Source organism: Esox lucius, chromosome 4 (assembly GCF_011004845.1).
Source record: "Esox lucius isolate fEsoLuc1 chromosome 4, fEsoLuc1.pri, whole genome shotgun sequence".
NCBI lineage: Eukaryota > Metazoa > Chordata > Actinopteri > Esociformes > Esocidae > Esox > Esox lucius.
In genome coordinates, this window is record NC_047572.1 from 15,409,184 (window position 1) to 15,553,362 (window position 144,179).

The window sequence follows — 144,179 nt, forward strand, 5'->3', positions numbered from 1 at the left end:
GCCTTGCACCTAGAACTGGGCTTAAGGTCAGTGTTGACTTTTGGCCATTACAGAGTGCAAGAATATAGAGTATAACGGCAAAATGGGCAGCTCACGGGAGATAATTGATGTTCACTGCTATTGTGCATCATGGTGGATTTAAATTGCCATTGAATGTTCTGTGATGGGTTTAGCATTGAGGTGTGTGTTAGACAAATAATGAATAAAGTCAACTGCTGGGGGTAAGTACACTGAAGGAGTGGAGGTCTTTGGATTTTGCGGTTCTATTGGAATGAGTGGCTCATTCTTCCTTCTGTCTCTCCATCTAACCCCATCCATTCTCTCTCCCCACACAACCTTTACCTTCTTTTCTCCCTCCCTCCCTCCCTCCCTCCCACTACTACCTCTCCCTCCCACCACACTTCTTTCTTTAATCTCAGAAAATTCATGTTTTATTTAAGGAAGTAAATGAAGAACATATTGGTATTCAGAAGTCGCCCTCTGGACCATACAGCGGTGGAATGGAACTTGATTGGTTGTGTCCGGGGCAGAGTGGTAGTGCAGACAGCAGGGAGGGTGGGAAATGGCCATGTGGCTCGGCTGGGGTTCCATTGTGTGATGTTCTTTTAAAGATGTGGCATTTTTTTTGACGATTGCACTAATCCAGGACCTCTCAGCCCCTCGGCCTGCTTATCTCTTCTCCACCACACTCTGTCGCTCATTAACAGGAAATCACAGGCCACCAACTCTAACGAACGTTAAAGCTGCTCTTTCATAGAGAGGGGAGACGAGGGGGAGAAAGGGGGGGGGGGGGAGAAAACAAGATTACGCTTGGTCATCTGGCAGTCCCTCTCTAGTGAACGCGACATTATGAACATCAATGTCTTCTCTAGTGCTGAGCGATTAACCAACACTTCTTTTTTATTCTTTAATTAGTTGAATTCCATGTACTTTTTTGTGAGCTAAACACACCGTTTCATAAATTAGGTCAAGACTCAAAAGAACTGTGAGATGGGCTTTGGGGAGTTTCATTACTCAGAAACTCAACCTGGTTTAGCACATTAAACCCTGTAATTAACTACAATGACCATAATCCAGTATACTTGGCTACAACGACAAACAGGGACACCCAGCCAGTCACCATCAAATGAGATGAATTAAGGTAGCCGCATTGGAAATGTATGTATTCACAATCTTGATAAGCATGCCATATCTGCTGTGAAGAAATGATTCTCGTCTGTGTGCTACCATCATGTCTACCCCTTTCAGTAACAATGCATCTATCATATTTTCTTAAAAACATCCCTTAATTGGTGCACCATTTAAGTTGTAGCTAAGCGAAGGGATCATCTTAACTGCTTTTGACGCTACTGCAGTTCTCGCATGCAATGGCATTTTCTTCATCCACCATCACCCCAGCTTCATTTTAGCCTCATTTGGCTTGTTATAGAAAGTTACATAAACAAGTTATGGAAAAAGAAACCCAACAAAACATATTGTTCATGTTCTGGAACAATGTATTTCCTCTCTGTTAAATGCGACGGTGAATCGCTGACAAGAGACATGCTCTCCTCGCCCTACAGACCACACTTTTTGCGGCATGAGTTGAAAAGTGAAAAAGAACGTAAGTTGTAATATGTGATCATACGCATGATTTGGCAGATTAGTTTGGCAGATTGCCCACCATTTAAATTAATAAACATCCACTGGAATGCATTGAAACAGCTTGCGCGCGCGATGTGAGCGACGTTGCTGAATCACGCACTCAGCGAATCCAGCTCCTGCACAATACGTGTCTCCCTTCGCCCAATTGTCTGTTTTCGGGAAGCAGCTAATTGGCAGCGAACATTCACACAGATACGGTGTTCTTGGGTGTCGTTTGCCATATATTTTTGTCTCTTCAGTCAGGGTTACTGCTAGAGAAGTACTCTATACAGAATATACTACAGTTATCTGACACTTCCTCCTCTGCCTCCATCTAATGACTTCCTTTACATTGTCAACCCCGTCCAACTCAACTGCCTTTAACTCTTCCTCTATCTGCTGCTCCTCTTCTACCTTCACTACCTTCTCCTCTACCTCCACTCCTCTCCCTCCTTTAATCATTTACCTCCTCCTCCTGTCCCTGTACAGTGTGAAAGCCGTCCGTGTATTCAACCATAAGGCTGTGAATGTTTTGTTTGTGTCGGCGTCTGTATCTGGACAGTAGTCCACTATGCTACATCATTTATCTCTCTATTAATCTTCAACCCTGGATTCCAAATGGCACCCTATTCCTTATAGTGCACTATTACGTTACAACCCCTACTTCTATAAAGACTCTACTGATTAATACCCTTTGGCTCAGTCCATCTGTATGTCCGTCCATCTGCCTGTCTGTCGGTCGATTAGGATGTTTCCAAAGGGGTACCGTACATTTATGGATAAGATGCAATAAAAAAGATGAGTGAGGAGTTGGAGTCAGAGAGAACAGCTGTCAAAGGGTGTGATTCAGAGGTCTCTGAGAACTTTATCTTTGTTCCTAAAATTTCAATAGAAGCTGTCAATGTAGTCCTTTTATCAGTGTGTGTGTGAGCGTTTATGTTTGGAAAGCAGGTTCAGTGTGCCCATGGATGACAGAAAGCCATCCCTATGTTCCCCAAATCCACCACATGAGGAAAATATCCTGGAGTGTTTGTGTGAGTGTGTGTGTGTGTGTATTGTGTTTTGAAAGGTTCCGAAGTATATGCGTACGGCCCATTTCTAGGTTTGGACACAGGGTGTGTTTTGTGCTGTAGGGTGTGTGTCTGCAGCTTGTTTCAGGAACAGTGTACTAGATTTGAGTAATACATTTTCATATCCCCTGTTTCATGTCCTGCAGTGGGACATCCTCCGGTGAGCAATGCTTCAGTGAGCAGACATACAGTAACAACAAACACTAATAACACACACTAATGACACACACTAACAACAAACACTAATAACACACTAATGACACACACTAACAACAAACACTAACCACACAAACTAACCACAAACACTAATAACACACTAATGACTCACACTAACAACAAACAGTAATGACACACACTAACAACAAACACTAATAACACACACTAATGACACACACTAACAACAAACACTAACCACACAAACTAACAACAAACAGTAATGACACACACTAACAACAAACACTAATGACACACACAAACAACACACACTAATAACACACACTAATGGCACACACTAACAACAAACACTAATGACACACACTAATAACAAACACTAATAGCACACACTAATGACACAAACTAACAAAAAATACAAATAACGCACACTAATGACACACACTAACAATAAACACTAATAATACACACTAATGACACACAACAAACACTAATAACACACACTAATGACACCCATGCAACATCTCACCTGAGGATCTGTTCTATGCAGCAATAACTCTCTTGTGTTTGAGAGGTTTTGATTTGTGATCAAACAATTACAAGGTTAAAGTTAGAAAATGAACTCCTATTTGATGCAGTTTGTGTAGATATACTGTACATATTGAGTTTGTTAGTGTACAGTATGTATTGATTTAACAAGTTAAAAAGAATAACTCTTTACATACAACAGGGTAAGCAAACCTATTTATTTTGTCCTCATAGTTAGTGACGGTTTTGCACGAACAGGCTAGTCCTGGATTAAAAACAAAAAAATCAAGCTCAGTGGAGATGGCTGTAAATTGCTGCCCAAGGTGTTTCGCATAAAAGGGTGTGTAACCCATTCACGACTGTCTCAGATAGCCCACACAGGTGATATAGTGAAAAGGAACATCTTAGTAATTCTATTCTCATAGGATTAACTTGCTAGGGAGCAAAACTACAATAGGCTACAAATAAAAGATATTATAAAGAAAGGATATGAGGTAAACAGCTATTAGTAAGTGCAATTATTTTTCAATAAAAGATTGAGGAAAGACATAGGGAACATATACTGAGTGAGGGTTTATGGCTCTGTGGGGCATTTTATTAACATCAGAGGAATAGAAGGACTCCTGGACAGACTCTACTTCCTCCATCTCTGGGCTGTGTTCCACCTCTGTAGTTCACTACTGTCTATCTTCTTCTACCCATCCCTTAATTTTTGGCATTGGCCCCAAGTTTTTCTTCGGGAGTTCTTAAAGCACTGCATTAGAAACAGACATGCTTCTGCAGTGGACATCACTGGATGGGCTCAGGAACACTTCCAAAAACCATTGTCTGTGAACACAATACGTCGCTGCATCCACACATGCCAGTTAAAACTATACCAAGCAAAGAAGAAACCATATATAAACAAGATCCAGAAATGCTGCTGCCTTAGATGGACTAAGACAAAGTGGAATACTGTCCTGTGGTCTGGATCAAATCAAAATGTGAAATTATTTTTGGGAATCATGGACTAAAGAGGAGTGGGACCTGCCAGCTTGTTATCAGCACACAGTTCAAAGCCAGCATCCGTGATTGTATGGGGGTGCATTAGTGCACATGGTATTGGTGACTTGCACATCTGTGAAGCACCATTAATGCTGAACAACAAATACAGATTTTGGAGCAACATATGCCATCCAGACCTCTTTTTAAGGTAAGGTCTTGTCTATTTCAGCAAGACAATGCCAAACCACATTCTGCCTGTACTGCAACAACATGGCTCTGTAGTAGAAGAGTCTGGGTGTTAAACTGGCCTGTCGGTTGGCCAGACCTGTCACCCATTGAAAACATTTGGTGCATTATGAAACTATTGACCAAGGAGACCCCAAACTGTTCTGCAATCCTATATCAATCTACAGTGATTGGTCTCCTCATTTTCCACACACTTACAAAGTATTATTAAAAGAAGAGGTGATGCAACACAGTGTTAAACATGCCCCTGTCCCAACATCATTGCATTCTGCATTTTCCACCCATCATCTTCCGCTTATCCGGGGCCAGGTCGCAGGGGCAGCAGTCTAAGCAGGGATGCCCAGACTTCCCTCTCCCCAGACACTTCCTCCAGCTCTTCCGGAGGGACACTGAGGCGTTCCCAGGCCAGCTGGGAGACATAGTCCCTCCAGCGTGTCCTAGGTCTTCCCCGGGGTCTCCTCCCGGTGGGACGGGACCGGAACACCTTCCCGGGAAGGCGTTCCAGAGGCATCCGAAACAGATGCCCAAGCCACCTCAGCTGACCCCTCTCGATGTGGAGGAGCAGCGGCTCTACTCTGAGCTCCTCCCGGGTGACCGAGCTTCTCACCCTATCTCTAAGGGATCGCCCAGCCACCCTGCGGAGAAAACCCAAAGCTCATGACCATAGGTGAGAGTAGGGACGTAGATTGACCGGTAAATCGAGAGCTTCGCCTTGCGGCTCAGCTCTTTCTTCACCATGACAGACCGATACATCGACCGCATTACTGCAGAAGCTGCACCGATCCGTCTGTCAATCTCCCGTTCCATCCTTCCCTCACTCGTGAACAAGACCCCTAGATACTTAAACTCTTCCACTTGAGGCAGGCACACCTGAAGTGGGCAAGCCACCCTTTTCCGACTGAGGACCATAGCCTCGGATTTGGAGGTACTGATTTTCATCCCCACCGCTTCACACTCGGCTACAAACCGTCCCAGTACATGCTGAAGGTCCTGGTTTGAAGGGGCCAACACGACAACATCATCCGCAAAGAGCAGAGACGAAATCGTGTGGTCCCCAAACCTGACACCCTCCGGCCCCAGGCTGCGCCTAGAAATTCTGTCCATAAAAATTACGAACAGAACCGGCGACAAAGGGCAGCCCTGCCGAAGTCCATCATGCACTGGGAACAAGTCTGACTTACTGCCAGCAATGCGGACCAAGCTCCTGCTTCGGTCGTACAGGGACCTGACAGCCCTTAGCAAAAGACCCAGGACCCCATATTCCCGAAGCACTCTCCACAGGATGCCGCAAGGGACACAGTCGAATGCCTTCTCCAAATCCTCAAAACACATGTGGATTGGTTGGGCAAACTCCCATGAACCCTCCAACACCCCGTAGAGGGTATAGAGCTGGTCCAGTGTTCCACGGCCTGGACGAAAACCACACTGTTCCTCCTGAATCCGAGGTTCTACTATCGGCCGTATTCTCCTCTCCAGAACCCTGGCATAGACTTTCCCGGGGAGGCTGAGAAGTGTGATCCCCCTATAGTTGGAACACACCCTCCGGTCCCCCTTCTTAAAAATTCTGCATTTTGTTTAGCATTTTATGCAGCATCCCAACTTTTCTGGAAATAGGGTTGTATTTCAAAACACTGTCTCAATGAGTTTCATTTTATCTCTTTTGGATTTGAAGTGGTTAATGCAATACATTTTCAAACTAGGTGCAACTGTTAACTAAGATATTCCTTGTAAAGATTTTTTTATATCATTAGAAGGGTTTTTTAATAACAGTTTTACCACTAACAACTTTTTGTCCCATGGCAACCTGCAAATATAAATGACGCTCACCTGAGCAATCTAGACTACCTCATTAATTATTATGTCACAATGATGTCACAAAGTGCATCAAGAGAACCACCCACTTTGAAATAAACATGCTTGATTCTAAACAGGACATATATGCTGATACTTTATTTATACTGTTTACAGACATAAAATCTTAAGATGCTTTCATACTTGCAAGGAATGTCCGAGGCCTTTTTACAACTGACATTTTTCTGTTTGAAAAATTATGTTAAAACACTGGCAATCAAAATCAATTATTGTAAGGAAGGTTGCAAGTGGATTATTTTTTTTAATATGTTGAGGTGAGGCCCTTTTGGACTGTTTTAAGGTTTCTTAGCACTTAATGGGTTTTCCCATGACCTGGAATATTTTAATGGGGGCTTGAACATACCAGAACACAGATAACAGACAGGTATAATTCCAGTGAAGGGTTAAATGGCGGTTTAAACATACCAGAATGCAGATGACAGACGTGTAGCATTCCAGTTGAGGGGTTCAATAATGGAAGTTTGAACTGACCAGAACACAGATGACATACAGGTAGGATTCCAGATGATGGGTTTAATGGAGGTTTGAACAGACCAGAACACAGATGACAGACAGATAGGAATTCCAATTGAAGGGTTTCATAATGGAGGTGTGAACAGACCAGAACACAGATGACAGACAAGTAGGATTCCAGTTGAGGGGTTCAATAATGGAAGTTTGAACTGACCAGAACACAGATGACATACAGATAGGATTCCATTTGAAGGGTTTAATGGAGGTTTGAACAGGGCACATATAACAGACAGGTATGATTTCATTTGAAGGGTTTAATGGAGGTTTGAACAGGGCACATATAACAGACAGGTATGATTTCATTTGAAGGGTTTAATGGAGGTTTGAACAGGGCACATATAACAGACAGGTTGGATTCCATTTGAAGGGTTTAATGGAGGTTTGAACAGGGCACATATAACAGACAGGTAGGATTCCATTTGAAGGGTTTTAATGGAGGTTTGAACAGGGCACATATAACAGACAGGTAGGATTCCATTTGAAGGGTTTAATGGAGGTTTGAACAGGGCACATATAACAGACAGGTAAGATTCCATTTGAAGGGTTTAATGGAGGTTTGAACAGGGCCCATATAACAGACAGGTAGGATTCCATTTGAAGGGTTTTAATGGAGGTTTGAACAGGGCACATATAACAGACAGGTAGGATTCCATTTGAAGGGTTCAATGGAGGTTTGAACAGGGCACATATAACAGACAGGTAGGATTCCAGATGATGGGTTTAATGGAGGTTGGAACAGACCAGATTACAGATGACAGAAAGATAGAATTTCTGTTGAAGAGTTTAATAATGGAGGTTTGAACAGACCAGAACATATATTACAGACGTGTAGCATTCCAGTTGAGTGGTTCAATAATGGAAGTTTGAACTGACCAGAACACAGATGACATACAGGTAGGATTCCAGATGATGGGTTTAATGGAGGTTTGAACAGGGCACATATAACAGACAGGTAGGATTCCATTTGAAGGGTTTAATGGGGGTTTGAACAAGGCACATATAACAGACAGGTAGGATTCCATTTGAAGGGTTTAATGGAGGTTTGAACAGGGCACAGATGCACAGTGATGTAACATGGGCTTCAGGTATACCTTGATAATAGTTTTTTAACTTGTGCAAATGTATGTATTTGTGTTTTTGTATGTCTGTATGCGTGTTTATGTGTGGTTCAGACGATAAAAGGAGATATCTAAAATGTTAAACTCCTGGTCAGTGGAAGTACGGAAGCTCAGCTCTCCCGGGTCTCATTTTGACCATTAAGTGCCAGAGCTCTGCTCCTGCTGGCTCACCCAATTCATATAATCAATAATATGTTAAGAACAACATGACCATAACAGCACCACAAGATTAAAGCATGCCCTTACATAGCCCCACAGATTAGGATAGTCATGCTCACACACCTACAGTGGGGAGAACAAGTATTTGATACGCTGCCGATTTTGCAGGTTTTCCTACTTACAAAGCATGTAGAGGTCTGTAATTTTTATCATAGGTACTCTTCAACTGTGAGAGACGGAATCTAAAACAAAAATCTAGAAAATTACATATTTTTATAATTAATTTGCATTTTATTGCATGACATAAGTATTTGATCACCTACCAACCAGTAAGAATTCCGGCTCTCACAGACCTGTTAGTTTTTCTTTAAGAAGCCCTCCTGTTCTCCACTCATTACCTGTATTAACTGCCCCTGTTTGAACTCGTTACCTGTATAAAAGACACCTGTCCACACACTCCATCAAACAGACTCCAACCTCTCCACAATGGCCAAGACCAGAGAGCTGTGTCTTTATCAGGGATACAATTGTAGACCTGCACAAGGCTGGGATGAGCTACAGGTCAATAGGCAAGCAGCTTGGTGAGAAGGCAACAACTGTTGGCGCAATTATTAGAAAATGGAAGAAGTTCAAGATGACGGTCAATCTCCCTTGGTCTGCATGATCTCACCTCGTGGGGCATCAATGATCATGAGGAAGGTGAGGGATCAGCATTGAAGATGGGTCGTGGCTGGGTCTTCCAGCATGACAACGACCCGAAACACACAGCCAGGGCAACTAAGGAGTGGCTCCGTAAGAAGCATCTCAAGGTCCTGGAGTGGCCTAGCCAGTCTCCAGACCTGAACCCAATAGAAAATCTTTGGAGGGAGCTGAAAGTCTGTATTGCCCAGCAACAGCCCTGAAACCTGAAGGATCTGGAGAAGGTCTATATGGAGGAGTGGGCCAAAATCCCTGCTGTGTGTACAAACCTGGTCAAGAACTACAGGAAACATATGATCTCTGTAATTGCAAACAAAGGTATCTGTACCAAATATTAAGTTCTGCTTTTCTGATGTATCAAAAACTTGTCATGCAATAAAATGCAAATTAATTACTTAAAAATCATTCAATGTCATTTTCTAGATTGTTCTTTTAGATTCCGTCACTCACAGTTGAAGTGTACCTATGATAAAATATAAAGACTTCTACATGCTTTGTAAGTGGGAAAACCTGCAAAAGCGGCAGTGTATCAAATACTTCTTCACTTCACTTCTTACCAATCACCAATAATATACCCACATTTTCTAACTGTAGTTACAGGGCAATGAAAGGCTCACGAAAGGGCCTGCAAAATTGCTGTAGCCCAGGGTTTACCTGCCAGATAGCTGTAGCCCAGGGCCAGATAGTCGGAGTCGGAGCCAGATAGATGGCCAATACTCAAAAAACAAATAAAGCGATGCTATAATTCCATGATTATCTTGATTATTTGGGTTTGATAGAATATTTTTATATTCTATAAAAATAAAATAGGTGCTTTCTATTTTAGAAAACTATCACTCAGTGTAATTAGTTCCATGCTATTCTCTAAAGCATGTGTGAAGTCTGGTTCTCTAAAGATGATATACAATGCAAATTGATATGTTTGTTGCTGACAGAAGCATATGGTTTATGGCATACTGGGCAAATATCAACATATTTGGATGGAGTTTTAATCAGCTTTTATCTTGTGGGGACTTCGGGTCCTCACATCTATAGTGAAATGAGGATTGCACTGACACAGTCTCAGCTTCACTTTAAATTATGAGGATGTGTGTCTAACGATGATCTAATTAGTCAGTGCCTGCTGCGGTGATTACCTAAGCAACAGTAACCAAGGCCAACAGCTCTGTCGCCACGCCAACAGCGAGCCAAAACAATTATCAAGGAAAAAGCCCTCAGTGCTCTGTAATGACAAGCTCCCACTACAGCCATAACCCTAACATGTCCATCCCACCCCTTGAACTCAAACCCAACCCCTTAGCCATAACTCCAATGATAATCTGTACCAGCTGATTACATGGCTCATATACATGAGGTCTGTTTTCCTCTGGAAGCGAGGCTCTGACCATTCTAGGGTATATCTTAAAGGGTTAACAGAAATAACTAGGCCAAAGGCTCAACTGTCAACATCAGCTGGAGAACAGGTAGGATATATTTCTATTTAGCCCTTCTCTTATCTATCAAAACACACCTCTCCCATTGACTCCAGTCCAAGATACAGTGTGTGTGTGTGTGTGTGTGTGTGTGTACACTTTCTCCTGTTCCAGCTGACTGCATGTGGCAGATTTACAGAACCGTGGATACTATGAGAGATTGATATCTGCGGATTTATCTGACAGAATGGATGTATTGAAACAACACCTAAATGACACACGGAAGGCATATTCTCTTTCACCTGTCTCTTTTTCTGTTTCTCCCTCTCTGCGTCTGACCTGCATTGGCCGTTTCGCTGGCTCTTTCCTCTTTCTCTCCATCTCTGCCTTCATCTCTCTTTGTCTCTCTTCTTCGTAAGATCTGGGGTTGTACTATGTCGGCACTCTTCGTAATGATGTCTTTCGGTGTGATCGTCCTTTTGCTTTCATCCCTCTATTCTTTTTAGCGTACAGAAATGTTGCTATGCCAACAGTGTCTTTGTTTCTCCAGGTTTGCCCTGTTCCTGTCTTGTTAGTTCTTATCTCAATCAAATTTGAAGCTGTCCTTCTGTAGCTCCCCTCTGTACTCTATTCAATTGGTGGGTCACTTAACTCTATGAGTGTGTGTGTGTGTTTGTGTGCATGTGTGTTTTTCTTGTTCACTAAGCCTTGACAGAATAATTATCAATAAAACAATTCGCATTTCCTGTTGCAGCCGAATTGTTTTCTTACAGGCTCAAAATATGGCATCTGTACTGGTCCCTTGAAGGAGCATGTAAAGGGCAAAAAGATGGGAAAATAGATTATCTATCTGAAAAATGAATGTCCTGTCAAAGCAAAAACACAGATATGGGGAACCCTAATTGATTCTGGTACATGCCATATACATTTTATGTGATGAATGTCTGTCCCGTGTTTTAATGTTTAGCTTTTCCACCTCCCACATCACCTCCAAAGATGTTTTGTTTTTCCACATAAATAATCATTATTTCACTAAGTTCTATCAAGTCGCATTAGTTGGGGGGGGGGGGCACTATAACCAGATGACGCTGCACTCATGCAACCTCGACCCTGCTCTCCATGAGTGAGAGAGTCCCATGCACAGAGAGACAGTCCAAGAATGTTTCTAAATTGATCATTTTTACATCTTTTTGCCTTTTTCATATTCGTTCCAGGAAGTGGTACAGATGCCGAATCGTAGTTTTTTTTGTCAGCAAAAGAAATCGTGCAGCAACAGGAAACGTGAATTGTTAGGATTGTAGTTCATAGGTCGTTTTTGGAAGGGTTGATCATTTTTTTGGTCGTTGCAAATGAAGTCTGAAATGTTATTAGAAATTGAAATTGACAAACTTGGAGGCCTTTTTGTACCTCGATTTAACTACAAGTTCACATTTACTGATGTTCGGAAAATTTTTTGAACAGCACGACAATCAAAAGAAGATACAGCATATGTATAACATAGAGCTGGGAAGCTACACCAACCACAAAGTGGATGAATGTTTTCAAGAGTTTTCAACCTGTTAAAAATGTGAACTCCCCACCGGGAACAAGTACTTAATCCTAACAGTCCTAAAAAAAAATGTGAGTTCCTTAACCTATGCAAATATCCTAAGGGAGTTAGTCACAGTTTTATTTCTAAAGTAGATGTCAACTGGGTTTTTTCTAAAAGGGTTTCATAACGTTTTTAACATTGTTATAGGTTGAGAGGAAAGGAGAGGCAATGAAAGTGAGGGAGTCCTGGGCCCAATGTTTTTCTCTTCAGCCTGGCCCTTCTCCAGCTAGCTGAGTAGGGGCCCTATTGGTGCCAACAGGTTGTGTAAGGTGTGAGTAGTTATATAATCGGTGAGCTGTTATCTTTATTCTGAGGCTATTTTATATTTAATTGGGTTTATTGTATAATACTGTCAGCCTGTACAGATCCAGACAGATTTGTTCATGTTTTGTTGTGTCTGTTTATGATTCAGATCTCAATGTGTATTGTTATTGTCTAAACCGATCTCAAGTCTCCGGCTCCATTCGTGCCCCTGTACCAGTATTAGCTTGGTACTACAAACTGTCTCTTGAAATATGTCAAACTTCAAAGACACAGTTTGTTCATTTTCTAATTGATTGTCCTGCTTTCCTCTTCCAGCCTCACCTTTCACTGCTCTGTACCTATGGCAACTGACTGGCACTCTGCCTGTGTGTGTGCGTGTGCATGCTTGAGTGACAGGCAGAGTTGGAAGTTATTGTCATTCCGGTCTCTCATTTCTGATTGGCGGCGACGCAATAACAGTTGGCTTTTTGCTATTAATGATTGGTGGCATTTTGACACTTCAATGAGTCTTGCTACAATCACATGATACATTATCATCATTGACAACACTTATCTTTTCATCAACGTCAGACACAGACTACCAGCACACATGCATGCAAACACACACACACACACACACACACTCACACATAAACACACACAATTTCTCTAACTTTCTCGCTCTCTCTGTCACTGATTTCTTGAGGTTTAACTTGTTAACTACAAAATGCCTGTCATCCTCACTCAGTCATAGAGTAGCACAGAGCCCGTACTCGTCCGTAGATCCAGGGAGCTTAGACAGTTCTAAAGGTCTTTGATGTACATGCTGAGCTGTATTACACACACACACACACACACTTAAAACTGACATATTCTTTTAATCTGTGTAGTTCTAATGCTGTGGGATGTAGTCTCAAAATGTTACGCAGGAAAGCCATGTTGCTTTTATCATTTATTTTCTATTTTTCTTCACCCTCTTAAGAAGGGATGAAACTCATAATTCTGTTCCCAATAAACTGTAGTGGCCTCTTCTGAAATCTAGTGCATAACTTCTGCTGTTTCTATAGTAACATAACTGGAGCCGTGGAATGGTGGATGGTGATCACAGATGCTTAGCTTCGGGGCCTTTGGCTCTAGAAGTGTTTAGAATGTCAGGTTTTAGTATGCACAGAAAGCTCTTAAGGCAATACTATAGTGACATTCTCTCTTCTATGGTTCTTGTGGTCTTTGTTGAAATGGATGAAAGGGTTATGGTCTAATTTTTGTTCTGTGTCACACACTCATAAATGCATATGCACTCGATCTGTGAACACACAAACGCACACAGACACACAGTTACCACCTATTATATTATTCTTGCCTTTCGTTGTCTGTAATGTACACTGTTCTTATAGACTTTATGTAAAACACACTGCATGTTGACTCTCTTGAATTCAACAACTGTTCTTTTCAACAGGCTCATTCCCTTTAATCCTGGTGTCTCATATCGTTAATTCCAGCTATCTAGCAATAGCTCCACACTGACCCCTGGTGGAGGTATTGGTCATTTACATCTGTATATTGTGTCTTGAAGTTGTATAGCAGTGTTTACATCAATGTGGATCTTCTAAGTGATGCAAAATAGTTGATCAAATTGGTCAGGATGCCAATTAGTTTTAACATATCAGAATTAGATATTGTGTGTAAATACTAGATAGATCTTGTTTAATAACTGTACTCCACAGACTTATATTTCATCAACATGATCAGTTCAATAAATCACAAGAAAAGATGATAAAACGCTAGATGTGAATACAGATATACTACATTTTTACAATACAAATACATGATTGAAATCTATCAAAACCTACGCAGTACACTTTGAAACCATTCCTCGTAAGTGTTTTAGACATGGCAAAAGGCACTCAAGATGCAGTGTAGAATGTAAAAGGGGTCAGCCTTTTTTCACCACCTTTTTCAACTACAAAGCTTACACTCACACATTTGATACACTGACGATATTGCAGGTTTTCCTACTTACAAAGCATGTAGAGGTCTGTAATTTTTATCATAGTTACTCTTCAACTATGAGAGATGGAATCTAAAACAAAAATCCTGAAAATTACATGTTTTAAAATTAATTTGCATTTTATTGCATGACATAAGTATTTGATCACCTACCAACCAGTAAGAATTCCGGCTCTCATAGACCTGTTAGTTTTTCTTTAAGAAGCCCTCCTGTTCTCCTCTCATTACCTGTATTAACTTCACCTGTTTGAACTCGTTACCTGTATAAAAGACACCTGTCCACACACTCAATCAAACAGACTCCAACCTCTCCACAATGGCCAAGACCAGAGAGCTGTGTAAGGACATCAGGGATAAAATTGTAGACCTGCACAAGGCTGGGATGGGCTACAGGACAATAGGCAAACAGCTTGGTGAGAAGGCAACAACTGTTGGCGCAATTATTAGAAAATGGAAGAAGTTCAAGATGACGGTCAATCTCCCTTGGTCTGGGGCTCCATGCAAGATCTCACCTCGTGGGGCATCAATGATCATGAGGAAGGTGAAGGATCAGCCCAGAACTACACGGCAGGACCTGGTCAATGACCTGAAGAGAGCTGGGACCACAGTCTCAAAGAAAACCATTAGTAACACACTACGCCGTCACAGATTAAAATCCTGCACCGCGCACGCAAGGTCCCTCTGCTCAAGCCTGCGCATGTCCAGGCCCATCTAAAGTTTGCCAATGAACATCTGGATGATCCAGAGGAGGAAAGGGAGAAGGTCATGTGGTCTGATGAGACTGAAGATGGGTCGTGGCTGGGTCTTCCAGCATGACAACGACCCGAAACACACAGCCAGGGCAACAGTGTTGCATCTCTACTCTTAACAATACTCTAAGCATTTGGGAACTGAGGAGACCAATTGCTGTAGTTTTGAAAGTGAAATGTTTTCCCATTCTTGCTTGATATAGGATTTCAGCTGCTCAACAGTTCAGGGTCTCCTTTGTTGTATTTTTCATTTCATAATGCGCCAAATGGTTTCAATGGGTGACAGACTCTTTTACTACAGAGCCATGCTGTTGTAATATGTGCAGAATGTGGTTTGGCATAGTCTTGCTGAAATAAGCAAGGCCTTCTCAGAAAAATACGTTGTCTGGATAGCAGCAAATGTTGCTCCAAAACCAATTTATATTGTTCAGCATTAATGGTGCCTTCACAGATGTGCAAGTCACCCATGCCATGTGCACTAATGCACCCCCATACTATCACAGATGCTGGTGTTCAAACTGTGTGCTGATAAGAAGCCGGATGGTGCCTCTCTTTAGTCTGGAGGACTCAACGTCCATGATTCCCAAAAATAATTTAACATTTTGATTTATCAGACTACAGCACAATTTTCCACTTCAGAGCCCGGGCCCAGAGAAGGCAGTGGCAGTTCTGGATATTTTTTATATAAGCTTTCACTTGCATTTGTGGATGCAGCGACGTACTGTGTTCACTGACAATGGTTTTTGGGAAGTGTTCCTGAGCCCATGCAGTGATTTCACTACATAATCGTGTCTGTTTTTAATGAGGTGCCACCAGAGGGCCCAAAGATCATGGGCATCCAATATTGGTTTTCAGCCTTGACCCTTGCATTTCTCTGGATTTGTTGAATCTTTTAATGATACTATTGGTTTAGGACCCAAATATATTTCTGATGTTTGAAGAATATGAACTGAGCAGGGCTCTTACATCCATTAACATAGGTCAGCTAGTAGAGCCCAGAGTCCAAACTAAACATGGAGAAGCTGCATTTAGCAGTTATGCTGTACACAACTGGAATTAACTATCAAAAGATCTTTGACGTGCCCCAAACATATTAATTTTTAAATCCAGGTTAAAAACATTTCTCTTCTCACGTGCCTATGACTGAGCACTTAAACTTAACCACACTGTTTAGCCTTATAGCTTCCTATGTTTTTATCCAGTTTTTATTCTTTTTATATTTTCTTATTCTATTTTTATTATTATGTTGTTGTTTTGATGTTTTCATTTGAGTATTTGTTTTTATGTTTATATTTTTGCTTTTTCTTTCTCTAAAGCACATTGAATTGCTTCGATGTTTGAATCGTGATATATAAATAGTCTTGCTTGCTTGCTATTTGAAATATTGTCTTTGTACTATGCTTTATTGAATACACGGTTTAAATGATTTGCCCAACATTGCATTCTGTTTTTATTTACATTTTACACTGCGTCCCAACATTTTAAAGAGGACTTTTGTACTGACTATTTAATAATATATTTACTACTCACAATAGGGCAGTTATCAGGACCAAGACAATGCATTCAATTGATTTGTGGCTTGCTTCACACACTGTGTCTGTAGGAATTGATGTACTGCTTGTATGGGTACTTTAGGGTTAGAAACTACAGAAACAATAGAGATCTGTAGCTAGCAATCAATTTGAAAAACACTAGCTAATCTTTTTAGATATGGCCATTGTTACAATGGCAACCTTTCTAGAACATTGGAGCATAAACGTGCTTGATAGGTATCTGCTTGGATGAAATTATTGTGAAGTTATTCTGGCTAGTTAGTGTGAACATGTACAGTTGTTCATAGAACTAATGAAAAGATACAGTGGAAATTTGAGAAAGCATGAATTTGTTGGCAAAAGAAATGGTAATAAGAAGTTATTTCTACTGGTAAATGTGTGTTGATGTTTGTGTTTTTGTCAACTGTAGCGGGATGACTGAAGGTATAGACTACATGGCATTGTACAAAAGACTGCTTACAGTAGAGTAGCTTATATGTACCATCGCCGCAAGGCATTTGCTTATCAAAATAAACTGTATAATTAGAAAATATTATTTGTACTGGTAAATTTCCATTTATGTTGTTGATGTGGTATAAGTGGGAAAAGCGCAAATATGCTGCTTACCAGTGTAATCTGTTAGAGTTCTAGATTGGGTTGAGGAGATCTTGTGTTTTTATGACACAAGTACATCGTTGCTAACATTGTTGGTGGACATGAGAAGGATCTCAAGAGTTAACCAATGCACTTTCTATTTCAACAGGTTAAGGTGATGTGAATTGGAAGTTTCTGCATAACTGTACCAAACATAAAAACATTTATTAAACAGATTAAAAAAAAAGAAAAAAACAATTGAATTTGACTTTATTTATAATAAGATTTACACCATTCAGTGATATTGCAAGAAAATCAACTGATGACATATTTTACAACAATTAGTAATTAACTAGAGAGATCGCAGTAGCTCCATTGATAGAGCAGGGTGCCTGAAACACCAGGGTTGTGGGTTTGATTCCTAGGACCAATCAAATTGAACATTTATGAATGTGGCCGTTATTCACCCAGAACAAAAGTCACCCAGAACAAAATAAATGGCACATATTACGTTAATTCTTGGCAGAGCAGGTGTTCATCCATCTCATTTAATCAAAAACAAAGTGGTGCTGTAGACCCAAATTTTTTAAAATGGCAGCTCTCTTCCTCATGCACTCATCAGAAATCAAACAACGCTAGTAGAGTCCTTATGTGTCAATATGCCAATTAATGGCATTAATAGTCTACGAGCTACTTAGCATGATGCAGCGTAGCATAATATTAATGCCGTACTGGAAACCAAATCACCTAAATGTGTGTGTGTGTGTACAAAGTAGGCATTGAGAACCAAACAATATGGAATAATCTGTCCAATATGTGTATGTTAGACAGAGACTAAGTAACATTGATACCACTGGACAATAGAAAAATCAGAACATGCAAGTGTAGTATACTGTGCAAAAATAGTTCAAATAAGAAGTCCTAGGTGGGGGGATCAATAAAAACACATCCATCAACGACCACTAAACTGTTAACAGCAAACTCTGTGATTCCTGAACAGAGCCTTTGCAGATGTCCATCTACTTTCATGGAATTCACATATAGCTATGAGGATAAACAACATACAGTAGACAGCTTCCTGAACTAAGTCCCTTTTTGTAGAATCAGCCAAGGTAATCCAAGATGGCCGAAGTGTAATGAAAGCTTTTATAGGTTTCTTTTATTCCCCCATTGACAAACAATTCACTCAAGATCTACACACGGTCACATGTCTGTCAGCCATAATCTAGAATAACCCTGTTGCAATTAGTGCATTGCAGGCCTGTCCTGGACCACACAGTTGTTGCAAGTATTCAGAAAGGTAATATGCAGGTCAGAAACTGTAGTTACAGTTCTGTGAATATAGCTACGGTTCTGTGTGTAGGTATGTAGCTGTTATAAGCGTTTCCCTAGATTGGTTGTCCTTAGGCGCTCCGCCTAAATCATCTACTAAATCAGGAGCACATCCATGTGACACCAACTTATGTCAGACTAACAGTAGGTAGAACTACGGTGATGTTACAGGAAAGTGGTCATGCAGCTGGCCAGTCAATTTTGTCAGGTCACCAGGTTAAAGCTCACCACTGATGCTTGAGAAAACGCGTTGCTGGCTATTCACTTTTTTTGGGTAAACAGGTTAAAGGTTGGGGACATAGGTCAGACCAAGGACTGAGGCCTGTCTGTCATTTGTAAGGGTATAATTGTGCATAATATCGGGCCTTCAAATGTGCTCCTCCAGAAGCCATCATCTGTCCGTGATGGCCTGTTACTAACCATATGTGGTCATTCTAATGGTTTAAGTTGTAGCTGTCAGTAGGTAGCTGTCTTTTACTGTGTAGCGTATATAAAGCATGGGGGTTTATTTCCACAGTTTAAGCTGCAGATTGTTTGTCATTTTAAATCCAACTAAACACAAAATAGCAATTTCTAAGGCACTATTGCCAATGTACCTTTTCCATTGTTTAAGCCTGTGTTCATCAGTAAACATTTGCAGTTTAATTCATTTCAATGGAATTCTATTCCATGGAATGTGGCACTGAACAAACAAAAAACAAAATGACAAAAAAAAAAAAAAAAAACCATAGAAATTTCAATAACAACATAGACAATCCACAACATTTCTCTCAGAAACAAAATACTGCCCCTAGCGGATGGCCAGGCACTGCAATCACCATTACTCCCGGTGAGAGAGCCACACATGCAGGGGGCGCTAAAGGGGACAAGAATGGGTTAGGCAACTCCAGATCCAGCCTACAGGTGTGAAAGCTAGAAACTCAACGAAGCACACCTCAAATATTTGACAAAGACAAAAATAGATTTTTCATTTGAACCAAGGCGTGTTTCCTTTAATTCACACCAGTATTGTATCGAATACACACGCAAACACGCTACAGCCCAAAAATGCACACATAGGTTTTTTTTGCTAGATAGATGACTGCCATCTAAAAACACTGCTTCTGTGTCCCTCTCTCCCTCTCCCCCTCTCTCTCTCCCTCTCTTTCTCCCTCTCTCTCTCCCTCTCTCTCTCTCTCCATGTCTCTGTTTTTATGTCTCTCTGTCTCTCCCCCTCCCTCTCTCTCTCTCCCCCCCTCTCTCTCCCTCTCTCCCCCCCCCCCTCTCTCGCTCTCCCTCCCTCCATGTCTTTGTTTTTATGTCTCTCTGTCTCTCCCCCTCCCTCTCTCTCCCACTCTCTCTCCCCCCAATCTCTCTTTCCCTCTCTCTCCCTCCCTCCATATCTTTGTTTTTATGTCTCTCTCTCTCTGTCCTACCCTTTCTCCGACTGGCAATTCTTATCAGGGATTCCTATTAGGTAGTTCTGTTGGGGCCTAATCAAAAGCAAATTATTCTGCAGGGTTCTATACATCTTCCAACTGTGTTCGTCACTAATACTTCAGAAATAGAATCAGAAAGAGGCAGCTTTTCCTTTACGTTACATAATAGATCATTATTGCAATAATACAGTAATTTTACAACCAATTTAATATTGTTAACGATGATTTAGATATACTTATGGCAATACTAATTATACTGCAGTGACAGTAATCCAAAACAATAATGTGTGATTCGAATGTACTCTAGCAATTTGTGATTAGATAATTGATATTCAGTATATTGTGGTTGTCACAATCAGGAACTTACCAACATTTTAAAATCAACAGTACTATTCGAAACCATCCATAACCATAGCCCAAGTCTTCTAAAAGCATACTGTGCGTTATCCAATAAGTACATTTTTCAGCTCTGTGAAGACTGAGTGTTCTCAGGGTTTTCTCCACCACACTGTGATGCTCTCTCCTTTTAGATCTTTCATCAAGTACTGTAAACCCATAGGAATCACACAAATCAGATCGCCTGACACTGGCATTGCTGCTTACATCATTCATGCAACTGGTTGGCATGGTAAATAGCAGATCAATTTTGCCTGGCTGATTGGGAGAATCAGGAGTGAGAACACTGGCATCTAGTGGCTATTTGAGACATTGCCACCAGGTCTTTATCCCTTAGCTAGTAGAAATAGGAACAAGGCGAGTTGATATCTTTGTCTATTTCACAAGACAGATGTCTGACGTGACATGACCTGACTGCATCTTTGGTTGTGCGTTGTTAGAGGTACAGCCAACCATAGTGCAGTACAGCCTGAAGTCTCAAACTTAATCTAGATCTTCAGAGCACATCATCAACAAAACAAGATAATAAAAAACAACCCCAACTCTGGCAGAATCACAGTTACTGTAAAGAAACACTAAAACAACTCTTTCCCAAGTGGCTATAAATTGGTATTCGCCTAGGACGTAGCCGTTAAAAAATAACATTATTTATAGAGCTGTCTCTCTCTGCTCGTGACCACGAAAGAGGTTGGAGGAGGGACGTACAATCTCCATAGTAACGGGGCCTAAACCCAGAGAGAAACATCTCCAAAATGGACAACAACATCATCATCATCATCATCCAGAAGATACAGGATATGGGGTGGTGACCCGCAGCTACTGGATGTGCCTGTCAAGTACTCACTCTGTGTGTGTGTGCGTGTGTGTGTGTTTTCTGTTATTCCAGTGTCTAGGGGCTCTCTTGTCCTGTGGGTAGGGCACAGTCTGAATAGACATCACTCCCCCAGTAGTAGCCCTGACCCTGTGTCCCCTGCCCTCTAGCTCTGTGAGAAGTACTCCAGGACAAGGCGGAGATGTCCAAGTCGGTCTTTGAGGGAGGCCAAGGACAGGACAGTGGTCTGGTAGGCAGGGTCCAGCTGGAGAACGGACAACAACCACCAACACCAGGCAGGACCGTTGTTAGAAGCCTGAGGGAGACACGCGGAGCGTAGTCATTAACTGACCGCAGAATACTGGACAGACTGTGAAAACTTGACCGTCTCCTGGTGAGCACTGGGCCCCGGCCAGGTACATGATTAGGTTCTGAGAAAAGAGATTGAGATGATGAGAACCAAAGGCTAGGCTCACAGCCCACAACTTTTTAAGGCCACATATTCTTGTAATATAAAGAGTTAAATATTGCAATTGTATGACAGTAATATAATTTGAGAAATGTTTCAGCTTTTTGTAGTTATAATAATTTAGCAACCAACAGGTGAAATTGGTCAAAGAAATCTGTTGAGGCTTACGAGCGCTTGACAGGCGGCAGGCTGGTTAGGTAAATTTTTATGTCTTGGGCTAGCCAGCGAGAATGTGTCTACACAATAATTAGTGAGTTAGTATCAGTATGTTAAAGAAGTTGTAAAATCACTTACACAACACTATAAAATGAGTCGATTGTGTATCTAATAAAAACGTTTGTTTATCAGGTAGACATGACGAGGCGTAAGGTTAGTCTGAAAACGGTTGCAAGATTCATCTGAAATGTCCAGCCCAGTGAACACACAGAACAGCCAAAACAGAAAACACCTTTCTTACTGGGAACATAGCAGACAGTGACACAACCTGCTTTTCTTCATTGAAGTTGGAGATAGAATGTATATTAATCCAACAGAATACTGAAACGTAAAATAAAACAAAAATAATATTTTTTAATCATAGCAACAAAAAAAAAGGTATTTTAACCACTAACAGAACCTAGATTTTCCCCAAATGAATAGGGGTTTCATGATTTGTGTTTCTCACTATGGAACACCTCCAATGTGGAGCGCCACCATTACAGGACTTCTGTAGGGAAGAACAGTCAGGCCAGGGAAGGTTGACGTGTCTACCTGTATGTCGCTGTCCTTGTCAGGCATGGGTCCGTACTGTCTGGTGATCTGCTCTCGGATGCGTGTGTTGAGGCGTGTGTACCAGTCCTGGGCCTGCTCATACACGCTGTCATGGAGACACTGCAACACCTCCAACTCTAACCCCTCCACCTGGTGACATAATCAGACCTACTGAGTGTTACCTGGTTTCCCTCTCTCACACACACTCTCTCACACACACACACACACACACACACACACACACACACAAATACAGAGAAAAAAAACAACAGAAAGAGGGAGTCCACGCAACATGTGCACACACACCATCACGCATACTACCACAACAAAGAATATGGTGGTTTAAATCATCTTAAGGGAATGGCTCTCCGTGCAATCTCCTGTAGACAGAGCTATGAAAACATAACTGCTATACCCGGAATCTGTTGGGAACAAATGGGATGGCTGGGTCAATGACAAGCCATATTTCCTGACTGGGTTTTGTTACTGGTTATTTGGAGAAATTACAGTAAAAAGCTTTCCCATTTTTTCTGAGAAATATTTGTAACTGGAAGTGATGTTTGTGTTTACCTTGTGGTCTTCTAGGTATTCTATATCAGCAGTGTGGTATCCATCCCTCTGGCCTCTCTTCAGGACCCTAAAGCGACTGCCCCCGACAGTGTCCACATAAGAGCGGCCATCAGGCAGCAGCTCCAGGCTATGGATCTCCAACATACAGCCATAGTCTGCAAACCTGCAGTACACACACACACAGACACACACACACACATAGGTGGCGGGACAATGCTGGAAAGGTTCATGTGATAAAGAATCCCTTCACCCCAGCTCAGTTTGTCTGGGGGCCCAGTTTGTCTGGGAGCCCAGCGTGTCTGGGAGCCGTAATGTGAAAAGGATAACAGAATGACATCCACACAGATTCAACCACGCAGTCAGGCAGCTGGGATTGTTTCCACCCACCCTTTTCCATGTTCATAGCTGCACATTCCAAATTTCTTGGTGCCGGTCTCCATGCACCTTCTCATCATAAGGCGGTATCGAGGCTCGAAGATGTGTAGAGGACAGGGGACACCCGGGTAGGCCACAGTACACACAAAGATAGGGATGTCTTTAGTCAAACTGATAGACAGGGAGAGAGAAAATAATGTTATGTAGCTAGAGTACAACGGTCTCATTGACAGAAATAGAAAATTCTATTTCCCTTTTCTGATTTGCTTCTCAGCAGCTGTCGCTTGGTGCGTTGCCATGTCAATGATCAGTAGCTGTCACAACGTCCAGCTCACTGGCCACTCTCCCAACCATTTGGATGAGGAGCCTTATTCATGTTGCCACGGTTACCATAAAGTTAGCGAACTCACACCAAGCTCATTCTTGCATGATGGTCAACATTTTCACAATTTAGTCTCTAATTTCAGCATGAAGCATAAAAAAATTACAATTAAAAAGGTCCAATTCCAGTAGTCAGTGTAAACTAGACTGAATGCCACATTCCTAAAGGAGAAATGTAGAAGAGCCTGTTTGGGTTACAGTTCTGTGAGGTCCTGTGATCTGCCCCTGATGACCTCTGGGTTAAAATGCAGTAATGGTGCAACACTGACTCACTTGGATAGTTCGGCCATCTCGGCCTCATAGACCAGCTTCCTCTCGGCCAGCTGCAGAGGGAAGAGGCGGGATACAATCTCCTGCAGCAGAACTGTGGGGTTGTACTTCCTGTTCTTAAAGTACTACACAGGAAACAAATAGTCCTTCAGCATTATTGGGGGAAAAAGTAAGAAACAAGTGCATCCCAATTAAAGTGATTCCCCTCGCTGTCATAAATACCATAGCCAAGTAAAACCAGGAGAATAAGAGGGAGATATTCTGTTGTTTTAGTTCCCTTGGAACTATGCAGTTATGTTCGCCGTCTTGCGATGTACCGGAAGGAGGCTGCTTACTTCCTGTAGTGGCTGTTTGCAGAGGGGACAGCGGAGGTTGTGGTCCAAGCTTCTCTCCAGGCAGGTCCTGCAGAACGTGTGACCACAGGGTGTGGTGACGGGCTCATAGAAAAGCCTTTAGAGGTACGGTACAAGAACAAACTTTAGAGGTTCCATACATTGCCGAGTGCAGAAGACTCACTATGAAACACAGCAGGGAAATGGGATCACATTATAGACCAAACTGTAATGTGATCGAAAATACACTGTGATTCACCTGATGCAGAGGGGACATTCAAAGTCAGACACGGTGAGGACACTCAGGGAATCTCCTCTGTCCAGACTACAGCTCCCTGTAGGTGAAACCAATACAAACCATTACTATCTCTCCATACAGTGAGCGGGTGTGTGTGTGTGTTTGTGTTCAGCTCACCCCTGCTTTGGCGGTCCTCCTTCCTCATCATCATCATCTCTTCGTCATCCTCAGCCGTAGGTAGGAAGGACACGGCCTGACAGAGACTGAGACAGCATTCAGTGCTGGTCCCGTGCTTCACCTTGGACCCAGCCTCAGAGTCTCTCCTGTCCACCTCTTCCTCCTTTGGGCCTCGGGGACATCCTTGGGGGTGTGTCTGGCTGTGTGTGGGTGCTGCCGGGGAGAGGCTGGTGATGGGAGGGCAGGGCTCTTTAATGTATTCCGAGACCACCTGGAGAATCCGGGGCACCTCCTCTGGCACTGACATCCCCTCCGCCTCCAGTATCTGGCAGGGGAGACAAATACCCGGCAGTTAAGAGACATCCACTGCAACGCAGCTCATGCTGAAACGTCAGGCTTAGCTTCAAAAACACATCGGCGTTAGCATCAATAAACAACCAATAAATCAATCGATTAATGAATCAATCGGTGCACACCACCAACATGCTGGATGTGTAATAGTGTCTTCTGTAACACTTGGCATACTTAGCCTGTAACTGACCTTTCTAATGTTCTGTCGTAGTCATTCGACTGATTGATACTGTTCCACGTCATCATGCATTTTGTACAGAGGAACCCTTTCTTTATCATACCTGGCCATAATACCACAGCTAAGAGCTGTTCTTCAACTTGGTGCATTGTGGAGCACACAGCACTTAGCCATGTTATACTGACCATATACCACAAACCCTCAGATGCGTTATTGCTTTTACTACCAATCCAATGGTTCACATGTCATAAGCAGACTCACATTCAGAGAGACGTACAGTAGCCAGTGCATGTACTCGTACTGGACCCCAATGGGAAACAAACCTGTAAAACTGGTTTTGGTAGCGCCAGGCTATTACCCGGTGAGATTCACAGGACCGTAGTGAGCCACTCTTGCACCCATTACCTCACACAGGAAGCAGCACAGGAACTAATCAATTCAGTTGTCATCTCCCGTCTGGACAACTGCAACTCTTTGTTAGGCTGCCTGCCTGTTCCATCAAAACCCAGTAACTGGTCTAGAACGTTGAAGACGGCATGTTGTTCAACCATCACAGGTTCTCCCAAGTCCTCCCGTTCCTCTGCCCTCTTCATTGGCTTCCAGCTCACATCCACTTAAAAAACACTGCTTGACTACTGCAGAGTCCCTTCCAATTATCTGAACATTTCTGAATACCTAACTTTTAAAAGAGTATCTCCAAAACCTATGGATAAGCTTTCAGATTTGAGTGGCATGTTTGCACCTCATGTTTTGCAGTAGGTAGCCAGCGCTTTGCTTTAATTTCATCAAATGATTTAATCACTGTCACAACATATGGTAATATAAGTCCATCCATCCATCCATCTTCTTCCGCTTATCCGGGGCCGGGTCGCGGGGGCAGCAGTCTAAGCAGGGATGCCCAGACTTCCCTCTCCCCAGACACTTCCTCTAGCTCTTCCGGGGGGACACCGAGGCGTTCCCAGGCCAGCCGGGAGACATAGTCCCTCCAGCGTGTCCTAGGTCTTCCCCGTGGTCTCTTCCCGGTGGGACGGGACCGGAACACCTTCCCAGGAAGGCGTTCCGGAGGCATCCGAAAAAGATGCCCAAGCCACCTCAGCTGACCCCTCTCGATGTGGAGGAGCAGCGGCTCTACTCTGAGCTCCTCCCGGGTGACCGAGCTTCTCACCCTATCTCTAAGGGATCGCCCGGCCACCCTGCGGAGAAAGCTCATTTCGGCCGCCTGTATCCGGGATCTTGTCCTTTCGGTCATGACCCAAAGCTCATGACCATAGGTGAGAGTAGGAACGTAGATTGACTGGTAAATCGAGAGCTTCGCCTTGCGGCTCAGCTCTTTCTTCACCACGACAGACCGATACATCGACTGCATTACTGCAGAAGCTGCACCGATCCGTCTGTCAATCTCCCGTTCCATCCTTCCCTCACTCGTGAACAAGACCCCTAGATACTTAAACTCCTCCACTTGAGGCAGGCACTCTCCACCAACCTGAAGTGGGCAAGCCACCCTTTTCCGACTGGTAATATAAGTCATGCAGGAAAACTTCCTGGTACAGTGTGATTTGCAAAAGCTATTCAGCATATTTACGTATAAAAACTATTTTCCGAGCTGGTTACACATCTGTCAAGCGCAGCACATACTACATGGAACAATGTTTGAACCTGTAGTAAACCCAAAGCAAGCAGTATCAGAATTAAACCAATATAATACAAAACAACGGGGTACAGTAGGGCTAAGTGCCAATACGGATTAGGGTGTGTGTGTGTGTGTGTGTGTGTGTGTGTGTGTGTGTGTGTCAGATTTAAATAATTGTGTTCTACATACTGTACTATATTTAGAAAAAAACACTAAAAGTAATTCCAGTTCTAAAAACATTCATAGAAGCACCGACCCTCATCCATTGCTTGCACCTCAACCGGCCCGATACGATCATTCACAAAGCAGACAGTGACACACTTAGCTAGCGAGGCTGACCTGAGCCGGCGAGGCACGGTCAGGCAGAAAGGCAGTGAATGAAAAACAGTCGGTCTGTAATTGGAGCAGTTAGTCGTGACCAGTCAGTAAATGATTGAGTCGGTGTTGAGTATAGCTACTAACCTTTTTAATCTGGCTCTTTGCAGGAGAGAAGTCAGATTGTAGCTTGAGACAGCGATGGAACTGGATCAGTGCTTCAGTTTGAAAGCCCATCTCCAGTAACACATTCCCTTTACGAAAGAAACCCTACAACAAACCGACATCGGAGGGAAAGAATGGATGAGAGAGAGAGAAAAAAAGTCTATTCTAAATTCACCTACATCTGTGGGTGGGGGAACTGAATATTAGTGAATAACCTGAATATCTGAATATAGATCAGTGTTCTTCACTTCACAGTGTGCAGGTTTTCACCAATGAGCGTTCCAGTCTAATGAGTTAGAGCTGGACCGAAACATAAACCTGCAAACACACCAGACTTCCAACACTAGAACTGAAGAACACTGAATACCGCTTACTTCTGCAATATTGGAATGCTACAGACTATGAAAGATTATAAGAAAGCCTAGCTAACATGACATAACAGAAGTGTTTTGCGGTTATATATAGATTTATATCACCAGCCCACCAATGTCCAATGATTCAGTTACTTTATGACATAAGTAGCCGTTTGCATAACGTGGCCCGAATGACATAACTAACATTTTTATGGAGACACTCCCAAAGCACAACCGGCCACTGTTTATAAGATAGTGTACCATTTTGGAGGCTGAGGAAAATCAGTGATCTACTACAACAACAACTGATCTGAAAGCACTGGAGATTTTCGACAAGCAGCCATAGATGACGGGTAAGTAAGGTGAAATAAACCTGGAGTGTGTTTTGACATCGAGATGTAGATTCTGGCATCAGCAGAGAGAATTCTTAGAAACAGCCAAAGCAGGTCTCGGTTGAGTTACATTAGCTATGCTGTACAGAAAATGTCGTCTTGGCTCTTACCTCAGTACATATCTGCAACTGTTCCCTCTCCCATATTTTCCAGAGGCCCTCCCCTCTGTCCAGCACCTCGATTGCAGCTTGTATAAGCGCATACATTATCATACATAAGCTTTGGGAATCAATCCAGCAGCCCTGGTATGTAAGTGCCATGCTCTACCAAATGAGATTCACTTCACAAGATATTATATAGCGGACCCTCACCTCTGTCCAGTTAGGGCGGAGGTAGCAGAGCTCTTCCAGGTCCTTCAGGGCCTCGGAGAACCTTGTTAGACCCACACTTGCTTCCGCTCTCCACAACTTCAGACTCACATCAGCAGGAGCTACGAGAGGGAGGGAGGGAGGGAATTACTAATGATATCAAAGAGGGGCACCAATGTTGGGCCTAGCTAATGTTATACAATTACTACCTTTGCATCTTCAGTGCTGAGGGATAATTAGACAACCCTGGAGATCTAACAAAAACCTAAAGTGAGAAAATGTGCTGCTACATGGTCCACAATAATCTGATCTCATGCCGTCATCAAATTCTGTACTTCTTCATACAAAACCTCCATTGTCCACAGATCAGCCCACCTGTTCCAGTATTTGATCACGTTGTTTCATTGTTTATTCTTTCCTTCTGGTGCCTCACAAAGGTCAAGAATATCCATTTTACGGCTGTGCTTTTAGAAGAGGGCAACATTATTTTATTGTAGTAGTTCAAATTGAATTTCATAGTATTCCTTAAGGATGTGTTCAACGCCCACTACTGGAGCTTTCTGTTATTTAGGAAAAACGGAGCGAAAACAGGAAGTTGGGGCATGTTATATCAATCTACACGCAACGAGATCTTCGAAAACAACGGCACTGTGCTGCGTTTGAGCGCAGCGATTTCTTAACACGCTTAAGCTTGGTTCAAACATATGGCTAGTGAGAATATTGTTACTGACATAATTGATTACTTGTACATTAATTGATTACTTGTATGCGGGTACATTACTTTGATATTATGTCGTCAGCTGTTTTACAGTTAGCTCTGTACTGTAGCTAGCTAGTTTAGCTCAGGGAATACCTGTGCTGTGTTGCTAATGCGACATTTACCACATTCTATGTCATGTGGCTTGTAACATTCTGTTTCCTTGATAATACGCTTTTGCGGTGTAATATTCTGTGTTATTACAGAGGTGTTTGTACAACCAATTTGCCCAGATGTTTGCTATATTATTACTAATTAGTAGTATTACAGGATTTGTGCTTAAACACTGTGCAAATCAAATGCTATTGTACACAACAATGTATGAAGTTAAAGAGCATTGTTTTCCATGTTTTGCAGTTTCACTACATAAAGGTTGTTTGTAAACAGACTCAAGTAAAGTCAAGCCTTGAGAGTTGTATCGGTAGTTCTGCATGGCAACATACTGCAAGGGCAGAATATCCCTACCTTTTTATATCTGGTGACGATGCCCCCCAAAATAAAAATGTTACTCAAAATCACAATGTTTACAAATGCCTGAACATGCTCCCCAGGTTTCCAACAGTAGTCTTCAGATCCAATCATAACCTGAAATCAACTCAAGACAATAGCCAATGAATAGTACCCTAAAAGATGATCCAATATTCTGTTAATTCATGGGAGTCTACATGGTTTCGACTGATTTGTGACCCATAAGTGGAACATTCCTTTAGTAGCAAGGTATTCCCTATACCTTAACCACAATGGTCTCTACAGAGCTATGAGATATGGCAGAATACCGCTACCACTGTGCCATTCGGGAGCAGCTTTCTGCTGTCAAGTTCATCTTTACCAATTAAATTGCCTTAATAAACACGCATGGTGATGACATTTTTGCTTGTTTTACCCCCACTGGTTTCATCATTACCAATTAAATTGCAATAATAATTAAGCATGGTGATAAAGGATACGCTTGTTTAACCCCCAAAGTTTTAGAGAAGTAGCAATAAATTACTTTACATGAAAGCCTCTATAGATTTTATGGTTTTCCTAAAATGAAAAGGTGATACAGTGGGAATCTAGCGGAAATAATTAATTCATTTTACATTAAGTTACATTTATCCAGTTTGTTTAAATATTCTACTGTAAAATAGTTTGTGTTTGTTCTTTATTTCCGGTCCTATGCACAATTGTTAGTGGTTTACTGAGTACGTCATACAGCATATTGCTCTCAGACATTTGTGGCCAGTCTCCTACATTTACAAATTCCCAACAGTTTTTGATCTGCTTCATTTGGTTCCATAGATATCATGCCACCCGCACCTCACATGACAGTTTTTATCATTTCTGTACATACACATACACCTAACTGACACCCACACACTACAGCCACTGACCACTGCATCTAAGCGTGAAGTGTTACAAGAATGTGAATGAGTGGTTGAGCAATGTTGCATTAAAACCAAAAGTGCTATGTCTACTGCTGTTATGCAAAGTGTTTGCTGTAGCTAAAATCCTGACAACAGTCAGAGGAATGGCTTGAAGCCATGTGGCCAGAGTCACTCTGACTACAGCTCAGTACATGATAACACTACAGAATAATCACACACTGACTCTCTGTGGATTCACACTGAATATACTGACAGACCATGAGTGTAGTGGCTAGGCATTCATCATGAATACCCCCTCACACACACACAGTCCAGTATTACTTACCTTGGTGGTGATGTGAAAACAAAAATGTCATGTTCCCTAACCTAAATAAAATTAGGATTCTGATTTATACTATTTTATGGGAAACTTAAAATGAATCAACACCAACCATACCACTGGTCACTTATTGCAGGTATTTGTATGATAAGCGCATACATACAGTAGCCTATATTACAGAAATGTTAAAAGCGTCCAACAATGAGCATGCACTTGTTGTCACCCACTCACATTGTATTACAACAGAGAGAGTGAAATAAATCATATAGTTGGTAGTTGGGTAGGAGATGATGGCAGACATGTAGGTGGTTCCCTCCAATGCTATAATAACAACATGCAGGATGTAGGTGAACTCTTAAACACAAGCGTTTCCCTATTATACTGTTACAAAGCAACCACAGATGTAATGGTCTTAAAAACATTACAGAAAAAGAGTGTCCCTGCAGAGATACATTTGGTTGCCAGTCATCAGTGACTAAAGCAAGTCTAGACTAAAAACAACAACACGTTCAGTGTCTTGTCATTGTATGACAACTTAGAGCTTCCATCTCTGTGGGAACCTACAGTCACATGAGACAGGATTTGGGTTTGTCTTAGTGTTGATAAATCCCAACTACTGGGGATAGAACTTTTCTGGAGTGAGACCTACAGTGGATATAAAAAGTCTACACACCCCTGTTAAAATGCCAGGTTTCTGTTATGTAAATAATGAGACAAAGATAAATCATGTCAGAACTTTTTCCACTTTTAATGTGACCTATAAGGTGAACAATTCAACTGAAAAACAAACTGAAATCTTTGAGGGGGAAAAATGAAAAATAAAAACCTTACAATAAACTGGTTGCACACCCTTAAACTAATACTTGGTTGAAGCACCTTTTGATTTGTCTCATTCTTTTACATCACAAGAACCTGGCATTTTAACAGGGGTGTGTAGACTTTTTATAGCCACTGTATTTAATGGAAAATAGTACAAAGACAACATATCAAATGTTGAAACGAAGAAAATTGTTTTTGGAAAAATACATGCCCCTTTTGAATTTGATGGCAGAAACACACTCAAAAAAGTTGGGACGGGGCACGTTTACCACAGTGTTGCTACTTTTAACAATACTCTAAGCATTTGGGAACTGAGGAGACCAATTGCTGTAGTTTTGAAAGTTAAATGTTTTCCCATTCCTGCTTGATATAGGGTTTTAGCTGCTCAACAGTTCTGGTTCTCCTTTGTTGTCTTTTTCCCCCCTCAAAGATTTCAGTTTGTTTTTCAATGTAATTGTTCATGTTATAGGTCGCATTAAAGGTGGAAAAAGTTCTGACATGATTTATCTTTGTCTCATTCTTTTACATCACAAAAACCTGGCATGTTAACAGGGGTGTGTAGACTTTTCATATCCACTGTACGTGATGACATCGTCACAGGGAATGACTTCTTTAGACCTGTTCTCTGTTGTTTCTTGAGTCACCTGATACAATTGTGAGAATAACTCATTAGCTAGGCCCATCAGCATATACTTCATATTTACTTAAGATGTTTTTGCATAGTTGGATCACCTCTTGGATCAGCAGAGTGATTGGAGTCATTGTTTTCATTATAGGTACTGCTTAGCTAGCCGTCTACAGTAATCTTTGTACAAGAGTACACTAGTCCTGTTAATAAACGTTCTGTTGTCCATGTTATTTCAGCAAAAATGTAATGGTTGAGATAAAAGTTGCATTCTCACTGTTTAAATCACATAATGGTTAAAGACACGGTCTGCCACATATGTTGTCTTTGTACTATTTTCTATTGAATATAGGGTTTAAATTATTAGCCCATCTTTGCATTCTGTTTTTATTTCAATTTTCTACTATGTGAAAAATCACTACTTTTTTGGAAATGGGGTTGTAGAATGTTAACGTTAGTTAACATGAGTACATCCACTCCTACACATCAGTGTGTAGGAGTGGATGTACTCATCACTTACTCATATCCTCACACACTTCCAGGTAATTATCCAGTCTATGTCAAATGTTGAATACTGGAACCCAATAGTGTTCTGGCTTCAGTATGTCCAGAACTGGCTATCAAGATTTCATAATAGCTTTGCTTTACAGTGAATTGTCTTCTAGTAAGACAGACAGTGGTGTGGCGCTCACTTCTGAGGCTAAGGAAGAACTACAGCTACAGAGAGAAAGGTAAGGACAGTGGTTTCCAAAATCGGGGTTGGTCCAGTGTGAGTTCCCTTTAGAAAAGCATTAGACTACTAATATTATCATACAAAACAAGAACTTGTTCTATGTAATTCTTCATGACAACTGATGCCAAGTGTAACTGAGAATCTTTTCTCATATTTGCATTAAAATTGCAGTACTCTTCTTGTTTTTTTCTGTTCTATAGCATGTAAGATCTTTTAAATTGTACATGAATACAGTAAAGAAGTATCTTGGATAATATCTGATTTTGTAACATATATCGTTTGGCTACTTTTTTGTTGCCAAAATGACAGGGCTAAAAGATCACATAAAATTATTTGTTGTCAATGTAGTGCATTTATATCCAAACATCAGTATCAAATCATAAAATTGCACATTACTGTTCTTTTCCTCCTTGTATGTACCCAAATGTTTTGACATAAGAAAACATTAACTTGCCAAAAAGTGATTTTATCAGTACACAGTAACGTTTACACTAATTACATGCTACACCTGTACCTTGCAAATGAGCCAGTATGAGGGCTGATGATAAAAGCAGGCCAATGCAGCACTCAGCACTCAGCACCACAGCAGTGAATAGGGGCCAGGTGAAAGAAAAGGATGATTTAGGTGACCAAGACCCAGACCAACTAAAGGCTAAAACTGGGTCAAGACTAAGCAGTGTCTTTAAATCCTAGAAACACCCTTGCCTATAGTTTCCAGGTATACCTAATTGTAGGCCTGCTACAATATATAATTGAGGACCTGCTCAGAGAATTGGGGAACATTTCAGTGCCTCCCTTTAGGTTGCAGGTAAGAACACTGACTGCAGGACTTCCCACAATGTAGCTCTTATGTCAGGCTGCTGGTAACAGGCACTACATGCCCACAAGCACAATAGTATAACAGTTTTACAAACTAAAAAAAATAAATAATCCTAAAACTTAATATAACATATAGCTTTTACGAACGTTTCAATTGTGGGAAGGCTTGCGTAATTTGTGTTGTGTGGTGGTTGGATTCCATGTTACACAATTTGGGTATATGCCGTCATAGTAGCCTGCTAGAGATTATGTAAGTACACATTTCCCCAAACTCCACAAAAGTTATCATATTGTACTGAGGGATCCCCTTACCTAGCTGTATCGCTTCGTCAACGATGCGTAAAGCTTCAGTGTACTCGCTGGTTTTGAGTTTCTCTAAGATATTGCACTTCATCCTCGTCTCTTCTGGGCAGCACTTCTCGACGACACTGAACAGCAGGACGTTGTTCTTAATGTTTTTGGTGTCTTTCTGTTTAAACCTCTCTTTGCAGGCTGGGCACCTGGATGGCAAAGAGTTTCCCAGGCACCTTCGGCAGAACGAGTGACCACAAGACATGGTGGCCGGTTCACACATGAGGAATAAGCAAATAGGGCACTCAAGTAGATCCATGGTGGCACCGAGAATGGTTATGTCACCACAACCGGTGGGTTCTCTCGGGTGGGTAAATAGTAAAATTGAGAGGCGGTGCACGCTGGACTCTATTTCTTCCAGGTTAAAAGGACACAGATGATTTACAGTCTTTAATACACGTCATAGCTCCACTTGGATAAATTGGGCAATGACTGAGAAAAGAGCTTCGGTAGTGTTCCTATCTATCCTCCTCGTCTATCTAGTCATCATCTAAACGACGGGAATATATCATACATATAAACAAAGACATTCTTCGAACTCAAATTCAACAAAACATCCCTTATAGTTCAATGCCTGCTGACATACCCCAAATCAAATATACGCTATCCTTTAGAGCATTGACTTTGGTTTGGAACAACAACGTGTAACCATCTTCTCTTCCCTTGCAACATGAAAGTCCAAGTCCAGTGTATCCCGCTTGGTTGTCTTCAACTCCGAACTCATTTAACGTTAAAACCCGTGCAGATCGGCATTTTTACAACGATTCATCGACTGTTTTGGACCCATTGCAAAGCCCAAAGAGAAGTCAGGTTGTCGCCCTGTTACACACTGCATGGATAGACCGCGACAAAAGCCCAAGCGCTAGTGTAAAAACACATTACCTTACATAAATAAAGATCACGTGACGGAATGCTATGGCTCCTATTGGTCGATAGACCGGCGTCCCACCCTGTTGTGAAACAGATTGACGCGGAGTTTTATAACATGCTTTTTCAGGTACGTAGAAGACCGACAGTGTCTTTTTGTTTGTTCAAAATCACAACAAGCGGACAAACAACTTAACAAGTTACTAACCCCACACCAAATGCCTAGGGCTAGGCTATATTTTAGACCATACCCGTCTTAATAGAATCCACCGCCGACAAAAACGCGAAGTGACAGAAATTGTAAAATCATTTGTATATGCTTCAGGTAGCCAAAATTGTCACAAAAAGCAAAAGGTTAGTTTATATTCTCGTAGTGGGTGTAAAATGTAACTGTTTAGAAACTTCCCGTTTAAAAACTGAATAGTTCAATACTTAGGCTAAACACGTTTACCTAATACAAATGCGTTATGCAAAATGGTATTACATGATGATTACAGCATACATTGCAAACATATGTTGTTGTTTTTGTAACACCTGAGTAGGCTAAATTGCTACTGTCATCCATATAAAACCATGTAAACATTGTTTTCTGCAATCTCCCCCTCCCTAAATATTCGAAATAAAGCATTAAACTCTGACCTTTGACCCATTTGTTTATGTCAAATAAATCTGTGCCCTAATAAGGTTTTAATTTAACAACTTTTCTGTGTTTTGGTCTGTGCCTGTATACAGTAGGTGTCTCTGGACAAGATTAGGGTTTAGTCTCAATTCCATAGTGGACTCATTTTGACGTTTTGGGATACAGAGGGAATGGTGGGATCCATATACAGGTTAGTAGGCCAATAAGACTGTACAGAAAGACACAAAAACATGGGCATACTAGCCTTCTGCCCAGATCAACCATGCCCAACCTAAAGAGCTGCACTAGCTTACTTGTGGTGCTGACATTTTCTCTGGCCCAGTTCAAACCTATTTGCTTTAGTTTGTTTCCTCAGGGCCTCGGACTGAATCAGGTGTTGAGTAACGCCAGAACTTGAGCAGCACACCTAGCCTCTACAAACCCACATACAGCATGACGTCTCAGAGGCCAACTATTATTCTACATACTTTTTTTCACTATAGCAAGCAGTTTAAAATGTAGGTCACCACTGAGAGTTTATCTGGCCCAGAAGAGATGTTTTCATGGTTCTGCACAGACAGGGCTGACTGGTAATCCTACTATTATGTATTATGCTTTCTGTTTAAATAAATGCTGTCTGTGACAACACACTTCCCTGACATGTTGAGTCAGAGATCAGAAAAATAGTATCTATGGACTACAAAGCCCATATAAGAACAAAAGGGTAGCTAGTTACATTTATTAATGTGTAAGTCTATTCTGTAGCCTATTCTATGATTCAGGCAGAGCAGCTCATCAATTCAAGGCCTGTGTGCCATACTGAAATAATTTGGATCTAGCGCAATGTTTCCCAATCCTGGTACTGGGTACCCCAAAGGTGCATGTTTTTACACACTTGATTGATGCAATCAACCTATCATCAAGTCTTTAAATTGAACCAGGTGTGTGTGTGTGTGCACACCTTGGGGTCCCCGGGACTAGTATTCAAAAACACTGACCTAGCTAATGGTATCTGTCTAATAGGAGAAAAGTGCATATATAAAAACCTTACACACCTCAGACCTGCAGTTCTTGCTCAGGCCATCTTTTATAAGGTTAAAATTCCACTAAACAGCCAATGGCCAATCCCATGTTACTGTGTATGTCAGTCTGTGTATGTAAGTAAATACTTGTGTGTAGTTGAACACAGTACTTAGTCAAGCTCTGTGTGACTCAAAATTACATAACCCAGATCTGCAAGTTACTACCCACTATATGACCCAGATCTGCATGTAACTACCCACAACATAAACCAGATCTGTAACAATGCAATCCAGATTTCTATGTATCTACTCACAACATAACCCAGATCTACAAAAAATTACTGGACTGCATTGTACAGTGCTCTCCATAAGAATTGGCACAGTAAAGTCAAAATTACTATTTTTATTGAACACTCAAAGCATATGAAAATACCAGTAATAGATTAATATGAGGCCACATATGACACCTTTTATTTCTGTCAGTTTCAACACTTGTGTTTTACCAACTAAGAATAAAAGCACTGTCAGAGATCCATTCCCCCATTTTATGACATAAAATGCACATACAGATCTGGGTTATAAAGTAGGTAGTTACATACACATCTGAATTACAGTTCTGTAATTACATTACTCAGTGCAGTGGTTGAGGTGATGTTTTCTTCACTGTACATAAGACTACTGCAAACTGGGACATTGATGGAAAGAAAATTGGTATGGGTCTGTTGGTAGAGTATGGTACATGCAACACCAGTGATGTGGATTTGACTCCCAAAGGGGAACTGAGTCACTATGGATTACAGCATTTGTCTAATGTCAACTGTCAATGTACAACACTGTTTCCAAAAAAGTTGGGGAGCTGCCTAAAATGCAAATAAAAAAAGAATGCAATGATGTGCAAATCAATTATCCCTACATTTATTAGAAAATAGGACAAAGACAACATATCAAATGTTGAAACAGAGAAATGTTATAGTTTTTGGAAAAATACATGCCTATTTGGAATTTGGGACAGGGGCATGTTTACTTCTGTGTTGCATCAAGACTTTTAACATACTCTCTAAGTGTTTGGGAACTGAGGAGACCAATTGCTGCAGTTTTGAAAGTGAAATGTATTTCCATTCTTGCTTGATATAGGACTTCAGCTGCTCAACAGTTTGAGGTCCCCTTTGTCTTATTTTTAATTTCATAATGCGCCAAATGTTTTCAACAGGTGACAGGTTTGGACTGCATGCAGGCCAGTTTAGTACACAGACTCTTTTACCACGGAGCCATATCATTGTAACATGTGCAGAATGTGGTTTGGCATTGTCTTGAAATAAGCAAGGCATTCCCTGAAAAAGATGTGGCTCCAAAACCTGTATATATTGTTCAGCATTAATGGTTCTTTTACAGATGCGCAAGTCACCTATGCCATGTGCACTAATTCACCCCTATAAAATAATTTCAAATTTTGATTACGTTTTCCACTTTGCTCAATCCATCTTAAATGAGCTTGGGCCCAGAGAAGGCAGTGGCGGTTCTGGATCTTGTTTATATCTGGTTTCTTCATTGCATGATAGAGTTTTATTTTGCGGATGCAGCAACATACTGTTTTCACAGTTTTCGGAGTTCCTGAGCCCATGCAGTGATTTCCACTACAGAATTGTATCTGGTTTTAATGCAGTGCCGTCTGAGGGCCTGAAGATCATAGCCATCCAATACTGGTTTTCGACCTCATCTCTTGCGTACAGAGATTTCAGGTCCCACTATAGAAACGCCCATAGAAGTGTCTATGTTACAATATTTGATATGTTGTCTTTGTACTATTTTCTATTGAATATAGGGTTTTAATGATTTGCACATCATTGAATTCTGTTTTTATTTCCATTTTACACAGCATCCAAACTTTTTTGGAAATTTGTTGTATAATAGGTTGTATAATAAAATCATCAATATTTTACAGTTATGATGCAAGACTTAGGAATTTCCTTATTACTTTATTTAATTAGGAATGTTAAAGTGGCATATAAACCTCAGTGACATTCCAAAATCTTAATTCTTAAAGAAAATGTGCATCTTAATAATCAAAAACACAAACAGCTTATGTAAAACTCTGAATTAAGAAAACTAATATCAAAACAATTAAACCGAGACACTTGCAACCAAAAACATGTAAACATAAAAAAAAACAAAGAACTATATTCGGCAAGTAAATTGTTTGAGTTTGGAACACTGCAGATGTATAATATATTACAAGGCGGCTCGATTTGCTTGTCTAAAGTTCTAAAGAACGTCCTTAACAATGGCCTCCTGCTGAAGAGACACTCTAAACTCAGGCAATCTCATCTATAATACTACACATGGCTGCATCCTTGTCCCATACTTTGTCCCTTTTAGCAACACCGCCCATGCTTTTGTCCTGTTGTGGCCCAAGAGCCATACAGCTGGCTCCAACCTCCTCAACATCCATGGGTTCAATCTTTAGCCTGGCAGTCAACCCCAAAGGCCCTGCAGCTCCAACCCTTGCCCCATTTGAGCCCTCTGTTTGGGGCAAGTCATCAGGCAAAGACGCCAGGCAACCTTGGATCATTTCCACAACCCTCTCCAGATGTTTCTGGAACCTCTCAGCGGTCTCCAAGCGCTGTCGCTTCTGCACTTCCATCATCACCCTCAGGGTCTCTCTGGCCTGGTGAGGACGGTACTCATTGATTAGATGGTGCATGTGGACAAACAGCAGCTTTAGGTCCTCTAGCTTTTCCTCTCTCTTTATACTGCCAGGGCTTTTGATCAGGATGTCTAGAAGATCCAGGAAATTGACCAGGATGGACATGTTGAGTTTCTTGAGCTCTCGTTTGTGGTCGAATTGCATGGGGTGGAGCCGTTCAATGCCCTGGCTCTCCAGTGGGCGGATGATCAAGTCATCACACTGGAACTGGTTGCCAAACATCATGTAGGTGTCTCGGATGGGTGGAGGGGGTTTAGGGGCGAGCCCTTTGCGGATGTTCTCATCCGTGTACTCCTTGATGTACTGCATGGGAGGGGGAGGCAGGGCACTCACCTGCTGCGGTTCACCCATGGTGAAGTCCTGGATGGAGGAAAATGAAATGCCATAAGATCATCATCATCCTACTTCACCATTTGTAGTTACATTGTAACAAAAGCTGATGGAAGCCATTATTTTCAAACTGTGCATAATAAGGGGTAACAATACATCGATATGCAACAATTCACCAATTCGCAAGGCAACAATTAATGTTATTGAATTGATGTGTTGTGGATTTCTTGTTTTAAGTGAAGAGCAACATGAAAATATCTATATTTTAATACCAACAGTTACCATGTCACCTAGCAGGTTCAGTTAAATAGAGTTTCCTAAATTCTGTTGAAAAAATAAATTTTTCGGAGTAAGTTGAAAGGTGTGCATAGGAGAGGGATGTGTCAACCTGGGCTCTGATACACTTCTCTCTGTGTGTGTGTCAAATAGTGTGTCAAGTTCTCAAAACATTTTTTTTTTTTTTGCATTTTCCATTTACGGCTACATTGACATGAAAAAAACATTATGATGTTATTCCTGCTAAATCACAGGTAGGCCGTTGAATATAACTGAAGTAAAATTCCTTGTATAATGAAATCGGGACATTTTTGAGTTTTTCTAATATTTGTAGCGACCCGGGACACCCAGCTTGAAACCGGGACGTCTGATCACTCTAGAGTATGTTTTAATTCTGTGTTTATCTTGACAATCAACCAACGAACTACATGTATTGTTGTACCTAGCGTCCAATTATCGGTTACATATATTTTAATGCTCTATGTTTCTCTAAACGGAAAAACAGTAGTTGTCGAACGTAGCACTGAGCTGAATGACAGCGTTTGCATCTTGCCAGAGATGTTGTAGTTTTCTTCTAACAGTCTTTCGGATGAAGGGTAGCAATGCTGCGTTACGTTAGGTAGTAGCCATCTACAGAATGTATCAGAAAAGATCAAATTGTAACAAGCAATAGTTGATTGTTAGCTAAGTTAATTCAGTAAAGTATCTTGCTAGCTATGCTAATACTTATTCCGGTATTTAGCTATGCTAAGCTAACCGGAAAACAAACATGACTCATGAGACCCTGGCAGACTAAATATTTGCACAAAAAGGAATTAAACACGAAACTGAAACATACCTTTATTTGGAGTCCTCAAATTATTTTAAACACTTAATACTGAATCCGCCTCAACAATTATAGCTACCTAGCTATCTTTAGCTTTTCAGAAGACATTTGTTAGCGATGGCTTGCTAGCGAAGTCTCGTTCTCGTCATGCCCGTGTAAACCCATTGGTTAGGTTGTTGTGTAACGTGATTGGTTAACAGTGTGGCTTGGTTAGCTTCTCATCAGTAATATGTTATTTAATTGGTTTTCACTAACTGACAAGCTACTTCTTTTGATTTGAGATGGTTGACATTGTCGTCCTCAATTTTTTCGAAGAAGACTATTATGCACAATTAACATTTTGTAACAGAGTAGCGTAGGAGAGTTTTAAGTGTTATGGACAGGACCCAGATGTTATAAACCGTCCAATAAAATGCTTTCAAAGCAACAATGCAAGAAGAGATACAAATGCTAATATGCTATAAATAAATATTTCCTATTTCCAAAAATAAAATATACTAATATTAACGAAGTATAACAATGTAAACATAAAGATATTCACAACTAATAAATATTTTTGGAAATAGGGGGAAGGCAAAGGGAAGGTTGGTATCTGCTTAAATTGTGCAATAAAAAAAAGGCTAGCAGTAGCCATTTGTGTGTGTTTGTGTCTACACTCACCTAAAGGATTATTAGGAACACCTGTTCAATTTCTCATCAATGCAATTATCTAATCAACCAATCACATGGCAGTTGCTTCAATGCATTTAGGGGTGTGGTCCTGATCAAGACAATCTCCTGAACTCCAAACTGAATGTCAGAATGGGAAAGAAAGGTGGTATAAGCAATTTTGAGCATGACATGGTTGTTGGTGCCAGACGGTCCGGTCTGAGTGTTTCACAATCTGCTCAGTTACAGGGATTTTCACGCGCAACCATTTCTAGGGTTTACAAAGAATGGTGTGAAAAGGGAAAAACATCCAGTATGCGGCAGTCCTGTGGGCAAAAATGCCTTGTTGATGCTAGAGGTCAGAGGAGAATGGGCCGTCTGATTCAAGCTGATAGAAGAGCAACTTTGACTGAAATAACCACTCGTTACAACCGAGGTATGCAGCAAAGCATTTGTGAAGCCACAACACACACAACCTTGAGGCGGATGGGCTACAACAGCAGAAGACCCCACCGGGTACCACTCATCTTCCACTACAAATAGGAAAAAGAAACTACAATTTGCACGAGCTCACCAAAATTGGACAGTTGAAGACTGGAAGAATGTTGCCTGGTCTGATGAGTCTCGATATCTGTTGAGACATTCAGATGGTAGAGTCAGAATTTGGCGTAAACAGAATGAGAACATGGATCCATCATGCCTTGTTACCACTGTGCAGGCTGGTGGTGGTGGTGTAATGGTGTGGGGGATGTTTTCTTGGCACAATTTAGGCCCCTTAGTGCCAATTGGGCATCGTTTAAATGCCACGGCATACCTGAGCATTGTTTCTGACCATGTCCAGCCCTGGATGTGCATCCCACGAATATCCATCAACTGCAAGATGCTATCCTATCAATATGGGCCAACATTTCTAAAGAATGCTTTCAGCACCTTGTTGAATCAATGCCATGTAGAATTAAGGCAGTTCTGAAGGCAAAAGGGGGTCAAACAGTATAACAGTATTAGTGTGGTGTTCCTAATAATCCTTTAGGTGAGTGTGTGTGTGTGTGTGTGTGTGTGTGTGTGTGTGTGTGTGTGTGTGTGTGTGTAATAATACTATGTAGATGCATTAGAATTGTTAGTGTGTTCAACAGCATTCAGGACTCACTGGCAGCTTGTGAGCCAAGATCTGATCATAAGGCACCTGCAATGTGAACTGGGAGACAAGCCTGTCCCTGTTCTAGCTGTTTGTTTTACAGTTGTATGTAAAATCCTGTTTTATACAATGTAGTTTTGTTGCTAAAAATTTTTCCAGACTGATTTTTGCTCTTGGAAGGGCCTTGTGTTTTTTTGGGGTGGCAGAGGGGAGGACAATACAATGGCAATGCCATTTTTCACGGCAAGTTAAAATAAGTTTTCCAGGTGATCTTAATTTAATTGATCCCGAACTTCCCACTGTGTTGTTTTATGGGGCTTCTCTATATTGGAGAGATATTGGAAGTATTTAAGCTGCATTCAGTACCAAGTTATGAACGTTCAGGTATAAATATGCTATGTAGTACAAACAAGGCTCTGAAAAAAGTAGAAGAGGAATCACATGAGCTCTTTTCTTGGAATTGTTTTCTGCAATATTGTATAACATTATACTACTGAACCACCCTCCCTCACTCCCCCCAAAACTAGTATTACTTTTTGTATCACCACACATTTAAGAATATTTTTTTCAGTCCAGAACTGTTTGTACACATTCTTTTGTTGAAGTTATTGTTGAACTACTGCAATATGACCAGCCTAAAAATGTATATGCTACCACAATTGCAATGTGTTTTGGGTCTGTGGAATAAAAATGTATTCACTAACTAGACACATTTGGGCCCATCTTCTGTTAATTATATGAAAAAATTTTAGCAATATGAAATCTTATTAAATCATTTTAAAATAAATTATTTTTGATCATTAGAAAGCTTTGTTTTAAGGCAAAAAAATTATAATCCCTGAGTATTTTAATGCAGATATGTAAATTACCACAAAAATATACATTTGTCAAAAGTCTTGTACAAACAAGCATGAACATGAATCCAGTTGTGCACAATAACAAAACAAGACTTGATACTTCTGGCTACACATCTGATTCTGTATCCTGTTTCCGTCCCAACCTTGTCCCAATCCATATAACACAATTTAATAGGAAATTGTGATATGTATCTGATCTATGAAAATAATACACTAACTTCGGATAACATACGATAAGGCTGTACAATAAGGTAAAAAGTAGCCCTTGTCTTTTTTTGCTAGACAGCTGGTCACATTGTATCTGAACTATTACAGTGAATATTATTTTACTTGGTTGCATACAGTTAAATATCGTATGAGGCCTAACTATGCATCTCATTTGGCCAATATGGCTCATTTATGACACATGGCTGCTCCATGTTTCTTATTTCTACTTTCGGTTTCTGTGCAAACAGGTTGAGGTTTTTAAATGTTTGCCTTTTAGGTATATCTGTTTGGGTGGCAATTATGTGGGTTCATTTTGGAACGGGTCCAGAAATTTTGACCCACATTTATGTCAGTGAAGGCCTCTATACCGCATATCTTAAACCGTTGTCATAGTTGTGTGTGTTACGTAGCAGAAGAAGGCTTACCTTCTATCTTATACTTTTGTTGTAACATTCTGAGTATTGTTTTGATGAGACACTTGAGAAGGTCAAGTGGAAATATATATTTCATGTTGAGGAGTTAAAATACATTTTGACCAGCAACTCCACCAATAAATAACAAACTTTCCCTTATAGAGTGTTTAGTGTGCAGGCCAGGTAGTTTGAGCTCAAGCTAAAGCTTTATAACTTATAAATGAAAGCGTATGAATTTGTTGGACTTTTAATAGGAATACATTTTGGTTGACAAAAAGATCCTCACAAGTATAGTAAAACATACATGTGTACTTGTGTTTGTGCACATGTTTGTGTATGTTTGCAAAATGTGTGTGGACTGTGTAATTGCAGTGATGTGTGTAATAGCCTGAGTGTAAACGTTAGTCTATGTCACCCATGCGCAAGGAAGTGGTTTACCTACTGTATCTGCACAGGAAACACATGATACTAACACCCATAACTCTTTTCCATGTTTCCTTTGTAGGTACTAATCTAACCTTACAGCACACCTCTCTGTCTCTCTCGCTCCGTGTCTTTCAATGTTGGTCAGGTGTCTGTGTTCGCTATGCTCTCCAGGGTTATCTTAAAGGGAACTCTTATTAAGAAATCTCAACAGAAGCGAAGGACGTCACCCTGTAATTACAAAGAAAGATTCTTTGTCTTGAACACCCAGGACCTGACCTATTCTGAACAACGACCTGGGGTATGTCTTTGATATTTCACTGGTGTTTGCTTTTTCGCTGGCATTGTGCGATTTGTTTGCTTGTTTGTTGGTATTTTTATCAATGGCCAGTGCAAAGTACATTTTATTTTGGGATTCCTATATTGTCCATTCTTTAGCCATCCAGATTTTTTGTTTATTTTAAAAATCACACAAAAGCTAGCTTTTATTATGCGTTACTGTATATGTACAGAGGACTTGTTTTGTTTTAATGTGAAAAGAAAAGTTTATGAAGTTGCTGATTGCTGTGTCCATCCTCAGAAAAAGCCCGTCCAGAAAGGCTGCATTGAGCTCTCCAGGATCAAATGTGTAGAGATTGTGTGTAGTGAACTCCCCATCCCCTGCAGTAATAAGTACCCATTCCAGGTAGGACGACCTCACCTCCACCTCCATCCATCTATTGCACCATTCTTACGGAGGACTTCTCTGTTCATCGCCAACACTTAAAAAAGAACTGTAATTAAAAGCCATGACAGTTCTTGCGTAAATATCTCAACAGGTTGTCCATGACAACTATTACCTATATATCTTCGCCCCGGACAATGATTGCCGACTGAGATGGGTCCGAGCACTGAAGGAGGGTGAGCAGTTGTGGAGGAAAACCCATGAGGACCCATAAAACAAATACAATACAGTCTCTCTGAGCTGTGTTTGTATTATAATATTTAGCATATGATACCAAAATCTGTAGATTTTATAGTATGTTGTAAGACCCTGTTTCACATTTGAGCCTCCTTGTCTTATTCAGTTCATGTGCTGTGTCTAATACCTCTCCGTTTCCGCTAAAGAGACCAAGTGTAATGATTTAGTCCCGAAGTATCACCCCAATTTCTGGATTGAGGGCAAATGGAAGTGTTGTTACCAGACAGAGAAGATGGCTACAGGTTGTCAGGAGTACAACCCTATTGGATACGGTGCGGGAACCACTTCACCATACTATTCATCATCATCATCATCTGATGTATTATTATCTTATTGTTATTATGTCCAACATATAAAACATTTTAAAAGCCTTAAAGTGGACCTCTATGTTCGTTGTAGCTACCAAAAAGTGTCTCCCGCCAACCCCTGACCCAGAGGTAAAAAAAAGAAATAATGTAATAAGCGCTCCTGATACTTCAGTATGCAGTATGTAGTTTTGAGTTAAATCAGTGCTAATCTCTCAGTGTTTCCCTTGCATGTAGCGACGTCTCTCTGACGCGGGCCAAAGGGTGGTGATAGCACTGCAGGACTATAGTCCCCATGGAGACACTGACCTGCCCCTCCACAAAGACCAGGAGTACATCCTCACAGACAGCTCTCACCATGACTGGTGGACCGTGCAGGACTGCAGAGGGTGAGCGGAGACGACATGGCAATTCTAAGACATGACCGAATGGCTGGGTGAACCTCTTCTCCAAAAACAGAATCTTTTCAGGAACCGATATTTTCCCATTATGCGACACAAAACGTCCTCTGCTATTTTGAGGGGAAAAAAAGAGGTGTACTCTGAAATGTTCAGAGTACGGTATGACAGTTGCGGCTTTCAAAAAATGATTGTGCAATTGCGTAAATGCTTACACTCTTTTCATCATTGATGCTACAGTATGATAATGCCACGAAAACACTCTGACATCACATTATCTTCTTTACTTCAATAGGAATACAGGTTTTGTACCTTGCATGTATATAGCAGAAAAATCCTGCAACGACTTCAGCAGATTTGAGTGAGTCTTGTTTACATCAAATGCATTTTTCCTAATAATTTTATATATAATGCAATGACAGTTATATCTTGTGTGTGTTCAACATTTCATTAGTCTTGGTTTTTCTTTGCTTCTAATTTCCCCACTCTTACAGTTGGTACAATAAAGACATAACGCGAAGGAGAGCTGAGGAACTACTGATGACAGAGGTGACACATCTTAAGCTTTCCAAACAGTCATGTGGGGAAAAGAGAATTTGTAGGCCTGATACAGTCAAAACCAGAAACAAGGTTATGAGAATTAGATTTTTTCATATTTGTTATGTTCATGTTTAAACTGCTCAAGAAATCTTGTTGCTGAGCTTAATTATCTTGCAGCACGGATGCAGAATGTGCATTTTGCAGGATGTGTGAACACAGAGGCACACAGAGACACAGAGTGAAACACAAGATTTGATACCACGGTTCACAGTGTGGTCCAGGATTTCCTGTTGTAAATGTGACACGCTGGATTCTACAGACAGATAGAGGACAGCAGTAGGATTGGATCCTCAGTGTCACAGTTCTAGGGTTCGGGTTCAGGTCATGTAGAGACAGTTCTAGGGTTTGGGTTCAGGTTATGTAGAGACAGTTCTAGGGTTTGGGTTCAGGTTATGTAGAGACAGTTCTAGGGTTCAGGTTATGTAGAGACAGTTCTAGGGTTCGGGTTCAGGTTATGTAGAGACAGTTCTAGGGTTCAGGTTATGTAGAGACAGTTCTAGGGTTCAGGTCATGTAGAGACAGTTCTAGGGTTCGGGTTCAGGTTATGTAGAGACAGTTCTAGGGTTCAGGTTCAGGTTATGTAGAGATAGTTCTACGGTTCAGGTTATGTAGAGACAGTTCTAGGGTTCAGGTTCAGGTTATGTAAAGACAGTTCTAGGGTTCAGGTTCAGGTTATGTAGAGATAGTTCTACGGTTCAGGTTATGTAGAGACAGTTCTAGGGTTCAGGTTCATGTTATGTAGAGATAGATCTAGGGTTCAGGTTCAGGTTATGTAGAGAGTTCTAGGGTTCAGGTTATGTAGAGACAGTTCTAGGGTTTGGGTTCCGGTTATGTAGAGACAGTTCTAGGGTTTGGGTTCAAGTTATGTAGAGACAGTTCTAGGGTTTGGGTTCAGGTTATGTAGAGACAGTTATAGGGTTCAGGTTCAGGTTATGTAGAGACAGTTCTAGGGTTCGGGTTCAGGTTATGTAGAGACAGTTCTAGGGTTCAGGTTCAGGTTATGTAGAGACAGTTCTAGGGTTCAGGTTCAGGTTATGTAGAGATAGTTCTAGGGTTCGGGTATGTTTTATCCAATAAGGATATAAAAACTCTCAATTCATTTGAACCCTAAAGTCACTGTAGCCTTTTAAATCCAGAGTGCTGAAATACAGAGCAGAAAATGAATGATAATGTGTCACTGTCTGAATATGTTTGGAGGTCAGTGTAGAGTACTGGGATATGACATTCAGTGTTTCCAAACAAATTAGCTCAACAGATGTATAACCTCTCCACATTTGGGCTGGTAATTACAATATCCTACCCTATGAAGTGCTGTGTTGTTTGTGCAGAATAAGGAAGGAGCCTTTATGGTACGAGACTCAAGACATCCAGGCGTGTATACCGTTTCAGTCTTCACCAAAGCACCAGGGTAACTACTGCCTGTTTCAGCCATGTCATTCACCTTCTGTGACAGCTCATTTAAATAGGGTTATTTGTATTAATCTCTGGACATTCCTTGCTTTGTCTATGAATTCCATGTGTCATACTGTAGTTACATGACTGTCAATCACAATCAGGTCAAACATGGAAAAGAACCCGCGAGTGAAGCACTATCAGATCAGAGAGTCAGAGACATCCATGTTTTACCTGGCAGAGAAATACCTGTTCAACACCATTCCTGAGCTCATCCAGTACCACCAGCACAATGCTGCAGGTAATTCCTTTTTATTTGACTCACCTGGTCTACCTACCATGATCAGTTACAGCTAAGCCAGTGGTATTGATTGGGTTTAAAACAGAATCAGAAAGGTTTTCATTGCCAAGTAGGTTTCACAACAAACAAAGATTTTTTCAGGTGTTGTTAGTCCATTGAGATAAGACGTAGGAATATTCAGGTGTTGTTAGTCCATTGAGCTAGAAGTAACGCCTTTTTAGGGGTTGTTAGACCATAGAAATACCGCCTGGATCATCTTCAAGCATCATGCAGGATTCCACCAGCTTTTATGGATTTCCCGTAGTTGAGGAGATAACTACTGTGTTTTACCATAAAGATACACTGTATGCTCGTTTTTAAAATGAAATGTTTTCTGTTTTTCTGTCTATAGCCTTGTAAATGTGCAATATTATCTTAGATTATTTTTTTAAATATTTTTTGTATCCTCTTTAGGCTGCTGTTAACACCCCCAATCCTCAGAGATTAAGTTCTGTCAATGAATAAATCTATAGGAAGCAACCGTTTCCCTTTGTCAAAATGTTGCTGAGGAAACTACGTATACAACGATACAATTGGAGTTCCTTTATTCTGTTAAAGATGAATAGCCAAACCGTCTACATTATCAGACTACCTGTTTATGCAAATGTGTTTTGTTGTTGTGTCATACTAACATTCCCTGTGTGTGTGTGTGTGCGCTTGTTGTGTGTGTGTGTGTGCCTTTCTGAAGGTTTGATCACGCGGCTGAGGCACCCTGTCTCTCTGGATAAAGAGAGCTCCCAGAACCATGCTGAACTCTCAGATGGTGAGAGATCAACCTGCTTTTCTTGCCTTGCTGTTTAGTTTATCATTCTGGTTACATAACATTGAATTACATGACCATTACCAAAATCAAACTCAAAGCAGATTGGTGCCTTATGTTCCAGATGCGTAAACATTATAGAATTACAGTATAACAAAGACATATGCTAAAGTAAGAATTGGTTGTAAAGCATGATTGAAATGATTGTTGTGATATGACGTAAGATAGACAAGGTGTCCAGATGGATTCCCATCTGTTACCACTGGCTGACCTCTGGCTCCGCCCTAACGCAACTCCTTGCTCTCCCAAATATTCAAATATTGCTATGCCAGTGGAAAGACGCAGCAATGTCAGATAAAGGGTTTGAGGGAGTGAAACAGCACCCCTCTGTCTCAGTATATGTAGCCCGTGTATTTGATTGTGTCTGGACAAAAAGAAATATAGCGTGTCATACTACTTTCATCCAGACAAATTCAGATACAATGTCCTCATGTAATAAGTCAGGTGGGGATGTAGTGAGTCATGTGGGGCTGTAGTGAGTCATGTGGGGCTGTAGTGAGTCAGGTGGGGCTGTAGTAAGTCATGTGGGGCTGTAGTAACTCAGGTGGGGCTGTAGTGAGTCATGTGGGGCTGTAGTGACACAGGTGGGCTGTAGTAAGTCATGTGGGGCAGTAGTAAGTCATGTGGGGCTGTAGTAAGTAATGTGGGGCTGTAGTGAGTCATGTGGGGCTGTAGTGAGTCAGGTGGGGCTGTAATGAGTCAGGTGGGGTTGTAGTGAGTCAGGTGGGGCTGTAGTAAGTCATGTGGGACTGTAGTAAGTCATGTGGGCATGTAGTAAGTCATGTGGGGCTGTAGTAAGTCATGTGGGGCTGTAGTGAGTCAGGTGGGGCTGTTTTGCTGAATGAATACCGTTGCCCCTGTTGCCCCAACAGTTTCATTTAAACGTGTGCCTGTGCAGAAACATTACATGCTATATTATTTTTGTCTTCGTCTTCCCCTCTCTCTGTCCTCCACTCTGCTCCTCCCATCCTTCCGTCGCCCACCCCATGCCCTCCCACCAGGTCAATGGGAAGTGGACCCGTTAGAGTTGACACTCGGTGAGGAGGTGGGCAGTGGTCAGTTTGGTCTGGTACTCCAGGGGCAGTGGAGGGGCCACAGGGTAGCTGTGAAGATGGTCAGGGAGGGAGCCATGTCTGAAGAGGACTTCAAAGAGGAGGCCCGAGTCATGACGTAAGTGAACCTAATAGTGAAAGAACCATCTTATAATACACCTTCTTCTTACATGGAGGGTTATTTCAGTCTATTCTTTTATTATTGAGTCTACTTGCGCCAAATAAAAGATGATACTCTGATCCCCATACACTACTTTTGATCAATGTGTATGTGTGTGTGTGTGTTGTAGGATGCTGTCCCACTGCAAACTAGTGCAGCTGTATGGTGTGTGTACCCAGCAGTCTCCCATGTGTCTGTTGTTTGAGTTCATGGAGAAAGGCTGCCTGTTGGATTACATCAAAGCCCAGAAGGGGCATCTGTCCCAGGACACCTTGCTGGGGATGTGTCTGGACGTCAGTGAAGCAATGGCATACCTGGAGAGCAACAACTTCATCCACAGAGACCTGGTAACACATAGAGAATTTTGCACCTGTGTGTGTATGTGTGTGTGTGTGTGTGTGTGTGTGTGTGTGAGTGTGAGTGTGTGTTTGTGTTTGAGATCCACTCTATGTGCATACGTGGGGATCCAAAATCCCCACAAAGATAAAAACCCAAGAAATTGGTCACTACCTTTTTGAAGGTCCCCATTTCTGGCTTAGGGGTTAAGGCTTAGAGAAAAACGCATGGTTGGGTAAAGTGTTGAAACAGGGGTTACTTTTAAGTTTAGACATTTCAGGTTAGGTTTTGGATTAGGGTTAGATGTTAGAGCTAGATTACCTTTAGGTATAATGGTCAGGTTACTAAGGTAGCGGTTAGGACAAGGTTAGGGTTACAGTTACCATCAGGGTTAGGTTTAGGTGTAAGGGTTAGGGAACATTCATTTCAGAATTTCAGGTCCCCACAAGAATACAAAAACAAGCGTGTGTGTGTAGATGTGTGCAATTTATTTTAAGTGCATTTTTAAGATTCAGTACACATGTACGCAAAAATATACTATCTTAGAAAAGTTTACCTCAAATGCTGTATTAATGACCTCACAATTACCTCACATGCTGTAGCAATGAAGAGTAGAACCTCTCAGCTTTGGCCTGAATTTATTTCAGTACTGGATTAAGCAGAATAAGATGGAAATATTGCTGCAGATCATGTAAGTGTCTGTTTTTATCCCATTTTTTACAGGCAGCCAGAAACTGTCTGGTTTCCAAGAACAATGAAGTGAAGGTGTCTGATTTTGGCATGACCAGGTGAGTTTCTCAAGCCCTTTGAGATGGTGTGTTTTCAGTAAAAATACTGTAGTGGGAGCTGTGGGCTTAATATGGTATGAAGCTTTGATGAAGCGACTTAGGTAAAAGCACAAGTGTAAAATTTTGGTTGACTATAATTGGGGAAGAATAAATTGGTTGCCAGAATAAATATTTGTAATGGTTAAATACACCAGCTATCAAGTAAAACCAAATGCCAACACACCATAGTAGTTACCTTATATGACAAATTCTGAGGGAAATTGTTAAAGTACCTTGAATATTACTTTAAACTGGAAAACTAGTTCTAACAATAGAGAGACCCAGTCCCAGAAATCTGATTTTAAATAATATAATCAGAGGGGTTTAAGTACAATTTGTCCAACCCCTACTCTTACAAATAGGCTTTTACAAGCCACTGGACATTGCCCGAAATCTCATCTGGTGTACCAAAAGTAATATGGTCTGAGGTGTGTGTGTACTTCTACAGGGGCTTTCTAATAGACTGCCAGTGGTCTGAGGTGTGCGTGTACTTCTACAGGGGCGTTCTAATAGACTGCCAGTGGTCTGAGGTATGTGTGTACTTCTACAGGGGCGTTCTAAAAGACTGCCAGTTGTCTGAGGTGTGCGTGTACTTCTACAGGGGCGTTCTAATAGACTGCCAGTGGTCTGAGGTGTGCGTGTACTTCTACAGGGGCGTTCTAATAGACTGCCAGTGGTCTGAGGTGTGCGTGTACTTCTACAGGGGCGTTCTAATAGACTGCCAGTGGTCTGAGGTGTGCGTGTACTTCTACAGGGGCGTTCTAAAAGACTGCCAGTGGTCAACTCAAGTTACCTGGCTTTCATTTTCCAAATTCTTTCAAATCTGCTTTGCTGTTGTTGTCAACTGGAAATATGCTTTACTTAAGATTCATGGAATATGAATACATTCAGAGAAATCCAACCTTTAAGTTCTGGAATACTTTTATTGTCGCTGCACACTAGAACTACAGCTGTTTTTATCTAATCCCAAGAGCTGATAAAAGGTAGCCATTGAAGAAAGGTATACCCAAACACACTCAACCCTAGCTTAATATATTTTTATTATTGTGTTCAACTGCAAAAAAACACATTCAGGGGCTACCAGGATGTCACATTATCATACGCTATCATCAGCTGCCAGAGTTGGTTCCCAGGCTAACTGGATCCTCTTCTCTCCCGTCATATTAGGTTTGTTCTGGATGACCAGTACACCAGCTCTCAGGGCTCCAAGTTTCCCTTCAAGTGGTCTTCCCCTGAGGTCATCAAGTACTCCAAGTTCAGCAGCAAGTCTGACGTCTGGTCTTTTGGTGTGTTTATTGGTTTCTCTCTTTGGCCGATGTGCCTTGTTGGACACTAAACCTCTTGAACTTAGAAACGGTTATCATATGAAAAGGTATGTTGGATCTACACCTCTTCATTTCTGTCCCCCACTCCCCTCCAGGTGTGTTTATGTGGGAGGTTTATACGGAAGGTCGCCTGCCATATGAAAACCAGACTAATAGTGAGGTGGTGGACAGCCTGAATGCAGGCTTGAGGCTGCTGAAACCCAGACTAGCCCCAGAGGCTGTGTACATCCTCATGGAGTGGTGCTGGAAAGAGGTGGGTTGGACTAATCTACTTGGGTAATGCTGAAAGCCTACTGACACAGGTTCCTGTGTCAAACAGTGTGATTAAACCTTCCCTTTCTGTGTAGAAACCAGAGCAACGCCCATCCTTTACACTTCTGCTGCATGAACTGGCCTCCCTCTCAGAGCTCTAAAACGGAATGCTATTCAATCAAAACCTGTTAACCAGTACTCCGTGGGAAATTATGCAATAAGAATTTGCTGACCAAAACTGAAGAAACTGTACAAACAAGAAACATATGTATTTATGTTATTTATTAATTGCCTTCATGATTTTATTTCTTTTTTTCTGCAAAGCATATTTTTATTTTAAAGTAAAATGAAAACTTTTTTCCCCCTTTATTTCTTGTTTTGTTCTATTAAGCGAGTAAAACGTATTTTATTAGGATTCCTGTTAGGCCTATTTTTTTTGTGTGTGTATTTATATACTGTACATTTGTGAACCAGAAATTAGTTGTGGACAACAAAGAGAGTAAGACCTGACAAAAGGTTTTTTAGCCAGTCCCATGAGAAAAGGACTATTCCTGGTGTAGTGTTTAGGTTTTGGGTGAAACTTACAATTGGGGGTAGTGTCAGAATTGGAGTAAGCTTCAGGTTAAGGCATTGGGTATTAGGGGTTAAGTTAAGGTATAAATGTTAGGTTATTGAGGTTAAGTTCAGGGTTAGTTTAATGTTAGGGTTAGGATTATGGTTCGGTTTTAGGTTAGGTGACAGGGAATTATTTTACTTGTCTTATTTACTGTCCAATTTATGCTTCTGCGGAGAGCTATATCTTAGATTTTCTAAAATAATTTCCAATATTCTTTACAAATACCTGGGCCATGTTCAGTTGCACAATATTCTCAAATATTGCAGGTAGAAATTCTATGAATGGAGCAGACATGACTACTAATTCTACATCTCAGAAAGTCATGTTTGTTCTACATGATATCTTTTTAGCTGAACATACCAAAACATAAAAACCATCTGTAATGCAGCTTAGGTTTGATTTGGTGGAGTTTATTCAAATAATAATACACAGAATGCATTTTAGGGGTTTATCTTTACATTTCCATTTGCAGGTTGTTTAGAGTGACTTACAATGAACAAAATAAATGACATTGTTGCGTGTAAAAAGTTCCTAAGAAAACCAGGTGTTTAATTTGCTGTATTATAACTTTGATTTTGACCTTACACTAATTCAGATAAGCAGAGTAAAGGGTTTACCTGATGTGTAAATCATAGTTTGCCTATAGCTATAATCAGCACCATATTGAATTATTGGTGCAAATCACAATAAGAAATTGCTGACCAAAACTGAAGAAACTGTACAAACGAAAGCATATGTATGTATGTTATTTGTTAATTGCCTTCAGGATTTTATTTCTTTTTTCTGCAAAGCATTTTTTTGTCAAATGTGAAAATGATCATGTCTTTTCCCTTTAAGATAAGCAGAGTAAATGGTTTACATGATGTGTAAGTCATAGTCTGCATACAGCAATAATCAGCACCACATTGAATTATTGGTGTGCATGTAAACTATTCGTTCTGTCTCTCACTGTCAGTGTGATTATGTCCATTGTGGGGCAGACACAACACGTCCACTTCCATGATGTCATCGTGTGTAGACTGCTCCTCGGTTCTACACATTTCATGCCAGGGGCTGCATAGCAGGTGACTGCTGTGTACAATGAAAACAGCCAGAATAGATTGTACTTATAATAGTCCCATTGTCTGTAGCTCTGTAATGTGACCACTGTTTGCGGTTCCATTGTTTTTAGGGTTCTCACACTGAGGCAGGTGAAGAATATCACACACTTGCATGCACACACGCACACACACACAAATACACACACACACACACACACACACACAAATATACACACATGCTCTTTCTCTCTCTCACACACATACACACACACACACACACACACACACACACACACACACAGTGGTATTAATACTAAATGCAATAATTGAGTGTAGAATCAGATTCTGATATTACATGCTTTATTTTGATTAATTATGTGTTTTTACATGCATAGTCATCCATTGCAGAGGCCATGCTAATCTTTTTTGTATCCATATTTCTCAAATAAAAATCTATAAACAGTTTGTCAGATCATCAACCTGCTTAGAATGACTGAATAAAAGCAACACAGATCAATGAATTTCCCTCTTAATACAGCCACACATGTCTGCTCTGGTTGCTGTGAGTTCAGACTGGGAAGGGTAGCCTACTGGTGAAGTCAGCCACAGTAGAGAATTACATGAAGGGTATTTAAAGTACAGAAAGAAGCGCACACACACATAGAGGGATGTCGCCAACTCTCTGTCCTGAAAACTGGGTCAGTGAGTGATGCCTGTGCTGTGCATAGTAATAGCCTAGCAATATCCAAATAGACCAAATGAGACCCAGGGAACAATATGAAGCACTTTTCAATATAGATCTAACGCTAAACCCCCAGCACAATGTAATATCAAGGTGAATTTGTTGCAAATATTACAGCGAGCCTGCATTGCAATCGAACTACCTATACTGACTATAGGCCTACAACAGAATGTTGGTCTATACACCATTGACATGCATATTCATCAGCATCTTTCACTCCAGTTGGTGACTGTCTCTTTAAGGAAATGCACTTGCAGCCATTTTCTGCTCTTTGTGTGGGGTGGATTATAGCGGATATGCACTGACAGAAGCCAGAGCATCAATCGGGAAAAAGGCGAGAAAACATTAGTAAAATATTGGATTGTCAACACGGAGTGCGACTTTGTCCGCCCAAAATTTCCTGGACGGACATGAAACTTGCAGGTAGGCCTTTGTGGAAAACATAACGGAATATGCTGGCAGCGCACAGCATAGATGTGCGGGTAGCCTATACGCTTCTCGAAGGGAGGGAGAAGTGCCGCGACGATGGCTCTGAGAACCTATCGTGTTGTGTTGTCCTCTCTCTTGCATGGTGCAAAATTATTTACCACTTAAGCAATTGACACATATGCTTTGGCTGTTTTTTTTCCATCATTGATAACTTAAATGCCGCGGATTCGATCATTCATTCAGTTTTATGCGGGCGTTCGCCTCTTCCTATGTTCAGTGATGTGACTGAGCCGCACCGTTATTTCAGGCTGTGTAATACAGTGTAGCATACTCCTATATAGTGAGATGGGTGGGGTGACCACGGTTTCTCGTGTGGCAGCGGCTATTATAGATGCGTTTAATTATTTTTAAATAAAAACTGGACATGAATACGGTTGATATAAAAAATACAAAATGGATTACATTTTCTTACAGTAAGTACATCTTTACAAAATTGTCAATTTGTACTATAGGCTAACCAGCAGTGAAATGGGCCGAGTAATGGCTGTGTACAAGTAGCTTTCTGTCCGTATACTATTTCATTAAATTGTATAATGTTTGCTAATAGCCCACTTGAATTCCTATTATCAATTCGCAACAGCATATGTTAAGCGTCGTAAATCTGATTTACAAATAACAGTTCAGATAAATGATCATTGTAGGAGGCGTTCTTCCATTCCAGGCCCATGTCCTACTGTTCTAGCATGACGCGCGGATGGCAGGTTCACCTACTTCCGTTAAGTAGCCTGTCGATTCTCTAGACTCGCACCATTTTAATCATTTTAATATTTTCGTTTGTCCAACTTGAATATGAAGGAATGTTGCCATATTGGATCAACATCTTCCTAAAAAAATATATTTTTTGCCATTATTCCCTTTCTGTGGGTTGACAATAGAACATGGGTCTGACATCATCATGAGGGAGTAACTGTTTCAATGATAGTGGTTGTTGTGAACCTACCCACACACACAGTACAAACCATCTCCTTGAATATGATTTCCTTGTTTATTCATAATTTTTATCCTCTATCTATCTCTCGCACATTCTCTTATCATTTCACTTCATTATCTCAATTTTGCTTTTTATTATGGTTCATATGCAAATGACAAGAAAGTCCAATAAAAATGCAAAACCCTTGCTATCACAAAGCAATGCAAGTATAAGTGAATGTCCCCAACCATCTCTCGCTCTCCTTCCCTATATACACAGTAAGTCTTCCCCTTGGAGACTAGCTCCTCCTCTTCTACAGGGATGGAGGTGATGAAAGGTGACTTGGCAGCTTGGATAGATAAATGTATCTCACTCCCTTGCCTAGTCACTCCCACTCTTTCAATAGGTACATATCATTCATATATCTTTTTTACATTTTATTTAACCTTTATTTAACCAGGTAGGCCAATTTGAGAACAGATTCTCATTTGCAATGGCGACCTGGCCAAGACAAAGCGCAGATGTGCATAACAACATACAATTACACATAGAGTACACAGTATACAAAATGAATGAAATACAAATGCAGTACAGAGTCTATACACAGTTATTGCAAAAGTAATAAGGCAATACCAAGAGTGCAAATTCGCTACAAAGTCTAGCTAAAATTGTAAAGTGCAGTAGAGGGCATTATACAGTTGTGCAATGTGAAGCGTATTTTGCGAGGTAGGTCGGTTATTGTGCAAAGGTGGAGTGGCAAAAACAATAAATAGCATAACTGTTTGTCCACTATGCAAATGGTATAGTGAAAAGAAGCAATAATATGAGACAACTGTGCATATAAGGGTGCAAATCTGCCATGGGGCATGACAGAGATAATAAGGGCGGCTATGTGCAAGAACAATGTGCGCATGATGGAGGAGAGTTAACACGTACAATGAACGGTCAGTAGCTCGGACAGACGTTTTTTAAAGGCAGTGAGGGGAATGAGGGTCTCCAGTTCCAGGGTTTTTTGTCATTCGTTCCAGTCATTGGCAGCTAAAAACTGGAAGGAGTGGCGGCCGAAGGAGATGAGGGCTTTTGGGGTGACCAGAGAGATGTTTCTACTTGAGTGCAGGCTGCGGATTGGTAAAGCTAAGGTGACCAGTGAACTAAGGTACAGAGGTGCTTTGCCTAGCAAGCACATTAATTGGTACCAGTGAGACAGGCAGCAGATGTGTAATGAAGGCCAGCCAACTAATGTGTAGATGTTGCAGTGGTGGGTATTATATGGGGCTCCGGTAGCAAAACGGACGGCACTGTGGTAGACCACATCCAGTTTTTCAGGAGAGAGGTTGTGGCAGTTCTATATATTACATCACTGAAGTTTAGGATTGGTACAATGGTCATTTTCACCAGGGCAAGCTTGGCAGCACGAGTGAAGGAGGCCCTGTTACGGAAAAAGCCAACCATAGACTTAATTTTGGGCTGGAGATGGTTTATGTGGGTCTGGAGGGAGAGTGAGCTGTCTAACCAGACACCTAGATATTTGAAAGTGTCCACGTATTCTAACACAGACCCATCAAGAGTAGTGATGCTAGATGGACAGGTGTGGGCAGCAATCGACTGAAGAGCGTGCACATAGTTTTACCAGAGTTCAGTAGCAGTTGGAGCTCACTGAAGGAATGCTGTATGGCATTAAAGTTATCCTGGAACTTTAATGCAGTTAAAGTCTACCAATAAGAATAGAATGGTTGACAGAGTCAAAGGCCTTGGACGGGTCAATGAAGACAGTTGAATGGTTGACAGAGTCAAAGGCCTTGGACAGGTCAATGAAGACAGTTGAATGGTTGACAGAGTCAAAGGCCTTGGTCGGGTCAATGAAGACAGTTGAATGGTTGACAGAGTCAAAGGCCTTGGACGGGTCAATGAAGACGGTTGAATGGTTGACAGAGTCAAAGGCCTTGGACGGGTCAATGAAGACAGTTGAATGGTTGACAGAGTCAAAGGCCTTGGTCGGGTCAATGAAGACAGTTGAATGGTTGACAGAGTCAAAGGCCTTGGACGGGTCAATGAAGACGGTTGAATGGTTGACAGAGTCAAAGGCCTTGGACGGGTCAATGAAGACGGTTGAATGGTTGACAGAGTCAAAGGCCTTGGACGGGTCAATAAAGACGGTTGAATGGTTGACAGAGTCAAAGGCCTTGGACGGGTCAATGAAGACGGTTGAATGGTTGACAGAGTCAAAGGCCTTGGACGGGTCAATGCAGACGGTTGAATGGTTGACAGAGTCAAAGGCCTTGGACGGGTCAATGAAGACGGTTGAATGGTTGACAGAGTCAAAGGCCTTGGACGGGTCAATGCAGACGGTTGAATGGTTGACAGAGTCAAAGGCCTTGGACGGGTCAATGAAGACGGTTGAATGGTTGACAGAGTCAAAGGCCTTGGACGGGTCAATGCAGACGGTTGCACAGTAGTGTTTTTTATTGATTGCGGTTATGATGTCATTTAGGACTTTAAGTTTGGCCGTGGTGCACCCATGACTAGCATGGAAGCCAAATTGCATAGCGTAGAGGTTGCTGTGGGACTCAAGATGGTTGGTGACTTTCAAATACTTTAGAAAGAATATCCAAATTCTACTAATGCAATTTAATGATAAATGTTAGAAATGTATGTGTGGATCTCAAATTGGGATTCTGGACTGTTGAGTTGTCATGCGAACATAATGTGCAGGAATGGGGTGGGTCGGAGGGGCTACACAATCTAGTGTGAGCTGCTGCAACAGCTGGAGGTGAGTAATATTTCGGTCCCAGTCCATGACCTCCACCGCTCCGTCTGTCTGTTAGACAACATTATGTTCCCTACAAAACCACCAAAAATATGGATGCAAAAATGAAAAGGCTACACAGAAATAAAAAGCTAACAACCAAATCAGATGGGGATAAGTTGTGTAAAACACAACAGTTCTAAAATACACTCATAGGGGTTACCACAGAAAGTTCTTAATCAACAGAATAATTGGGTTCTAAAATAATCCGCAATGAATGCCCAATACATTTTAAATAGGGGGTCAATTCAAAAGTGGACCACAAACTTTAACACAGGCAAAAGTTTCAGGATTTATAATACACAAAATATAAAACTGTAGAAAGCAACTTAATGTGTTTCTCTCGTGGATCTCTTATTCAAACTGAAGCCCGGTGTCTGCAGCTCCTAAATGTCAGCTGGGCCTGCACAGATGAAAAAAAATATAACAAATAACAATTTAATTCATAATAGGTACACACAGCACAGTAGAACACACCCTGCTAAAGGCTAGAGGATTTAATTTATTACCTGCAGTACATAATATTTATTATATTACAGTCATTCCAGTTGATTGTTACATTTGTAAGCACCATCCATCTATAATGTCTTATAGAAAGGATTAACAAAAACATTTGTGTGTCTGTAGCAACCCTTTAGATTTTTAGCAGACTGTCCCCGTATCTTGCCCCAACCATTCTTTCTTCAATTTTAAGATATCTAGTCTCTGATAATAAGAAGCATCTCCAAGGCATAATGCTGCCACCACCATTTTGTGACTGTAGGGATGGTGTGTGTTGATGCATGGGCAGTGTAATGTTTGTACTACACAGCACTTTGAGTTTTGGCCCACAACTGTTTCCCTCAACGACTGGGTGAGTCTGTTGTGCCACCCTCCCATGAAGGACAGGAGTATTCAGAATTCCTGATACGGTGGACTGGTGCACCATTAGTCCACCCACACCCACTGGACTCTGTAGCTCCTTCAATGTGATTGTTGACCTCTCTGTGGAATTCTTACAGTTCACATTCTAGTTTGAGCGCTGAGTTTTGAGGGACTGCCTTCTCTTGACAGTACCTGGTTGTGGATTTCAATATGACAATTTTGGATAGTTTCACGCTTGATAAAACAAAGATTTTTTTTCTTTTCATGCTTAAGTGAACAAGGTGAAATCCCTTTTGAAAAGTATTGGTATTGTTTTTTCTTCTGGTTCTAATCAATTTTTTTAACATATACCTAGACACAATTTAATGGAATTGCCAATTACGTGTTCTGTTTCACATAATAGCCTATTTATCAAGAGTATGTGCCAATTGCGTGTTCTGGTGAACATATAGATCACCAGAACACGCAATATATAAGTACATATCTATAAAGTTTTGTGCTGACAGTTTTGGTGACAATGACTCCCAAATGCAAATGTAGGTGCAGGGTAGTGCTTCTAATTCTCCAGTGTGGTTAAGGTTAGGATTAAGTGTAGGGGTATAGTTACACAACAGAAACGGTAAAGGTTAGGATTAAGTGTAGGGGTATAGTTACACAACAGAAACAGTCAAGGTTAGGATTAAGTGTAGGGGTATAGTTACACAACAGAAACGGTAAAGGTTAGGATTAAGTGTAGGGGTATAGTTACACAACAGAAACAGTCAAGGTTAGGATTAAGTGTAGGGGTACGGTTACAGAATAGAAACGGTTAAGTTTAGGATTACATGTAGGGGTACGGTTACACAACAGAAACAGTCAAGGTTAGATAATGTATCCAGAGAAAAAAAATACATTGCACACCTCTCTAGACACAAAGTCGCAAGCATTAGGGTGGTGGCGTTTACGCCCAATCTCGATCTCCAACACGTACTACTGTCCCAAGCAGTGGTACTTAACTGTCAAAATATTCACATAAGCCTGTAAAAAACAGAACTGTACTATTGTTATACCATACATTTTTCTAATATGTGACTGGCCTGATTTTACTACACTGAACAAAATTATAAACGCAACAATTTTGTTTTTGCGTCCATTTATCATGAGCTGAATTCAAAGATCTGAGACTTTCTTTGTGTACGTGCAATTTCATGCTGACTGTAGGAATGTCCACCAGAGATGTTGCCTGTGAATTGAATGTTAATTTCTCTACCATAAGCCGTCTCCAAAGGCATTTCAGAGAATTTGGCAGTACATACAACCGGCCTCACAACAGACCACGTGTAACCACACCAGCCCAGGACCTCCACATCCAGCATCTTCGGACAGCTGCTGCAACAATCGGTTTGCCTAACCAAAGAATTTCTGCACAAACTGTCAGAAACCGTCTCAGGGAAGCTCATCTGCATGCTCGTCGTCCTCATCTGGGTCTCGACCTGACTGCAGTTGAGTGGGCAAATACTCACATTCGATGGCGTCTGGCACTTTGGAGAGGTGCTCTCTTCACGGATGAATCCCGGTTTTCACTGTACAGGCCAGATGGTAGACATGTATGGCGTCATGTGGGTGAGCAGTTTCCTGATGCCAACGTTGTGGATCGAATGGCCCATGGTGGCAGTGGGGTTATGGTATGAGCAGGCGTGTGTTATGGACAACAAACACAGGTGCATTTTATTGATGGCATTTTGAATACACAGAGATACCGTGATGAGATCCTGAAGCCCATTGTTGTGCCTTTCATCCACAACCATCATCTCATGTTGCAGCAATGATAATGCATGGCCCCATGTTGCAAGGATCTGTACACAATTTCTGGAAGCTGAAAACATCACAGTTATTGCACGGCCAGCATACTCACCGGACATGTCACCCATTAAGCATGTTTGGGATGCTCTGGATCGGCATATACGACAGCGTGTTCCAGGTCCTGCCAATATCCAGCAACTTCACACAGCCATTGAAGAGGAGTGGACCAACATTCCACAGGACACAATCAACAACCTGATCTACTCTATGCGAAGGAGATGTGTTGCAGTGCAGTGCGTGAGACAAATGGTGGTCACACCAGATACTGACTGGTTTTCGGACCCACCCGGACCCCCACTCCAATACAGTGAAACTGCACCTTTTAGAGTGGCCTTTTATTGTGGCCAGCCTACGGCACACCTGTGCAATAATCATGCTGTCTAATCAGCATCTTGATATGCCACACCTGTGAGGTGGATGGATTACCTCGACAAAGGAGAAGTGCTCACTAACACAGATTTAGACAGATTTGTGAACAATATCTAAGAGAAATAGGCCTTTTGTGTACATAGAGAAAGTTTTAGATCTTTGAGTTCAGCTCATGATAAATGGGGGCCAAAACAAAAATGTTGCGTTTTTATAATTATGTTCAGTGTATATTTCAAAGGGAAAGGTTTGTCGGGGAGGGTGATCCTCATTGGTGTACTGGTACACAGTTTCCATTTCATCAGGTTGATATTTGCTTGGTAGTCCTAGTGCTTAGGCTAAGCTGTCAGAGGGCTGAAGACAGAGGAAAGGACTGAGACAGAGACAGGCAGGCAGGAAGCGAGGACAGTAGACAATGATAACAGTTGTGTATTCTTTCAGTGGCGTGTTGCTTTTAGCCAATTCCACCAGTCCATTCTGCTACAGTATATTGTTTCAAGTCTTGTTGGTACTGGCTAAGAGCTCTAGTCCATTGACTGAGTTCTGATACTATAAGGTATTGTTTCAGAGGCTTATTGCTTCTAGCCTAGTCCACCAGTTCAGTCTTAATGTCTGCTACTCTGATATACAATGTTCAGCTCTTTTCTATCCCTTTCTCTTCACTCTCTGTCTCCTGCCCTCTCACCCTCTCCCCTCCTCATGTCTTGCCCTTCTTACCCTAGTCCATTACGTCCACTGTTCCTTTTGGCTGTAGGAAATTAAGCTAATTATCAGGCAAGTCAGCCCCCATCTGTCTGTTAGCGAAGAGGTAAGAACACCCTCCTGAGAGGCACATGATGTAGAGGCCCTGGCTGTTACAGCTCAGACCCCAAGGCAGACCAAACTGGCTTTTAGTCTCTACTCTTCTATCTTTCAGTTATAGATTTGACATGCTGCTACAGTATAGTTTTCTGTCAGCTATAAAGAGACTGGCTGTCACAGCCTCTAGTCTTCTAGCTGTCAGCTCTAGAGCAGGGTGAGAAATTAACACCTGCTACCCGCCAAATGTGGGGATTTTTTTTGCTTTGGTCCATAGATTTGACAAAACGACCCACCACATTAGCCAAAAAGAAGGTTCAGAAAACACCTCCCAAAACGTGTTGATACAAAAAAACAAAAACACCTCCCTGACTGATTCTCCCGGACATTCAACTACATATATCATGAGCACGTTGCTTCGTTGGTTGTCGAGAGCATTGGCTCCGTAATTATCGGCGTGTTGCAAAACAAGTGGTAATGCGATGAGCGATTATAGCTGCATACAGGTGGTAATAAATATTTTGCTTTCTTTCTAGCTAGCTTGATAGCAGGAATGTGGTGACATTTTAATGGGACAAAAAGGCCAGAAGCGGTAAAAGTAAAATCAGCTAAAGAAAAATCTATCAAAGTGAAGAATAATTGTTTATTTTCTGAAAAGTGGCGACAGGATAACAACGGAAAAGTGCGGAATTGGCTAGTGTATACAAACGAACCGAGCAAATGTACTATTCGCACAGTTGTCAGCATTTATCAGACAAATGCATTCATTATGGGAACTAGCTAATATACACTGCTCAAAAAAATTAAGCGAACACTTAAATCACACATCGGGTCTCGATTAACTAAATATTTTACTTTACTGTACATTGTGTCATTTGTTGAGAACAAAATTACATAAAGGACAATGTAAGCCAAAATCACCAACCGATTGAGGGTTGGATTCAAACTCACACCGAAAATCAAAGTAAACTATTGAAAGCACAGGCTGTTCCAACTTGCTTGGCAACTCATAATGTGACTCAGTAGTGTGTATGGCCACCATGTACATGTATGTGCTCCTGACAATGTCTGGGCATGCCCCTGATGAGACGGCAGATGGTGTCCTGGGGGATCTCCTCCCAGACCTGGATCAGGGCATCAGTGAGCTCTTGGACAGTCTGTGGTGCTACTTAGCGACATTAGATGCACTGATACATAACGTCCCAAAGGTTCTCAAATAGATTCAGGTCTGGGGAACGTGAGGGCCAGTTAATGGTATCAATAACTTTGTCAACCAGGAACTGCCCACACACTGGTCACATGAAGCAGGGCATTGTCCTGCACCAGGCGGAACCCAGGGCCCACTGCACCAGCGTAAGGTCTGACGATGGGTCTGAGGGTTTCATCCCAGTACCTAACAGCAATCAGGGTATCGTTGGCTAGCACATGGAGGTCTGTGCGACCCTCCAAGAATATGCCTCCCCAGACCATCACTGACCCACCATCAAACCGGGCATGCTGGATGATATTGCAGGCAGCATAACGTTCACCACACGTCTCCAGACTCTTTCACGTCTGTCACATGTGGTCAGTGTGAACCTGCTCTCATCTGTGAAGAGAATGGGGCACCAATGGCAGACCTGACAATTGTGGTATTCTCTAGTGAATGCCAATCAAGCTGCACGGTGCTGGGCTGTAAGCATAGGTGCCACTAGAGGAGGTTGGGCCCTCATGCCACCCTCATGGAGTCTGTTTCTGAAAGTTTGGTCAGAAACATGCACACCAGTAGCCCGCTGGAGGTAATTTTGTTGGGCTCTGGCAGTGCTCCTCCTGTTCCTCCTCACACAAAGGAGCAGATACTAGTCCAGCTGCTGGGTCGATGCCCTTCTTTGACCCTGTACAGACTTCTACCCTAGCAGCCTGTTACTACTACTGACTACGACCCTAGCAGCCTGTTACTACAACTGACTTCTACCCTAGCAGCTTGTTACTACAACTGACTTCTATTCTAGCAGCCTTGTACTACTACTGACTACTACCCTAGCAGCCTGTTACTACTACTGACTACTACCCTAGCAGCCTGTTACTACTACTGATTACTACCCTAGCAGCCTGTTATTAGTACTGACTACTATCCTAGCAGCCTGTTACTACTGCTGACTACTACCCTAGCAGCTTGTTACTACAACTGACTTCTACCCTAGCAGCTTGTTACTACAACTGACTTCTACCCTAGCAACCTTTTACTACAACTGACTACTACCCTAGCAGCCTGTTACTACTACTGACTACTACACTAGCAGCCTGTTACTACAACTGACTACTACACTAGCAGCCTGTTACTACTACTGACTACGACCCTAGCAGCCTGTTACTACAACTGACTTCTACCCTAGCAGCTTTTTACTACAACTGACTTCTATTCTAGCAGCCTTGTACTACTACTGACTACTACCCTAGCAGCCTGTTACTACTACTGACTACTACCCTAGCAGCCTGTTACTACTACTGACTACTACCCTAGCTGACTTATTGCTTTACTTATTGGCCAAACAGCACCTACACATACAGGATCTTGCACCCATTTATACATGAAAATCAAACATAAGCGCTGTGGTCCACACGCACACTACCGCATCAGCGTTTGGCTAAGCCCCAGGGAGAACCAACCGGCTTGGGCCTGCAAAATGCAAAAAACTGTCCAGGTGCTATCCTTAAACATAGCTCAGCTACCACCTCTTGAAAAGGTACATCTGCCTACAATCTGTCCTCATAAGGGGTTGGATAAAAGGGTCACAGGAAAGCATTCCCAGGCAGCAGTGAGTGGAGGAAGGGAAAGGAGAGTGGGACGCCGTGCCCTTGCCAAAGTTTGTTCCATCAGTGTTTGTTAATGAATGCCCTCCAGGGCCCAGAACACTGTCACAGTGTCCCTCCCAGTTGCAATGCGGACATGATACTTTTTTGCATATGTAAATATAGACATAGATCTTTAAAATGATAGATTTATTTCCGTAGTCAACCTGAATTGTGTGACGACCCAGCCAGTTATGTACTTTGTTGTGAATAATAAATCTAATGGAACTTGTCTGTCAACTCATCCATGGGGAAAACACGCCGGAACCAACCCTGTAATGCCGTCTGTAGAAGTGGCCTAGATAAAAGGTTGGGACATGGTAAATGCCACTACAATTGACTTGGCATGGTGTCACATAGGTTGTCTGTCTGATGACATTTGACAGTTGTGTAATAGGAGCATGCCATTCCCTTTGCCTGCCCAACACCACACAGTGTTAGGGTATGGTGAAGCACACAGACAGACTATACAGGTTCTGGGTAAACATGCAAGAGACAGAGGGATATAGATGTGAACTACAGGAAGCGGTTGCTAAAGAGGAAATGATTGACAATGTATAATATGAATTAGGAATTTACATGATTTTAGAGAGAGATTTTTTTTTTCTCCCTCTGTGTCCCGCTGTGTGTCTGTCTGTCAGACTGGGTGGTTGTGTGAGTGACCTTTCGTAGAAATGACGACCCATGTGACCCTAGAGGATGCTCTGTCCAACGTGGACCTGTTGGAGGAGCTGCCCCTCCCAGACCAACAGCCATGCATCGAGCCTCCGCCCTCCTCCATCATGTACCAGGTACACACGAACACACACGTGTCTACATTTTCTATTTCTTTACAACAGTACTACATCATGTCTGTGTCTTCCTCTCCAGGCTAACTTCGACACCAACTTTGAGGACAGGAATGCGTTTGTGACAGGGATAGCTCGCTACATCGAGCAGGCTACTGTCCACTCCAGCATGGTGAGGATGCATCAGTGATTTGCAGTGGGACTGTGGGGCTGGTCTATGTTTTGTGGGCACAAGGGTACTTCTGTGTTTTAGTGGGGACAGTTGGAGATTCACATCGCCATGGAAAGAGCCTTGTGTTTTGGGGTTTGGTTGTTTAATTGTTGGCTCCTTTCTTAGGTTTGGCCTCGTTGTTGGTGTGGACACACTCAGTCTTTCTGTCTTTTCAATCTCTATGGCGATCCCAGTGAATCAGGCAGTCACTATGCTAGACCCCTTCTTCCTGAATGGATTTAGAAGGGAGTGTGCTTTGACTAACCAAGATGAGGAACCAGTCTTTTAAAAAAAACGTAATCAAGAAGTTCTGTTTGAATAACAGATCTACTGTATTTTTCTAAAAGAGACCTGTGTTTCCGCTTTTAAGTACAGAAATCTGTTTGGACACAAAACATGACAAAATACACTATACAAGAACAGCCACGTGGATATAAAATAAGAACAGTTCAAAAACTGTTATCCCCCATCTGATTTTACTTCTGATGTGGAACAGTTCCATGTAGTCAAGGCTCTACCTAGTACTGTGAATGTCTTGAAACATGTCTATCTGTCTCACAAAGTCAGATGGTGATGCATGTTCCTGTACTCTAGGAAGAGAGATTGACATGCAGTTGTTAATTTTAGCCCCTACGTTTAAGGGGGAGACGTGCTAATCTGTTCTAGTCCATCTGCAGCATAACTACGTTATTTTTTGCCACTTACAAGAAGGTAGTGATTTGGTGATGAACACAGTTTGGTCAAATTAGTTGTTGAAAAAACTTTTTATCCTTACAATCTGACATAACATGGTTGGTCCCCTTTACTTGATTATAGCAGATTCAGTTACATATTCTTTTAATTATATTTTTCAATACTAATAAAGCTGTTTTTTCAATATTTTCAATCAAGCCTTCCAGTGGATATAAAAAGTCTACACACCCTTGTTAAAATGCCATGTTTTGGTGATGTAAAAGAATGAGACAAAGATAAATCATGTCAGAACTTTTTCCACTTTTAATGTGACCTATAATATGAACAATTCAATTGAAAAACAAACTGAAATCTTCGAGGGGGAAAAATAAAAACCTTACAATAACCTGGTTGCATAAGTGTGCACACCCTCTTATAACTGGGGATGTGGCTGTGTTCAGAATTAACCAATCACATTCAAAGTCATGTTAAATAGAAGTCATTACACACCTGCCATCATTTAAAGTGACTGATTAATCACAAATAAAGTTCAGCTGTTCTGTTCTGACATTTTCTTAGTTGCATCCCAGAGCAAAAGCCATGGTCTGTAGAGAGCTTCCAAAGCATCAGAGGGATCTTAATGTTCAAAGATATCAGTCAGGAGAAGGGTACAATATAATTTCCAAAGCATTAGATGTACCATGGAACACAGTGAAGACAGTCACTGTCTTCTTCATATGAATTCATATGTTTGGGGTAGGGTTGCAAGACTGAAGCCATTTCTTACAAAGAAAAACATCCAGGCCCGGCTGAAGTTTGCAAAAACAAACATCAAGTCCCCCAAAAACACATGGGAAAATGTGTTATGGTCTGATGAAACCAAGATTAAATTTTTTGGCGATAATTCCAAAAGGTATGTTTGGCACAAAAACAACACTGCACATCATCCAAAGAACACCATACCCAAAGTGAACCATGGTGATGGCAACATGCTTTTGGGGCTGTTTTTCTTCAGCTGGAACCGGGGCCTTAGTCAGGGTGGAGGGAATTATGAACAGTTCCAAATACCAGGCAGTTTTGGCACAAAACCTTCATGCATCCATTAGAAAGCAGATGGTGAAGAGGAAGTTCACTTTTCAGCACAACAATGACCCAAAGTACACATCCAAAAAGCATGGCTTCACCAGAAGAAAATTAACGTTTTGGAATGGCCCAGCCAGAGCCCAGCCATGAAGCCAATTGAACATCTGTGGGGGGATCTGAAGAGGGCTGTGCACAGTATATGTCCTCGCAATCTGACAGATTTGTAGCGCATTTGCAAAGAAGAGTGGGCAAGTATTGTCACGTCAAGATGTGCCGTGCTAAAAGACTCCTTTCCAAAAAGAGTGCTGTAATAAAATCAAAAGTTTAAGAGTGTGCACACTTATGCAACCAGTTCATTGTGTTTTTAATTTCCCCCCCACAATAGATTTCAGTTTGTTTTTCAATTGAATTGTTCACGCTATAGGTCATATTAAAGGTGGAAAAAGTTCTGACATGGTTTATCTTTGTCTCATTCTTTTACCTCACAAGAACCTGGCATTTTAACAGGGGTGTGTAGACTTTTTATATCCACTGTATGTCATTAATAGGGTTCAAAATGTTTTGCACACCGAAAGATTATTATCCATAAAATCCTAAAAAAAAAAACTTAGTCGCATATTCCTAGAACGCCTCACCTTGTTATTGTTAATGGTTGGGTGGTTAGCATTTCAGGGGGTATGGTGTTTCACCCTGGTTATCATTCGTACTCATTATAGTTCATTAATTATTCAGGATAATGCATAGTGATAGTCACATAACAGTGAATGTAAGTGTTTAGAAACATTATTTCATTTTTCTTGTTAAAAGTGACCCCCGAATTGACACAATGACATTATTTAGTATTCATATTGGTCACTAACTAATTTTAACCACAAGCAAAACAAACTACAAACACATCCAACAGTTTCAGGAATGAAAGCTTGATTTATTCATTGTGTGCTAACAATATGGGACAACAATATTTATCAAGGGTTCCATAATTGTGATGATTGCTTGTGTACTTTGTATAACTCCTGTTTATCCCCAGAATGAGATGCTGGAGGAGGGGCATGAATACGCTGTTATGCTTTACACCTGGAGGAGCTGCTCTAGAGCCATACCACAGGTAACTATCTCTCTCAGTTAGAGTTAAATTGAGGGAACTGTGCGATACGAAGCAGAATGACTTGGTGAGATTCCTTCTTCATCTTTGACTCCCTCGAACCTATTGGGGAGTAGCGATGAGGAAAGTACATTACAAAATTGGCAAGGCAAGAAAATGTAATTTTTTTGAAAAGGCTTTGTTGGGCTGAAAATTTTACCATATCCACTGCCAAAGCAAACAGACGCATCTGTCTCTTTCTCCATCTGATTCTTCTCACTTTCACACACAAGATGTGCTTCAGTACTTCAATAGCATTTTAGGATTTTTTACGTATTTAGGTGGTTAACTGATCTTTGTAAGTTGCATACATTTACACTGAAACTGTTTTCCATACTAAACACTGTAAAAAAAAAATATATAAAAAGAACTGCAAAGTGGAAAGAAACGAAAGAAAATCTGCAGTGATGTTTCAGGGCCTTGCTTACAGCACTAGGATGTGGTCTAAAGACTTCAACTCTTTGACAAGTTCCCCAGCGGTGAATTTGTCACTATAACAGTCAAAAATTGTATTAGCATCACACTACTCCTTATCATTACATATTGTATTGTTTATCAGCCATTAATGGAGCGATCAAGCTCTCGATTTAATTAGTAGCTATGTAGTAGAGTGGAATGTTCAGACTCTGTCACATCCTTTCGATGCGTCCCACATGCTAAATTCACACTATTTAGCAGACTTTGCGAGTGCATACATTTTTCATTCTTCTTTTGTGCTGGCCTCACATTAGTGTCAAAACCACAACAAAGTGTGACAAAAGTCATGCTCCACTGGCAGAGCAACACAGACCGAACCACACCCTCGTCCCTATGAAGTTCCTTATTTCTGACCAGATGGTTTGTTTGGGAAACACAGAAAGCCATTTGATATCGTCATAAAACTCAAGGTTACAGGGGCCTGATCCGATATCTGTGATGCTGGTTAGGGACAAATCCGTCACGGGATGTGGATAAGCCCTTTGAGTTCCAGTCAGCAGCCCGCATGACGGAAATGCCCCCATGTGTTCTCCAGGTGAAGTGCAATGAGCAGCCAAACAGAGTGGAGATCTATGAGAAGACCGTGGAGGTGCTGGAACCAGAGGTCACCAAGCTTATGAAGTTCATGTATTTCCAGGTAAGAGCGATGAATATGAAGGAATCCATTCATGCATTAATTCAATAATAAACAACAACCTAAATTGCCTGCTGAATAAATAAACGAGCAGATAAGAGTCCTATGAATGTCCCTCAGTGGCCTCCTATCCCATTACCCTTTTTTGTAGCGAAAGGCCATAGAGCGTTTCTGCAGCGAGGTCAAGCGGCTGTGCCACGCCGAGCGGAGGAAGGACTTCGTCTCCGAGGCCTACCTCCTCACCCTGGGCAAGTTCATCAACATGTTTGCGGTGCTCGACGAACTCAAGAACATGAAGTGCAGCGTCAAAAATGACCACTCTGCCTATAAAAGGTACAGGCCCAATGTGGTACACCTGAATAGTCTCTTCCGTCATACTCCTCCACTTAATGTTTTCAGATCCTTCACATTAACTCAGGAGTAGGAATGGAGACCCTGACTGAAGGGCCAGTTTGCACAACTATTGAGAGGCATCTCATCTCTGTTAACCCAGAACTAAGGCCTGACATAATTTTTGTGAAAATGCATTTGTCCGTCTAATACTGCAGTTTTAAGTCTGACAGATTGTTTGTTTCTCAGGGCGGCTCAGTTCTTGAGGAAGATGGCTGACCCTCAGTCCATCCAGGAATCTCAGAACCTCTCCATGTTCCTGGCCAATCACAATAGGATCACTCAGGTGTGTTTGCGGGTGTATATGTGTGCGCACGTGCATGTGTTGGTTGTTCAGTACCAGCAATGGTGTGTTTGTGTGTCTGTAGTGTCTGCATCAGCAGTTGGAGGTGATCCCTGGCTATGAGGAGCTATTAGCAGACATCGTCAACATCAGTGTGGATTACTATGAGAACAAGATGTACCTGACGCCTAGTGAGAAACACATGCTGCTCAAGGTAAAGGAGTGTCCCTGTCTTATTGTAGATACCCATCTCAGTCCTAAATGACCTGACTAGATACCTGTCTTAGTCTAGATAGATGTCTAATTCTGGATAACCTGTCCTATCTCCATGGATCCCCATTTCACTATAGATAACCTGTGTAGAGACCTGTCTTTCTCTAACTCTCCTTCTCCTACCTGTTTTTCTCTTGTTCTGCCTCTCTTATTGTCTTTTCTCTTGTTCTGCCTCTCTCATTGTCTTTTCTCTACATAACTGTCTGTTTGATACTTAAAATAAAATGTGCCTAATTTTAATCAGTTCTCTATGTGTTTCTGTCTGTGTGTGTTAGGTGATGGGTTTTGGGCTCTATCTAATGGATGGTAACGTCAGTAACATTTACAAACTAGACGCCAAGAAAAGGATCAACCTGGGAAAGATTGATAAGTTCTTCAAGGTCAGTGTGTGCATTACACATAAACAGACTTCTGAATATTCCATTTAGTCCATCTGTACATTCACACTAATATTATATTATTTTGTCACTATCCAATCCTGACTAAAGCCTTTGTTCTCTCTCTCTCTCTCATGCTGTCTCTCTTGTGCTCTCTCTCGCTCGCTCTCTCTCTCTCTCTTTTGTGCTCTCTCTCTCCCTCTCTGTATGTGTGTTTTAACCCTTTTAGCTCCAGGTAGTGCCTCTGTTTGGAGACATGCAAATTGAGCTGTCCCGCTACATAGAGACCAGTGCTCACTATGAGGAGAACAAGTCCAAGTAAGAACAACACCCAACCCCGACCCCTTACCTTTAACCTCTCTTCCACAGGTGGACGTGTAACCTCAGAACAACATGTGTGAATGCTAACGCTGAACCCTCGACCTCTAACCTCACCTACACATGAAAGCGTATTAACCCACCCCCATAGCCTGTGTGATGTGAACTATACCCTATGACCTCTTCCCTACAGGTGGACGTGTACACAGAGCTCTATATCCCCCCAGTATAACCTGTGCGAGCAGATGGTTCAGATTCGAGACGATCACATCCGGTTCATCTCAGAGCTGGCCCGTTACAGCAACAGTGAGGTAGTGACCGGGTCAGGCCTGGACAGCCAGAAGTCAGATGAGGAGTACAGGGAACTATTTGACCTGGCACTCAGGGGCTTACAGCTGCTCTCCAAGTGGAGCACACACGTCATGGAAGTTGTGAGTAGGGGAGTGGTGTGTGTAAAGAGGGAAGTGTGTGTCTGTGTCTGTCTGTCCATGTGTGTGAGATTGTGTTGAAGAAAGGATGGTCTGTAGTCTTTTCTCAAATACTGTGTTTTATCCCAAGGAACGTGATAATAAAGTAAACAGTCCTATGATTCTTCATTCGTCTTTTGACACTATATTCTTTCTCGGGCAGTACTCGTGGAAGCTGGTCCACCCGACAGATAAGTTCTGTAACAAGGACTGTCCTGGCACAGCAGAGGAGTATGAGAGAGCTACACGTTACAACTACACCTCAGAGGAGAAGTTTGCCCTGGTTGAAGTCATAGCCATGATTAAGGGACTGCAGGTCAGTAGCATGTTGTTATTAAACTGTTTAGTAGCTTACATTGGGGATCTCAATGATGGTGAATTACTGATAATAGTGGTGGTAGTAGTACTGTAGCAGTATTAGTGGTGGTGGTGATGATGGTGGGAGATTATTGTGTTGGTGATAATAGTAGTGTTTATGATGTTTGATATTATGGTGGTGGTGGTGGTAGTAGTGATGGTGGTGGCTGATAATATGGTTGTGGTGATGATGGTGGTTGTAGTATTAACAGTGATAATGATTGAGATTTGGATGGTGGTGGTAGTAGTAGTGTTGATGATTGTTGATATTATGTTGGTGGTGGTGGTGGAGGTGGTAGGAGTAGTAGTGTTGATGGTTGATATTATGTTGGTGGTGATGCTGGTGGTGGTGGTAGGAGTAGTAGTAGTGTTGATGATGGTTGATATTATGTTGTTGGTGGTGGTGGTAATGGTGGTAGTAGTAGTGTTAATGATGGTTGATATGTTGGTGGTGATGATGGAGGTGGTGGTGGTAGTAGTAGTAGTGTTGATGATGGTTGATATGTTGGTTGTGGTGGTGGTCGTAGTGGTGTTGGTGGTTGATATTATGTTGGTGTCGGTGGTGGTTGTAGTACAGTTGATGATGGTTGATATTATGTTGGTGGTGGTAGTAGTAGGGATGATGGTTGATATTATGTTGGTGGTGGTGGTAGTAGTAATGTTGATGATGGTTGATATTATGTTGGTGGTGGTGGTAGTAGTAGGGATGATGGTTGATATTATGTTGGTGGTGGTGGTAATAGTAGGGATGATGGTTGATATTATGTTGGTGGTGGTAGTAGTAATGTTGATGATGGTTGATATTATGTTGGTGGTGGAGGTAGTAGTAATGTTAATGATGGTTGATATTATGTTGGTGGTGGTGGTAGTAGTGTTGATGATTGTTGATATTATGTTGGTGGTGGTGGTAGTAGTAGTGTTGATGATAGTTGATATTATGTTGTTGGTGATGATGGTGGTTGTGGTAGTAGTAGTAGTTGTAGCAGTTGTGATGATGGTGGTGGTGATGGTGGTTGGGATCATGATGGCGATAGTCATGGTGATATTGGTTTTTGTAGTAGTGGTAGTGAAGATGGTTGAGATAATGGGGTAATGGTGGTAGTAGTGAATTTGGTTGAGATCACAGTGGTGATGGTGGTAGTAGTAGTAGTGATTTTGGTTGAGATGTTGTTAATGTTGGTAATAATAGTAGTGATTTTAGTTGAGATCATGATACTGATGATGGTGTCTGTGCTGTAGGTGTTGATGGGTCGTATGGAGAGTGTGTTCAACCAGGCCATAAGGAACACCATCTATGCAGCCCTGCAGGACTTTGCCCAGATGACCCTCCGAGAGCCGTTACGTCAGGCTGTACGCAAGAAGAAGAATGTTCTCATTAGGTACCGAACTACTAACTCTGGTTCAGTTATTCACACACCGAGGTGTATCATTTTGGTTCTGATAGAAATCCCTTTCAAACAGAAACCCCCTGAAAGTGAGCATGGGCTAGTCAGAAGTAGAGCGCTGTGTTGCCCCCAGTCATTCCATATAATGCCCATCCTCTGATCACTAGTTATTTCTCTGTAGTGTCCTGCAGGCGATCCGCAAGACCATCTGTGACTGGGAGGGGGCGAGGGAGCCCCCAAACGACCCCTGCCTAAGGGGGGAGAAAGACCCCAAGGGAGGGTTTGACATCAAGGTGCCCCGCAGAGCTGTAGGACCCTCCAGTACACAGGTATATCTAGGGAGTGCGGGAGGGAGGGAAGTTGGAGCTTGAGGGGGAGAAAGGGAGAGAGATGGAGATGGATAGGAAGTGTCCTCAGTTTGCTTGCAATTTCCTCCATTGTCATGTGTGGTTGACGAAATTCAAAGGGCAACTTCCAGAGTACAAACCCATCAACGTCAGGATGCACTTCTTAATTGAATTTAGAAATTCCACTTGCATTTGAAATGATCAAATCCCGCCTGTTGTTTTTGAAGAAATAGACCACAGTAACAGTTAAAGATTACGTCCAGGACTGATTTCAGCTTTTACAGCTTAAAATCTGAAAAAAACTTGTGCCTTATAATACCATACCATTAGGCATGCCTGCCAATTCACGTGTGAAATTGTGCAAGCTAAAAAAAAATATATATATGGTGCCTTATGAGGTTTCCCTTCATGCTTGGAGGCTGTATCGTTAACTACTCGATGAAAGGAGCCACTGGAGGCTCTAATTAGCCCCTACACCCTTGATTATTTCCACTTCGGGAAACTTGTGCAAATGGTGGAGGCACGCATGAATGCACAAATTGATATAGGAGGGGAAGGGGGTTCATCTGGGATTTAGCCATGAAGTATTATCATCACTTCTGTCCCTCTCTAGCTCTACATGGTCCGCACCATGCTGGAGTCGTTGATAGCGGATAAGAGTGGCTCTAAGAAGACCCTACGCAGCAGTCTGGATGGACCCATAGTTCTGGCTATAGAGGACTTCCACAAACACTCCTTCTTCTTCACACACCTGCTCAACTTCAGCGGTATGTATACGCATGCAAGCGCACCCACGCACCCGCGCACACACACATGCACACAGAAACCGACAATGGTTTTACCATGTGTCCTTCCCCCCCGTCCTGCAGAGGCGCTGCAGCAGTGCTGTGACCTGTCCCAGCTGTGGTTCCGGGAGTTCTTCCTGGAGCTGACCATGGGTCGAAGGATCCAGTTCCCCATCGAGATGTCCATGCCCTGGATCCTCACTGACCACATACTGGAGACAAAGGAACCATCCATGATGGAGTGAGATACATTGTCTCTTTGGGTTGTCTTGCACTACTGTCATACCCTTGGCCAGGTTGTCATTTCAAATGTAAAATCTTTTTTTTTTTTTATTCGGCTTGCCCGAAAAAAGGTGAAATGAAAACAAAGAAATAAAATAGTTCTTACTTCTGTGTGTGAGCGACAGAGGTGTATGGAGAGACATGGAAGACATACTTTTATACCTCGGCTGTTGTTTGTCCCAGGTATGTTTTGTACCCCCTGGACCTGTACAATGACAGCGGCTACTACGCCCTCACCAAGTTCAAGAAACAGTTCCTCTACGATGAGATCGAGGCCGAGGTAAAATGTCAATGGAACAAAGATGGCCGAGCCGGCAACCAAACAAGGAAAAGTAATTCATTCCTGATCACAACAAGATTATTGAGTTACGGGTGTGGTTTTTACCTACAGGTAAATCTGTGCTTCGACCAGTTTGTTTACAAGCTGGCTGACCAGATATTTGCTTACTACAAAGCCATGGCCGGGAGGTACGTGACGGAGACTCGGTGGAAAAGCAATTAAGACACAATCCTGTTTACGTGGAACCTTTTATTAATGTGTAAATGTTACTGATGTTTTTGTGTGTGGGGGGGGTGGTCTTCTCACAGCGTCCTCCTGGACAAGCGTTTCAGAGCAGAGTGTAAAAACTACGGCGTGATCATCCCCTATCCCCCATCCAACCGCTATGAGACTCTGCTCAAACAGAGACACGTACAGGTAGGCCTGTCAGAGACTCCACAGTGTCCACCGTGGCTTACTGAAGGACACATCGGTACATTCTCAGTGGTCTTTTTGGGACTGAACTAAAATCACCCCCCACCTCTTTTTTGTTTTCTTTTCTTTTTACCTTCCACTGTCCCTCCTGTCTCCTCAGCTCCTGGGTCGCTCCATCGATCTGAACCGCCTGATCACCCAGAGGATCTCAGCAGCCATGTACAAGTCTCTGGACCAGGCCATCAGCCGTTTTGAGAGTGAAGACCTCACCTCTATAGTGGTGAGAATCAACTGGGCCTGCTGTACTCTGTAGTGTAGTCACATATGGATCATCAGGACGGGCTGTACTCTGTAGTGTAGTCACATATGGATCATCAGGACAGGCTATATTCTATAGTGTAGTCACATATGAATCATCAGGACAGGCTATACTCTATAGTGTAGTCACATGAATATACAGGACAGGCCATACTCTATAGTGTAGTCACATATGAATCAAACACTATGCTCATTATCTGTGGCCCTGTCTTGTCCGTCCCCCAGGAGTTGGAGTGGCTGATGGAGATCAATAGACTGACTCATCGCCTGCTGTCCAAGCACATGACCCTGGACAGCTTCGACGCCATGTTCCGTGAGGCCAACCACAACGTGTCGGCCCCCTACGGACGGATCACACTCCACGTCTTCTGGGAACTCAACTTCGACTTCCTTCCCAACTACTGCTACAACGGCTCCACCAACCGGTGAGTCACACAGCCACCCACTGAAGCAGCTCGGCTAGCGTGCCTATGTTCAGCAGTAACCCATTCTGTCCTTACCTACGTAGTCAATGGGCTCTATGTTCAGCAGTAACCCATTCTGTCCTTACCTACGTAGTCAATGGGCTCTATGTTCAGCAGTAACCCATTCTGTCCTTACCTACATAGTCAATGGGCTCTATGTTCAGCAGTAACCCATTCTGTCCTTACCTACGTAGTCAATGGGCTCTATGTTCAGCAGTAACCCATTCTGTCCTTACCTACGTAGTCAATGGGCTCTATGTTCAGCAGTAACCCATTCTGTCCTTACCTACGTAGTCAATGGGCTCTATGTTCAGCAGTAACCCATTCTGTCCTTACCTACGTAGTCAATGGGCTCTATGTTCAGCAGTAACCCATTCTGTCCTTACCTACGTAGTCAATGGGCTCTATGTTCAGCAGTAACCCATTCTGTCCTTACCTACGTAGTCAATGGGCTCTATGTTCAGCAGTAACCCATTCTGTCCTTACCTACGTAGTCAATGGGCTCTATGTTCAGCGGTAACCCATTCTGTCCTTACCTACGTAGTCAATGGGCTCTATGTTCAGCGGTAACCCATTCTGTCCTTACCTACGTAGTCAATGGGCTCTATGTTCAGCAGTAACCCATTCTGTCCTTACCTACGTAGTCAATGGGCTCTATGTTCAGCAGTAACCCATTCTGTCCTTACCTACGTAGTCAATGGGCTCTATGTTCAGCAGTAACCCATTCTGTCCTTACCTACGTAGTCAATGGGCTCTATGTTCAGCAGTAACCCATTCTGTCCTTACCTACGTAGTCAATGGGCTCTATGTTCAGCAGTAACCCATTCTGTCCTTACCTACGTAGTCAATGGGCTCTATGTTCAGCAGTAACCCATTCTGTCCTTACCTACGTAGTCAATGGGCTCTATGTTCAGCAGTAACCCATTCTGTCCTTACCTACGTAGTCAATGGGCTCTATGTTCAGCAGTAACCCATTCTGTCCTTACCTACATAATCAATGGGCTCTATGTTCAGCGGTAGCCCATTCTGTCCTTACCTACGTAGTCAATGGGCTCTATGTTCAGCGGTAACCCATTCTGTCCTTACCTACATAGTCAATGGGCACTATGTTCAGCGTAACCCATTCTGTCCTTACCTACGTAGTCAATGGGCTCATGAACTCTGGCTTGTCCTGTGTTTCCCCAGCTTCGTGCGGACAGCCATCCCCTTTACCCAGGAGCCTCAGCGAGACAAGCCAGCCAATGTACAGCCGTACTACCTATATGGGTCTAAGGTTGGTATGCATGGACTGCTTTTGGGATTCATCTATAGAACTGAGAGCGATTTTGACAATATTTGATGGCACCGATTTCTGATTTTATTCTCTTCCCCTCATCCGTTCTGCTCTGTCCCTCTCCTACTCTCTCTCCCCAGCCTCTAAACATTGCCTACTCACACATCTATAGTTCCTATAGGAACTTTGTTGGCCCGCCCCACTTCAAGACAATCTGCCGTCTTCTTGGTTATCAGGGCATCGCCGTGGTGATGGAGGAACTGCTCAAGATCGTCAAGAGCCTGGTATTATGGGCTGCGTGTCTTACTGTTGTCAGTCTTCACTCAAAAATACCAGTTAGGAAGTATGTACAACCAAACTCTCTTCCCCTTTCTCTAGTTGCAAGGCACCATCTTGCAGTATGTGAAGACTCTGATCGAGGTCATGCCCAAGATTTGTCGTCTGCCACGCCACGAGTACGGATCTCCAGGTCAGTGATCGCTGGACATAAACTACTAATAAAAACCCTTAACGCCCACTGCTCTACCCAAACCTGTGGACTTCGGCTTCATCGTGAGCACGAAACTGGAGGAAAAGACAAGTCCCCCAACCAACCCGAGGAAGACCCTGCATTGGTGCACTAATGCCATGTCAGTGCAGCGGAGCTGGTCTAATAACCCCACAACAAATGTCTATACCTTAGCACAGAGCGACAGAACAGCTCTGTCTTACACAGACATTCCAGGTTGGAACTCTAGGTCAGTCTCAGATGGCAGCTCTTCTGTCAATTGTCCCGTCAGATTAGTCATGACTGATCAAATGAGATATGAGCATGGGATTATAGGCTAGGTAGATTAGTGGTGTTCTGCAACTGTTCCAGTCTGTCTGATCTGTTTCAGCCCCTACACCACTCAAACTAACAGGGTGGCTGTCATAGACAGCACACTAATGGAGCATACAATGTCACCATGAGGCACTCCGTAATCCTGTGGTGCCTGTTTGTTCATTATGTGACGACTCAAACTGGATTCCGTCAGATGGTCTGTCACAACCCACCATTCGCCTTCCATTCCCCCACACTCAAGAAACGGGTAATCCCCAAGTGGCTTTGCCCGAGCATGTGTCGCCATCCCACAGTTAAACCATTCACTCAAGTGTTCAAATGTTATGAAAGCATCACGCCAACGTGCTCAGTTGTTGATAGTGGTAGATATAAGAAGGAAAAAAACGGTCACAAATGAGCTGTAATAGAACAGTGCCCTCTGAGGCGGCTCTAATGTATTTCTCAACGATAGACGACACGACGGCAGGGATGTGTGTCAACTAGCGGCTGGCACCCAATCCCTTATTGTCCTGGGAACCCTGGGAAGCCACACCCCTCAGTCTGTTGGCAAGGCAGATGTTGTTACACGTTGGAGGAATACATGCATTATCTGCTGTATTTGTCTATGGGATAGTCCCTGATGGAGGGAATGAGGTACGACACCGTGCCAAGCCCCGCGACATCAAGATATGATCTACAGTGGACCTGAATCAGAGTGCGAGAATTTAACCGGGATTATATCACCTGTAGGGCAGACCTTCCAGTCTGGCTCAAGTTCCCATTGGCTTTTAAACGCGTGTATGTATATTGAGTTTGGATGTAGTAAGAGCTTGTAATGTATAATCTATATCCTATTCTCTCCTTCAGGGAAGCGGGGTTACATGCATTACCGCGTATGCACCGTTTGCTCTATGGGGGTTTAGGCTGGGTATCTGTAAATCTGATATTAAAGAACAGGTCTGTCTTAGCCTTATGAAAAAACATTTGATTTATTAGTAACTGGTTGTCCTTCCCCAGGTATTCTGGAGTTTTTTCACCACCAGCTGAAGGACATTATTGAGTATGCTGAGCTGAAGACCGACGTATTCCAGAGTCTCAGAGAGGTTGGAAACGCTATCCTTTTCTGTCTGCTGATCGAACAAGCTCTGGTGAGTCTTTCCTTCTCTCCTCTTCCATATCTATCCCTTCCTCTGCTCTCTCCTCTTCTCTGACTACCCTCTTCTGTTTCACCTGTCTTGCTTCTTTTTTTCCCTATCCTCCAACCCTCTTCCAGTCTCTGTCCTTCAGTTTCTTTCCTCCAATGACCTCTTCCTTGAATGCTCTCTTCCTCCAATGTCCTCTTCTCCTATTCTCTCTCTTTCTCAGGGTTGACTTAACATGCTCAACAAGAGGCACTATTATTTCTTGGCCAATTTCTCCTGATTCAGTTTTCTGTCTGATTGGAAATGTATGTTTCTGTCTAAATAAACTTTTAACGCTTCAGAGATGTTGATAATTACTGTATCTGAATTGCAACTCTATTCTTCATTACACGCTGGCAACAACCACAGGTGGTAAGGATCTAGGTCTTATCTTTGGTAACACACACACACAGACTGGTCTTTCTCTCTCTTGTTGTTGTGGGCTGCCATGTTTCTCTTCTCTGTTCCACATCTTACTTCGGTACACAAATGCTTTCTTCCGGAGGACCATGGAAACCAAGGATTGCATTTCTTTATTAAATATTTTATATTACAAAATAAATAACATCCAAGAGTGCATATTCCCAAATTGACAGTGGATATAAAAAGCTTTACAAATATACACACTCCTATTAAAATGCCAGGTTCTTGTGATGTAAAAGAATGAGACAAAGATAAATCATGTTAGAACTTCTAGAAGCACTTATGCAACCAGGTTTTTATTTTTTCCCCCTTGAAGATTTCAGTTTGTTTTTCAATTGAATTGTTCACATTATAGGTCACATTAAAGGTGGAAAAAGTTCTGACATGATTTATCTTTGTCTCATTCTTTTACATCACAAAAACCTGGCATTCTCACAGGGGTGTGTAGACTTTTTATATCCACTGTATATGATAAAAAGTATCTCCCCGGTCCTTGGTTTCCATGATAGAGATTACTTGTTGTTTCTGGGTGTTTGTCTTCAGTTTGCTTAACTTCACTTCTGACTACAGTATATACTTTTTTAACATGGGGGTTATTTTCGACCTATTTGTCTCTGACTGCCTGCATGCCTCGTGTGTGTGTGTGTACAGTGTGTGGATCAGTGAGTAGTTATTTTTTATGTGTGTGTAATATACAGGAGAGTGTGCTTGTACCATCTGGTCATAGCATGCAGATCAAGGTTTCCTCATTTGGATATTTTTGTATTTGTATTCTTTTTCTTCCTTTTTCTATTTGCTCTAACAATATAATTGAAACATTAGTTTGGTTCCAGTAATATTCCCATTGGTTATCCAGTGACAGTAGCATGTTCTGTGACCTAGGGAAGACTTGACATCAGTGTGATGTACTATACTTTGTGACAAATCCTGCTTAGTGAATCACCCACCCTCCTAGGTTTATCTCATTATAACTGTTGTAGTTTACTGCTACTCAACCTCCTAGGGTTATCTCATTATAACTGTTGTAGTTTACTAATACTCAACCTCCTAGGGTTATCTCATTATAACTGTTGTAGTTTACTGCTACTCAACCTCCTAGGGTTATCTCATTATAACTGTTGTAGTTTACTGCTACTCAACCTCCTAGGGTTATCTCATTATAACTGTTGTAGTTTACTGCTACTCAACCTCCTAGGGTTATCTCATTATAACTGTTGTAGTTTACTGCTACTCAACCTCCTAGGGTTATCTCATTATAACTGTTGTAGTTTACTGCTACTCAACCTCCTAGGGTTATCTCATTATAACTGTTGTAGTTTACTGCTACTCAACCTCCTAGGGTTATCTCATTATAACTGTTGTAGTTTACTGCTACTCAACCTCCTAGGGTTATCTCATTATAACTGTTGTAGTTTACTGCTACTCAACCTCCTAGGGTTATCTCATTATAACTGTTGTAGTTTACTGCTACTCAACCTCCTAGGGTTATCTCATTATAACTGTTGTAGTTTACTGCTACTCAACCTCCTAGGGTTATCTCATTATAACTGTTGTAGTTTACTGCTACTCAACCTCCTAGGGTTATCTCATTATAACTGTTGTAGTTTACTGCTACTCAACCTCCTAGGGTTATCTCATTATAACTGTTGTAGTTTACTGCTACTCAACCTCCTAGGGTTATCTCATTATAACTGTTGTAGTTTACTGCTACTCAACCTCCTAGGGTTATCTCATTATAACTGTTGTAGTTTACTGCTACTCAACCTCCTAGGGTTATCTCATTATAACTGTTGTAGTTTACTGCTACTCAACCTCCTAGGGTTATCTCATTATAACTGTTGTAGTTTACTGCTACTCAACCTCCTAGGGTTATCTCATTATAACTTTAGTTTACTCTCTCACATATTCAAACACACAGTAGCATAGCTTTTCTTCCTCTGACTCAATCCACTCCTTACTAATGAGTTTTCAGTGCCTCCTTCCAGTCACCCACTAACAATCCCACGTAGTGTAGATGTGTCCGGGAGAGATGAGTGGTTGGCTATGGTTCAAACCTCATTTCTCTGTTGTTCTCTCTGTCTGTATGTGTGTCACGTCAGTCCCAGGAAGAGGTGTGTGACCTCCTTCACGCAGCTCCCTTCCAAAACATCCTCCCCAGGGTTTACATCAAAGGTATGTGATCAATGTTGTGGGGTGCGGATCCAGATGAACGTTGATGGGTGGGACAGTTCACCTGACTGATGTGGTCGGAGCTGTGACATGTGTGTGTGTGTGCATGTTTGCAGAGGGGGAGCGTCTGGAGGTGAGGATGAAGAGGCTGGAGGCTAAGTATGCTCCTCTCCACCTGGTGCCCCTCATCGAGAGGCTTGGTACACCCCAGGTGAGCTCAACCAGTCTGTCATTACCAACCATGTCTCATCACCTGGCTCTCTGTCCTTTCCTCGCTGCCATAAGAAAGTACGGCAATCTTGGTAAAGATTTTAAATGACTTTTACACGCTGACATTTTGGCAAAGTTTCAAGACCGTGTCATTGTTCTACAGTTAGGTCCGGAAATATTTGGACACTGACCCAATTTTCATAATTGTGTCAGAATGGATTTGAAATGAAACAACCAAGATGCAGTTGAAGGGCCGACTTAGAGATTTAATCCAAGGGGTTGAACAAAAATATTGTTTAGGAATTGCAACTATTTTCATACAGTCTCCTTATTTCAGGGGCTCAAATGTAATTGGACAATTTAACACAATCATAAATGAAATGTTCATATTTACTATTTTGTCGAGAATCCTTTGCAGGCAATGACTGCTTGAACTCTGGAATGCATGGACATCTCCAAACGCTGGGTTTCCTCCTTTGTAAAGCTTTGCCAGGCCTTTACTGCAGCTGTCTTTAGATGTTGTTTGTTCGTGGGTCTTTCTGCCTTAAGTTTTGTCTTCAGCAAGTGAAATTCATGCTCGATCGGGTTGAGTTTAGGTGATTGACTAGGCCATTGCAGAATATTCCACTTATTTGCCTTAAACTCCTGGGTTGCTTTCGCAGTATGTTTTTGGACATTGTCCTTCTGTAAAGTGAAAGCGCCATCCAATCAATTTAGCTGAATTTGGCTGAATCGGAGCAGACAATATATCCCTATACACTTCAGAATTCATCCGGCTTCTTCTGTCTTATTGACCCAGTGCCATTGGAAGCCATGCATGCCCATGCCATCACACTGACTCAGAATGTACCAAACTGTTGATTTGGCCACTCCTACTGTTCCTGCTATCTCTCTGGTGGTTTTTTTGCAGCCTAAGGATGGCCAGTTTCATTTGCATTTAGAGCTCGTTTGACCGCATGTTGTGGGCTCACAGCAACAGCTTCCAAATGCAAATGCCACACCTGGAATCAACTCAGGCCTTTTACCTGTTTAATTGATGAAGAAATAGCAAAGGAATAGCCCACACCTCTCCATGAAACAGCTTTTGAGTCAATTGTCCAATTACTTTTGGTCCCTTGAAAAAGAGGGGGCAATATATTAAAGCTGTAATTCCTAAATCCTTCCACCAGTTTGGATGTGAATACCCTCAAATTCAACCTGAGAGACTGCACTTCAAGCCCATGTTCATTATTTAACTCTAACTTGAATATATTTTAGTTAACAGCCAAAATAAAACTTGTGTCAGTGTCCAATTACTTCCAGACCTAACACCTCCCAACACGTCCGTTGCTCCTCTCTTATTCCAGCAAATCGCCATAGCCCGTGAGGGGGATCTGTTGACTAAGGAGCGTCTTTGCTGCGGCCTGTCCATGTTCGAGGTGATCCTAACAAGGATCCGTAGTTTCCTGCAGGATGCCGTGTGGCGGGGGCCACCCCCCACCAATGGCGTGATGCACGTGGATGAGTGTATGGAGTTCCACCGCCTATGGAGTGCCATGCAGTTTGTCTACTGCATTCCCGTCGGGACACACGAGTTCACCGCAGAGTGAGTCACTGTAACACGCACACACACACACACACACACACGTGACTGTAGACCACTCAGGTCACAGAGGGGTTTACTGCACGGATACAGTAGAAAAGGCTGTATTGTCTGTGTGTGATCGCTTTGTGCAATGTCTGATTCTGAACCGTCAGTCAACCAACCAACAACGCTTATTTGTATAGGGCTCTTTACAAACACTACGAACACTAATGACTCACTAAGTTAGTGTATGTTTGTGTGTATATCCTCTGCAGACAGTGTTTTGGTGATGGGCTGAACTGGGCCGGATGCTCCATTATTGTACTGTTGGGTCAGCAGCGCCGCTTCGACCTGTTTGACTTCTGCTACCACCTACTCAAGGTTCAGAGGCAGGACGGCAAGGATGAGATCATCAAGAATGTGGTGGGTAAACGCTGTCACAGCGTGCTAGATGTTGGCTGTTTTAACCAGCATGCTTAACATTTGGCCAACAGAATGTATTTTGGGACATGTTGACAACACTTGATGTTGTGAGTCTTTACCATGGCAAGTCCTTGTCTACTTCAGTCCTGACCTGAAGCTTTAACTCTATTTTGTCATTTTCCCCTCTCCCCACTTCCTTCCCAGCCCTTGAAGAAGATGGCCGATCGCATCAGGAAGTACCAGATCCTGAACAATGAGATTTTTGCCATCCTCAATAAGTACATGAAGGCTGTGGAGACGGATAGTTCCACAGTGGAGCACGTCCGCTGCTTCCAGCCACCTATACACCAGTCATTGGCCACCACATGCTGAGAAGAACACACACATGGTGAACATACACGCTACACACATGTTAAACATAGACATCTCACACACATACACATTCCTACACACTGCCTCATTTTGGCCTTGTACTGAGACACTCAGAACCTTAGGTATAGAGAGTTTTGTCTGACTGTCCATCATTTTAGCACCAAATATTTCATACCAACGCCATGCCAGTTTTCACTGTAGAAGGCAAACTCATTGGATCTTCTGTTGGTGACATGGCACTCTCTAAAAACATCAAAATCCCGAACAGAGTTTTTTTAACTCTGGATATCTTAGGCTCAGATTTTAGTGCCCCAATCCACCATGGCCCAAAAACATAGGCTTGTTTTAAAGGCATGGTTATGCTGGTCCCAACCCATGTGAAGCAAAAGCCTTTTGCATGACCATTCCTGTCCCTAGAGCTATGTCACATGGATGGGCTCAGTAATACAGTGGTTGAAGATGTACAGGTCTTTCCTCTAGTCACAAACAACAGTCTATCAGGGAGAACCTTTAGTGAGCAACAACAATCTACATACATATTACAAATATTGTAAATAAATTGGAAACATCTCCAAAACCTCAACACACAGATAATCAGATATTGAAAAGACCTGAGAATATTATTTTGTAGATTACATACAAAAGCAAAACCTAAGGGCAACTTATAAAATAAATAATTGAAGCTCACATAGATACTAAGTACTATGATGATACTTAAAAATGCCAATGTTACCCGATAAATCTTATAATATGATCATTAAAAAGTAACGCTGTACATTCATTCTAGAAACTAACATGGGTGTGTCCCAAGCGATGCCTCTGATCAAAAGTGATGTACTAAGTAAAGAATTAAACAGTGTCTCCAGCTTGGCTAACATAGGAGTAGTTAGCAACACCTCACTTTTTCTTCCCTCATACACAGCCCTACTGCCTTCACATACAGTAGCATAACAAAGACACCACTGCTTTCCCTACTTTTATTTATTTTGTACCTTTTATTTGGGGTTTTCAAGCCTGAGTAGTTTTATTCAGATCCATTCCCCCTTGTAAATGTCACTGTTGAGCTCAAAAGTGAAGTGTCCAGTGTTGTAATAGTTATTGCTTTTAAATATGGATAATTTAATGATTCTTCCTTGGTATAACTTGCCTCTTATACTGACGAGAAAACTCAAGTCTACTTTTTGATTTCTCCTTGTCAGTTTATGGAATTGTTTTTTTTTTGTATTCTGTACATGCACTTAATACAGTGATATTGTTTACCATGTTCAAATTATTGACTTTATCTGCAAAAGTGTGTTTACTTTTTTCAGAGTAAAAAAAAAAACTTTCAAAGATGCCTCTTGGTTTTAACAGGAAAATGGAGACCAGGAGGATGTTACTGTATTCAATATATTTGTTCAGAGTGTGAATGGAAGATGTTGGCAGGATCTAAAGATCTATCCAAATTCATGTACAGCTAATTTCCTCTAAAGAATTGAAGAAATCAAGAAGTAGCATTTTTCCTGTTTAGGTACAAAATATACATGAGATGGAGGGCAATATATTCAGTATTCTCAATTGTTGGATTAATTTCCTTTAGATTTAGAAATGTAATCAAAATATACAGATATTTTGTCCCTTTGTTTTATTCTTAGAAGGAAAGCTAATCGTGACCCCAATGAATGAGCAACCACATTTTCCTTTTCTATTTTGGTTACGTTTCAAATGACAAAAAAACTAACAATTACATTTCGTTTTCTTTTTTGTAATTGTTGCAATGGTTCTTTTTTTATTATTTATTTACACAACTCACCGTATTGCTCTTTGAATTGGTGAATCTGTTGATAAGAAAAGTGAAGTAAAAGTTATTGATGCATCATTTTCAAGCCTTTAGCATGACGAGTGATAATGTCATCATTGATCCATTGTGACATTAGGTTTTTGTTCATGATATTGTTGTATGAGTGATCATGTTTTGAAATACAAATAGAATAAAAGAATATAACGATATACAACAAATGGTCCTGCAAAAGGAAATTAATGATGTTGTATTTCCATGAAATAAAAAATGTCTAACTAAAAACTGACTTGTAATTTTTGCATTTGAAAGTTGCAAGTGGCAAAACAGACAGCACTGGAAAAGCAGGGACCAAGTGGGCTGGACGGAAGTTCCGTTTTCTCTGCTGTGATTGGTTAGACTAGTGTCCTCTTTTTTTCGATTGGTTATGACGTAGATTTAAAATTTCAGCGGGGGCACCGTTTGTTGCTATTTTTCTGAAGCAGTGTGTTTGTTTTTCGTAGAATAACTTTTTAAAAACGATTTCGTCCAAACTTAACCAATGTCTTTTTCTAGAGCACCGGTGAAAAGATTTAATGAAAATATCGGTAAGTTAAACCTTTTCTAGAGCTTAGCTGCTACGTTACCGACTTCAATTTGATCTCTGTGTTAACCTAGACCCAGTGACAGTGTGACGCTGTACGGTACAGTACCTAACCAGTCGCTATATATCCCTTTTAAAATGTTATATAGTCATCTTTATTAATAGTATTAAGTTGGTACAAAGCTAGCTATTGCAGTAAGCTAACCGTCCTTACCCCTTATCCGAGCAAAATGAAACAAGTCCATGAAGTAAAATTGTCATGTCATTGCCATGTTTATGTTAACTAACAGTGTTATCTATACATGTATAATAGTGCAATCGGCTAAAAGTTTTGTTCATCATGTTTTGTTCAGGCTGCGCCCCAGCACCGGGCACCTATGAACTCAAACCGGGAGAGGTTAAGGGACCTGCCTCATTCCATCGGTCAGAGCGCTTCAAACAGCCTAAAGCCAGTGGTTAGTTTGACTGTCAAATAATACTGATCATTTCTACTCTGAAATCCATCTCCATTTATTCACAAATAAGTCATTTAATTCATTCACTATAGTTTCCTGTTCTATCTTACTGTCCTGAAACATATGATTAGCCTTTTCATTTTATTTTCAATCCTTTCTACTTTCACATTTCCCCTCTCAACTCAGCTCCTGGCTTCCCAACACCATCTCCCTCGAAAGATGTGCCCATGTCACCTGTGCGTAGGACCTTGTCTGTGGATGGCCTGGTAAATTCTGTTGTTGTAATCACATTGGCATCAAGATGACATTAAAGTACTAAGCCCTATACTAAGAAACAGGTTTGAGGAGTTAGCAAGGCAACTTTGGTCAACTCTCAGTTCAACTAGGGATAAAAGTGACTGAGGAGGCATAAAGACTGCAATAATACTGTTTGTAAAAGACTGTTTTTATTTGATTGTTGTTCACTAAGGTGAAATGTGGTCTGACATGTTTGTGTTGATATCAGCTTTTACATAAACAGAAGCTCAATAATGTTGTGTAGATGTTTGATATCTGCTCTATATCCACTCTATGCTTTAAACGTTCACCCACTCTATAGCATTTGTATGACTGACTTCGTAGCTATTTTATCCATGGGGCGGGTGAAAAAATGTGATCCATTTTATACCATAGGCTGAATTTGCTGAAACGTTCATTATGGCTGATTTTGGTAATAATCTGCACCTGATTAGCCTGTACATTGATGGTTCAACATTCCCAAAGAAGAGTTCTGTGTTTGATTAGCCATGTGGGACAATTTGTTCTCACCCTCAAAAGCTGCCTAGAGTAGCAATATCCACTTTGTGGTACTGATTAAGCCGGAGCTGGAATGTGAATCTAACTGAATCTTTGTAGACGTAGAAAACCCTGAGTTGAATGAGACTGCTTCTTGTTATTCCACTCTGAGGCCCCTATCTGAATGTAATGAGATTCTGTGATTAATTCTTAATTTCACTCGCAGGTTGAAGGGTCCGTGTCGAAAAAAGACAAGAGTGGCCTCTCAATGCAAATGAAACAACAGAAACTCCTGGAGAAAGAGGTAGTTTGTTACAATGCAAAATAAATATTGTCATATCCGTCTCAATTGTTGTCGTTGGTATGTGTTGATTAATTGATAAATCAAGACATTGATCATGGACGTGGAAACAGCTTTTTCTGTTGAGAAAGCTGCTGTGTGGCCTACTGTTTGCCTTGGTTAAAAAGGAACCCATATTAACCACTAAATCTCCCCTAATCTGTAGATCCGGTCCCTGGTGCACCAGCGCGGAGAGCAGGACAAGCGCCTGGTAGCACTGGAGGAGGAGCTGAGGAAGGTGGAGTACAAGCTGTTATCCGCGGTCAGAGAGAAGACCGGTCTGGCTGCCAACGTCACTACCCTGGAGAGGCAGCTGGCCGAGCTCAAGAAAACCAACGAGTTCCTCAAGAACAAGGTAACGTGGCGTTTGACATTATGGTCATCGGGTCAGACTTGGTATGCTCAACTCGGTTGGTTTTCTTGACCCAGATAAAGCCTTGTCCCAGAAAGAAAAAAATAATATACACAGGAAATCATAAATTATGTTTTTTGACTTGCCGTAATATGCGTCCTAACCGACCGAAAGGTCACTGGCTGCAGTTTCACAAAGGTATGGAGCGCTAGTTGTTGGGTAGGCTGTATGTCAGCTGGTATCGAGCTGACAAAACAATACTAATACTGTAAATTGTCAACAAGACGTTCTTTCATTATCTGGGTACCTTGTTATGTGTGGTTGTTATCAGGTTTCTGCAGACGCCACTAAAAAGAAGATCCAGTCTCTGTCTATGGAGCTGATGGATGCTAGGAACAAACTGGACGCCAAGGAAAAGGTATAGCTTAGCCATGGCAGTGAATGATATGTTATCTGGAATGGGTTTTTGCTTGGCACTCACCTGTCAAAATGATTAATGTGTGGGCTGATATTGTGCCCAGGTTGAATGTGTCTTAGGGCTGTATGACTGACAATTGAGTGTTGTCCCACCAGATGCTTAGTTTCCTTCAGATCAGTATGGAGGGCCAGGTGAAGCTGTTGGAGGTGGATATGGAGGCTGCCAGAGCTACGCTAACAGCCCTCAGGGAGAGGAACATGGACCTGGGTGAGCTTAAACTCTGTTTCCAACTCATTCCAACTTTATTTTTGTAGCATTTTTGCTAGACCGTGTAAGCGAGCTGGCCAAGATGTCGACTCTGCCCAGGGACCAAACAAATTAGAATTAGTTGAGGATAAACTAAAACTTCACTGGCTACAAGGTTCAGTAGCTGCATGTTGTAAGCCAAAAGTAAATAAGGCTATGGTTCTGTTGCGATGGACGAACTGCAACCAACATGTTTAACATCTTAAATCTCTTGAAGGGTTGGACTCTTTGTCTTGAAACATGCTGTTCTCTCACCCGGGAAGAGCAGTTTAGAGGGAAACGAAACATGAGACACATTTCTCTCTCCCAACTAAACCGCTTGTTAGTTAATTTATTTCTTCACAAAGTTCTATGTGAAATACTAACAACAAAAATATGATGTCACTTGACAAATAAGTAGTATACATATTTTTCACAACACCAATATTCTTAGAGTAAACAGACGATTAGTCTTTTCGTTTCTGTTCCTCTTCTGTCTATTTTTAAGTTCAAATGTTTAAATAGAAGTGAATATAGTTGCCAGAAACCAGGTCATTGTTTCCATTTTAGGTACAGTATAGCCATTAGCTAGTCTTCTACAGAAATAGGTTTCTAATTTAACACGTTAAATGTACAGTGGATATAAAGTCTTCACACCCCTGTAAAAATGCCAGGTTTTTGTGAAAAATGTGATGAGACAGATGTAAAAGAATGAGACAAAGATAAATCATGTCAACTTTTAATGTGAACAATTCAATTGAAAAACAAACTGAAATCTTTGTGGGGTAAAAATTAAAAATAAAACCTTACACTAACCTAGTTGCATAAGCGTGCACACCCTCTTATAACTGGGGATGTGGCTGTGTTCAGAATTAACCAATCATATTTAAACTCATGTTAAATAGAAGTCATTACACACCTGCCATCATTTAAAGTGACTCTGATTAATCACAAATAAAGTTCAGCTGTTCTAATTGGATTTTCCTGACATTTTCTTCGTCGCATCTCCGAGCAAAAGCCATGGTCCACAGAGAGCTTCCAAAGCATCAGAGGGCTCTCATTTTTGAAAGATATCAGTCAGGAGAAGGGTACAAAATAATTTCCAAAGCATTAGATATACCATAGAACACAGTGAAGACAGTCATCATCAAGTGGCGAAAATATGGCACAACAGAGACATTACAAAGAACTGGACGTCCCTCACAAAATTGATGAAAAGACGAGGAGAAAACTGGTCAGGGAGGCTTCGAAGAGGCCTACAGCAACATTAAAGTAACTGCAGGAATTCCTGGCAAGTACTGGCTGTGTGATACATGTGAGAACAATCTCCTGTATTCTTTATTTGAATGGGCTATGAGGTAGGGTGGCAAGACGGAAGCCTTTTCTTACAAAGAAAAGCATCCAAACAAACATCAAGTCCCCTAAAAGCACGTGGGAAAATGTGTTATGGTCTGATGAAACCAAGGTTGAACTTTTTGGCCATAATTCCAAAAGGTATGTTTGGTGCAAAAACAACACTGCACATCACCCAAAGAACACCATACCCAAAGTGAAGCATGGTGGCAGCATCATGCTTTGGGGCAGTTTTTCTTCAGCTGGAACTGGGGCCTTAGTCAGGGTGGAGGGTGGAATTATGAACAGTTCCAAATACTAGGCAATTTTGGCACAAAACCTTCATGCGTCCGTTAGAAAACTAAACATGAAGAGGAGGTCCACCTTTCAGCATGACAATGACCCAAAGCACACATTCAACAGAAGAAAATTAATGTTTTGAAATGGCCCAGCCAGAGCCCGGACCTGAATCCAATCGAACATCTGTGGGGGGATCTGAACAGGGCTGTGCACAGGAGATGTCCTCACAATCTGACAGATTTGGAATGCTTTTGCAAAGAAGAGTGGGCAAATATTGCCACATCAAGAAGTGCCATGCTAATAGACTCCTACCCAAACAGACTGAGTGCTGTAATAAAATCAAAAGGTGCTTCAACAAAGCATTAGTTTAAGGGTGTGCATACTTATGCCACCAGGTTATTCTGTGTCTTTAGTTTTTCCCCTTCAAAGATTTCAGTTTGTTTTTCAATTGAATTGTTCATGTTGTAGGTCACATTAAAGGTGGAAAAAGTTCTGACAAGATTTGTCTCATTCTTACATCACAAGAACCTGGCATTTTAACAGGGATGTGTAGACTTTTTATACCCACTGCACATTCTGGATACTCAAATGGCGTTCCGTACACTAGGTTTCAGATTAGCACAGGAACAGAGTTTTGGCCACTTCTCATAACAAAGCTGCTATTGGCCATAAATAGCAGCTCTTCAAAACCCCCTCCCTCGTTCACCAACTAGCTTCATAACGTGGCCCTGATGAACTAGGCTTGCATAGTTTTTCTATTTAAGATAGATAATAGTTATGAGATGGATTAAAATTGTGACAATATTCTGGTTGCAGATGGCTCTTAACCCTTTATAACTGGACTTAGTCAGACATGCAAATTAATATATCTTTTTTTACAGAGGACCTTCACCGTGACACAAAAGTCCAGAATGAGGAGCTGGAGAAGGAGATGGACACACTGCAGGGTAGGTTGTCTGCGTGTCCTTTCTCCCGACTTCTTTCTCAGTCCTTCTATAGATGGTATAGAAGTCAACTATGTGTGCTATATTGGGTTTTATTACAGCTGTGATCCAGGAACTGAGGGAAGAAATCAGGGTTCTTCAGGGTTACCTGGACACAGCCAATGACCACAACCAGGTAATGTACACACACACACTTTTTTTTTTTTTACAAGTAATACTCATGGATAAAAAGACTGGAACAGCAAACACCTCTACTGGTTTTAGACAGGCCTTCAAACTGAAGGCTATGTGCTGTCAGGTCATGGACATAAATGAGATGGCGAGATACCAGCAATACAATGAAGTTCATAACATATAGGTCACTGAGGGAAGAAGCATGTATAGAAATACTACTTAAATGGTCCATGATCATTCTTACATCTGGTTGCAGAAATTGTAGGTCAGCAGTTGTTATAAGCTATTGCACCATGCTTTTGTGTCCTTAGGATCTGCGTATAAAGCTTCGTGAGCAGAACGAGAAGAATCGCATGTCAGAGTCTGAACAGGAGAAACGCCGGTGAGCCAGTGCACACCTTCCTGAACAACAAATCCTTTATTTCTATTCTTAAGTTTCCTCTTCCTTGGTTGGTTTTCAAAATGAAAAATCTTGCGCCTTGTCCTTTTCTCACAGCCATCTTGAGCAGAAACTGGAGCAGTGTACCACAGATCTCTGCACATCCCAGGCCTCTCTCCGTCTAAAAGAGGAGGAGTCCGAGAAACGTCAACAGGACCTGATGTCTTCCCAGGATGCTTTGCGGGAGACTGAGAAGCTTCTCCAGCGCATCGAGGCAGAGCTGACCTCCTCCATGAAGGCTATGGGAGAGATGGAGATGCAGATGCAGCGGACCAACCAGGAACTGTCCGCCTCCCAGAGTGCCGTGTGCCAGCAGGAGTCGGAGCTAGCACGGCTTAGGGAACTGCTGAAGAGAACAGAGGAGGAGCTGGATAAGAAAGTAGCTCACCTGGGTGAGAGGTGCAAGGTCCTGGAGGAGGAGAGAGGTACAAAGACAGCCCTGGTCTCTAATCACAGAACTCAAGCTCAATGCCAGCGTCAATGTTCATATGTTTCTCTCTATGTTTAGATAGGAGCCAGGAGAATGGAAAAAAAAGAATAGAAGAGCTTACGGCAGAGCTGAGCCTCCTGCAGGAGACCAGGAAGAGTGAGGAGGTGATGCAGGAGCAACTGCAGCAGGCACACACCTCCCTGGCTGTGGAACTGGCGAGGGAAAAGGTTTGTTTCTGTGTTGGGGATTCTTCAGATCCATTATGGCACCTATTAAAATCCCACATCTCCAGCAACTGAATCTTCCTGCTCTGCATCGGCCCCATTTTTCTGGTTTCCCTCTCAGGAGCGTGCCGCCACTCTAGCCTCTGTGCTGGACCAAGTGAAGGAGGAGACAGAGAAAGAACGGAGACAGCTGGAGGATGAGTTGGAGGAGGCGCTGGGGGAGCTGTCGGTTCTAGAGTTGCAGGAAGAGAGGAGGGAGGACGAGGAGAAGAGCAGACAGGAGATCCTACGGAGTTTACAGCAGGAGAAGACTAACATGGAGAGAGAGCTGACTGAGACCAGAGCACTGCTAAATGGGTGAGAAGCCAGGAGGGGGTTGGAAACTCTCCAGGTGGATTATGTTTATGCAGCAGAGATTTAGAATAAAACTGAAATGTATGCATCGCATCCATGACTTCTAAGAGCAGTCGTCACTGGCTACTGGATAAGCCTCCTTCCTTCACCCAAATCTTAACGTATTCCCCAGAATGTTACATCTTTTAACAGAAACTGAAGTCACCCCAGGCTACAGGCACAGTCTGATTTGGGAGAGAAGTTGTTTCGGGTATATAGTTTGGCTGCAAGAGTCAATGCATTATATTTTCCCAGGAGGAGCAGTGATGTGGAAGCGTTGGAGGAGGTACACTCTGCTTCCATGAGGAGGCTCCAGGAGGAACACGCAACTTCCCTCAGCAAGATAGGAGAAATGGCCACTGAGCTGGAGAGGTGAGCAATTTAAATACATCCTATGTGAGGAATACACCTCCTTCCTAAAACTCAGCCTCTGCTTACCTGAAGACCACTTGGTAAATAAAAGGTTTAATGGTTTAAGTTCTAACTATCGTACTTTAAAGTATATGCACATGTAAGACTGGCCTTGTAAAAATGTATTTTCACCAGCATGAGATTGGCATTGAAGAGAGCAGAGGAGAAGGGGCAAACACTGGAGGAGGAGATGGAAAGGGTAACCCAGCAAATGAAAGAAGAGATGGAGAGGGTGTCTCTTCAGAAGGAGAAGGAGGTGACGAGAGTGAGGCAGGAAATGGATGAGGAGCGGGGGAAACATATAGCGGGCCAGCAGGCTGAGGAGAAGGCCAGAGAGGAGTATGCAAGGTGAGTTCATGGTGTGGTTTTAGTGACTGGTTATTGACTGTGTTGATGTAAATTTGACTCCTCCCTCACCTCTCACTCCATCTTCCCTGTCTCCCTCTGACCCTCACCTTGTTTCTAGAATGCTGCTGGAGGTACAGACTTGTCTGGCTCAGAGAGATGAGGAGATGAAGAGAGCTGAGGAGGAGGCACAGAGACGGTTACAGAAGGAGACGATGGAAAAAGAGGAGGCCCAAAGGCTATTAAAGCAAGCTGGAGAGGAGAAGGAGGAAATTCTGAGACTTCTGGACCAGGAAAAGGGAGAGAGGGAGGCACAGAGGAGAGAGTCACTGCAGGTGATGTCAGAGGAGGTGGGGCGGCTAGAGAGTCAGTTGAAAAAGGCAGCTGAAGAGAAGCTAGCTCTACAGTGTTTGGTAGGGGAAATGGAGGAGGAGAAACTGTGCCTTCAAAACAAGTTGAAGGCGAAGGATGACTCCTTACTTGTTCAACTAGATTCAAACTCTGCTTGTTTAGAGAACCAAATGAGGGAGCTAGAGGAAGAGCGGAATAGTCTGAAAACACAAGCAGCGACGTTTGACCAAGAGAGAGGAAGAATTCTGAACCTACTGGATGAGTCCGAACAGCAGAGAGTGCGTCTTCAGAGCCAGCTAGATTTCATGGAAGAAAAGAAGGCTTCTGTTCAGAGCCAGTTGGACACAGTGGTCCAAGAGAAGGTGACTCTCCAATGGGAGATGGAGGAACAGAGAAAAGACTTCCAGAGACAGCTCGCTGAGACCCAAGAGAAGAGGTGAGAAGGACGACCATGTTTCCTTCAAATGAATCTCTGTAGAGGGGGGTGTGGGGGTGCTAATTGGCTTTTATATGAATACAGTGTGCTTTTCAGCAAAGACCAGTGGACCCTAGACCAGTGGTTCCAAACTACGGTCCTCAAGTACCCCCAACAGTACACATTTTCCTTGTAGCTCCAGCCAAGCAGGCTCTCATTGAGTTGAATTGGGTGTCCAGGGCTACAACAAAAATGTGTGCTGTTGGGGATACTCGAGGACCGGAGTTGGGAACCACTGCCCTAGATCAACTTGCTGAAGAAAATGGTGTTAGACCAGAGGTTCCCAAAATAGGGGTTAGTGACCCCATGTGGGGTCACCTGATATGAAAATGGGGTCAGGGGAGAATGTTTCACAGTTCACTCCCATAGCCTCAAAAAAATAACAATTATATAAATTTTCTTCACATGGTTGGGGTCGTGATCATTTTTAGATATATCAAAACTGGGTCGTTGGACAAACATTTTTGGGAACCCCTGTGTTAGACAATAGGCTGTCAATACTGGTATTACCCTGTCCAATCTTCTTTCAGTGCGGTGGATGCTGTAGATGTAGCGACGGAGCACTGGAGGAGGCAGTATGAGGAGCTCTATGCCAAGGTCAAGCCCTTTCAGGTCAGTCGTCTCACAGGCCTGTGGTCACCGCTGTTGGAATGTTTGGAGATGAAGTCTTTGAGTGTTTTGCTTTCCTGTCCCTGAGTTTTTGGGGTGTGCCTCCCTTTGTCCTTACTCTGACGGCACCGCAGGAGCAACTGAATGGGTTCGCTGCGGAGCGAGACGCGCTGCTCAATGAGAACGGGGCAAACCAGGAGGAGCTGACCCGGCTGGCGGATGCCTATGCCCGCCTGCTTGGCCATCAGAACCAGAAGCAGAAGATTAGACATGTGGTGAAGCTCAAAGACGAGAATGTTGCCCTGAAACAGGTTTGATGCCTCCTTCTGATTTAGCCCTCTACTGGAGTAATGGAGGTCTTACCGTAGCTCCGTCTTAACATTCTGATGGGTCAATGGGCCTGAATTTAGCTTCGTCCAAACTCCTGGTGTTGTGAGTCAGTCTAACTGGAGCAGCAGCGTTTGACTAGACTAGTCTGACTAGAACTGAACTTTGTGTATGTGTATTGTGTGTAGGAGCTGTCAAAGCTGCGTGCCCAGGTTTCTCGTCAGAAGAAAGATGTAGAGCAGCTGAAGGCAGGTCAACGCAAGTTTGACCCCAGCAAAGCCTTCAATCACCAAGACAGCAAGGAGAACCAAAACCCTGCTGCCTCCACCCTCAGACAAGGTAAACTGCACACACACACTAGAAGTTATTTTAGCAAGTATTTGATAGGTGATGTAAGTGAAATACAAACTGAACTAATCTTTAACAGCCAAGCCCTATCTGTTATTCATTTCTGTCTTGATGTGTCACTGTGATCTAGTGAACATTCAACGACTTGGCCTGAATTGTGACACCACTGTTTGTGCATTTTATAAATATTAAATCTCTCCAAGAGCGCCCATCCAGAAGGTTTAGATTAATCAAATTGGAGCCTAACTGCCAAAATCTGCCTGGCCCAAAATAAAACTAATTTTTTGCTTACAGTGTTTTGGAATGAATTAAATTTTTGGAATGCCGTATCTTTCTCTTGTCATAGCCGAGCCCCACACAATAGTGAGACCAGTTCCTGACTAGTCGATTAGGCTATAGTTAGCTTACAAATGTGAAAACCAGCGGTGACAGAGCATTTGATGTTCACGTAGATAATTGTTATTTCACCACGTTATATCAAAGCACATGGGGGGGGCAATATAACCAGACTGACACAGCAGACGTGCAACCTCGACCCTACTCTCACTGAGTGAAAGAGTTGCACGCCCTGAGATGTCCAACAGTTACTTAAGGCGATTTATGAACTTGAACAAATGTATATTTGTCATTATTCCCCTTTGATTTTGCCTTGCATTCTGTGAGTGATTGATATACTTGATGATCTTTTGGAAATGATGTGGATGCATCTCACATTGAATCCCCCTGATCTGTTTTTCTTCTGGTATCCAAGGTTACAATAATTTATAAGAATACACTTCAGGAATCTAAAGGATTTCCATCGAGTCCAGCCCAGTATTTGGAAAATTGCTAATACTAATTGTAATTTTTCTGTCTTTCAGGAAACCGCTGTTGAACATGCCAGACCAGACAACGAACAAAAAAACGTCACAAGAGAAAGCACCAACTTAATCAAAATTAATTGGAGATATTGAGTAAATTAAAAGGGATTTACTTCTGTGGGCTATGTTTTTAGTTTTTTTTAACATTTTCTCCCTAATTATCTAGTGGATGACTTACTCTTAATATTGGGTGCTAAGTAACTAGGTATGTTGATTTTGGTAGCTGCCAGTGGACAGCCTGTGTTTCTACTTTTCTAGTGTTAGCTATCATAACGCATGATTAATGGCAATGTAATTACTATACCAGTTTTGCCTTATAGCAATATCTTGCTGTTTTTAGCTCTATCGATTCTTTCTGTCGTTCTTCCAAAAATGTTGTTGAATCATTTTTGGAAGACTTCCTTCCAGTGCATGGATATGTAACTTTTAAGTTTCTTCCTAATGACTGATATCTGTAAATAAAGCTCCAGATGTTTCTTTTCCTTCATTGTGTGGAGGTTAAATGTTTTTCAGTGTATTGCTCTGCCATAGTGTGATGACCCTCCCGGTCAGTCTGCTAGGCTTTCCTGTTTGGTTGGTTGCTGGAAGCCGGTGGGTGAGCTGGGAGTGTCAGCTGATGTGGGCACCTGGACAGGCCTGTTCTGCAGACAATAAATGGTCTCACCAGGCCCCTCCCTCCTCGTCCCCAACTGGCAGAATTACTTCCTCCTTTTTGTTTGGACTTTACAGCATCCACCACAGTAAGTTTTTCACTCATCCGTTCACTGCATTCACCACTGATCTTACAGCGGTTCGTACCTTCCTGTATGTATCCTTTATACCTTTTTTTAGTTAAACAAATATTATTATAATTTAGCGTGGCCTCCCTCTTGTAACTAGTATATAAAATTTGGATGTGTTTCACCATAATTTGGATCAAAATATCTGGTTTCAAAATGTGAAATGTGCCTTTTTAAGTATTGACAGTCAAGCCTTATTTGGTAAAAACTGCGGTGGTAAAAGCTTATGAATTGGTTCCAGAGGCTATTGGTAGCATTTTCACAATAGGGGAGACAGGCCATTGTTGAATTTGCACGTCATCTGGCCTCAGTTGAATGGTTCTGCCTCATCGGTGGATATATTTCAAGGACAGCCTTTATCTGAAGGAACTTGAGCAATTTCAAAATGTCTTCCCTCAGTGTGTTGGAACTTATATTAGTGACCGTAAGGTCATGACTACTAGTGAGGCAGCAGTTCTAGCAGATTAGTGTCTTCATCCCTAACAGCTGTTTTGTAGACACAAAGTCACACTCCCCCTAAGGAGTATTTCTCCACTAGCGGTGACATGAACCAGGAGTTCAGTAAGTGGTCAAGATTTGGTGTCTCTTACTGAAGAGGTTGCATCAGCCTTGCCAGAGCAGCTTTGTTGTTTTTTCATGATGACTTGGTGAGGAAACGGCAGAATGAACTATCTTTGATGGAGCTGTTTAAAAGAGTTTTGCAAGCCTGGGTGATTTTAAAAAAAAAAGCTCTGCTTCCTTCAAAAGGGTATTTTAGTTCACAGGTGGGTTTCTGTTGGGGACACCAGGGTGATCCTATAAAGCAGATTGTGGTTCCCTTTTTAAGTTTCCCCAGGAAGTTCCCTTTTTAAGTTTCCCCCATCTTATTTTGCATTATTCCTTTTGGCCGAGCTTGAAGCATGACAAATCTGCATATGTTGAAGCATGTTATTTGTCCATGCGAGTGGTAAGTCAAATCAGTCAAATAAAAGGGTGGCCTTTTGAGGATTAATTCAATGACTTTGTTTACCCTGTTATAGGTTTGTTAGAGCGTAAACACATCTCTATTTGGTGTTCTACTTCACGTGGTAGTTGTGCTGTTGCAACTTGGTGTCAAGCGTAGCGAGTCCTCTGGCTGTCATGCCTAGTATTGGGGTTATTAAAGAGGTTTCATCACACCCTAATGCCTCGTTCACACTTAAGCCGTCAAAGCAGAAAGCTTGCAGAACAATTTGTGCAGCTGCCAATTTGCTCAGAACACACTGATTCTCCACAGATGTTGCATGCTGCTTTTTATAAAATGGAATCATTTTCACTGTGCACGTAGCTACCTATGTAGGCTACCAATTATTGGCTAGCTAGCAGCTTGCTGACATAACCATATGTTTTTTAGATTTTATAGACTTCATCCCTCTATCAGTCCCATTTTTCATAAACTCAACACAATAAATATTGTGAAAGCGTTACATAACGTGGGCTTTATAACAACCCTTTACTTTAGATTGTTTAGTTCCTAATATCAATCCTCTGTGGCATTAAACACTACAAATCAATAAAAAAATTCTTATAGGAGACAAATGACTAGGCGTTCAACTTGACAAAATGGAGTTGCACTACTGGTGTCCATCTTGGTCTGTGGTCCTCCTATCTGGAAAAGCTAATTGTACTGGTCTTGGTCCAGACGAAAGAAACTACGAAATTCCTCTCCTAAAAACCGGAGCTCTTCAACCAGATGGAGAAAGTCTCCAATCTGTTTTCTCAATCTCAACTGTGGGTCTCATTGTTGAATGCACCTATCAATACTATCTTGACTATTCATAATAGTTGAATTAAGTATAAACCAAATATATGTTTAAAAAAATATATGAAAAAGTTTACTATAAGTGCAAGAAAAGGTCGACAATCACTGTTTGCTACTACTTCTGCCCAGCTCCCATGCATACAATTTGAAGCAAACATGAGACCAACGTTCTGCAACTGCTTCTGCACTGCAATGCTTCGGGCCAATTGCATTGTTCCATTAGAAATGATTCAACGTCCGGTGTATCACAGCACATTGAAGCTGTAGGTGTCATCAGGACGTTTACGCCTTGTTCACACACATAGCATCAAAGCGGAAAGCTTGCGGAAAAGTTTGTGCAAGCAATGCAATTGTGCAGAACGCATTGATTCCCTACAGATGTTGCATGCCACTTTTTTCAAAATGGAGAATCATTTTCGCTGAGGTTATGTGTCAAGTAGGCTACCAGTTATTGGCTAACTAGGAGCTTGCTAACCTACCCATATGTTTGTTAGACTTTATAAACTTTTAATTTCTTGAAGTCAGAATGACCCAATCATCCCTTATCAGTAAAATTGTTTACATGAAAGCTGAACACAATAAAGATTGTGAAAGCAAGTTACATAACATGGGCTTTATTACAAGCCATTTACTTTAGATTGTTTGGTTTCTCATTTCAATCCATCACAGTATTAAACACTACAAATCAACATTTTCAAAATGGAATTGCACTTCTTGGTGTCCATCTTGTTCCATGGACCTACAATCTAGAACAGTTGACTGAATTGGCCTTGGTCCAGACGAAAGTACAGTGGGGAGAACACGTATTTGATACACTGCAGGTTTTCCTACTTACAAAGCATGTAGAGGTCTGTCATTTTTATCATAGGTACACTTCAACTGTGAGAGACGGAATCTAAAACAAAAATCCAGAATGTATGATTTTGAAATAATTAATTAGCATTTTAAACATTAGACTTGCATGCTTTGTAAATAGGAAAACCTGCAAAATCGGAAGTGTATCAAATACTTGTTCTCCCCACTGTAGCTACGAAAATCCTCTCCTAAATGCCAACGCCCTTGAAACAGTCAATGGAACGCCCCACCAGTTTTTGCGATCTCAGCCATTGGTCTCATTGTTGAATGAGCCTATCAATACTATCTTGGCTATTTAGAACTGTAGTAATAGTTACATTATGTTTGAAATATATATTTTTTAAGTTAATAAATGTGTACTATAAGTGCAACACAATGTTGACATTCACCATATGCTACCACTTCCGCTCAACTTCCACGCATACAATTTTAGGCGAATGTTGCATAAATCCAAAGCATGCACGAGACCAAACGTCTCCAACTCCGGTCGTAACACTAGATTGTTAATGAAATAATTGTTCCGGATGCAGTCATCTCAGGCCTGCCTGTTAAAATGCCAGAGGCCTGTTTATTCCGAATGAATAACACGGAGGGGCAAAATGTTTGTTAAATGTATTGAAAACGAATGGAATGGATTTTCACATCAGGGTCTGCCACTGTGCATGTGCAGATGATTTCGCAGCTCCACTCTGGTGGAGATCTCTTGAACAATGTAAGTATACATTTCCCACACAGTACAGACTTCCATTGTCCCTTAAAAAGTGTCTGGTTTACCTGTACTTTGGTTGATTCCTTTATTTGTGTACCAGAGCTGTTAATCTGGAGAGCAAACTATCAGCAGTGCCCTGTTTTTAGGACGGAATGTAGCTAGCGATTAACGCACCTTATGAAATCCTTGAGTCACCAAGTTGTGAAATAGACTGTAGTTCCTACCCTGAAGAAAGTTGTTACCCAAATTGCTCTCCAGGTTGTTGCTGTGCTTGCAGTCAACTCAAGCCCCTTGTTCTCATGGCAACAACTGTATTCCTTTGTAGCCAGTAGAGGGCACTATAGGACTGAAGAAAAATCCCTCAGCTCTTGGTCCTTTCCTTCCTATTTTTCTAGACTGAGCCTAAACATTCCAACTCACAGTCCAGTCCAAGGTTACTAGTCTTACAAATTAGCTTTATTTATAAACCACTGCCCAACAAAAAAAATACAAGGTTGACATAATACCTCCTGCCCTAGCTACTGACTTCTGTTAATGAAGTAGCATGTTAGATATATATTAATTCAGTTGCAGTAGCTCTGCAGGTGGTTGAAGCTACATGGCTTATGACAACACTGCTCCACAATGCCTCTCTTCACTTTTGAATCTTCGTGGTCCTTCCACGGACGCTCCTGCTCAGCCTTCTGACCATGTCTGCTCTTAGTCCTAAACCCTTTGACGGAAAGAGAAAGATGAAGAGATGGTCTTAGGGAACAAAGATGTGAAGAGACTTCAGTAAAGCATATCAGCGAACAACTTCCCTCCAAAATTCCTTTTAGTCTTTTGACTAGCCATAATGTATGTGCAATCAGATCTTCACAATCCGTTTAGTCTTGTTCAGGGCCCTCCAGATCCATCAGATGACAGAGAGATCAAACTTTGGGCATATCAATAAGAAATTGGAGCTTTTTTCCCGACAGATTCCCTGAAACAGGTTCTGGGAGACAATGTGATGAGGAATCTGGAGAATTCTCAAGATTTCTTCATCTCTTGTCACACGGATACATACAAACACCCGACCAATAGGAAATGCTATGTGCCGGACTTCCTGGGTGAGAGCTGTTTGCTGGTAGGTCTCACCTGGAAGGTGTGTCCAGTGTAAGTCTCTGGAACTCCTTTTGGGGTTATAGAAGAATCCATTTTCTCCACAGACTAGGTAGAGGGCGTCCACCAGCTGCGAACCACACAGGAGCTGGGCGTTGGGGGACGAGCAGACCCTCAGGAATAACGGGACCAGGAATAACTGAACAAACAGTACCCACCGTAGCACAGACATATCAAAGCTGGAGAGGGACCACAATTCAACAGCCATAGAACAAATGAGAGAGGTACAAAAGCAGAATGGTGTGAAAATCTGTTAAACCGGTAGAAATATTTGGTTTTAAAGTCAATGGTATTTATCACATGAAAAGGATGTCCAACACAACGTATTCGTTTCATTGATAATGAAGCCCTTGTTTGTTTTCCGGAATAATCCAGGATTAGCGTAAGGATTGACTGTGTAGTCTGAGATAGACAGACTGTGAACTGCAGAGCCACAGTAGTTAAGGTAGGCTATGAGCACACTGACCTGTGGTGGTGCTAGACGTCAGTGCAGGGAGACAGACAGCCAGGTGCGAAGAGCAAATGGAGTGATGGCAGCCGGGTAACAGAACCACGTGACTGTCTTCCTCTCCCCTTTATACCTCTCCCCATCCCCGTCTTCCTCTCGAGCTCGGCGGTTTTTCTTAAAGCATCAGCGGAAAACGCTAAGACTGCAATGCTCCTGAATCTCAGCGAGCCCTTGGTCATCTGAAGCATGATGAGCTTTCTGTTGAGCTGCTAATCCTATTGCGGCATTCCATATCATCACACGGGTGCCTCGGTGATTATGTTAAAGTTCTTTTCTTTTTCGGGGACTGTTTCTAGGGCTGAATCAACATCCTCTATATCATCAACGCCAGTTCTGTGTGTGTGAAGATATTAACAGTGGAGAGTGCTCACACTAAGTTATTTGGTAAAGGCTGCCCCGAAATGTCCTGTGTCTGTGCCTTGTCCCCAAGTCAGCGCAGGTCCACTGGAGCAGTGAGTCGGTAGAACTGGGCGAGATGGTTGAAGTGGGAAAACAAGGGTGGTAGAATGTCAGTGTAATGCGGCTGATAGCGACCTGATCAGGACACAAGTCAAGTTTCCAAGCAGCTAGATCAGGGGTGGACTAACTTTGCCCTGGGGCACCACTGAGTGTTTATAAGGGCCAAATACTATATATATATATGGACAAATGTTAAGCGTTTGTTCAGGCTCACGTTGATATGGACTACCGCCGCTAGTGGGCTGTGGGTGCACACTGGCTTCAAAGACCGCAGCCCGATTCTGTTACAGTCCTGCACCTGCAATTGAAAGTCCAAACTGCCACAAAAAGTGCGAACTTGTGAAATATGGGTGGATGGCATGTTTGTCTGTTTGGACAAAAATGTGTTATGATATATCGTTCATGATGCCAAATGTCTGATATGTCCGTATCAGTAATTTAATCTCCAGTAATTAATCTCCAGTTGAAGTTCGATCAGTGGCACAGTAAAAATGGCCTCTTGATGACAGTGCTGAACAAATACAGAGCCATGTTGATATGGGTCGTGTTGATATGAATTAATCTATTCATGAAAGCAGATTACCAAAGAGGAATTCAATAATCTCAGCCAAAATACAAACATGATACAAGCCCTGTCTGAATCTTGCCAGTGTCTGAGAACCAGCGGGAGAACTCACCATGCAACTCGATGAAACTACTTTCATTTTCAACTCTGATTTCCGCATGCCGGGTGATGTTTAGACGCAATAAGCTACATTTCACAAATTGTTTTTAATGTCAGAACAAATTATGCTAGCAGTTGCAACTACACGATTTTTGGCAGAACCCCGTTCAGCTAAAGGCTTGTAATGCTTTGCAATTTTATTCGCAACAATGTAGCTTGCCTTTTTAGAAATTCTTGTGTATCCTAGAAGATTGTTGAGTACATTTATTTTGTCATATTTCTGCCAAGTTGTGAGGCCTTGCTCACCTTTTCCTGGGGAGGCGCACTGTCGAAGGGTTATTAAACTTATGACATTGAAAGTGATGAACATGAGCACCAAGATATTGTGAATGTGCAGCAGCAAAGCTAGAGCCCCATCTATAAGACAAATTGTATAGCATGGTAGAATTATATATTTTATAATAAAAAATGCTATTGAAATCTAAATCGTTTACATTCTATTCCTTTAAAATGTGGTTCGTGGGCCGGATGTGTCCCTCAAGCTGTAGTTTGCACCCATCTGAGTTAAAGACCTATCTATACTACAACAGGCCAAAAATATGCACATTGGTGTAATGTTTAATCTGTAAACCTAGAACAATTACAGTCATGTTAGTTTACATTCAGTCTCGTAAACACTAGAGGCAGGATTCTATACAGTGCCCCTTTAAGAAAGCTGTACATGGAATGTATGCGCTGTTGCATGGAGTGGTGTTAACTGCCCACTAGTGGATGGTGGCAAGTACCGCAGGGATATTCATGGCTTTGGAGAAGCTATTGGCATACCATAGGCATATATAGGTTTATGTTAACCCAGATCGTAGGTCATAATTGAAGCTGAATGTAATATAAAACGCTGACTGTGTTCGAGAGGGGAGGCTTCTTCTGAGGCTGACAGGTGTCCAACTCTTTAAAGCTGAAAGGCCTAGCTGGGGAACAGACTGAGAACAGCAGGGTCTGCTGACAAACCCAATCATTAAGTGGAAAAACAAGTGGTCTTATGATGGCCAGTGTTCAAAGAGGCTCCCTAGGGTATCAGGGTAAAGTAGCTGGAAAGACCAAATGGAACAACACACATCCTTTTTGCGGTCATTCTCTCATACACATATCCTGCTCTGGATAAACACACACACACACACACCCTACTCGGGATTAAAAAAAAGAAACATCCATTCTCTTGAATTAAACACATCCACTTATCAAATCCTGAACATGAAATAGAGACAACCAGACAGAGATAAAGGCCAATTAGGCAGACAACTATCAGATTGGGTTGAAACCCCTCCAGAACCAACTCATTGTAAATGCCCCCACCTCGTGGCCAAACTAACAATCTGTATTTGTCCAATGTGGTACTGATAGTGTGTGAAATTAAGGGGTGTGGGCTGGTGGTCTGAATTAAGGACATATCTTTGTTCTGGGTTATGGCTTTATTTTGTAAACATATGCTACTCCTTCAGATCAAATGGTCACTAGCAGATGGGCCTTCTGTTAACACACATGTCATACCACATTGTAGCCTGTTAGTTGGGAACCTGTTTCACATTGCTTAAAAGTAACCTATCCAACCATTTTTCTTTCTGTCTGATTTTAGAGAGTCAGTCGACTCAGTTTAAAGGGATATTTATGACAGTCTGAGAGAATAAGCAAACAGACACCAAAACGGACCCATCAATCAAAGCCACCCGCAGCATGTCTTATTTAAGTATAACAGGCAAATCGCCTCCCTTTATACACAGAAACGTATTAAAAACCTTGCCTTGGTACACAGTGATGAGCCAAAACATTATGACCACCTGCCTAACATGCTGTTAGTCCTCTGTGTGCCACCAAACCAGTGCTGACTCACAGAGGCATGGACTCTACAAGACCCCTGAAGGTGTCCTGTGGTATCTGGCACCAAGACATTTAGCAGCAGAACCTTCAAGTCCTGTGAGATGTGAGGTGGAGCTGTGGTGGATCGGACTTGTTGGCCCAGCACATCCCACAAATGTTCGATCAGATTGAGATTTGGAGAATTTGGAGGACGGGCAACACTGAACTCTTGTCCTGCTGAAAGTAGCCACTGCCCTCAGGTTTGGCCCTTGTCAAAGTCGCTCAGGTTTTTACTCCTGCCCATTTCTCCTGCATCCAACACGTTGACTATGAGAACTGATTGTTCACTTACCAAGTAATATACTCAGACCTTGACATATGTCCTTGGTTTGGGAGATTCGTTATTCGTGTGTGAGTGTATATATGCAATCATTTACAAATGTTCAGAGAAGTGTTGTGAAATATATGTATATGTTATAACAAGTTAAGGGGGTTATAATGACACTTCATTAGTGCTTTCTGCAAATCTGTGCGTGCTGACTGTCGTGGGTGAAACTTTCTGTTGGGTCAATCTGTCCTCTAGTTGCAGTTGGTCACCTAGACTGGAGTTGATGAGAAAAAAACATGTAGGTCTAATTAGCTACGCGTACATTGCTCTATCATTTGAAATTGCTGGCATGCGTGGTACACACAAAAATTACAAATAAAACCTTACACTAACCAGGTTACTTAAGCGTGCACACCCTCTTATAACTGGGGATGTGGCTGTGTTCAGAATTAACCAATCACATTCAAACTCATGTTAAATTGAAGTCATTACACACCTGCCATCATTTAAAGTGACTCTGATTAATCACAAATAAAGTTCAGCTGTTCTAGTAGGATTTTCCTGACATTTTCTTTGTCGCATCTCAGAGCAAAAGCCATGGTTTGCATAGAGCTTCCAAAGCATCAGAGGGATCTCATTGTTGAAAGATTTCAGTCAGGAGAAGGGTACAAAATAATTTCCAAAGCATTAGATATACCATAGAACACAGTGTAGACAGTCATCATCAAGTGGAGAAAATATGGCACAACAGAGACATTACAAAGAACTGGACGTCCCTCCCAAATGTATGAAAAGACGAAAAGAAAACTGGTCAGGGAAGCTTCCAGGAGGCCTACAGCAACATTAAAGTAACTGCAGGAATTTCTGGCAAGTACTGGCTGTGTGCTACACGTGACGATAATCTCCCGTATTCTTCCTATGGATGGGCTATGGGGTAGGGTGGCAAGACAGAATCCTTTTCTTAGAAAGAAAAGCATCCAACCCGGCTGAAGTTTGCAAAAACAAACATCAAGTCCCTCAAAAGCACTTGGGAAAATGAGTTATGGTCTGATGAAACCAATTGAATTTTTTTTAATTCCAAAAGGTATGTTTGTCGCAAAAACAACACTGCACATCACCCAAAGAACACCATACCCACAGTGAAGCATGGTGGTGGCAGTATCATGCTTTGGGGCTGTTTTTCTTCAGCTGGAACTGGGGCCTTATTCAGGGTGGAGGGAATTTTGACCAGTTCCAAATACCAGGCAATTTTGGCACAAAACCTTCAGGCGTCCGTTAGAAAGCTAAAGACGGAAGTTCACCTTTCAGCATGACAACGACCCAAAGCGCACATCCAAATCCACAAAAGTATGGCTTCACCAGAAGAAGATTAACGTTTCTAAATGGCCCAGCCAGAGAAGGGGTGTGAAGACTTTTTATATCCACTGTAGATAGATGGCAATAGAGGCAGACATAGAGATAGATAGATGGAAACCAGAGACAGATATAGAGATAGATAGATGGAAAATAGAGACAGACGTAGACAGATATAGAGATAGAAAGACAGAGATGGAGCCAGACAGAAGTGTGTAGAAAAGTCGGTCAGGTCCCTAAGGCGGCAGTTGAGTAATGCTTCTATCATTTCTTTGCTTTTTCTTCTGCATCTGACTAGATATAAGGGGAACATGGAGATCAGGCTGGTGAGAAGTTTTTAATCTGCCCACAAAATGCCCCTCTTTTATCTCATAATGATCTAGAACTACTGATGAAGTATGTCTTGGTTTATGCATTAAAATAGTACATGCCTTTATGTTGTGAGTTTATGTTTTTCAAAGACAGGAAGAGGTGATGTGTCAAAGTGAACACAAGTTCAGGTTCTTTGTTAAAAAAAAATGAATGTTTTTATTGAACATGCAGTGAAGCAACCATACAAAGATGAATTTTAATAATAAAAAAAATATGATTAATCAATATAAACAGAAAGAAACATCCAATCATGACCAACATGGAAACAAATTAACACAAGCAGTTTGACATTTTTCACATATAGGTGAAATATTATTATTAAGCTCCTGAGTCATTTTGGTTTTTTAATGGTATAATCTGTGTATGTTTGGAGTTCATTTACCAGGTATTAATGTACTGCAAGCTATCCTCCCAAGGAATTTCTGTGACAAATGTATCCTAGTGATTCAGGATGGGTTGAATGATTTGAAATGTGTCATATGGAAATCGCCACAGTATTCACTCACATTTTATTATCTATGTTGAGGAAAAATATTGACCCAACAACCTCCGGATCCCTTTTAAAACTTTGTCAAACAAATAACTGTAATTTGGGGTTTTTCCAGTCTTTAAGATTAGGATAGTAATCAGAATCTTCTTAGTTCATGGAGTGCCAATTACATTCCTCATGAAAGTTCTGCCTAAAGGGCCAGACACTGTGATTCTGTTGGAACCACAGTCTCTGAAATTAGGAGGTGAAATTAGGAGGAAATTAGGAGGTGAAATTAGAAGGTTTTAATTATGTGTCTGAAATAAGGAGGTTTGCATTTCACCATCATTTCCTCCTGAGCAATATAGAACACTGTTGTCATAGGAACCTGGTAAACCACTCAAGCTATGTCTATAGAAGAGACGGTCCAGTATGGTTCCTGTGTAGCTTAGTGGGTAGAACATGGCACTTAGCCAGAGCTTATGGGTTTGATTCCCACAGGGTACCAGGTTGGAAGTGTATGCACTCACTAATTATTGTAAGTAGTCCTGGATGAAGACGCCATCTCAATGACAAAAAAACAATTATAGTTTTACTCCAATAGAAGTGTAGTTCTAGGCAGAAGCCAGAAATTTCAATAAGCCCATTGCCTTGCTGGAGTAAAGATAAGAGCCTGTGTTGAGAATTTTACTATATACACAGCCTGGTGGAGAGAAATAAATCTGGAGTGTCCATGGTTGTAGTATCTGGCCTTATCCTGATGAAATTATGCATGGTCTTTAGCCACGGCAGAAAAATAAGTATGTTCTGGCTGCAAAACCACAAGGGACCTCCAGAACGTGCAACCCGAAGCGCCAGTTCCTTAGGTGATTACGATAAATGGGTGACAAAGGGATGTTGCCTTTGAGCTGATATCGATATCTGGGTAGTTGGCAATCCATGGTCACGGTACTAGCTCGAATGTGACGGGAATCACAGTATTACCCAGGACCTCCACTGAGAGACAGAAAAGACACATTCTTTCCCAGTGACTTGGTCATTGTAGGTCCCTTCCTGATGATTATATCTGCCCTTCATGTCTTTGTTGTGAGACATTCTGTTATAGCTTTGCTTGTGTGTTTCAAATCCTCATATACTTTGACATTGATTGTGAGTGGCTCGTAGATCCCGAGATGTCACCGTGGGGATCTAAAGGACTTCTATGAGCATCTTTGGGTCAGTTCTTGGGCTAAATTTGGTGGGACAACCTTTCCTATGTAGATTGGGAGTGAACTGGACTGTTCAGTATTTGTGGATGATCTGTCGGACATTGGAATGAGGTATTTCAAATGGCTTTGTAAACCACCCAGACTCAAGGCATCAATAAAAAAAAATCTGAGGCCCTCGGATAGGTGTTTTGACCTTGTCATAATGTGTTACCATTCAGCCATAAAGTGAAGACCAAACCAGCTTCTAATTCTCATGGAAGGCTGGACCCTCTGAAATTACTCTCTAATGCTGACCTGTGAAAAAGTAAGCACACCCCCTGGAAAGTTGTCTTTGTTATTTATTTGGACATGTGGATATATTAACTACATTTTATTAATTAAAGTAACTCAGTGCCACAAATAACACTGAATGTGTTTTTAATTTGAGACTATTCATGCAATTAAGAAGAACAGAAATGCAATTTCCTTCTGCAGAAAAAAGTTAGCACTCCTCTGCGTTTACCAATCGGAAAAGATTGTTAGAATTATCATTTTAATGTAACAAAGACAACTATCCAGGGGGTGTTCGTACTTTTTCACAAAACTGTATGTTTGCTTTTGTGCTGTATCTGGTAAACCTTCACATGCCAATAAGGCCTTTGTAAAGATATAATCAGTCAGACAGTCAGAGATAAAGATGGTAACAGAGATGGAGACAGCCTGATATAAAGACAGTCACAGAGACAGACAGAAATAGTCAACGGAGATAGACAAAGATTACCTAACAGAAGTCTATAGAAAAGGTGGTTCGTTCTCAGATGTGTTGGTTGCATAAAGTTTCTATCTATCACTTTGAGCAAATAAAAGGGGGAACATGGAGATCAACCTGCTGAGAAGTTCTTAATCTGCCCACAAAGTACCTCTCTTTTCTCTCACATTGATCTCTTTTGATTAAAACCACTTGAGAAGTCTTTGTTTAGGCTGTACATAAATACAGGTCTTTATGAGTTCATGTACTTCAAAGAGATGTGTGTCAGATTGAACACAAGGTCAGTTTTTGTCAAAGGCAAGGACAAGCTTTTATCTAAAACTGTTCTAGTTCTGATACACTCTGTGCCTCTCGGGGTAGCCCATTCTTTCTTTTTTCTTTGTCCTCTCTCCCCCCCTCTTTCTTTCTCTACCTCCACCCCATTTCTCTCTCTCTCTTTCTCTCTCTCACATTCACACATCGTGTCACAGATCAAAGCCAACAGGGTGTGACTGACTCACATGGAGGGTACTGCCTGAAGCAGAGGAAAGTGTCCACTTTTGTCACAGTCAGTATGGCCGAGGGTGTGTTTATGTGACACAGGATGCCCTGCTGTCTACTCGCACATGTCCAGTCAATGACAGTTACTAATGCAGGATTAAACTCTGTCACGACCTGCTTTATTCAGTGACACCCCTCTCTAGACCTACAGAGGACACACACGCATTCTTGTCCAATTTTGAACATAAAGGTTGAGGTGAGAATAGGTTAATGATTGCTCTTCACATTTCTTCCTGAGATCAAAATTCAGCTTTTCTGCATTAATAACTGAAGACCACGCTTGCACTGTTTCTGTTTATCTGTGGCTGATAAGAATGAGACACTGACATATTCTACTGGCTGAAGAAGTCTGACTCAGTGAATATGTTGACAACTGAGAACGACTCCCTGTTGTGAAAGTGACAGCCCTCTGGAGAGATGGGATGGAAAGACAGACATGATTGATTTCTCACCATGGAAATAGATCTATTTGGGTCTCCCAGTTGGCGCAGTGGTCTAAGGCACTCTTTTGTTGAGCAAAGCTGTCCACTACAGTCTAGGTTCCAACTGAACCGTGCCTCCAGCTGATGTCAGCTATTTCCTTGTCATTGCACTCTAGCAAATACATAAAATTTAGATTTATTTAAACTCCTAAGCGACAAGTGCCCTCGTGGACCTGGACTAGTCTATGTAGGATGCCATTTTGTCTCCACTGCTGTGTGTCGGTGCATGGGGCATTCTGACAGATGATACGAGCGCCCGTTTTCATGGCAAAATGTTCTCATATGCGAATTCTGGAAGGTGTCTCTCACTTCCTTCTGTAACCTACCAAATGGTCGTTATTACACCTTCAGGCAATGGAACAAAGTGGCACCTTTTTAAAATGTGCTCCATTTGCTACCGTCCCTAAAGACAAAACGTTGACTGTTGATGAGTACGAAGCTGTCCTGTCTGGTGGTTGACAGGAGCAGGCATGAGCTTTAGCAACTATTCCCTGCCTCTGTATGAACAGCCTGGTGTGTGGTGCCGTCAGTATGCCTTGACGGTGTTCAGTGTAGTATCCATGTGGACGTAGCCTATGACGTGTGTGTGGGTGCAGAGAACAGACAGACAGGGGAGACTGGGGATTCAGAGAGCGTCTGCTGCTGAGAAGACATTGGGGAGCGGTTACGTTAAAGTGGAGGAGTGGAGTGGAAGATTAGCAGACGCCCAAATGCAGGGGAGAGTAACGAGGTGGTCTCTGCACTCGGCCATCAGGAGGGAGAGGGTGGGTGGGCTTACTAAATCATCTTTAATTGGACGTTGTGTGTGTCTGGCTAATCAATAACTTTATATCACCCACCTGGGACCAACTCCCATGCTGCAGAAGATAAACCAGCCTCTGAGCCTTTCCTCGCCTGTGTGTCAGGGTGGTGGGATGTGTGTGTGTGTGTGTGTGTCAGGGTGGTGGGATGTGTGTGTGTGTCAGGGTGATGGGAGGTGTGTGTGTGTGTGTCAGCGTGGTGGGAGGTATGTGTATGAGTGTGTTGCAGCCAGAGAAATGACCTGGATTTACCATAAAATGTTATTTGGAGAGAAGAAGTAAGAGACAGTGGGAGAGGTAGGGGTACTGAGAGAGCGCGGTAGATTGGAGGGATTTCAGCTTTTTATTAGTTTGCGGAGAATGAGAAATGCTCTTAGAGCAGGTGCTGTCAAACCAAGAGGTCAGAACCAATCAATTTAACACAGCAGGCTGGATCAATGTTGATACTTTCAGCGCTTATTAGAAAAGCCAAGAGTGTACCGTACAATGGGACAAGCTCAGGGAAACACACACACACACATTAGCTGCCATCAACAAACAGGATGGTATCACTGCTAAGTTGTCAAGTGACTGAGCGTTGACATGATAATCAGCAGAATTTTGTTTACATCTTGTCTGTCTTAGTAATGTGTGTGTGTGTGTGTGCGTGCGTGCATGCGTGCATCTTATAGCCAATGGTGAGTAACAGAGGGAGAACTAGCCTTCAGAGAAACTCTCCTTTCATCAGCGAGACCCGTGCTGAGGTCAGAAAGCAATACAACGTAACATCTCATTGCCGTTCCCTTAGATCAAGATTGAATTATCTGTGTTTTTCTTTAAGTCCCTTTTCAATTTCTTCTCAGGATCAGAACTGTTGTCTGGGTCGCCTGGGGACCAGGGTGTACCCCGCTGTTTGGGTAATAATACACAAGTCCCAAATGGCCCGCTATTTCTTATCTAGCACATTTCTTTTGATCAGGGCCTGTAGAGATCTGGTCCAAGGTAGTGACTAATTTCGGGAATAGGGAGCCATTTAGGACATAGACAATATCTCCAAATGAGTTCCTCTGTTGTCTCCAGACGCCATAAACAGTCCAAGGTCATTGAGGAAATGGGAGGAGCTTAGAATGAAGGTGGAGAGAGAAGAGAGGGCTTTTCATGGTTCAAATTCTGTTATACATCATTTGGTTCAAGAGATTTCCATACCAGCTGAGAATACAGGCTGATAGTGTTTTTAATATGAAGAAGTTAGTCCCCACAACTGTTGATCCAAGTGGAAATTGTATATGTTACTCTGTATACATTTCAGAAGGGAAAATATCATCTGAAAGAAAATGCAGGCTTTTTTCTTTCGACTTGTCTTCAGAATGCATATTGCGTAATGTCGATTTACTCCAAAGTCACCAGTTGGTGCAGGTTGGATCAATTGCTATTCACTTTCCTTCTGTTTCTGTATATCTCCCTAAATTGTTTTACATTTTACAGCTGAAAACGTTCAGTTTTAGTTTCTTCGCTTTTGGACTGTTCAGCACTAAACCAAGGGTCTCTGTCACTGCTGGCTAACTTGTCCTCCCCCAGCCAATCCTCCTAAAAGTACGTTTCTGATTTATCTTTCCTCTCCACAATAGAGGCTGTAATGTGCTGTATTCATATTTTTTTTTATTTTATGAAACGGGATGAGAGGGGTCGAGACAGCCATTAACCAGATTGATGGTGTGTGTTGGGAAAAGAAGATGCCATAAAGCCCTTTAAAGTTAATGCCGATGTCTGTGCGCGCGCGAGCACGTGTCCGTGCGACCATGCGCAGGTTTGGGGCGCACGCACATCTCCAGCCTTGTTTGTTTACATGGCCGTGTGTGTTCTCCTTAGCGATGATGAGGAGTGGAGGGGCGGCTCGGGCGTACAGACAGTAGCTGAAAAGCCATATCTCAGACCAGGTAATGCCGGATGACTTGGCTGATGGATAACGCTTGGCAATGTTATGGAGAGCCGTGCCACATTTATGTCCCTTATTTATGACCTGTAATGAAGAGCATGATGAAAAGTGCACGCAACTATAAATATGAGCAGCTATTGGAACGGAGAAGGGGGTGATTATTGATGCAATTAACGTGTCACACCGACGTAATCGGAGAGAAAGAAAGTTTCTCTGTTCTCTTCTGTTCTCTTCCTCCTATCCACCTCGTTTGCCCGGTTCATCCTCCTCCTCTCCTCCTCTCTGCTGCCCCAGGTGTAGTTTATCATCCGGGTGTAAATCCTCTGGTCGTACAGGATACGGGCCTGGCATTTCAAATATGTTATATCCCCGAGGCATTATTAATTTTCTTTATTGACTAATTTCTTTATTAGTTTTTAGTCTAGTGTGTTGAACATTTCATGGTAAGCTGATTTCTCTTTCCGCTGATGCTATATATCATGTTCAATGTAACAGGGACAGCCTGTGTTTGTGGCCGTATGTAGATGGGATTATATACGAAAAAGGGGATTATTGTCAGTGACAAACCGAATGGATGCAGCGATGGCAGGCACTGTTTAGACATCCTAACTAACATGTGACCTACCCCAGGGTGGGGGACTCCGAGGAGGGACGGTAGAGGAAGGACAGAGAAAAAGGAGGAGAGGACAGAGGGAGGAAAGGGAAAAGACAGGTAGGGTAATAAACGAAGGACAGAGACTGGTAAAGGACAGAGTCTGGTGAAGGACAGAGGGATACTGACCGGAGAGGCAGAGGACAGACCACCGCTGGGTTAATCCCCATAATAGCCTCCTATTTCTCTCGCCACGAGAAGCCGCTCCGACAGACGCGGCGACACCGGGATGACTTTGTCTCCTCTCCCGTCTGAGTTCTGTGTCTGCTCTCTGATTGGCAGCGAGGCAGGCGCGCAAATGGAGAGCGGCTAGACGGAGAGCTGAAGCGGGGGCATCGTAATCGTCCATGTCCCCAGTGCTTCCATCTCCTCGGAGTGTTACACTATTTCTGACCCGGGGCCTGTTGGCTTTTCCAGTCCGCTGTAGTGTGAACCGTGTTTTTCAGTAGGGCGCTATGTTGGAGTCGTCCATTGATTTGCGCTCCGTGGATCTGATTAAAGTGCTGCCTTCTGTCGGCTCCACCCAACACCAACCCTCTCCCAGCCTCACACCCTCCGTCACCAGCCCTCTCCCACCCTCCCACCCTCCGTCCCCAACCCCCCCCTCCCACCCTCCGTCACCAACCCTCTCCCACCCTCCCACCCTCCGTCACCAACCCTCTCCCACCCTCCATCACCAACCCTCTCCCACCCTCCGTCACCAACCCTCTCCCTCCCTCACACCCTCCGTCCCCAACCCCCTCCCACCCACCCTCCGTCCCCAACCCCCTCCCTCCCACCCTCCGTCCCCAACCCCCTCCCACCCTCACACCCTCCGTCACCAGCCCTCTCCCTCCCTCCCACCCTCCGTCACCAACCCCCTCCCTCCCACCCTCCGTCCCCAACCCCCTCCCACCCTCACACCCTCCGTCACCAGCCCTCTCCCTCCCTCCCACCCTCCGTCGCCAACCCCCACCCTCCCACCCTCCGTCCCCAACCCCCTCCCACCCTCCGTCCCCAACCACCACCCTCCCACCCTCCGTCCCCAACACCCCCCCCCCCCCCGGTGCCTGCTGACGCCTGTGTGTGGGCGTGCGTGTTTCTGTGTGCGTCGCACGTTGCCGTGACCCTCAGGTGAACCCTGTCATTTTGCGCCTGTCACATTCTGTTAAGTGTGGTTCACACTCCTCTCTCCCTCCATCTCATCCCCTCCGTCTCCACCTCCACCCATTCCATCAGACGAGACCCCCGCCGTTAAACACCGTCTCCCAATAATATGCTATCTGATACGTTATCTCCCTCCTGAAATAACAGGCTTGGTTGCCAGGTGTCACATCTTCATCTTAAGTCCTCTATACATCCATCCCCATGTCTCTCTGTCAGTTTGTCTCTCATATTTGTCAATTCTAATTTACAACTGGCTTTATATTCATTTTAGAATAAGGCAGGTATTGCAAAACCAACACACATACCAAAATAAACATGTATACCATAACATTTTTGGGCATCCATAGCATTCGGATTTCCATTAAGATGAATAATGGCTTAGGAGTATGACTGTAAAGTAGCCAATTCTATCCTTCAAAGTAGACGTAGGGAAAGACTGCACTGAAATTCAGTTTCTATCCAAATATATATTTTTTTTTTAATGTGTGATATATTTTGACCAATTTGTTTGGATGCTTCTTTAGTGGGATTTCAATCACGCTCATATTAAGCGAATATTGATCAGAGTCAGTAGCAATTCATTGGTCTTGACTTGTAGTTCTGGGGTGAGGTTTTGAAAGGTTGTGGGTGTGTGAGTGAGGATAGTTAAAGTAATGCTCCTGGGGTCTCATTTATAACTGTTGTGTTTCACACTACATATCTGCGTGGGCCGTTTCTGAAAAGACTGTGAATCTACAAAAACAGCACCATTTATAAACTTGGCTCACTCCATACTTCCAAGTGTCCTGTTATAAATCAGATCAGTCCTGAAAGGGTGCACATACTGTATGTAAATGGACAATATTTACTATTCATGGTGATTATATCTGCCTTATGTTCTGTATATTTTGGGCGTTTTGGAATCATGTGGAGGGATTTTCTGATGGAAATAGCAACTATGAGTGGTGACCAAATGTCTTTGGTATTGGCAAAGTGTTAAACCTTTGCAATTACATTCTCTGTTGGCCTCTGGTATTTGACTGACTACGCAAACTACTGTGGACCTGTTGTGATTTAATGGGTCTAAATGCATTGGCCTTTATTAAAAAGAAATGTAATACACTACACATACATTCTGAAACATTAGGAATTAATTATGTATTATGTTTATAAATTATATATTGTCTACTTGAGAAATAAGGCAAGTCTACCAAAGTAGCCCATCTGTCCCACTGTTATTAATAAACTGCACCCCTGATCCAACGACTTGACGCTAATTACCTCAAATAGCATCTATTTGCCACTGTGAAGTGAACTGAAATACACCAGAGATAGGACAAATTGTACACTGACCTGTAGGCCTGAATATGAAACCACAGAGCCTGTGTGGAATTCATCTTGCTATGTATGAGCTTAACAACGAAGGGGGAAAGGGCAAAGGAAGCGTCTATTTCCGTATAGGAACGAGTCATCTCCACTGCCTGCCTACGTAGCCATTCCGTTGAGAAAGCTTTGGAGATCACTGATATGGATCAAATCAATGACCCTGTGTGGCCGCATCCTGAGGCCTCATGCAGACCTCACGGAGATCAGACAGACAGTGTTTCAATGTATTTCAATGTGTTTGTCACCAAATGGAAAGGCTCCTCGTAGCACAGTCCAATGATCAACATGCATTTGCGCCCCCGGACAATTGCATCGTGCATCTCAGCTACCACTCAGACAGTGCACCAACAAAGGGTTCGAATTAGGGTTGAACATTGTGCGCAGTTGACCACTAACATGATGTGGTGCTTTAAATGTTTTTGGTTGAGTAGTAATAACTAGAGATTTCAACATATTATTATTGTAAAAATGGTAAATCCCTGTAATTAGGTGCGTATGCAGATCCTAGAATCTCAATGTGCGTCAGAATTTAGTTGATAAATGAGGCCCCAGATATCTATGTCCAAACCATGAGGAGGGATATAGTTACTAATGTGCGAGAAATGTGATAACTCTGAGACGCCATGGAAATGGTGATTGCTTTGCAATTACAGATGCCATGAGGAATACATACAGATGTGTCCTCAATCGTTCCCTATGGGCCAACCTGATATAATCATCAGGTTAGGCACCAATAGGTGGCAGTGGTGATCTATAACAGATCTCATATCCCTTCTCTGCTTGTCTCGGTGGTATAACGTTGATGTATTTGTTTATAAAATGTTGAGTAGGCTTTACTGCATTGGCCTGGTGTCTGTCTTTGCCCACCACAGCTTTGCTGCAGAGAGATGAACAGATAAATAGATTGGTGTGCACAGGATTCTGATTTGAGAAACCAGCCGCACCAATCAATACCCATTGTCCAGTAATGGTCTTTGGAAAGAGACAAAGAGCAAGGAAAATTCTTTCTCCTACCTGATTCCCTGCCCTTGCTCCTCTTCTCTCTCCATCTCTCTCTCCATCTCCCTCTCCATCTCTCTCTCCATCTCCCTCTCCATCTCTCTCTCCATCTCTCTCTCCATCTCTCTCTCCATCTCCCTCTCTAATCTCTTTCTCTCTGTCCATCTCTATCCTTCACCCCTATTTGTGTTAGGAACACAGGACGGTACTGTAAAGTGTTTTGTAGGCTGTTTGGTTTCTTGGCTTGGTTCAGCCTTTTAACAAGTTGTATATTGACATTCCTGCTGGTAAGGCAGATTTTATCCATAGAGACTTACATATTGCATATAAAAATACTGAAGCAGTCAAGGGATTTGCATTATGCCTTCCATATTTACATGATTAACTATGCGTATGGGTAGGTTAAGAAAGACGAGGTTAGAAGACTAATATTGTAGATAATGTTATTTCTCAGGGTCTTACAACAAACCCCTCAAGCTCTTTAAATTACTGTAAGTTGTGGCATCCTTTTGTTGATTTCAATGGAAATTAATTTCCTTTCAGTTAAATGTTGCAAGGTCAACTAACTTTGAATGGCTAAAGCAATGGTCCGCTTTTGTCATAAAATTTGTCGTGATTGAGGTTCGCCTCAGATGAACGGTTTGTATGCTTGAAATAGAACAGGAAATTATGGGTTTGAACTGTCTGGGGAGGGGAAATAACACGAGCTGTCCCATTTTAGTGAATCAATTGTGTGTTTAAAGGGAAATTCATTACAATCCTAAATATCGCTTATTGAAATTGACAAAGAAATTAAATTCAAAGCAATCAACTGGAGATAGAGAGAGGCACTTAATTTGTCATCTAAATTAAACAGCAATGGAAAACGTCATTAATTACTGCAGAACAATAAGTGAGTAGTTTTTGGAAGTTAATTTCTTTTGTTTGAGTAATGAATGGTAAATGAATGGTAAATGAATGGTTATGGACGGTGCGTTTCTGCAACTGCAGTGGTTCTTTCAGTGCTCAGTGCTATTAAATTACGACTAAGAACAAGTTACTCCTTCAATACACAAACATAGATTCAAACCATGCACCATATGGTTTTGTCCTACTCTTTTATATCCTGATGTTTTGGCCATAAAATAAACAAGTCAGCCATTATATTTGAATGAGCAAAGTAAAGTATCTGTAAAGTTTTCTTCCAGATGCCAACCAGACTGCCCCTCTCTAACCCCAGATCTGCACAGTCTTGGTTATGGTTTCCATCATCAGCAGATCTCTGCTGTTACGTGATTTAATGGGAACAGTTGGCAATCACAGAGAGCGAATTAGCAGGCCTGTCAGCAGCAACCTACTATTGAGGACACATTAGAGAGAATGCAAGTGAAAAAAAATTGGGAGTTAGAGAAGGACATGACAGACAGAGAAAAAGAGATGGTTGAATCAGCTTGGGAATGGGACAAAGGCCACATTACAAAGATGATAGGGTAGAGCTGGAAAGAAAGGGATTCTTCTCAGTGAATATATGGTGTGTGTTTGTACTTATTACATAAAAACTGAATTTTTTGTAAAGATTTTATTATTAATGAACATTAAAAAAATTACACTGGATCTTTGAACCACATAACTTTACCAGCTTGGACCTACCTTCTATTCCAGACTCATATGAATTCAGCAGTACCTATTAGCTATCCCACTGTCATATCAATGCACTTACCAGCATCTAACTTTACTGTCTGCTATCTCTTTGTAACATGAATTCATCAGCCAGCAGGTAACTGTGTTATTAGCTATCCCATAGTTTAATCGATTAACCAGTCTAGTAGATGCATATGTCTCTGCTACACACAAACAGCTACACACTCCCTGTTATAAAGGGCTCTGGCTTTTCACTATGAAGGTCATCACTTATTCAACACTGCACTCAAACAGAGGAACAAAAAAACTTACTCTGTAAAAACTGAAAATGATGGAAAGCAAGCCAAAACCAGTTCTCTTAAACACCCAGAGAAATGTTGATTCGATATTCATTATGTGAATTTAAATTTGTGGGATCAAAATTAGTTTTGTTTCTACAGCTGGATCATAAATAGGTGTACAGAACATAGGACAGGCCAGCGGTGAAGGGGCTCATTCTATCTTCAGTTTGTGCGCAAGCATCCCTGTGTACACAATGCCCTCAGATGGGGGCAGACGAGATTGACTTACTAACAAGATACTCTCTATGAAGCAGGAGCCATGCGTATTCTGTCATCACTATAAAACATAGCATGGCAGAACATTAGATATGTTGTGTGACACAGGAACCACAGCTACATTGACCTCATGCTGAAGGCCTTTGTTCATTTCTCCCTTAACCAGACTACCTCTAGGGACTGAAGACGGGTTTGGACCCTGTATTGTTTTTTGATCACAGTCAGTAAGGTTGAAATAAATAGTCAGATAACAGTGAACAATACTTAGCATTCGTCAAGGTTGGGATACTAGCAGAAAAAGGAGCAACACATTACATAGCTCTACGTTAGGTGTGTCTGGTCTATTTAATACATAGAAGCAGAGAGTTTAGTTTAGATTAGTCTTATTTGTATGTGTGGGCCCAAAGCGCACGAGGGTAGGGGATGCATAGATCCTACAATATGGTCCTGATATAATTTATGGATCTGTTTAGAATGGAGTGGGACATGTGCCTCTGCATGGCCCAGGGCCTGTCCCCATCTCTGAATGGCTGTCCTCTATTCGCTGTCCCAAATGGATGCATGTTTGTCATATTACTAGTTTTGGGTTGCAGACCAGCCTGTTTAAGACAGAAAATAGTTTAAAACATAAAATAAATCTAAATAAATTCTTCACTACATTCACGTGAAACCATTTTCATTTTGCCAGGTCTTGTTGGCCAGGCAGCTGTTATAAGCAGCCTTGAACTCATACCGTTAATGTCATCCCGGAGCAAAAGCATTCCTTTACATTCTCACTCAACCATAACCATGTCTCCCTAAGCGATTTGTATCCCAAAGACAAAGTGTCTGGTTAGTCAACAGGCAAGCATGTCTGGCCTCAGTGGTCCACGCCAGCAGCCAAGCCTGACCACCAGTAGATCCACAAGTTCAGTAGGTTTTTCTGAGGATGGATGAGCTTTGTTGTGATACATTTCATAATGGGCTTCTTTAAAAATCGACAAACAACAAGTTTCCCATCTAGAGGAACAACCCTATACACAGTGGTTCTTCACCTTTATACCTATAAGGCCCCCACTGCCTTTGAATGACAGAGTGCACAGTAATTGAATGAAAGAGTGTAATTGAATGACAGAGTGTAATTGAATGGCAGAGTGCACAGTAATTGAATGACAGAGTGTAATTGAATGACAGAGTGTAATTGAATGACAGAATGTAATTGAATGACAGAGTGCCACTGAATGACAGAGTGCACAGTAATTGAATGACAGAGTGTAATTGAATGACAGAGTGTAATTGAATGACAGAGTACCATTGAATGACAGAGTACCATTGAATGGCAGAGTGTAATTGAATGACAGAGTGCCATTGAATGACAGACTATTTCATAATTGCAAAAGCTGCACATTCAATGTGAGGACTGCAGCTGACATGGGTGGAAATAATCTGGCCAGTGCGTAGAGTGCATGTATCTTTGAAAAGATAACCCAAATGTCATTCTAAAGCATTGATCTGCCCATGCATTAAGTCCTCAAGGCTATCTATTCCTTCAGAATGTCTATTGTTTTATCCTAGGGCAAGAATTTCTCATTGTACAAATGTTAGTAGGCAACCCTGGGAGGAGGGTAATGAAATTGAGTAATGAAATGGTTGGTGAAAGTTGCAAGCAGTAGCTGATGTTCTTACTGGCAGATGTTCCTAGTTTGGCATGTTTCACTGCAAGAAATTATTGAATTAATTATCTTTTATATGATTTGGCTGATCTTTTCTTATACAGTGCCTTGTAAATTATTCCAACCCCAGAACAATTCTTTCATATTACCAAATTAGAACTGGTACATTGAAATTTCTTTCTGTTTGATATTACAATTAAACTCCAAATCAATTATTGTGACATTTTATATTGGTAAATATTTCCAAGAAGAAAAAAAATGTAATAATAAATACAACTCTTTCCTTTCCAAAAAAGTTGAAAAGGGGAAGTTTTGAGTGAGGAACGGAAGCGTTCCATTTGCAGTGGTCTTTTAATTTTAACCCTTCTGTTCCTCACTCATAACCGTCCCTTTGGTCTCTTAATTTGTTCTGGAGCTGTATGTTGCTGTGGAAACTCCTAATTGACACAGATGAAAGAAACAATTATCCTACCAATGCCCATTGAACTGTTAATAGCTGTCATTTTCTTGATAAAACACTGTTGAATCTTCATTGATCAGGCTGTGAATCTCAAAGAAGACCATGATGAAGACCAACATTTATTTATTTTTTACCGAAGTTAGAGATGGATTACGTAGGGTACAAATACTTTGCAAGTGTTTGAATATCCCAGTGAACACAGCTGGATCAATAACCAGGAAGTGGAAGCTGCACCACACCACCCAGCCATGGCATGAAAAGGCTTTAAAAACTCAGCGCTCAAACAAGGAGACTTGTGAGAGAAGCCACAGAGAGGCCAATAATCCCTTTGAAGGAGCTGCAGAGTTCAGTGGCTGGAAGTGGAGTAATGGTGCGCCAGTCAACCATATCAAGAGCTCTGCATAACACTGGCCTTTATGGGAGGGGGGAAAGAAAGAAGCTGTTACTCCGAAAAGCTGTCTGCAGTTGGCCAGACAACATGACAGTGGATGCAGGTCAGATGAAGATCAAGATAAAGATTTCTTGCCAAAACAGAATGATCTCAAGCACAAGGCCAAAGCAACATGGGAGCGGCTCAAGAACTTAAAGGTGAATGTCCTAAAGCGGCCCAAAAAGATTTAAATCCTATTGAGAACCTGTGAGACTATTTCAAAATTCTGGTCCGCTAATGTCGTTCAACTGACCAGCAATACTTTGAGCAAATCTGCAAAGTATAGGGCAAAATTTGTCTGACACTATGTGCAAAGCTGGTACTTGCTTACGCAAAAAGACTTAAAGCTGTTACTCCAGCAAAAAGTGGCTCTACTAAATATTAATGATTTGGCATTGAATACTAATGCTAATTTAGATTTTTGTGTCCTTATGTTAAACCAATGTGGCCTTACAATAATTGTGTTTAACTTTCAGTATTTTAAAATAAACTGAGTAACAGAATACAATGTCAATGTAACATTTATAATTCATTAATATAGATTGATCAGGAATTTTAATATTTTTACAAGGCACTGAGTATATAGAAATCTTAAAGTGACCACAGTATACAACAGCAGTCTGGTTAACAAGAACTTGCAAACATATAAACACAGATGTTATTGTCTCAAGACCTGACTCACTCCAAATCCGATAAATGTACTTTACCTCGGTGAATCACTTTACCTTGGCAAAATGGATCTAACACAACAGACATAAACATTTGAGCCCGACCGATATATCAGTTGACCGATTTTATTGCACGATATTAGCATTTTACAATTATTAGCATTTTACAAATTATATTTGTATCTGCAATATATTAACTAATATGAGACTGATACAGTGGGGCAAAAAAGTATTTAGTCAGCCACCAATTGTGCTCCCACTCAAAAAGATGAGAGAGGCCTGTCATTTTCATCATAGGTACACTTCAACTATGAGAGACAAAATGAGAAAAATAAATCCAGAAAATCACATTGTAGGATTTTTTATGAATTTATTGGTAAATTCCTTGGTAAAATAAGTATTTGGTCACCTACAAACAAGCAAGATTTCTGGCTCTCACAGACCTGTAACTTCTTCTTTAAGAGGCTCCTCTGTCCTCCACTGGTTACCTGTATTAATGGCACCTGTTTGAACTTGTTATCAGTATAAAAGACACCTGTCCACAAGCTCAAACAGTCACACTCCAAACTCCACTATGGCCAAGACCAAAGAGCTGTCAAAGGACACCAGAAACAAAATTGTAGACCTGCACCAGGCTGGGAAGACTGAATCTGCAATAGGTAAGCAGCTTGGTGTGAAGAAATCAACTGTGGGAGCAATTATAAGAAAATGGAAGACATACAAGACCACTGATAATCTCCCTCGATCCCGGGCTCCACGCAAGATCTCACCCCGTGGGCTCAAAATGATCACAAGAACGGTGAGCAAAAATCCCAGAACCACCCGGGGGGACCTAGTGAATGACCTGCAGAGAGCTGGGACCAAAGTTACAAAGGCTACCATCAGTAACACACTACGCCGCCAGGGAATCAAATCCTGCAGTGCCAGACGTGTCCCCCTGCTTAAGCCAGTACATGTCCAGGCCCGTCTGAGGTTTGCTAGAGAGCATTTGGATGGTCCAGAAGAGGATTTGGAGAATGTCATATGGTCAGATGAAACCAAAATATAACTTTTTCATAAAAACTCAACTCGTCGTTTGGAGGAGAAAGAATGCTGAATTGCATCCAAAGAACACCATACCTACTGTGAAGCATGGGGGTGGAAACATCATGCTTTGGGGTTGTTTTTCTGCAAAGGGACAAAGCCGATTGATCCATGTAAAAGAAAGAATGGATGGGGCCATGTATCATGAGATTTTGAGATTTTCAGCAAGGGCATTGAAGATGAAACGTGGCTGGGTCTTTCAGCATGACAATGATCCCAAACACACCGCCTGGGCAACGAAGGAGTGGCTTTTCAAGAAGCATTTCAAGGTCCTGGAGTGGCCTAGCCAGTCACCAGATCTCAACCCCATAAAAAGTATTTGGAGCGAGTTGAAAGTCTGTGTTGCCCAGCGACAGCCCCAAAACATCACTGCTCTAGAAGAGATCTGCATGGAGGAATGGGCCAAAATACCAGCAACAGTGTGTGAAAACCTTGTGAAGATTTATGGAAAACATTTGACCTCTGTCATTGCCAACAAAGGGTATATAACAAAGTATTGAGATGAACTTTTGTTATTGACCAAATACTTATTTTACACCATAATGTACCAATAAATTCATATAAAATCATACAATGTGATTTTCTGGATTTATTTTTCTCATTTTGTCTCTCATAGTTGAAGTGTACCTATGATGAAAATTACAGGCCTCTCTCATCTTTTTGAGTGGGAGAACTTGCACAATTGGTGGCTGACTAAATACTTTTTTGCCCCACTGTATAGTATGGGTTTTCAAGTAAACACTTGCGTTTCCATATTTCCATGACTACTAGCTATCTAACTAATGATAGCTCTGTGGGACTGGGGAAGTGTGTTTCCCAGCTTTCACTGAGGGGGCATGTTTAGATTTGATTAAAGTACTGTAGTTTCATCACAGAGCTAACGTTTGTTAGCTAGTTAGCTAGCTGTCTTGGGGATTTTAGCTTGGACGAAAGCAGCACTGTATCACCATCAGACCAGTTATACATTGTAGATCTTGTTTTAGTCGAGTTGGCTAATGCAAGGCAGCTCAGGACAAATACAGCACTTGATCCATGTTTAGTTGTTGCCCAGTTGTTCCACAACCACAATTTTCTCTTTCTGTTGGGACATTGGTAAATACATTGAATCTGTGTCAAGATTTGTTAATTAGCTCCATGATTTGCCTACTTAAAAACATATCATAGAATTATCCGCAAAAAGTTAAGTATGAATAGAAGAAAGCACATAATTCAAGTCAATACAATGTTTGCAATGGGGTTACGTGTAGTGATGGATCGTTAGCAAACAATTGTCTCATCTTTTCGGAGAGCACTAATAACTTTATTGCATTGGTGAATAGATCCATTAATTTGTCTCAATGATTTGCCCATAAATAATGCAGCAAAACTTCTAATATTTCTCTTAGATTGCCTGTTTGAGCGTGCATCATGATCTAATATAATGATTGAACACCTTTTAAGCTGTCAGGTGCCAAAGCTGAGAAGCTGTGCTTCCTATACTTTAGCCTGCCACTACTCCGCAAAACAGAGATTTCAATCAATCAATCAATCAAATGTATTTATAAAGCCCTTTTTAAAACAGCAGTTGTCACAAAGTGCTTTTACAGAAACACCCGGCCTTAAAGCCCAAGGAGCAAACAACAGTAATGTTGAATTTCAGTGGCTAGGAAAAACTCCCTAATAAGGCCGAAATTTTGGATGAAACCTAGAGAGGACCCAGGCTCAGAGGGGTGACCAGTCCTCTTCTGGCTGTGCCGGGTGAGATATTAAGAGTCCAATTAGAATAATTAATAAATACATGTGGGCTAAATCCAGAGTCTATTTAGATTTAGACTAGGTCAGAAGCATGACCAGATGAACAAGGACAGGGACAGCAACGGGCCCCCCAAACCAGGTACTCCGCAGGTGTGGACCAGGACCTCATGTCCTCCTAAAGTTTAAAACGGGAGGAGACTGGGAAAATTCAGAACATTTCCTCATATCAAAAATGATTTATAGTGGAGAAGGAGAACTTAATGGGGAAGGAGAACTGACCCAATCCCCCAGCACAATAGTATAGTAGCGTAAGACCTTGGGACTGAGACGGGGGGTCCGGCGAAACTGTGGCCCTACCCGGGGGAGGCCCCGGACAGGGCCCAACAGGCAGGAAATCAATCCACCCACATTACCAAGCATCAACCAAAGGGACACCCACCAACCGCAACCTCCCTGAATGAGGGCCGAGTATTGCCAGCAGAGTACACCCCAATTGCACAAGTGCGCAACAGAGAAACACCAACAATTATATGGGATTTGAGACCAGTAAAGAAATATCCAGACTTCTTGTTTATTGTTGCCTTACTGGTGTTTTCTTTTTACTTTAATGCAATTTTTTATAATTCAGTACATTCCATTCTATGGAAGAATTTGTTACAGAGTAACAATAAAGGCAACGGAAAGGAAAAAGAAAAATGTAATTTATTATTTAAAAAAGGCGAGCCAAATGCAGGGAGGTGATGAACGTTTCTGTATTATCCACAACGTGAAAAATGGCAATAATGCAATAACAAAACAAGACAGTGCCGTGGGAGGAGGAGCGGCGTGGCTAGAAGGACGGCGATGATGTGCGCCAAACACCACGTCGGGAGGGGTGGCGCGCGTCCTCCATGCGCGTCCTCGTTACATTTATTTTAATTAAGGACATATATTGATTGATCTCTGAGTAGCTTTGTAGCCTGATTTTAAGCATAATCCATGCATAAAAAGCTATATTTTACATTTCAGCTATAATAATAGAAAAAGGGGCAGATACACTGGATGTTAACTCATGTTAAATAGAAGTAATTACACACCTGCCATCATTTAAAGTGACTCTGATTAATCACAAATAAAGTTCAGCTGTTCTAGTAGGATTTTCCTAGTTGCATCTCAGAGCAAAAGCCATGGTCTGCAGAGAGCTTCCAAAGCATCAGAGGGACCTCATTGTTGAAAGATTTCAGTCAGGAGAAGGGTACAAAAGAATTTCCAAAGCATTAGATATACCAAAGAACACAGTGAAGACAGTCATCATCAAGTGGAGAAAATATGGCACAACAGAGACATTACAAAGACCTGGACGTCCCTCCAAAATTGATGAAAAGACGAGAAGAAAACTGGTCAGGGAGGCTTCGAAGAGGCCTACAGCAACATTAAATAACTGCAGGAATTCCTGGCAAGTACTGGCTGTGTGCTACATGTGACAACAATCTCCTGAATTATTTATTTGAATGGGCTATGGGGTAGGGTGGCAAGACAGAAGCCTTTTCTTACAAAGAAAAACATCCAAGCCCAGCTGAAGTTTGCAAAAACAAACATCAAGTCCCCCAAAAGCACATGGAAAAATGTGTTATGGTCTGATGAAACCAAGGTTAAACTTTTTGGCCATAATTCCAAAAGGTATGTTTGTCGCAAAAACAACACTGCACATCACCCAAAGAACACCATACCCAAAGTGAAGCATGATGGTGGTAGCATCATGCTTTGGGGCTGTTTTTCTTCAGCTGGAACCGGGGCCTTAGTCAGGGTGGAAGGAATTATAAGCAGTTCCAAATACCAGGCAATTTTGGCACAAAACCTTCAGGCATCCGTTAGAAAGCTGAAGATGAAGTTAACCTTTCAACACGATAACCCAAAGCACACATCCAAATCCACAAAAGCATGGCTTCACCAGAAGAAGATTAATGTTTTGGAATGGCCCAGCCAAAGCCCAGACCTGAATCCAATTGAACATCTGTGTGGTGATCTGAAGAGGGCTTGACAGGAGATGTCCTCACAATCTGTCAGATTTGGAGCGCTTTTGCAAAAAAGAGTGGGCAAATATTGCCATGTCAAGATGTGCCATGCTAATAGACACCTACCCAAAAAGTGCTGTAATAAAATCTAAAGGTGCTTCAACAAAGTATTAGTTTAAGGGCGTTCCCACTTATGCAACCAGGTTATTGTGTTTTCTTATAGATTTCAGTTTGTTTTTCAATGGAATTGTTAATGTTATAGGTCACATTAAAGGTGGAAAAGGTTCTGACATGATTTATCTTTGTCTCATTCTTTTACATCACAAGAACCTGGCATTTTAACAGGGGTGTGTAGACTTTTTATATCCACTGTTTAATTGGTATCTGTAAGTGGTTCCACTCAAAAATTGCAATCGGTATCAGGTACAAAAATCCCATATCAGTCGGGCTCAAATATATCTAATGTAAATGATAGAACCCCCCTGTCTTGCTTACTTTTTGATCTACCCTGTGAACAGAATATATCAATATTTCTGTAATATAATTCATAACCCATACAATTTAAATGAAATGCATATTACCATCCACCCCTTTATGGGAAATCAAACACAGCTATATAATCCATTATGTTGATACCCCTACAGCCAGACAATCCCTGAACTGTATGAAACTCCAGTCGCAGGGGAAGATGATGCTTCTGTCAGATAATGACAGATCTTGACTGTTTCATGCTGTTACTGGGTGGAGATGAGGCGAGCCTCAGTTCATCTCAAAGATAACAATACACAACACAGACGTGACAGAAAGTAAATTAGTAGGAAGTGAGAACATTTTAGAAATAAGGAGAGAGGTGGAAACAGACAGTTGAGGGACAGATTGAAAAAGAAACGTTGAAAGAGATAGGGAAAAATTAAACAGATGAGAGATGGGACGAAACAGGAGAGATGTAAGTATAAAAGAAAGTGAGAGAGATGAAGAAAGTTAGTTAGAAAGGGGAGAAATATAAAGAGCAAAGACCTTAACTACTTTTCATACTCTCCTGATTAGCATAACGGGAGGCAGGCTGCGAGCTGAGGTCAACAGAACTCAATTCCCTCCACTTCCCTAAATAGATATTTTTCTCTCCATCTCATTTCTCTCTACTTCCAAGTCCATCGTAATGAGTTGTCTGCAGCTCCAGTCTTTCTCTGATCTCTGTATAAGGCAAATTCACTCAGATGAAAAACAGGCTGTTAGGATAGCTAGCCAGAAAATACTGCTGTTTTTTAATCATATAGGTTATCATGCTTGTTTCTAACGGTCGGACACCCTGTTATTCATTATTTATTTTTTCATGATGTCTTGAACATGTACAAGGCAGCCAGAACCAGAGACAATTTGAAAAGTTTCCACTAGAAACGTGCAACAGCCTAATTGATGACTATAATAATTGTTTGTCTGCCGTTAACTTGGACTGAAGAACATGTAATCAAATACTAGGTGTCTACAATTTGGTCCATGTCAATATTCTTTCTTTTCTAAATTACAATTTCAAACATACGAACATTTTTATTCTGTGATGTTGAAAAAGAGAACATGTGGTGTCCAATAATTTGTTTAAATTCAAAACATATTTCAGGAGAAATACAGAAAATATTTGGACATGAAATGAATACAACCAAGATGTAATTGAAGTGCAGACCTCTTGCTTTAATTCAAGGAGTTGAACAAAAATATTGTATGAAACATTTAGGAATTGCAACCATTTTCATACACGGTCCCCTTATTTCAAGGGCTCAGATGTTATTGGACAAATTAACACAATCATAAACAAAATGTTCATTAAAAAAAAAAGAAAACATTGTCAAGACTCAGTCAATCAGTCAATCAAATTTATTTGTAAAGCCCTTTTTACAACAGCAGTTGTCACAAAGTGCTTTTACAGAAACACCCGGCCTTAAACCCCAAGGAGCAAACAGCAGTAGTGTTGAATTTCAGTGGCTAAGAAAAACTCCTATGCAGGCAATTACTGCTTGATATCTGGAACGCATGGACATCACCAAACGCTGGGTTTGTCATGTTCAAGAAACCAATTTGAAATGATTCGTGCTTTGTGACATGGTGCATTATCCTGCTGGAAGTAGCCATCAAAGGATGGGTACATGGTGGTCATAAAGGGATGGACATGGTCAGGAACAATGCTCAGGTAGGCCGTGGCATTTAAACGATGCCCAATTGGCACTAAGGGGCCTAAAGTGTGCCAAGAAAACATCCTCCACACCAGTCTTCAACTGTCCAATTTTGGTGAGCTTGTGCAAATTGTAGCCTCTTTTTCCTATTTGTAGTGGAGATGAGTGGTACCCGGTGGGGTCTTCTGCTGTTATAGCCCATCCGCCTCAAGGTTGTGCGTGTTGTGGCTTCACAAATGCTTTGCTGCATACCTCGGTTGTAACGAGTGGTTATTTCAGTCAAAGTTGCTCTTCTATCAGCATCAATCGAATCAATCGGCCCATTCTCCTCTGACCTCTAGCATCAACAAGGCATTTTTGCCCACAGGACTGCCGCATACTGGATGTTTTTCCCTTTTCACACCATTCTTTGTAAAGCCTAGAAATGGTTGTGCGTGAAAATCCCAGTAACTAAGCAGATTGTGAAATACTCAGACTGGCCTGTCTGGCACCAACAACCATGCCACGCTCAAAATAGCTTAAATCACCTTTCTTTCCCATTCTGACATTCAGTTTGGAGTTCAGGAGATTGTCTTGACTAGGACCACACCCCTGAATGCATTGAAGCAACTGCAATGTGTTTGGTAGACAATTGCATTAATGAGAAATTGAACAGGTGTTCCTAATAATCCTTTAGGTGAGTGTATCTCTATACCCTTCAGAATTCATCCGGCTGCTTCTGTCTTCTGTCACATCATCAATAAACACTAGTGACCCAGTGCTACTGGAAGCCATGCATGCCCATGCCATCACACTGCCTCCACCATGTTTTATAGATAATGTGGTATGCTGCGGATCATGAGCCGTTCCAAGCCTTCTCCATATTTTTTCTTCCCAGCATTGTGGTACCGGTTGATCTTAGTTGACGTCCAGGCCTTTTTGTGTTGCAGAGCTCACCAGTGTGTTCTTTTTTTCTCCGAATGTACTCTTGATTTGGCCACTCCTAATGTTCCTTCTATCTCTCTGATGGATTTTTTTTTGCAGCCTAAGAATGGCCTGTTTCACTTGCATTGAGAGCTCCTTTGACCGCATGTTGTGGGTTCACAGCAACAGCTTCTAAATGTGAATGCCACACCTGGAATCAACTCCAGGCCTTTTATCTGCTTAATTGAGGAAGAAATAGCCCACACATGTCCATGAAACAGCTTTTAAGTCAATAGTCCAAATACTTATTGTCCTTTGAAATAGAGGGGGCTACATATTAAAGAGCTGTAATTCCTAAACCCCTATAAATTAAAACTGAGAGACTGCACTTTAAGACCATATTAATTATCTAACTTCAAAATATTTTGGTAAACGGACAAAATAACAAAACTTGTGTCAGTGTCCAGTTATTTCCAGACCGAACTTTACACTGTTTATTTTACAGTTATTGCCTTATAAGTCAGTTATTTTAGAAAAAGTAGAAGAATGTCTATTTGTCTGCATCTGTTATTATTGATTAGGAAGTCAAAAGATAGAAGATAGGCCTGTCACATTGCCTTTCCAAACCACTTGTTATTTGTTGTTTAATATAGAGGTCCTGTGTGTGAGGGGACCTCTTATTAACAGGGGTTACAGCTCGTTGATGGAACTGTATCCCACAGAATAATTGGAATGTGGTGTGTGTGTGTGTGTCTGTGTGTGTGTTTAAATGCTTGAATCAAATGGTGCCTAGGGTGTATTTACCTGATATAACCCTTCTCTTCTCGTTTCCCCTGCACTCTAATCACCAGATAAAGGATGTTCACTTCTCTCTCTGTACTCCTCAGTGCCACATTATGTCTATAGCCTTGCAGTACAGTTTCTCTCTCAGCCCAGCAACCCCCCCACCACACACACACACACATACATACACACATAGTTACTCCAAACTGGCAAAGGTATAGAGTCTCATTGGCCATTAAACAAATAGACTGTGGGTCACTGTGTGCGTGTGGGCGCGTGTGCGTGCGTGTTTGCATGTATGTGTGCATTTGTTTGTCTGTGTGTGTGTGTGCATGCATGTGCACGTGAGTGAGCATGTGTGTGCGCATACCGCATGATTTCATAGCTAACAAGAGTATTATGGTTAGGGTAAGGTATTAATGTTAAGTGTTAAGGTTTGGGTTAGGTGTTAAGGTATGGTTAGGAATGACTGTTGGGTAGGTATTAACCTAGAGTAAGGTATTAAGGTATGGTTAGGTATTAAGGTTAGAGCTGGGTATTAAGGTAGGGTATGGGATTAATGTATGGTTAGGTATTAAGGTTAGAGCTGGGTATTAAGGTAGGGTATGGGGTTAAGGTATGGTTAGGTATTAAGGTTAGAGCTGGGTATTAAGGTAGGGTATGGGGTTAAGGTATGGTTAGGTATTAAGGTTAAAGCTGGGTATTAAGGTAGGGTATGGGGTTAAGGTATGGTTAGGTATTAAGGTTAGAGCTGGGTATTAAGGTAGGGTATGGGGTTAAGGTATGGTTAGGTATTAAGGTTAAAGCTGGGTATTAAGGTAGGGTATGGGATTAAGGTATGGTTAGGTATTAAGGTTAGAGCTGGGTATTAAGGTAGGGTATGGGGTTAAGGTATGGTTAGGTATTAAGGTTAAAGCTGGGTATTAAGGTAGGGTATGGGGTTAAGGTATGGTTAGGTATTAAGGTTAGAGCTGGGTATTAAGGTAGGGTATGGGGTTAAGGTATGGTTAGGTATTAAGGTTAAAGCTGGGTATTAAGGTAGGGTATGGGATTAAGGTATGGTTAGGTATTAAGGTTAGAGCTGGGTATTAAGGTAGGGTATGGGGTTAAGGTATGGTTAGGTATTAAGGTTAAAGCTGGGTATTAAGGTAGGGTATGGGATAAATGTAGGGTTTGGTATTAAGGTTTGGGTTAGGCGTTTTGTCCAGATTTTGTTGTGTTATAGATGTAATTTTGAATTTCTAAAAATATATATTTTGGGCATCAATCTGCACACAATACCACATAATAATGTATCAAAAACACAATTAAAAATGTGCCAATTTATTGAAAATGCGAAACAGTACATAAATAATAAGAATATTTTCCATGTTGCTCATCCTGATGTGTCATCATGTTTTTTGGTCACACCTGAGATGTTTCTACTGTCTATATAAGTTCCCATACTTTAAAGTGCACTGCAGTCCAAAAACCAAGCCATGATGTTCCCTGAACTCTACATAGACCTTAGAAGGTTATAAAACAATGCTAAAGCAAGTTCTGAAGTGCACAGGGGGCTCCATCATGAAACGATTTGGAACCAGCAAGACTTCCTGCAGCTAGCCACCCGGCCAAACTGAGTGGTCAGGAAGGTGATCAAGAATCCCTCTCTGCTGAGATGGGAGAACCTGTCAAAAGAACAACCATCTCTAGAGCACTCCATCAATCAGACCTTTATTGCAGAGTGGCTAGACAGAAGCCACTCCTGAGACCACATTGCAGTAAAAGGCATATGACTTGGCTGTTTGAAGGATTCTAAAAAAATATTCTCTGGGCTGATGAGACCAAAGTATAACTATTAAGCCTGAATGCCAAGTGCTACATCTGGCGAAAACCAGATACCACTCATCACCTGGCTAATACCATCCATATGGTGAAACATGGTGGTGGCAAGCTATGGGGATACTTCTCTTCTTTAAAGTGATCCTGTATGTACTGGACCACCGACTGGGGTGAAGTTTTTTCTTAACCATCCAAAGCACATAGCCAAGACAATACTGGGGTTTGCTTTGGGACATGTTTGTGAATGGCCCTAAGTGGGCCACCCAAAGACTAGACTTGAATCACATTGAACATCTGTGGTGAGAAGTAAAGAAAACTGTTCACTGACACTCGCCATCCAATCTGAAAGAGTTTCAGAGGATCTACAAGGAAGAATGCCCAAATTCCCAAACCCAAATTTGCAGCGGTTGAGGCAAACCCTGATACAGGTACCCTATATGTGTGTTTGTGTTTTTCCCCTCCTGCTGTTTCCCCAGGTGTCCCTTATGTTCCTGAATGTGCTCGTTGGTGTTTCCCACCTGGCAGTCATGGGTGCATCGCCTGACTGTTGAGGTGGACCAATCAGTGGACACCCCTCCTAGTTGCACCACCTGTTCCTTTTTCCATTGCCCAATCACATCACACATCCCTGGTTTAAAACCCAGTCAGTTCGTTCTTCCAGAGAGACACTTTTGCTTTACCCCACATGGACAAAGACACTGTTGAGATACATACCCTTTTTGATAGACAGACACTTTGTTCATTCATACATCACTTAGTTTAGCACATACATCTCACTTTGTCCTGTTTCATGTGAGTATGTATTGCTGGGGTGTTTTGTTTGGTGTTGTCTAGTCAATTGTTTGCTGTTTAGTCCTTGTTCAACCTGTGTGTTTTATTTGTCCCTGTGTCCCTGGAAAAACTTTTTTTTCTTTTAGCAAGTCGCCCTTGGGCATACACAACCTGTAGGAAAACATTGTCTAAAAACACTAGTTAGAACTGAGCGGACAACCCACTGTATTTTTGTATTGGTTAGAAGTCAGCTAAGCAGTTCTTGAGGCAGGCAAGTTTAGTTTAGGGGTGTTTGTACTATATTATTTCATTTCTTGGGTCCACCTCAGCCCCTTTTCCCTAACCCCTTTACTGTGTGTTTATAATAAACGTTTGATGGTAGCTTTGGTTGTCTGTGTCGTTCCCACTGTTCATGTACACTACACCACTTTGCATGAGTTTTATGTTACAGGTCTCTGTACAATCCACCCTAGACTGCTAGAGCCACAGGGTTCGTAACAAACCCAAGAAGACTCAAAGCTGTGATCGCTGTCAAAGGCTCTCCAACAAAGTTTGGAATGAGGTCTGAATTCATATGTACATCAGATTTTTCAGTTAAATTTGCACAAATGTCTGAAATGTGTTCTCACTTTGTCATGGGTAGAATGATGACAAAAAAAACATTTGATAATTTACAAATGATGTCCATCACAAAACAAAATGTAGAGAAGGTCAAAGGGTCTGAATACTGCATACGGTTACCGTATGACCCCATGGATACCAACTGGATACCAAAGTCCAACTGAACAACTTAACCATCCACCCTGCCTGAAATGCCCAAGCAGACTGACAGCCTATTTTAATGGACAGAGTGCTCACCATTGCCCCTTGTGGCTGATTATTAGGTAATTTTAAGACATTTTCCCTACGTGGAAAAACTTCTAATAGAGGTGTGTGTGTGTGTGGTCTTGATTAATCATTTGTGTGTGTGTTTGGTTAATGATACTCTTTCCAGAGCTGCCCCGGTTTAACCCCCCACAGGGTAAGTTTGGGTGATGGATGTGGTGTGTGTGTAGATGAATGTAACCCAGACTAGGTCATTCAGTGGTCTTTAATATATCTTTCTATTTGATCAGCAGAACTGCTATAGTTGTCAGTGGCTCTGGCTGAATGTCAGTTATTTATCCCAGACCACGAACTAAACACTACTCGTCCCTGTCTCATGGCCATTTATAAATCGTTCCACACAATGTCAGGAACAGCAGTTTTATTGCTAACATTCTCTTTTTCAAGGATGTTTTCGGTTGAGACTATATAGCTTTGACAATGGACCACTGAAAGAAGCCCTGAAAGCAGATCAATCATGACATTTTTTAATGCATGTAATTTAGCAGACAGTCTTCAAGCAACTTACAGTAGTGTCTGACATAGGATGACTTTGGAGAGGAGGGTGTTGTTCCCAATATATACAGACAAAGACAGAGTGAGAAGGGAGAGACAACTGGAGAGAGGCTGAAGAAGACAGAGTAAGCAGGAGAGACAACGAGATAGTGTTAAAGAATTAGCTGGCCCTAAAATGAACAGCTGATCGGCCACCTTAAGATCATCTCTGCTACTTAAAGGTAATTGTGATCTGTCAGTTATAGTGTAACCGTTTGAGCTTGAGCTCTATAATATGTTCCAGAACTGATATGACATTCTAGAAACATGGGTTTGCAATTCAGTGTTATTGCTTCTATGTGTGTGTACTGCATTTGGGTCTATTCCTAAGCATCTATAAAGATTCCTTTTGTTTGGCTGTTTTCCCACTCTTTCACCAGTGTTGTGCGTGGCTGGTTCCCATAAGCATGTTCAGGGATGTTGGGATCTGTTACGTATACAGTTTGATGACCAAACCTTAGCTGTAATGGCCCATAGAAAGGAAACAAGAAGTGACTCACTCAACTTGTTGTTGCTTGTGTTTTAACTTACTAATGATCAATTTATCACAACAGACCTGTCTCTTGTACAGTGGCCTTTTCCTTTGACCTGACATCAAGTGTGTGTGTGTGTGTGTGTATGTGTATGCACATTTCACCTATGTCTCATCTAGCTCTGGCTTTTATGAGTGCCATTGTTTTTCCTTGATGCAATGAAATGATATTACGTTGTGACAAAGGACTGTTTAACGCCCAGCCAGACACATCTCCTATTGACCCCTTGCTTAACTTTATGTAGGCTGTAAAAATACACCCTCCATAAAACTTAGAGGGTTTCACCTCCACACAAAAGTTACCTTGAGGGGAGAATGCAAACTTTGGTGGTGTGAGCTTGTCTATGACCTGTGTTTTATATTGTGTGTGTGTGGACATGAGGGTTATCCAGGGACAACCACCTGAAGGGAAGTTCTTACATTTCTAAATGCTTTCTGTAGCAGACCTGAACCTGTATGTGGGTGGAATGTCTAATCTAAGATGGTTTCTATGGTTCTGCTGTGCAATGGTGCTAGGTGGGGAGGAGTCTGTCCCATGATAGTCCAAACTCAGTGAGCCAGATACCTTACCAGATTAGGGAGGAAAGAGACTCAATGCCAGCTCATATCACACCTAATTCCCCATGTAGCTCTCTGTTGAAACCACTGCCCTGGGTGGAGGCAACATACTTTACCTTCACTATTAAGTTTGGAGTTAGGCAGGGAAGCATACATTTACTTGCCTGTCTTCACTGTTTGTATTATTTTATAGCCTGTTATGTCTGTTCTAGTGGTGCCCTGCCCTGTCAGGGGTTGAAGAAGACTAATATCATGTTTGTCTCCTGGCAGCAACACTCAGAGGGTAAAATGAAGAGATACTGATAACATGAAGGACAGACAGACTGACACACACACACACTCACAGACTTACAAACACACCAAGCTCCTGCTGGTCTGTCCACACCATGCTGTTCACGGGACAATTCCAACCTGTCACTTTATGGCGGGGATAAGATGGAGAGAAATGCGTAAAAATACAGATTGGGTAAGGAGGAGGAAGAAAGAGGAATCGTGTGGAGTGATTGGTCGAGCAGTGGGGGACAGATGTTATTCACAGGACGGGGGAGAGTGATGCAATTTGTGAGTGTGTGTCCCGGTGTTTTTATGTCCTTTTCCCTGAATCTGTCTCGCTGTTGCATACTGAATATTGTTCATTACGACATTCTCCTGGCCATTACTGTCTCACTATTAACCGTGACAAAATAATAAAATAATACGATCTAATTTCGACTCCAGAGATGGATACTCCTAGCATACGCAGAAAAAAAAATCATTTATGGGGTGTTTTGACACCATTCAGGGAGGACACATTAAAACATAGATTTTTGGTAATTGAAGTGAAAGTCAAAAAAGGACATATTCATCTTAACAATTTGGGACTGAAACCTGGCCTGTAGAGTAAACTGTCTATCACTGATAGAATGAGGTTATTTTATGGTTTAATTTTCAGCAAGTATTACCTGTGACTGGCATACTTATTTGGGAGCTTGCATGTACCCACATCTACTATAACACATCCTCAAGTCAGAATCATCCTAGTGTGTGAAGAATCTTCACAAAACCATATCTTCCGACCCCCCCAAAAAGTGTTACTCTGTCCTTCCATTTAATGTTTGCTTTTGCTATTTCCAACTCCCGTTGTGTCTCTTACTCTGTCACATTTACTTCTCTCCCCCTGTTGCCCTGAGTGAGGGTGCAGTGTCACATTTAATTCCATCCTCCTATAACTTTGAGTGACTCTGTGGAAATGATCTAAACAGACCTGGTGATGTTATAATGTCACCATAAACATGACCGTGCTTCTCTCCTCCTACCCTACTCATCTCCTGCTAGACAGATGGGATGGCAGGAGATGAGGTGTTATGCTGATGACCTCACATTAAGGAAGCAGTTTGGGGTTTTATTGGGGAAGTCCAATGTGGCCTATTATTTAAGCACTTTTAACACCCCACGCTTCGCAGAATGTTAATGTTGTCCGTCTAGCCATTACCTGTTGTATGAACTCGCCCTGCATATTTGATTGACATAAACAGGTCAATGTGTAGTTCATTTTGTCCTTCTTGTCACAATATGTCATTGTGGTGGTGTACCGTATCAGGGTCCATTATGAATTGATACGCCAATTGTTCGGAAATATCCATTTGATTCTTGAATTTGCAAATAGCAACACCCCACAGGATGTTTCAATTCAGAATTCACATTTATATTCAGAACAGACCCCAACCCTGACTGCATAACCACAGCAATAGCAATAAATTGGCTCATAAATTCTACATATCATCATTGTGACATCATCTGTATATTATAAAAAAAATCCCTAAAAAAACAAAATACATTTTTCTTGACATCTGTGAGTTATAAACAAACTCATATTTTAAATGGTATATATGCATTTTGTACAATGTTGAGTGGCATGTTGTTAAATATTAAATCTGGATCAAATTAATGAGACTCACGTATGATTCACGTGTCAGCTGGATTGGTGTGAACTGAATTTAACTTCTTTCATGTTAAATACATCTTTAATGCAGTTTACTGTAGGGTTGTCGCAAGTTCAAATCAAATTCCAATTGATTGTTTGAATCGAATTACATTAAGATATTCTGAATTAAGTCCCCACCTCGGGCATTACAACCGTTTCACTGTGGCTGTGAGTGTAAATCCTGATGGCGGCGCACTAACAGTGTGTCTAAATGGCTGTACGTCAAACCGTCCACCTGTCAAGCTATTTCAGTTTGCATTATGACACCATGACATCACGAGCTGACTGCTATGACTCCATGTACAGTGAAGCGGACTGACTGGTGGCCAGGTGCTGTCAACTTATGTAGACGAATCCTCGGAGGTGGTGGCCAACTTCTCAGTTGCCCCAAACTCTCCCTGCCTTGAGACTGATGGATCAGCCGTAAGCTCAGCTGATTTTCCAGTAAATTCCCATCACCCACGATCTCAGTTGGGAGGACAATTTCACAGCAGTCATCAAGAAGGCACCCATTGGGTATGGACCATGTGAAATATGAAATCTCATGGTCTATTCTGACCTGGCTCTACACATTCATCACAGTCGATCCTGAACTCCCCGGAAGTATCACTGTCTGGTTCCAGTCAGTATCTGCTCTCGAAACAGGAATGTTTTTGTATTGTACAATAGCTGCCACTTGTCCTTTGTTCAGGTCCTACGTGACACTACAAAAAGGGGTCGGGCTGCCAAGAGTGCAGTACAGGTCAGTCCTGACAATTTTCTTTATTTACAGTTGTATATAAATGTACCTTTCCAATGTTTGAGGTCACTTAGGAATGTTCTTGTTTCCTTGAAAACATACATGAAGAGTTTGAATAGGAAATATAGAAAAATGAATAGGAAATACTATGTCCACCTTACTTAGATTTCATGTTTCGAATCCCTCTTCTGTAGCTACACCAAATTCGGTGTTTGTGTAAATGTACTTGGTGAATAAACTCAACCCTTATTCTCATTATAAACCTTACCATAGTGAATAACCCTAATTCTAACACCTATTCATACATTTTGTTTGCATTCATCACTTTCATGGTTTAACCAAAGTTTTGTGGTCACTTCTGTAGTAAATGAATATAGAAAAACCTGTTCACAAATTAGTCATGCATAAACACACACAAACACACACAAAATACTTCAAATTATTTGTTTTCAACAGTAAGAGCATCCACTTTACTTTTGGCAGGACAAACACTATAAGCATGTATTTACTTGATGCAAGGTTTTCAATGTAAAAACATGGGCACAATACACACAAAATCCCAAATGTACACACACTCATAATACCTTTGCAGCACATGTAATGGTCTCTCTTTGGGAATGCTTTTATATTTTCCAATTGGCAGGAGGACATATACTGAAGTAATCAAACTTAGCTGGGATCTGGGTGAGCAGTTTCCAATCAAGTCACCTTTACTGTAGTAAGGGGAACTGAAGAGTAGGTGGAAAGGTTTACCACTTTAAATGGTTACCAGGGGACGACTAGGGAAATGACAGTAAGGGAACGTAACCTTAGTGATAAATAAATATAAATATATAATCTGACTCCATATTGTTTGTAAATATAAGCAACCATAAATGACCATGATATGATGGAAGTTCTTAGTAAAGGTAGCTAATCTTTTGTCACAAACCAAACATTTAAAAGATTGTATGTTTCACAGCCTATGTTATCCTCAATGCTCCTCATCAGTCAAGTCCAGAAGACAAGGGACGTTGTAGCAACACGGGACTCAGGGATGACCAGTCTGGTCACTTCGATTTACGAATGTGTATGTGCCTTTATCAGTTATCATAAGCGCCCATAAGGTGTAGGTCGTTTAACACAAACCATACAGTAAAATGGCGTGTGTTCCTGGGACTAACAGAAGGTTAATATGCCCACGACTCAGGGTTGACTAGACAATGTCATGTGTTCCTGGGACTAACAGAAGGTTAATATGCCCACGACTCAGGGTTGACTAGACAATGTCATGTGTTCCTGGGACTAACAGAAGGTTAATATGCCCACGACTCAGGGTTGACTAGACAATGTCATGTGTTCCTGGGTTTAACCAGTCTGCTTCGAAAATCCAGGACTCAGGGATGCCAAGTCTGGTCGCTTAGACTTACCTATATGTGTGTGTAATTACCAGTAGCCCTACGAGCTTGAGTATGGAGATGAACGAGGAATGCCGTAGTCATCTATATCCCAAAGTAATACCATTTATTCCAATCAAGTAATAAGGTTACAATACAAAACATAGTTACATACCAACACGATTCAATATCCTCCCAA

The 144,179-nt window shown here is 41.8% G+C and overlaps 6 protein-coding genes across 11 annotated transcripts; 3 read left to right on the forward strand and 3 right to left on the reverse strand.

Moving 5' to 3' along the window:
- Positions 1 to 19,793: 19,793 nt before the first annotated feature.
- lonrf1 (LON peptidase N-terminal domain and ring finger 1) lies at positions 19,794 to 34,984 on the reverse strand. 2 transcript variants are annotated; one of them, XM_010865852.3, is made up of 11 exons: positions 34,074 to 34,984; positions 28,326 to 28,444; positions 27,252 to 27,374; positions 24,631 to 24,955; positions 24,475 to 24,550; positions 24,219 to 24,333; positions 23,887 to 24,008; positions 23,245 to 23,403; positions 22,858 to 23,020; positions 22,288 to 22,437; positions 19,794 to 21,384 (listed from the first exon to the last, which is right to left on the reverse strand). In XM_010865852.3, the coding sequence occupies exons 1-11, from the start codon at positions 34,369 to 34,371 to the stop codon at positions 21,235 to 21,237; spliced, it is 1,800 nt and encodes a 599-aa protein (XP_010864154.1). In that variant the 5' UTR covers positions 34,372 to 34,984; the 3' UTR covers positions 19,794 to 21,234. The 2 variants fall into 2 exon arrangements, with proteins under 2 accessions (XP_010864154.1, XP_010864155.2); XM_010865853.3 differs by lacking the exon at positions 19,794 to 21,384 and adding an exon at positions 22,703 to 22,709 and having other exon boundaries at positions 22,293 to 22,437.
- Positions 34,985 to 38,583: 3,599 nt separating this feature from the next.
- Positions 38,584 to 40,929, reverse strand: med7 (mediator complex subunit 7). 2 transcript variants are annotated; one of them, XM_034291658.1, is made up of 3 exons: positions 40,769 to 40,929; positions 40,484 to 40,560; positions 38,584 to 39,684 (listed from the first exon to the last, which is right to left on the reverse strand). In XM_034291658.1, exon 3 carries the CDS (start codon positions 39,673 to 39,675, stop codon positions 38,932 to 38,934), a length of 744 nt encoding a protein of 247 aa, XP_034147549.1. In that variant the 5' UTR covers positions 39,676 to 39,684; positions 40,484 to 40,560; positions 40,769 to 40,929; the 3' UTR covers positions 38,584 to 38,931. The 2 variants fall into 2 exon arrangements, with proteins under 2 accessions (XP_034147549.1, XP_010864156.1); XM_010865854.4 differs by lacking the exon at positions 40,484 to 40,560.
- Positions 40,930 to 44,513: 3,584 nt separating this feature from the next.
- Positions 44,514 to 55,088, forward strand: itk (IL2 inducible T cell kinase). 2 transcript variants are annotated; one of them, XM_010865856.4, is made up of 17 exons: positions 44,514 to 44,740; positions 45,020 to 45,124; positions 45,258 to 45,339; positions 45,547 to 45,672; positions 45,800 to 45,837; positions 45,943 to 46,094; positions 46,399 to 46,464; positions 46,598 to 46,652; positions 48,032 to 48,111; positions 48,260 to 48,396; positions 49,124 to 49,198; positions 50,257 to 50,425; positions 50,598 to 50,814; positions 51,527 to 51,591; positions 52,798 to 52,916; positions 53,051 to 53,208; positions 53,303 to 55,088. In XM_010865856.4, the coding sequence occupies exons 1-17, from the start codon at positions 44,603 to 44,605 to the stop codon at positions 53,366 to 53,368; spliced, it is 1,848 nt and encodes a 615-aa protein (XP_010864158.1). In that variant the 5' UTR covers positions 44,514 to 44,602; the 3' UTR covers positions 53,369 to 55,088. The 2 variants fall into 2 exon arrangements, with proteins under 2 accessions (XP_010864158.1, XP_034147883.1); XM_034291992.1 differs by lacking the exons at positions 53,051 to 53,208; positions 53,303 to 55,088 and adding an exon at positions 52,079 to 52,364 and having other exon boundaries at positions 52,798 to 52,899.
- A 772-nt stretch (positions 55,089 to 55,860) lies between these two features.
- cyfip2 (cytoplasmic FMR1 interacting protein 2) lies at positions 55,861 to 87,899 on the forward strand. 3 transcript variants are annotated; one of them, XM_010865859.4, is made up of 30 exons: positions 55,861 to 56,028; positions 67,154 to 67,303; positions 67,383 to 67,472; positions 70,294 to 70,371; positions 71,420 to 71,521; positions 71,670 to 71,851; positions 72,098 to 72,194; positions 72,277 to 72,405; positions 72,740 to 72,844; positions 73,071 to 73,159; positions 73,353 to 73,590; positions 73,790 to 73,942; positions 75,223 to 75,362; positions 75,550 to 75,697; positions 76,329 to 76,482; positions 76,585 to 76,741; positions 76,966 to 77,062; positions 77,174 to 77,250; positions 77,371 to 77,479; positions 77,637 to 77,756; positions 78,020 to 78,219; positions 79,444 to 79,531; positions 79,672 to 79,815; positions 79,910 to 80,000; positions 81,351 to 81,481; positions 84,037 to 84,109; positions 84,223 to 84,317; positions 85,663 to 85,901; positions 86,156 to 86,303; positions 86,508 to 86,675. In XM_010865859.4, exons 2-30 carry the CDS (start codon positions 67,187 to 67,189, stop codon positions 86,673 to 86,675), a joined length of 3,759 nt encoding a protein of 1,252 aa, XP_010864161.1. In that variant the 5' UTR covers positions 55,861 to 56,028; positions 67,154 to 67,186. The 3 variants fall into 3 exon arrangements, with proteins under 3 accessions (XP_010864161.1, XP_034147754.1, XP_010864160.1); XM_034291863.1 differs by having other exon boundaries at positions 55,862 to 56,028; positions 81,351 to 81,484; positions 86,508 to 87,899; XM_010865858.4 differs by lacking the exon at positions 55,861 to 56,028 and adding an exon at positions 56,174 to 56,507 and having other exon boundaries at positions 81,351 to 81,483; positions 84,036 to 84,109; positions 86,508 to 87,899.
- Positions 87,900 to 88,875: 976 nt separating this feature from the next.
- Positions 88,876 to 100,103, forward strand: hmmr (hyaluronan-mediated motility receptor (RHAMM)). Its single transcript, XM_010865860.5, has 20 exons — positions 88,876 to 89,039; positions 89,389 to 89,490; positions 89,677 to 89,756; positions 90,491 to 90,568; positions 90,771 to 90,959; positions 91,288 to 91,374; positions 91,530 to 91,641; positions 94,173 to 94,238; positions 94,337 to 94,410; positions 94,721 to 94,791; positions 94,906 to 95,273; positions 95,357 to 95,505; positions 95,624 to 95,859; positions 96,151 to 96,267; positions 96,442 to 96,654; positions 96,773 to 97,438; positions 98,008 to 98,089; positions 98,221 to 98,397; positions 98,602 to 98,752; positions 99,622 to 100,103. The coding sequence occupies exons 1-20, from the start codon at positions 88,994 to 88,996 to the stop codon at positions 99,633 to 99,635; spliced, it is 3,078 nt and encodes a 1,025-aa protein (XP_010864162.3). The 5' UTR covers positions 88,876 to 88,993; the 3' UTR covers positions 99,636 to 100,103.
- Positions 100,104 to 103,327: 3,224 nt separating this feature from the next.
- LOC105007078 (insulin) lies at positions 103,328 to 106,277 on the reverse strand. Its single transcript, XM_034291977.1, has 2 exons — positions 104,864 to 106,277; positions 103,328 to 104,612 (listed from the first exon to the last, which is right to left on the reverse strand). Exons 1-2 carry the CDS (start codon positions 105,093 to 105,095, stop codon positions 104,308 to 104,310), a joined length of 537 nt encoding a protein of 178 aa, XP_034147868.1. The 5' UTR covers positions 105,096 to 106,277; the 3' UTR covers positions 103,328 to 104,307.
- Positions 106,278 to 144,179: the final 37,902 nt, after the last annotated feature.

Bases quoted from the DNA above. Each gene is read 5' to 3' on its own strand.
- lonrf1 (XM_010865852.3), bottom strand. From the start codon at position 34,371: ATGGATCTACTTGAGTGCCCTATTTGCTTATTCCTCATGTGTGAACCG. The intron at 23,404-23,886 runs GTGAGTCAGTGT...CCTGTCTATCAG, and splicing joins GAGATGGCCGAACTATCCAA to TTTGACTAAAGACATCCCTA. The intron at 21,385-22,287 runs GTAGACACGTCA...TGTCTCCCTCAG, and splicing joins ACAAGGACAGCGACATACAG to GCTTCTAACAACGGTCCTGC.
- med7 (XM_010865854.4), bottom strand. From the start codon at position 39,675: ATGGGTGAACCGCAGCAGGTGAGTGCCCTGCCTCCCCCTCCCATGCAG.
- itk (XM_010865856.4), top strand. From the start codon at position 44,603: ATGCTCTCCAGGGTTATCTTAAAGGGAACTCTTATTAAGAAATCTCAA. The intron at 46,465-46,597 runs GTGAGTCTTGTT...CCACTCTTACAG, and splicing joins AACGACTTCAGCAGATTTGA to TTGGTACAATAAAGACATAA. The intron at 51,592-52,797 runs GTGAGTTTCTCA...CCGTCATATTAG, and splicing joins TCTGATTTTGGCATGACCAG to GTTTGTTCTGGATGACCAGT.
- cyfip2 (XM_034291863.1), top strand. From the start codon at position 67,187: ATGACGACCCATGTGACCCTAGAGGATGCTCTGTCCAACGTGGACCTG. The intron at 73,591-73,789 runs GTGAGTAGGGGA...TTTCTCGGGCAG, and splicing joins GCACACACGTCATGGAAGTT to TACTCGTGGAAGCTGGTCCA. The intron at 77,480-77,636 runs GTAGGCCTGTCA...CTGTCTCCTCAG, and splicing joins TCAAACAGAGACACGTACAG to CTCCTGGGTCGCTCCATCGA.
- hmmr (XM_010865860.5), top strand. From the start codon at position 88,994: ATGTCTTTTTCTAGAGCACCGGTGAAAAGATTTAATGAAAATATCG. The intron at 90,569-90,770 runs GTAGTTTGTTAC...CCTAATCTGTAG, and splicing joins AGAAACTCCTGGAGAAAGAG to ATCCGGTCCCTGGTGCACCA. The intron at 95,274-95,356 runs GTACAAAGACAG...CTCTATGTTTAG, and splicing joins GGTCCTGGAGGAGGAGAGAG to ATAGGAGCCAGGAGAATGGA.
- LOC105007078 (XM_034291977.1), bottom strand. From the start codon at position 105,095: ATGGCTGTTGAATTGTGGTCCCTCTCCAGCTTTGATATGTCTGTGCTA. The intron at 104,613-104,863 runs GTGAGACCTACC...CTGAACAAGACT, and splicing joins ACACTGGACACACCTTCCAG to AAACGGATTGTGAAGATCTG.